General features: G+C 46.6%; 1 protein-coding gene across 9 annotated transcripts; it reads left to right on the top strand.

The window, feature by feature from the left end:
* Positions 1 to 36,975: 36,975 nt before the first annotated feature.
* On the top strand, positions 36,976 to 104,495 carry ACSF3 (acyl-CoA synthetase family member 3). 9 transcript variants are annotated; one of them, XM_028739997.2, is made up of 10 exons: positions 37,006 to 37,202; positions 40,627 to 41,355; positions 42,522 to 42,677; positions 53,517 to 53,671; positions 55,810 to 55,955; positions 67,334 to 67,446; positions 79,127 to 79,253; positions 99,158 to 99,292; positions 100,021 to 100,132; positions 104,128 to 104,495. In XM_028739997.2, the coding sequence occupies exons 2-10, from the start codon at positions 40,657 to 40,659 to the stop codon at positions 104,243 to 104,245; spliced, it is 1,761 nt and encodes a 586-aa protein (XP_028595830.2). In that variant the 5' UTR covers positions 37,006 to 37,202; positions 40,627 to 40,656; the 3' UTR covers positions 104,246 to 104,495. The 9 variants fall into 9 exon arrangements, 8 of the variants coding, with proteins under 8 accessions (XP_077787714.1, XP_077787715.1, XP_028595834.2 ...); XM_028739998.2 differs by having other exon boundaries at positions 37,193 to 37,304; XM_028739999.2 differs by lacking the exon at positions 37,006 to 37,202 and adding an exon at positions 37,295 to 37,430.
* Positions 104,496 to 106,177: the final 1,682 nt, after the last annotated feature.

Below are 106,177 nucleotides of genomic sequence, written 5' to 3'. Positions count from 1 at the left end.
AGCACACGGATTCCTCACTGTGGGCTTCTCTGTTCCACCTCCAGCATGCTATGCAACGGATTAAAACAAAACAAAACCCTATTGTGTTGGTTACTACATTTTAAAGCTGCTGTTCTCTTTTCCCTCCATAAGTTCCTGGCTGGGCTTGCATGAAATATTTTGAAATCCCAGATAACCCCTGAGCCTCGCTGCACGGGCTGTTTCCAGGCAGCACCCAGCGCGACAGCTCCAGATGGCGCCCGTGAAAGAGTTAAGTCCTCTGTGATCAACACCGAGAAGCAAGTGGTAAACAATTTTTTTCCTCCCTCTGCTAAATTAATATGCAAATTCCAAGGCCCATTCCCCCCCCCTCCTGCTTCCACTCTCCTCCTGCTTCAAAATTAGCGAGGTAGAAGACTTGGGCTAATTATGCACTCAAACGAGCAGGCTTCGTTAATGTGGCACTAAGAGGAGGCTGGAGCTGATTGTGAGGCGATGAAATTGAAATTCAAGCATGGTGCTCTCTGTGCATCTGGAATCGCTCTTGCATGTCCCAGTACATGGAACCAGACAGGGACTGCCAGGAAGCACACTTTGCGCACACCCACATCCGCACACAAGCACACACACACACACCCCTTTGGCCTGTGGCAGCCACAGAAATGCCCTTTGCACTTTTGTGTACAATAGCACACCAGCACACATAGCACCAACCTACCTCTTCAGGAACAAGGTATAAGGACATTTGATTCCATGACTATCTGTGTGTCTCTGAGGAATTTTCTTTTTTTTTATTCACTTACTGGTGAAGTATATTTTACATCATCTGTTGTTGTGTGAGGCTTGAGCACTGTAGTGCAAATCACAGAGTGAAGGCTTAACTCACCTCCTGTCTCACCCTTCAATGTACATTTGTGCAAACTACAGCTGGGTTGGCTAACTCACAACCCACTAGTCTTATCTGGCCCTCCAAGGGTTTTTGTGTGCCATCCAAGAACCCCCCCCCCAAAAAAAATAATTTTGGGGGAGAGATCTTTTTCTACTGTACTTACTAATGTACTCCATTATCGACACTTCTATGGAGAGAATCCCTTTTCAACATTCTGTTCTGGACTGAAACCCCTGATACACTTATGACAACACTCTTTAAATAACCGTCATTGTGAGCACTTTTCTTGTTTCAAGATGGGGGAAAAATGGCATCTTAGCTACACCTTTGTCCCAAGGCAAGGTTTCCCAAAATTGCCAGAAGAAACTTTAAGAACAGCCAAATTCACTGGTGTTGAAAAACCACCAGCAGATGCTTTTCTTGGGATGGTAGTGCCTCCGTTTCCATGAGCTCTGAGCACTCAAATTTTGCTCGAGTGACCATGACATTCAACCATAGCAAAACAAAGGGGGAAGGTAGGCGAGAAGGAGTCTCTCTCTCTCTCTCTCTCTCTCTCTCTCGGTAAGAGAGAGATTGTTGTTCCCACATTGTCTAATAATAGAATTCAGATATAACATGCTTTCTCTACTTCCAGCTGGTAAGATCCAAGATAATTCTAATCCTCCAAAGGTCGTCGAGAGGCCTTGGACTCTCCTTAGTAAAGTTTCACTTGCAGGGTCTGCCACCCAGTCACCCACTCCTCCTGCTGGAACAACCCATTCTGTTTCCTAATTTCAATTATTGTTAAAACATCCACATGGAAGTCCTGAATGGCATCTATAAGAAGTACGCCTAATGTATGCTTAAGAGCCCATGGCGTGTGGATATAGGGTATGCTCAGCTGAAGACATTTGCAACAATGCCTCTGATCCAACAAGGTTGCGGTTAATTAGCAACTGGATGACACACTCTCATAGCATTGTCAAGAACACTCTGTTGCTTCTGGTTCAAAGGATGCGTTTCTGATAACCCGTGTGCTAACATATACAGAAACCAAAACACAAAAACCATTGGATTACTGGCTCAATCTTGAGTGGTCATTGGCTTCCCAAATCCACATTTTTGCTCATGTTCTTAGAATAAGATACGGTGTTGTACAGCAAACATTTGAGCTGCTGTGAACTGCATGTTCACTACTGAGGTCATTTACGTTGGACCTGGAAGGTGATGGGTGTGGGTTGCATGTATTATAGAAAGCTAGCTCCCACAGCATTATACCAGGGCACTGATTATTAAAATGAAATTCCATAACTCCTGCCCACTTTGATGACTGGGCCAAGCTCTCTAGTGCTGTCCAGCCCTCTTGATGTCCTCATATTCCAAGCAACATAGATCTTCCTTGCTTTTGATCACCATGCATTGCTGCTTCTTTCCTCCCCACAAATTCCCCCCCCCCCCCCGGTTCTCAAAAGGGTTCCTTCATCCCTTTCTTCTTTAGAGGGTGCCAAGAACTAGTGAACTTTATTTTGCTTTTATGGACCAAACGTTGAGCCTGTTTGTAACAGTTCCTTCTCAGAGCTCTACTCTTTGCCTGATTTTCCCTTCTGTGTGCCTTTGGGAATGCAAGCAATACTTAGGAAACCCAAGCTTTGGAAGTAGTTCGGGATCATGCAAGCCACACAGCGATAGCTGAAGATGCTCGTTAGATATCTCATTTGTAAGAAATTGCCATCTTCATGGAAGAGGTAGAAGTGGACAAACAAGAGGTGGAGTGCCCTGCGGCTGGGGTTTTGGAAACATCTTGCGAATCCTTGAAATGAGGGCCAAATGAGCCTTTGGTCTGAAACACCAAAGCAGTTCTGAAGTTCCTCCTTAGGTAGCTTGGACACAACTCCAGTCATGAATGACAAGAAGTCTTCTGGGATCCAATGGAAGAGGAGTACCTGCAGGGGATATCAAAACAATGGCATTTAGATATGAGCAATATAGACTTAAGGTGGGTCCACGTATTGCATGGGCACGGTCCATCCCTTGATGACTGCAGCATCATCAAGTGATGACTTCTCATGGATGAATGGGCCTCAGATGAGGTTCCTATCATATCAGACACTCTGCTTTGGGGTGGAGAGAGAGTGCACATTTGGCTGCAAATCAAGGGCTGAGCAATCAAGTAAAGGGCACAAACCAGTCCTGTGATACCTTGACATAGAATCCTAGAGTTCAAAAGGACCCCAAATGCCACCTAGTCTAACCCACTCCCACTGCAAGAAGCCCCACACTACAACATCGCTGATAAATCTCTAATGAAAGAGAGTCTACTGCCTTCTGAGGCAGCCTGTTCTACTGTTGAAGAGCTCATACCATGAAGAAATTCTTCCTAATGTTTCATTCTAAATTCCCCCCTGCCCCACAATCCAAATGACAATTGCTGAGGATCTCGGGAGCCCACTTAATGATTTTTCCTGCCTCTTGTAGCAATTGCAGTGCACTGTGTTAGATACTGCAGAATTCAAATTGTCATACAATGAAAGTAATAAAAAAAGCCATAACAACAGAATTAAAAGTTCATATGAATATTTGATGCCTCTTGTCTTCAACCACATATCTGCAGACACACTGCAGACCACAGTTTGGGAACTCCAGGTCTAAATCCCTTTATTTGTAATTTGAACCCATTGGTTGAATTCCTGCCTTCTGGAGCAAGAGAAAACAAAGTTGCTGCACTATCTATAGAGTAGCCCTTCAGATATTTGAAGATGGCTCTCCTATATCATCACTCAATCACTTGCCCATCTTTTTTAACCTGTTGAGGCCTTCCCTTCTCCACCTTCCTTTGGTCTGCTTTAGACCTATATGCCCAGAGGGAGGGTAGAAGCCAGGAAGTCCAAGCCAGGGAGCACAGACCTTCAGCACCTGGGAATATTTTGTACCATTGGTTTGGGTTAAGATTTTAAATTTATAAACTGCCTTGGGTGCCAGGGCAGAAAAGGAATTGTGTGAATGCATAAATAAACAGGCAACGTTTTCCTCCTAGGACCTGCTCCCCGGGCCATGATCCAGGACAGAAGCATCCTCTTGTGTTTCCAGTACCCAGGACCCACAAAACTAAGGCTACATGTACACATTAGCGGCTTAAAACACAGCAAGGTCGTCATTCTCCCTTGCCCCCTTTTCCAAGTCAGATTTGCACACCGCTGTACACAACAGAGAGTGGGCGGGGAGGGGGGATGTCTTCACCTGATGTACACTACCTGTTTTACTTCCTACCCTTGCAAACCCTCCAAACTCTTATTCAGTGAAGCTGTCCTCTGCGCATGCTCAATGGCTGTTTTCAAATGTACACACCTCATCTTCACTGTTAAGTGCATGTGGCTTAAGCGTTCCTTCTGGGTTGAAGCTGGTTTGAGGGGAAATGTATCAAAGCAGCTGTATTCCTCAGGAACCTAGAGGATGGCTGTGCATCGTGTGTAATGTCATGCGTGCACAGATTCAAAAGCAGGTGGGGGGGGGCATTGAAGCCAGAGTCTATGGTTGATGTGTGCCCAGCCTAAGGCATCCCAGACTGGACTGCTGTACAAATGCGTATCTGGTGCCTGTGGAAAGACAACCCATGTGCCTTTGCTCTCTTTAAATAGTGTAATATCTTGTTCATTTCAGCGCGGCTTGCACAGGAGAACTTCCTGGAGGATCGTGCTCCCGCTCCCGCTCCCCTCCCTCCTCCCCTCCCTCCTTCAGCTGGTATTTCTCCCTCTGACTATGATGCATGGTAGAGCTAATTTGGCGTACTGCCATTAATTCCAGCACAGCTGCTGCGCCCTCCCTCCTTCCCTCCCTCAAGGCACCTTGCTAATACGCGGCTTCGGAGCCTCTCAGCAAATTAACATCATTTGTTCTCCAGAACATGTTTTTATTTCTACACGACATGCATAGCTGATTACCATCCGGCCGGCTTGGGGGAGCCTGGCCGTTGGGGTGCCTATTCCAGGGCTTGGCTATCGAATCCATCTTGCCCGCCCACCTTCTTTGTCCCTTCCTCAATCTGGACTGTGGAGAAAGGACAGGCGAGCAAACGTCGGCCTCCTCCATCACTACCATCACCATCCCTGTATGGCAGCCTTTGCGCTCAGGGCCTTTTGCAAATCAGAACTTCAGCCATTTTCTCTCCCTGTGTGATCCTGTCTGTTTGAAAATGGAAGGAGGGGAGTTGGTGGCTGCTGGTATAGAAGCTGCAGGGCTGTCAATGTTCAGAGGTTGCCGTTCCCCAAGAGTTACTCTCTGGTAACACACACACCCTTCACAGAAGAAAGAATTGCAAGGCTCTGGCCCTAAATGGGCTGCAGTCACACATAGACTAATTGCCATCTTGCCATTAGAGGGTATGCATATGAGTGGGGGGGAAGATGTGTATTCAATTTCAGATGCGCTATAAAATTTGCATCTCATCCGGAGAAAAAGCAGAAGAGAGAGAAAGAACACCCTTATTTAGATTAGGAAGGACTTTTGTCACACAGCACGTGGCTAAAGGATGGAATCTGCAGCCACACCATGCAGTGAGGACCATGAACTTGGATGGTTTTAAAATGGGATTTGACAAATTTGTGGAGGGTAAGGCTATCAATAGCTACTAGCTGCAGCAGCTATGCTCTACCTCCACTAGGATGGGACAGCTGTCCTAGGAGGAAAGGTTCCTGCATTTGGGGCGTTTTAGCTTAGAAAAATGGTAAGCAGTGACATGTTAGAAGTTTATTAAAATAAGCAATGCAAAGAGAAAGCAGATAAAGAAAGTCTCTCTCTCTCTCTTACACACACGCGCACACACACACACACACACACACACACTATAAATTGTAGATAATTCAGTAAAGCTTAATGTTGGAAGGTTCAGGACAGAAAACAAAGTTAAACTATCACCTCCCACAGGAGGCAGTGATGGCCACCAATTTGGATGGTGGACTGGAAAAATTCATGGAGGTGGAGAAGGCTATCAATGGCTACTAGCCATGTTGGCTATGCTCTGTCTCCACGTCAGAGACATCCTTCTTGTTAAGTCGTGGGTTGACATAGCAGCCGGCACAGCGATCTCTTCAAGTAGCTCTTTATTATGGTAAGCTGGAATAGAACTGACAGTGAACAGCTCAGCCGGCCTGTATTTATAGGCAGCCGGCTGTCACATTGTAACCACAACAGCCCAGAGTTCCCGCCTAAAATAACTGCCGCGGACCTGAGTGAAAACTATCTACAGACCTGAGTGAAAACTATATACAGTATCCCCCTGTTGGCCCAGGGTGAAACTACACTACATAACACCCCTCCCCACCGAGATAAGGCGTTAGTTACAATCGTAATGGTTTCCTTATATACAGCACTACGCGTAATGGTTCAATTAGGCACAAAAGCATATCGGTTACATTTCCCATACTTAGACCAACAGTGATACCTGTCCAACAACATAGTCCTTTAAATGAGTTGGGCGCTTGGAAACTCTGCCAGACCGCCGGGGACTGGTAGCCAAGTCCGGAGGGCCACACAGTTCTCGCTGAGGCTGTGGTGCGACCCTAGGTGGCGTTGGAACCAACTCCCCTGGATCCGCTGCTGTGAGTGGAGCCTCCGCAAGTGGAGTGGTCTGAGTCTGTTCTGAGACGGCTTGGTTCGGCTCCACGCTGGCAGTTTGCGAGGGAGGTGTAGGTGGAGCCTCGCCATCTGTACGTGTCTCTTCTGGAGCCGCAAGCGCAGTTGGGGGCACCTCGGTAGTGTCCAAGTCCCCAACCCTGCGCCTAAGTTGGTCTATGTGCCGTCGCCACAAGCGCCCGTCTTCGAGTGCCACCTGGTACGAGCGAGGTCCAGTGATTCCCACTACTGTGGCTGGCACCCAAGGGATGTCCCCCACATAGTTCCGGGCAAAGACCTGGTTTCCTGGGACAAATGACCGTGGTGCGTTGGCACAGCCTGGGGGTTCAGCCACGGCAAAGTCTGGGTGTAGCCGGTCGAGCGGTGACCTGAGGCGGCGGCCCATAAGCAGTTCCGCAGGACTCCTCCCTGTGGCCGCATGAGGGGTGATGTGTTGCGCGAACAAGTATTCGGCGACCCGCTCATGCCAGTCTCCCCGGTCCAGGCGCGCCAGTGCCTCTTTTGTCGAGCGCACCATTCTTTCCGCTTGCCCGTTGCTGGATGGATGAAAGGGTGCCGTTAGGGCATGGCGGATGCCCAGTCCCAAAAGATACCGCTCAAACGTGCCTGATGTGAACTGCGGTCCGTTGTCAGAGACAAGGACATCAGGACACCCATGCGTTGCAAACAGGCCTCGCAGCACCCGGATGACAGCTTCGGTAGTGGTGGAGGGCATCAGGGCGACCTCCAGCCATTTGGAATAGGCGTCCACCACTACCATAAAGGTCCGGCCGTGAAAGGGGCCAGCCAGATCGATGTGCACCCTCGACCAGGGTGTCTTTGGCGTCTCCCACGTGTATCCCTTAGCTGCCGGTGGTGCAGGCCTCGACTCCTGGCACGCTTGACAGGCGGACACCCAGGCAGTGATGGCATCGTCCATATTAGGCCACCAGACGTAACACCGAGCCAACGCCTTCATTTTGACAATTCCCGGGTGGCCAACGTGCAGAGCCTCCAGGACGCGCTGACGGAGTCCCTGGGGAATCACGACGCGGTCTCCCCACAGCAGACAGCCGCGATGAGCTGAGAGTTCATGTTGTCTGGTTGCGAAGGGCTGGAACTCCGATGCAAAGGGCCCTTGTGGCCACCCCCTCCACACCCAGTTGAGCACCCGGCTGATGGTGCGATCCTGGGCAGATGCGGAGGCCACAGTGGCAGCCGACACAGGCGCTGCCGGAAGATCCTCAATCAGAAGGAGCGATGAAGCTGGAGCCGGGTCTTCCACAAATGCTGGAAGAGGGCAACGGCTGAGGGCGTCGGCATGGCCCATCGATTTCCCCGGGCGGTGGATGAGCCGGTAGTGGTAGGCAGCCAGGAAAACAGTCCATCGCAGCATGCGTGGTGAGAGGACCGGTGGAGTTGGACGATCACCGGCGAGGAGGCCCAGGAGTGGCTTGTGGTCAGTGATGAGGTCAAAAGTCCTGCCATAGAGGTATTCATGAAACCTCTTCACTCCAGCCACAAGTGCCAATGCCTCCTTGTCGAGCTGGCTGTAATTCCGTTCCGTCGGAGATAGTGTCCTGGAAAAGTAGGCGAGCGGTGCTTCTCTTCCATCTGGAAAACGGTGACTAAGGACAGCCCCGATGCCAAAAGGTGAGGCGTCGCAGGCAAGGACCAGCGGCCTGGATTCACTGTACTGTACCAGCACACTGTCCGAAGAAAGGAGAGCCTTGACCGCGTTGAAGGCCGCCGTCTCCCGATGACCCCAGGCCCAAGGCGTCTTAGTGCTAAGGAGTCGGTGAAGAGGCTCAGCCACTGTGGCTTTGTGGGGCAGGAACATGTTATAAAAGTTCAGCAGCCCCAGGAACGCCTGCAACTCCGTTTTGTTCTTTGGAGTGGGGGCCTGCTGGATAGCGCGGATCTTGGATGTGGTTGGATGAAGACCGGAGGCATCGATAAGATAGCCCAGGAACTCTACCTGTGGAACGGCGATCTGGCACTTCTCCCTTTTTACCTTGAGCCCGGCCTCCTGGAACCTGGTCAGCACGGCACGGAGGCGCTCGAACAGCTGCTGGTGTGAGTCTGCAGACACCAAGACGTCATCAAAATATGGTACCACGCCCGGAAGCCCTTGCAGGAGACGCTCCATAAGGCCTTGGAAGATGCCAGGAGCCACACTCACCCCGAACTGCAACCGGCGGCAACGGAATGCCCCCCGGTGGGTGACGATCGTCTGGGCTTCAGCAGTGGCATCATCGACTGGCAGTTGTTGATAGGCTTGGGCAAGGTCCAGCTTAGCGAAGACCTTACCCTCACCCAGGGAATGCAGCAGGTGTTGGACAACAGGAACCGGATAAGCGTGCTGCTGAAGTGCCTTGTTGATCGTGCACTTGTAGTCAGCGCAGATTCTCACCGACCCATTTGGCTTGACAGGCGTGACGATGGGGGTTTCCCACTTTGCGTGGTCAACCGGCTCCAAAACTCCTTGGGCGATCAGTTTGTCCAGTTGTTCGTCCACCTTAGCCTTGAGAGCAAAGGGAACCCGGCGTGGCTTTAGCTTGATGGGGGCGACTTGTGGATCCAGGCTAAAGGAGATGGGCGTACCTGTATATTGGCCCAAGGTGCCGTCAAAAACCTCGGCAAAGTCTTTGACCAGACCCTCAGTCTCTGCGTTAGAGATGCAGTTGATGCCGGTGACTTCCAGGCCGAGGGCATCAAACCAGTCTAGCCCTAGGAGGCTTGGCCGCTGACCTTCGACCACCACCAACCGGAGCAGGCCCGAAAAATCCTTGAAGGCGATCCGGAACCGGCCAACGCCTACCACGGGAACGTCGTTTCCCTGGTAGTCTCTCAGGTGTACGCGGTGAGAGTCGAGTTGCCTTTTGGACACTCTGGGTACCAGTCTTTTGATGGTGCTCCATGACACGATGGACAGGGCAGACCCGGTGTCGATCTCCATGTCACATGGAGCTCCTTCAATGAGCACCGTGACGTTCAGCTTGCGTCTCGTAGGCGAGTCAGTTTGGCCAATCGTGGTTCCAGACGGGCAGCGGCAGTTGGTGAGAGCGAAACAACTTTCCTTGGCAGACTGGAGTGAAGACTTGGACTTGCGAGTCGATGAAGGGGGGGTGTCAGACGGAGCCGATCGGCAGACCTTAGCGATGTGGCCCCTTCTGGAACACCTCCTACAGATGGCGTCTCTGAATCGACACTTGGCACGGGAATGGTTGCCTCCGCAGCCAGCACATTCCGGTTGGCCCTTGGACTTCTGTTGGAACTTCCTGCGCTCCCGCTTTGTCTGGTGCACATCATCGTCTTCACTGGAGGATGCCTCCTCACTGCTGGCCTCTTCATGATGCACCGGAACGGGCTCCCTAGCAAGACGCAGGCTGCTGGACTTGCGGATCTCCTGAGCGGAGCGTTCAGCAGCTTCTGAGGCCACAGCCTCCTCAATGGCTTTCTGTAGCGTGAGGTCTGGCTTGGCTAGGAGACGCCGTTGCAGATGGATGTCCCGGACCCCGCAGACGATTCGATCCATCAGGGCATCGTCTAAGTCTCGGAACTCACAGTGCATTGCAGCCTGTCGCAGGGCGGTGGTGTAGTTGTTGATTGACTCCCCCTCTGCCTGGTTCCTGTGGTAGAACGCATGGCGGGCAGCAATCTTGGACGGCTTTGGTGCGTAGTGGTTGCGGAGCTTCTCTTGGATCGTGTCCCATGGTGATGCCTGGACTGCTTCAGGCGCAACCAACGCTCGGGCCGTCTCAAACACCTCAGGCCCACAGAGGCTGAGGAATAGGCCCCGCTTCCGATCCTGTGATACTGCTGTCAGTTCGTTGGCTTGGAGGTAGCAGTCGAACCGAGCGAGGTAGGAGTCCCATGATTCAGAGGCTGGCGCAAACGGCGGTAGAGGCACAAGTGAAGCCATGATTCCGATGCCGGCGTGAAGGGCGATGGATGGAACACAGTGCTCTAGCCAGAACAGTCAGCTCTGAACTGGTTCTGCCCAGTGATTTCGCTCAGTGATTTCGCTCTGTGATTCAGCTCAGTGATTCAGCTCAGTTCAGAGGCTGGCCGCATCTGGCTGTGCTCTGATGTCCATCTATCCCATCCTCGTCGCCAGTGTTAAGTCGTGGGTTGACATAGCAGCCGGCACAGCGATCTCTTCAAGTAGCTCTTTATTATGGTAAGCTGGAATAGAACTGACAGTGAACAGCTCAGCCGGCCTGTATTTATAGGCAGCCGGCTGTCACATTGTAACCACAACAGCCCAGAGTTCCCGCCTAAAATAACTGCCGCGGACCTGAGTGAAAACTATCTACAGACCTGAGTGAAAACTATATACAGTATCCCCCTGTTGGCCCAGGGTGAAACTACACTACATAACACTTCTGCCTACCAGTTGCTGGAAGCCGCAGGTGAGAAGACTGCTCTTTTGCTCAGCTCCTGCTCACCTGAGTCCCACAGGCACCTGGCTGATCGCTGTGAGAACAGCATACTAGACTGGATGGGCCTTTGGCCTGATCCAGCAGGCCCTTGTTATGTTCCCTTGCAGAGACAGTGAGCTACTTGCTGGGATTTACAAGTGTGGAGAACACTACTGTTGCATTCAGGTCACACTTGTGGGCTTCCCAGAGGCACCTGGTTGGCCACTGTGAGAACAGGGTGCTGGGCTAGATGGCCCTTTTGGTGCTGGGGGCACATGTGGAGTCTAGGAAACTGTTACAGACCCCACTTCACAGACAAAACTCTCACAGATACCCATTTCACAGAAGGAAACTGATGATACACAGATCTCTCTGCTTAAAAAAAGAGCCGGGCAACACACACACACACACACACACACACACACACTAAAACAAACAAAACATAGACAAAATGCAGGCCACCCCTCTCCCCACAATCAGGCAACCCTCCCACCAAAGAAAAAGCCACAACACCCCTTTGCTTCTACAATTAAAAACTGAGAGGGACATGGAGCCTAGGTGGGCACCAAGGGCACCATGATGGAGACCCCGGATTTAGCTCAGTCGTGGACCTTCCGTTCTCTTGGCTTAGCTTCGTGACCCTCTAGGCCAGCACTCTATATGAAGCAGGCACCAGCCAGTGGATTGCCTTGATCCTGGCTGGGCAGCTTGCCTTGGCATCCACGCTGGGGCTCTTCACAGGCCTGCTGCTATGCTAATTTCCCTTTCACACCGCCAGCAAGTTGCGGAGCCTCTCCCAGCAATATGGCATATGTTTTGATTAGCCAGCCACTCCTCAGAGCCAGCCAATTCCCTCAGGTCTGGCTCTGGTTTTTTTGTTTGTTTCAGGAGTGATGGTGGGAGGAATATTATTTTGAGGAGGTGGGTTCAAAACAGCCCCTGCTTATAAGATGGTTAGTGGGTTCCTGGAGGCTGACCTGGCATGCATCCTCATGGACTCAGTGCAGGAATCCAACCGGCAGCCCCCCCCGCCCCGCCTTGGATGGAGTGGCAGGCAGGAATTCAGCTGGTTCCTTGGGGCAAAGATCTACTTTTTAAAAGGAAAACTAGGAAACCTAGAGAAAGCAGGAAAGACTGAAAAGCAACGGGCTGGATTGGGCAATGAGACAAAAGGGGTTCGGGGTGTGGTGTAAGGAGGAAGGACTGCAGCTCCTGCCTTTGCATGCATAAAGTCTCACGCTCAGTTTGCACATCTCCAGTTAAAAGGGGTCAGGGAGCAGCAGGCAAAAGAGAAAGGACCTCTCTCTTTCTGAGAGCTGCCTGATGCAAGGTCACAGCAGGCAACACTGGGCTACCAGTGCAGTCCTGTCTGTGGCTTGGAGCACAGGAAATTTCCTTATACTGAGTGGTCCATCTTGCTTGACATTCATTTTTATTTCATTTATACCCCACCTTCTTCTCCAAGGAGCTCAAGGTGGCACCGACAGCAGCTGCTGCGCACTCCTTGGAGGCCAGATCTGGCACTCCTTGGCAGCCCCTGCCCCAAAGCAGTGGGCTTTTGGTGACTAGGAGGCCCTGCTGGTCTCCTCCCACCCCCTGCTCCCAATGTTGACCATTATTCCCTCCTGTTGTTCCTGATGTAGCTCTTCACTCTCCTCCTCTTCCCTGGCAAGAGGGTGGTTCACCTGAGGTGCCAAAATGTCTTGGGGCAGCCCTGCCTGTTGAAATTAATGGACCTAAATTAGCCATTTCAAGAGGCCTGACTGGAACTTAGGTGATACAGTCAACAGTGACTGGCAGTGGCTCTCCAAGGTTTCAGATGAGCGTCTCTCCTGCTTGGAGATGCCAAGGACTGGACCTTCTGTGTACAAAGCAGCTGCTATATGTACCACTGAGCTATGAACCTTGCCTGTGAACTATCGACCTCTTCTCAGAAGGCAGCCCAACTGAGTTCGGTGGGATTTATTAGTAAGTAGGTAAAGGAAGGACAGTCTCGATGGAGCAATAATCTCACCTGATATAAAAGTGGAGGAGAAAAAAGCTTGAGGAAGTGGTCCTTCCCTCCCCGCAATTGTAATCACAGGCATGTCTGGAGGCCCATCTTGGCCTGAGGAGGGCTCAAAAGAAGCAGTAATCGCTTTTTTCTAAACATATCACTTGTATATCCCATTATTTCGCAACTTTCATTTAAAATGATGTGTATTTGTGTAATAATATTATGCTTCATGAGGTCCACCTGAAAAGTGGCATATAAAGAACGTAAATAGATAAACAAGATAGCTTTCTCTTCCCCTCCTTGCTTCTTCTTAGCATGCCTTCAAGACAGAGGCTATGACCTGAAGCCTGCAAGAAATGCCACATGTCACAGAGGGTGATGGTGGTTAACTCTCCCCCCCCCCCCCGGCACCATTTTCTTGATCTATATCATCCCTTGAAGTGACTACTAGCATGGTGGATGGGAAATTGGTATTTTCACACACGCCTTGAGTGAGACTTGTAGTCACTTTGCTGGGGGGTGGGCAATTTGGATCAGGAAAATAGTGAAAAGGAGAAAGGATTTAAAGTGCACGTGCGCGCGCGCACGCACGCACGCGCACACACACACACACACACACACACACACACTGCTTCTGCACTGGAGCCCATCAAGGCAGCTTTTAAGTAAGCAATCCCATATTGGATCTTCTATGTCAACACAGAGCTTAGTCTGTAACGCAGTTACTATCAGCTCATGTTGGTCAAGGCTTTGAGTTGTCCAAGGGGAGAAAACAAGTTGAAAAACAGAAGTTGCCTGCTACTGTAATAAAATCAGGGATAGCTCCAGACAGCAGCAGATTCAGTAACTTCTGGGGCCCCCAAGTCTTTCTGGAAGAGACCCACTTCTACTGTGTTGCTGTCCTTGCCTTGTGTAGAGCACCCAAAGATGTCAGCAGAAGGTGAGATCTCTCAGTTTCCAGACAAAGGGGATCCACAAAGGGTCTCTTGCTCCCCACAATCGTAAGTGGGCATTATTATCTTGGAAGGTGTTTAGTAGGGCCAGTTCTGGGTTATTTGATTTTTCTGAACCTTTCCCAGCTCTGATCATAGAATTGTATGATCCCAAGGATCACCCAGTCCAATTCCCTGCAATGAAGGAATATGCAGCAGGCCTGTACAGGGATTGGACCTGCAACCTTGCTGTTACCAGCATCATGCTCTAACCAACTGAGCAACTAGAAGCCTCTCTACGCCTCCTTTTTTGAGTTGAGGTGACCACAATGGCACACAGTATTTCAAGCGAGGTCTAGCCACAGATTTGCAGAATAGCAATATGATATTGACAATTTTATTATCAGTCCCTTTCCTAACGATCCTTAACGTGGCATTTGCTGGGTCGACATCTTCATCAAGCAATCGACTACCAGGAGCCAGTACTGATGTCTCACTCGCTCTTCGTTTTGTGGCTAGGGATGAGTGAATAAGTCAATTTAGGTTTCTCCCAGTTTCTCATTTTTTCCAGACTTAATTTCAGTTCCCCAACATTTCCACATCAGTTTGCAGGGAGGGGGGAAATATCAAATTCTCATGAAAATTCATCCTACAATATGCATTTGTATGTGCAATTTTGCCTAATTTTTGGAAAGCATCCCCCCCTAATATAATGTATATTTGTAGGTCCAACCCCCCCCCCCCATATGCACTACTATTCACACTTTATCCTAGCATATGTATTTTTGTACACATTACTTAGCTGGAGAACTATACTGCAAAATTCAAGTAAATGCGAATTTCAAAGGTTGGCTACATTCCAATATGCACATTGTTTCACAATGTGCAAATTAGGTAAGTTCGCCTTTTGATGTGAACTGAATCTAATGTTTCCCCTGCTGTTCCTTTTCATGGGCCAGACACAACCTATAAGCACTTGGATTGATACATCTGCCCGTCAGCAAAGCACAAAACGTCTAACCAGGCCACCAAACCCAAAGTTAGCAGCCTATCTGCATGTGCCAAGTGCCACAGGGCAAGCTGGTATATGGTAGAACTGACTGACAAGCTGTTCACCCAGAGGTAATGGCTGCCTGACCTGGGATGGTGTGTGGCTGGCTGGTGCCAAGGTCAGAACGGGGGGAGGCAGTGGAAGGAAGGAGGCCCTCCATGCCAAAGCAGTCGGCAGCACCAGCCTGCATGGGCTTGTGGTCTGCTCCCAGGAGCTGGTGGCAGCAGCATTGGAAGAAGCATTTGGGACCTGCACCTTTATCGGAATGCAGCCTGCGCAGGGCCGGTCTCCATCGTTTGGGAAGATGCAGAAGGCTTTCATGTCAAAAGGCAGCGAGGCTCTATGAATATTTCATTAGCGAAGCAATGTGCTGCTCTGCAGAGAACATCTGGCCGGGGTCTCTGGAGACCTCCAGGCTTTATGCAGGAAGCAGGGACTGTGAAATATGGAAAGGGAAGGGAGAGAGAGAGAGAGAGGGTTAGAAAAGAAGAGGAAGGAGAAATGGGGCAGGGGGAGAGAACCCAGCCTGCATAGCTCTACACGCCTGTCCTGATGTCCTTGCTTCCCCACAGTAGGGACCACGCCATGGGGATTGGGACTGGGCTGGCTGCATGGTTGAATTCCCCCATTTGCATTTTCAATAGACACAGAGAGAGAGATAATGCTGGAAGGGTGATAGTTGCCACAATGCCACAGTCTTCTCGCCAGCCTGGTTTTCTGAATTTCACTGTATTTGTGATCATTGCACCATCCAAGTCTTTCGCTCCAGTGGACCTTCTGTGACATGGCAAAAGGTTCATACCTTGTCTCATTTGTGGCCCCTGAAAGTATTGTGTACGCCACTCCCAAGAAACCACTTTAGATGGCTTCTACCCAGTTGGACCAGCCAGGGAGGAGCTGCTTCAGAGCACAGGATGTGTTTTGAGTAGCACAGAAGGGATCTGGTGGGCCATTCTATGCACTGAGACAGGGCTGACCTCTACCAATAAAGCATCAGCTTTATACTCATATAACAGACATGATTTCCCTCAAAGAATCCAAGGAAATGTAGGTTTGCTGGGGGGTACAAATACTTTTTTGCTCCTACAAGCCTAACCCAATACCCCTCTCAAATATACAGTTCTCAATGTGCCCTGGGAAAAGACAACAACTTTTAGATTATGAAATCCATGTATAAGGGGAAGGTGCATATAAAATGAATATATAATGAAAATAGCATAAAAAACTGCATTATACTATGTGAAATGATTTGCAAAAAATAAATAAATGTGTATATTAGGAGAAATTCAAACTAAAATACTGGTGAATTTTTTTATGAGGGCTTCTTTTTTTATTGCAAACTGATAGAAAAACGTAGAAAAATAAGAAACTCAGAGGGCTGAACGTGACAAATTTGCCCATCCCTATCAGCTGCCTTGCTTTTCCTTGGAAACCTCCAAGGGTTGCAATTCTGTAACAACTCATAAGTTTGTAAAACAAATACCCAGTATGTGTAAGGGAGTCCATTAAAAACCAGCTCTCTCACTCCTTCTCTTTCCCCCTGTGTATGTATTCTCTTTCAGCCTGGTTATGTGCTCTAAGGTCAATACTGCTGAACTCAAGCTAATTTTCACACAAAGCCACCCATTCACCACCAGACACCTTGGTTAATCACTGCTGATAATTCAATTTGGGTGCATGGGTGGGAGCTGTTTATGACAACACACAACTGCAGCTGCCTCCTGATCTCAGAGATATCTCAAGATCCTCTATATTCTCCCAAACACACACACACACACACACACGCACACACACACACACACTTCATCAAGGTATAATACTGATAAGTATTAAATACCAGGAAATTGTGAGTGAGGAAAAGAGAGACCGTGTTGAAATGCAAAGCCATGGAGCATGGGAAAAGTGTGGCACCACGGTATTCAGAGGTAGCTCCTTCTCTCTAGAGCTGGCAAGCTGGAACTGGGTGCAAGGATTAGCTGTGAATTTATTCTGATTTTAGGTGGGTTTTTTGCTGCCTTTTTCAGAGATCCCCCACCCTCCCACCTCAGCTTTTTAAAGATGATGCAACCGATCCTGAGTTCTAGGAAATACTAGAGATCCAAATACATTACGAAATGACACCAGTTCTGCAACTCAATGGTTTTCAAGCAAAAGCCCATAAGGAAATTGCATGACCCGTTCTTAGGTCATTAGGCCAACCAAAAGCCCTATAAAACTCCTCATCAGCAGGCTTTTGGGATTCCAGAGATGGGAAATCCACAATTCTTATGTCTTCTTCTTCTTCTTCTTCTTCTTCTTCTTCTTCTTCTTCTTCTTCTTCTTCTTCTTCACAGTAGGCCTTTCTGCAACATAACCTGATACCTGCACAGACATCTAAAACAGCCTCATTGTACAGTAATGTGCATTTCCTCCTCTCACAGCCTGCCTTGAAGACTTTCAGCAGATGAGACCACCAGCCAAATCTCTCCCCACTCATTCCTCCTGCTCTGTCCTCCACCGAGCCTGATTCTGGATAATCTTTGGGTTGACCTACCAAATAAAGATATTGCCCTAACATGGTGCTTAGAACCAGTCAGAGAGAAACTGGTGGCCCTTATCCAGCACCAGTGCACTGGTTATTCTTTCGGCATCTCTCCAGCAAGGCATGTGATCATCATGTGGGATGGGGGGGGAAAGGCAGCTCCACAACTTTATAATAGTCTGGGTTCATTCCAGCGCTGGGTTACCCAATAGGCAAATTAATCATGTGTTTAGGACACCAGCAAAGCAGAGACATAAAAAAAATAATAATAATGAGGTTATTGTTATTTTTGAAATAATTTGACATTGGGGTTTTTTTTTAAAGCATTGAAGCAGTCATCATGGGAAAAACCAGAACTTTGTTGGACATCTTTACACTCCACTATACAGTCTTCCTTCATTTTTCTGTTTTTTTAAAAAAATATCTTCCTTATCTAATCCAGGAGGCATCCTGCTAACCTAGATGAAAATAACTCAAGGGAATCAGATCCTGTCATGTGTTGCAATAAATGTTTTGTTTGTTTTAAATTTTTGTTGTGCCATTCATTATTGTTTTTATCTTGTATTACTTATGATGGGCATCAAAACCTTTTTGGTGCCTGGGGCCTCTGAAGGTCTTAATCCAACCCTGTTTCCTCCCACTGCTCCCGGCCGAGCCTGAAGTGCCAGAGATAAGTCCTTCCCCAAAGTCAGACCCCAAAGTCAGTCTTCTGTGGGCCATTTCCACCTGGCCTGATCTGCAACATCACGACAGACTTGAGATGACTAACACAGAGCTAGGCCAAGCCAGGATAATCCATTAGGCAGGGATTTTATTATTATTATTATTTACAATTGCTGAACCTGCATTGAAGCAACCCTGTTTCAGTGCCCTCTCTCTCACAGTGAGAAAGTCTCAGGGAAAGCAGTTGTTTTTTTCCTAATAGGCCTATGCCTACCATAGCTGCCCCGATTTCAATTGCTTCGCTGTCCTACATTATTTGAGGGCATTTCCCTGATATGTGTGGGAAGAAAAGCTGGAATGTGTGTGTGTGTGTGTGTGTGAATTCTCAAGCAAAATTCAACCATCTCAAATTTGCCTGCAAAATTGACATTTCTGTTACCCTGAGCTGAAATGGCTTTCAGCATCCCCAGCTACAAATTCTGTAGCAATTAGGCATTTTAGGCAAAACAAATATTGAGTTTGGCCAACGAATGTTGTTTCTGTAATCCGCCAGGTTTCAGAGGTTGGGGTTGCCGGGGAAGTATCAATGTTGAATTTCCAAAGTGAAATTTCAACGTTTGGAATTTGCACTTGTACAGCATTGCATTTTGGCTCAAGGCAGGAAGCAAATTCTTACACCTTTGGCTGTGAGCGCTGTTGGGATTTCCATGGGATGCCACATTTGCATAATCTATTGTGGAAGGCCCAGAGTGGATACAGGAGGTCCCAGGTTCAATCCCTGGTGCCTCATGCTTGAAATCTTGAGCTGTTGCCAGTCGGAGTATACAATACTGAGCTAGATGGACCAAGGCAGATTCCTATGTTCCTCTGCTCAGCATGCAAGGCTTTCAGTCACTGGTGTGTCCCACCTTTGCCTTATCTTTATAGATGCCAGCCCCCAATTCCACCCCACACTGAGCAGGCCAGTCCAACTCCATACATTGCTGAAGGGTGGATTAGTCCACCTCCATTCACTGGGCTTGTTCCAAGAGCAAGACTAATGTACTGGATTTGGGGCTGCGCCACCAAAAGGTCTGTTCAGCCTTGCTGAGGCCCAAACTGGAGGGGGGAACCACAAAATCCAGCCCCCTTCCCAGACTGAGACAAAGCCTTCCACTGCCAGGGGAAATGGATGGGCACTGAAGACAAACCTAGGCGAGGTTAGACTTGTAGGCACAGGCAACACAAGCAAGAGAGGTAGAAAGCCCAGGCAATATCACAGGCTGCAAGATGTGGCTTCTTCCATGGGAGCAATGCCCAGCAGCCCAAGCTCTCTTCTGCTAGAGAGGCATAACCATGCACAAAGGCACACCGGTGTGTCACTGCACACTCGCGCACTGCTGGCAGGCAAACAGCCATGCACACAGATGGACACACAAACACAGGCACACAAACGGTCTTTTTTTTCCTTGGGATAAAAAAAGAAGAAGGAAGGCAAATACCTTTTTCTCGTTCCTCCTCCGGATTCACTGCCTGCTCGCTACCTGCCATGCCTTTCCAGATTCCCTGCTTCTTCCTTCCTTCCTTTCTTCCTTTCTCTCTCTCTTTTCCCTCTCTTTCGCCTGGGCTGCCGCGTCTCGGCAACCCATCCTCCATGGCACCTCTGCCAACTCAGCTGCCACCTGCTTCGCAGTGGGCTGCCAGCTTCTCAGCCTCGTATGTTCCTTTTGGCCCCATGCTGCCTTCTGGCATCCTGGCAGAGAACACCGCTCTGTCGATGGCATGGGTCCATTTTTTCTCTCCCCCTCCTTTTGCGATCCAGCCTCCCCGGCTTCTTCCTTTGGTTGCCACCGGAGCTGCCTGCAGTGCCAGCTTGAGCTCTTAGAGAAATTGGCAGGGAACAAACCCAGAGTACTGTGATCCTTTCAGCAGCTGATTGTGTAGCCACATATTTTTGGAGGAGGGGGAAGAAAGAAGGAGAAGGCGAGGAAGAAGAAGAAGAGGAGCCCACGAACATCCCTTCTGTTTGGAGCAAATGCCGAATCCAAGCTGGCTGGGGGGCACAGGGGGCTGCGGTGGGCTTGGCAGACGTATTCCAGGAAGAAGCACACCAGCTCCGCTTTCCCCTGCTCATGCCAAAAACGAAAGGCGGGGAGGGAGGAAAAAAAGGAATGTTGATCAATTTCGCATCCCAGATTTTCAACAAAAAGGCCGCCGTCCTTCTTGGCACGTTCCAGCAAATCCTACCCTCCTATCCTTCTCTTGGTATGGAGGTCACCAGAGACCTGTCGGGCTTCTGAGCAGAATATTTGCCCCCATTGCTTTCATCTCCATCCCTCTCTTGCTGCACAGAAAGAGGTGTGTATGTAGGGGGAAATTAGGCTCCAGTAACACAGCAGCCCAATCCCTGGCTACTTTCACAAACAAACATCGGTCCTCCTGATGCATTGCAACAGGAAATGCCGAAGACACACCCCTTACCCATCGTTCCTCTGTGCCTCAGGTTTGCAGAGACCTTGGCGCTGAGAAGAGTCTTTGCACTGAAGGTTTGGGGAGGCAGCTAGTTTTAGCCCAGGCCAGGGCATAGGGATGTCCCCCAGGGAGGCTGGACACATGAAGGGATCAGCTGATGTGCCTCTGGCAGCCAATCCCTGTGAATATTAAGAGACACACTCACACTTCCACAATGCCACTAGAAGCAAGTCTGAGTTTGTAGACAAGAGGTGGCAATACATTTCTTACCTCAGGGACAAGGTTGCCAACTGCACAAGAACCCCAAACAAGGCCTCCTGTATGTTTAGGACATTGCAGGGTGGTGGGCAGGCAACAGGTGTTATCAAGTCAGCAACAAGGGCCCATCCACCCCTCTGTTAACTCAGTTTGAGATTTCAGTCAACCATCTGAAGACTGGGTAGACCAGCAAACTAAGTTGGTCCCTCAAATTGGCAAAGGCTGCACTCTGCCATGAAGCTGCAGTGCCTGCAACACTGGAGCATATGAGAAGGGATCTTCCGATAAAGACTTGAACATGTACAAAAAGCTATTTGTATCTGCGTTCTTGGGGATGTGCATCATGGCAATGGCCCATTTTTTGCAGACAAGGATCGTGAATGAATAAATGAGCAGTAGACTGCTATTCAGTTAAGCCATACATCCTAAGCATCCTTCCCAACCTGGTGCCTTTCGGATGTTAGATAGATAGGAAGCTGCCTTGTGCCAAGTCAGACTATTGGTCCATCTAGCTCAGTTGTGTCTACGCTTACTAGCCGCAGCTTTCCAGGGTTTCAGGCAGTTAACATCCCCAGACCTACTTTGGAATGCTTGGGTCCTTTTGCAGGCAGGGCAGACACTGCTGCACTGAGCTACTCACCTGCCCCATGCAGCCAGGGGATGATGGAAGGGCAAGAGGTTAAAGAAGGCTGTCCTAAATGGAGCTGGGGGCAGGGGCCTGCTCCATACTTCCAAGTCCATTTTAATGTTAAATGAGTTGCAACTAGCTTTGAGGGTTTGGTTCGCTGCTTTCCCAACAGTCTTTCGCTTAATGGTTGTGTGCCTTTTATCGTATTATAATTGTAAACTTCATTTATATTTTTTCATGAAATTGCAGCATACAGATATTATGAAACTTTATGAAATCTGTAAATAAATAAGTATAAGCCAGGGTGGCAGGAGATCCAGCAGCAGCAATAGCCAGAACAATAAATAAATGCGTGCACACACGCCCCCGGAGTTGTTCTTCACTTGCTATGGCTTTGACACCTCTTGATGACAGTTCTGGACACCTTGGGTTGTTTGGCTGCTTAGCCCTCTGGATCTCAGACATATTCCCAGGGAGAAAAGTCTTCCTCTGGGCTTCTCTCCCTGACCAAGTCCTGCATCAAGAAGCTCCTTGATGGCTTGATGGCATCTTACATGTGGCTGCAGTTCGCAGCTGAAATCCAAGCATCACCAAAAGTATTTGCCTAATTTCTGTGAACAAGGAGCTAATCTCCATCAATCATCATTTGATACAATTATGGTAATGGGGCAATTTTGCACTTCTTCCTCCTTCTAAGTGATGTGGCAGCCACTTGGTGCAAGCACTTTACACTGAGGTGCTCTGGTCTCCCGGGACTTCATGCTGATAGCTACATCTCTCCAGTCTTCGGGAGGGGACTGGCATTTACAAGGACTGGTAGAAGATAGGGTTGTGTCTCATCATGGCCCAGGACTCAGATTCCCTGCTCTCAAAGGAGGGGCTTGATGACACAGACAATGGGGAAGATTGGGGGCAACAACCTTAGAAGTAACTCCCACTCCTAAAAACAACAACCTCTTAATGGGGAGGGAGAACTGGGTAAGTTCTGCCTTCACTTGCACAGCTTGAGGAGGTCAACCTGCCTCTTCCTTGGATTGTTAAGAGCATAAGAAGAGCCAGATTCCCATCTAGTCCAGCATTCTGTTTTCACAACAGGCAACAAGATGCCCCAATGGGAAACTTGAATTCAGCAGCACTGTCCTCACTCCTGATTCCTGGCAACTGTTATTCAGGAGCACACTGCCTTTGTCAGTGGAGGAAGAATGTATCCATCAGAGTTAGTAGCCACCGATACCTTTATCCTCAATGGATTTGCCTAATCTTCTTTGAAAGCCTTCCAAGTTGGTGGCCATCAGTACCTCTTGGGGAAGCTTTCTTTTGCCTTCCCTGAATCTTATGACATTCGGCTTCATTGGATGTCCCCAAGCGCTAGTGTTATGAGAGTGGGAAAAGAACTCCTGTCCACTTGCTCCATGCCATGTATACTTTTATACACATGTCACAGCTTACTTGCCTTTTCTGAAAACCAAGCAAACCCAAATGTTGTAACCTTTTCTCATAGGGAAGTTGCTCCAGTCCCTTGTTTATTCTTTTTCTGCCCTTTTCTGAACCTTTGCCAACACAGAAAGGGGCAACCAGAGTAATGATGAGGATCACCTTCCCCAGAACTCTCTCCATCTCCCTCGGAGGCAGGGCTTGAGGAATAGTGCATAGCACCTTTAATACCCCCACTGACCAAAATGGCTAGAGTTTGGGACACCAACCTGACAGCAGGACTACTCAATTGGGACCAGGCCTTTGCTGGAGCAGCATTCCAAGCCTGATGCTTATGAATGTCTTGTGTCCAGCCGGAGGCAAAGAGCTGACCGTGGTCCTGAAACTCCTAGGAACTAAGCTGAACGCTTGCCAGATTTTACCTCCTGGAGGTCCCAGACTAGAACAGGATACCACCATCACAGAGGGACACATGGAGTGCAGAGGGACACATGGGTTTTCCTTACTCCATTTTCTCCTAAGAACAACTCTGTGAGGCTTAGGAATAGGGGACTACCTCAGTGCCACCAAATCAGCTTCATGAGGATTTAAATTTGGTTCTGCATTGCTCCTAGTCCAGCACTCTAACCTCTGCACCATACTGGTTCTTAATATTAGGGGACCTTCCTCATCTGCATTCTCAAATGTATAAGAGAACGGAAACAGCTTTTACTTCTAATGCAAGCCCTGAGTTGGATTCACCGTCTCTGAAAAACCCATGAAATGGGTGGCTCCTCCATATAAACAAATCTTAGAAGATTAGCCATGTTCATCAGTTGTGCAAAAACAACCCAAAGTCCTGTGATGTGTGAAATCTAACAGATTTAATTGTGGTATAAGCTTTTGTGGGCTAGAGCTGATGCCAAAAATGCATAATTTGACTGGGAAATGTATTTGCAGAGGTCTAGCTATGCATTATGTTAGTAAAATGACTGGCTGGGAGTTAGTTTGTGATTTCCCTGCAATGTCTTAAAAAGAGAGAGCCCTCAGTGTAGGGGAAGGTAACAAACCTTCCAACCATAGGGAGGAGGCAGGTGTGTGTGTGTGTGTGTGTGTGTGTGTGTGTGTGTGTGTGTGCAGGAAACCAGGGTGGAATTCTAACTCAAGAAGAAGGCAACGCCCCACCCCCGATTACATGTGGTGCCCGACACATTGTGCCAAATTGTCCTGGCACTCACTGCCAGATAAAGAACTAGAATTCACAGTCCAGTTTCTGTCAAAGCCTTTAATGGATAAATCAGACCAGTGCATAGACAAGGCATAGATTACAAGGTGCAGCAGGTAAATAAGAGGTACAGATGTACGGCTAAGCATGAGCTAAGACTTTGATCCAACAAGCAAAACACCCCCTGCATCTTCCTTTTGAAGAGCAGGGCAGGCACAGCCTTAGCACAGCCAGAGTCCCGGGAGTGGGCAAGCAAATGGGTACTCCTGAGGGAGGGGTGTTTTCAAAGTCTGTGTTACCATCCTATCCTTAGAGATGGAGTTAGTGTTGGCACTGGGCTCAGCATCCATTTTACTCTCAGCTGCCTCTCAAAAGGGAGTGGCTTCGCAGCAGGAAGTATGTGGCATGGAGGTCACAAGGGCTGAGCACTCCTTTGCCAACCCTCTTGGTTGCTCCCCTGGACCCAACTTTTCTCCCACTTGGCTACTGGCCCCTTTCCCAGGCTTAGACACTTCTTGGGGCCCCAATTTTACCTCTCCCATCTTTCTAGGACCCTCCCTAGAGTCCAGTGGCGTCGCAAGCTGGGGGCAGGGGGGCAGTTCACCCCGGGTTCCATGTCTGGGGGGGTGACAAGAAGGAACCCTGTGGGGTGCTTGCCTTGCTGCCTCGGCCCGGGCGCAGTGGCGTGAGCAGCCATCGCACCACCGCAGCCTCATGTGGAGGGTCCTCCGTTCGCGGCTGCAGCTGCTAGCAGAGAATCCTGCCACCGTCCATATGGTGTTCGAGCAGCGGTGGCAGCAAACCACTTCGTACAATGCATGTGCGGTGTTGCACGCATGCGCTGTACATAGCGACACCACACACGTGCTGTACATAGCGGTTTGTCGCTGGCGCTGCTGGAGCGCTGTATGGACGGCAGTGGGATCCCTCTGCCACTGGCAGGAGCCGCTTACAGCAAGCCGGGGGGGCCCCTCCCAGTTTCCCTCCCTCCCCAGCTCGCCGTAAACAGCCCCCGCTTTGCTGCTTTACAGGGAGCCAGGGAAGGAGCGAGAGGGACGGACAGGAGCCATGGCTCCCAAGAGGATGATGTGCGCAGCTTTGCCAACGCCCTGGCAAAGCGGCATAGCTCCCCACTTCCCCCAATGGCTCGGGGTACTTGGGGGTCACAGGGGTGGGGGTGCAGAGGTGTAGGAAGGGGAGTGGACCACCCCAGGTGTAATTGCTGAGGGGGTGACATTTGGCGCCTGCCTGCGACTCTCAGCCTACCTATACCTATACAAGCTGTTGATGGGGGGGGGGGTGATAAAAAAAATTTCGCACTGGGTACCACCTGGGCTTGCTACGCCTCTGCCAGGGTCTCCCAGCTCCAAAATCCCCAAGCTCCTCCCACCCCTGGTCAAGATCCCACCACCCCCTCTATAACACAAATTGTGAGCCCTGGGCCATGATTCTGCTTTAAGCTCCGGGGCCAAACAGCAAGAGCTGAGCATACACAGAACAGGCATATCTTCCACCCCTATCCATCGCCATTGTGCCTCATCAGCCAAGCCGTTTAAGCTTGGGAGGGATTGCAAAGCGGGAGAGTCCTGATCTTCCTTGTAAAGCTGACAGGCATCCTGTGCATTCTTGCCCAGGCTTCAAAGCAGAAGCCGTTTCCCTTAGCAGGACTCACATTGTTATGGCTTCAGCTAATAATTAGAGATGAACTCAAACAATCCCAGGGAGCCAGGCTGCCTTCAGATTTAACTCATTCAAATTGAGCTATAAAATTTCCTCCTAGTTGTTGTCCACCCCCACCCCCCATGCTTTGCAACAAGCCAAGTTTCTGAAAGGGGCATTCCCTAAACAAACCAACCTGGGCTTTCTTGGCACCTGTGCCTCAGCACCGAGCTTTGCTTTTTCTGCACCAGCCCCTTGCTTATTTCACAGGCTCTTCCCGAGCCGATTCATCTTCCTCTTATACTAGCGACTTTTGCTCGTCTCCTCTCTAGTCTGCAACACTTTACAATTATCCTTGCTGAATTTCATTTTACAGCTATCAGTCTCTCAGCCCTGCAGTTTATTCATTTTGAATTTCTAGCTTTTTCCTCCCGGGTCGGGCTCTGTTTAATATCTTTGATAAAGCAGCAAACGGTACACTTATCAATTTCACAGATGATGCTATGCCAGGAGGGATTTCAAAGCCTGCATTTATTTGTTTACCTTTTGTATCCCATCCAAGCACAATTGCTTTCTGGAAGGGGAAGCGGCAGCATCAGGCCCTCAGACTGGAAACACTGGTCCTAATCCCCAGTGGATGGCAGCTGGCTGTTGTTTCCCAGGGCTCCGTGTGTGCCAGGGGTTGTGTCCCAAGCACCTTTCATGCAAAACCAGAGGGCCAACCCTATCGTTAGGCAATTGTCAAGACCCACAGCGATGCCCAACACCAAGGCTGTGCCTCTTGCCTGTCTGGATGGGGGATAGAGATGGGTGTGTGAGTGTGTGCAGAAACTAGCCTACTTTACAAAGGTAAAATGTGCATTTGTTGCTCTGCCTACCTTCGCCTTTTGCCCTACCTGCCTCTGGCATATGGCCCTGGAAGAAGGGTAAGTGGCTCTTGGGCCAAAAGAAGGTTTCCCATAGGGATTCATATCCACACAATGTTATCTAGCTTAGATCCTACCATGGAGAGAAACAGAGCAAGGCTCACTCCCCACACAGGCCAAAGGGTTAAATCCCACTTGCTTGAGCTCTGGAAGATATGAGGAAGGAAGGCTCTGCAATGGTAAATTAATGAATTGGGTTTCTCCTGACTCAGAGCATATGGCTGCCTGACCCTCCTGCCCAGCCACCCCCCAGCTGCAGCCTGACACTGACTTTTGCCCTTTTCCTCGGCCCTCCACCTACTCTGATTAAATCACTACTTTGCGCCCAGGGGAAAAGGGAGGATGGGGGAGGAGACAGCTCTTTGGACCCCAGATATCAACTGGGTGGGGGTCCCTTCTGTGGAACAGATTAGGACAGGATTAAAGATTAGAACCCCTGGCAGATGGAGGCAGGGAGGAGGGAGACAGGGAATATTTTACACTGCGGTGTTTATTGCAAACACCATAAGGAATTCAGCTGTCGGAGCTATTGGACATAGGAAAACGTCTTTGTGTTTGTGTTTGGGGCATGGGATGGGGGGGGGGAGAGAGAGAAGAAATGACCCTGCTTGCTATAGTGTTCTTCTGTTGCAGCGACAGAGTATTTAATGGTTAGAGTTGCGGACGATGTGGTGTAACATTACACCAGTGTGGTGTCATGGTTAAAGTGTCGGACTATGACCGGACAGACCAGGGTTCAAATCCCCAATCAGCCATGAGGCTCACTGGGTGACCTAGTCACTGTCTCTTAGACTAAAGGGGGAGGGGAGAATTATGTATTTTGAGCCCTTTGGAGGAAAAGGTGGAATATATATATGAATATAAATAAATAAATATCCACACTTCCCAAATAGATGAATGGCATTATTAGTAATAATATCACGCTTCCCTTCAAAGGAGCTCCTGGAGGCATACATGGTCCCTCTCTTCCCTGTTATCCTCACAGAAACCCCGTGTGGTAGGTCAGGTTGAGAGCTGGTGATTGGCAAGTTTCATGGCTGAGTGGGAATCTGAACCCAGGTCTGCCCTGTTCTAGTCCGAAACTCCAACCCAGCCTTCCCCAACCTGGAGCTCTCCAAATCCACTTCCCATCAGTCCCAGCTAGCATGGGCAATTGTCAAGGATGATGGGAATTGTAGTCCAGCAATATGTGGCAGGCAAGAAACTGGCCACCCCTGGCCTAGACTGGGTCTGGAGTGCAAGTTTTCAAGTGAGGAGTTGAGGCTCATTGGCTGCCAGCTGGTCATCATCTCCTTCCAGGGCTCCGGCATTAGAAACCCACCTTGGTTCTGCTTCCAGGGCAACTGGATCGGTCTGCTTCACATAATCTCAGTACGGTATCTCTGTCAAAGCTCAGTGGCAGAGCATCTGCTTTGCAGCCAGAAGGTCCCGGGTTCAATCCCCAGCAGCATCTCCAGATAGAGCTGGGGAAAAGACTCCCTGTCTGAAACCCTTGAAAGCCACTGCTGGTCAGTGCAGACACTTCTGAGTTAGATGGACCGATGGTCTGATTTGGGATATAGCAACTTCCTGTATCCCTGCAGAGCCCAAGACATTTTTCTACTGTAGGCAAAATGCCCTGGCGACATGCCTGCCTCTCCAGCAATACCCCACTGCGGATCCAGACTCACTCCCTTCCCCCCCATCACACCTGTGCTGCCACCAGCCTCACCACCACCACCACTGCACTTTGCCTGAGCCTCTACTGCCACCAAAACCCAGCAGCAGTGAGGGCACAGTGGGTGCAGTGGCAAGGGTGCAGTGGCAGTGGCGAGGATGTTGGTGCTGCAGCAGTGGCAAGGCAAAGTCCCTGCAGGGCTGGCAGCAGTGCAGCGGCAGGAGCAGTGGTCAGATCTGCCACCTGAAGCCAATGGCTTCACCTTTGTTCGTGGAAGGGCCGCCCCTGGCAGTTACAGGAGGCACGGAGGATCTTTGGCCTGCCAAATGTCAATGTACTGCAACTCCCACCATCCCTGCTCATTGGCCATACTTGCTGGGGCTGATGGGAGTTGTAGTTCAGCAGAATCTGGAGGGCTAAAGGTTCCCTGTTCCTAGTTTAGAGGAGAAAGGAGGAGCCTTGTGCCTCGGAGGTGGGAGAGGCACACTGTTCTGATGGCAGGAGGCATTCTGGGCTGACCCCCGGGTCTCAGAGCAGGACATCAGAGCAGACAGGCCAGTTTCTTGGCACAATAAGAACCAACATTCTCTGATTAATTGGATTAAACTGCCCTCCATCTGTCTCTTAGGAGCTGGCCTCTATGGTTGTTCAGGGTGGTGATAGACCCCAGGCTGTGTTATTAAAGGGACAGATTGTATCCCTTGGCCCATGGATAGTTGGTTGCCAGACAGAGAGACATTTGTGCAGCCTGGAAAATCCCATCCACCCCATCCATGCACCTGTTGCATGAGCTTGGTCCATCTGGAGTCCCCTGTATGTTCCTCCAGATGGGTCTGTTCCCCATCTTTTCCCCACTCCATGCAGCCGGAAGGAGTAAACTGCTGACAGGGCCTGGAGAAGGGGCCTTTCTGTCTATCACTGAAAGAAAAAGGGGTGCACTCAAGACTCCACAAGTGCTTTCTCTGAATTGCTCATTTCTGGATGTGCCTATGACTTGCCAAATCTATTAGAGATAGGGGAGAAATTCAGTTCAGGTCACACTTAAAAGGAAAAGCTCCCTAATGTGCACTTTCCAGAACAATACAGCAACTGAAACAAAACCATCCTCCAGAATTCACACCTCTCTGAATTTTGCAGTGCAGTTCTGCCCAGTTCCTTGGGGAATTATGGTGTTCTGGATAAATTCCAGAAAAGGAGGCCAGTGTACTAGGAAGGAAGAGTCTGGCTGGTGGCTGAAACTTTAAAACTAAGTAATGAAATGAAACGAAAGCAGGAGTTTCTTTCATTAGGCTACAGCCTAATGCATGGCAATGTGATGTGGAAAGCAGGTCACAGGTCCTGAAGAGGGAGACTCCTGCCTATGAAAGCTCATGTCACAAAAGAATTATTTGTTGCAAGAATATCCTCTATATTATTGCTTTGACGGTGCCTTGTTTTAGGAGCAAGCAATTACAGTATGTGGTATGGGTGGGGAAGGGCCATAGTTCAGTGATAAAGCACCTGCTTTGCATGCAGAAGGTCCCAGGTTCAATCTCTGGCAGCATCTCCAGGCAGGGCTGGGAGTGTTCCCAACCTGAAACCTAGGAGAGCTGCTGCCAGCCAGTGTAGATAAATATTGTGCTAGCTGCACAAATGGTCTGACTCAGTATGGGGGGTTTCCTATGTTCCTGTGCCCCTGATCAGCCTCACTGTTATTTTGTTCTTGGGGGGGGGGGGTTGTTTGTTTTTGTGCAAAAACCTAACCACTCATGCTCCCCCCTCCCCATTTTTTGCCTCACTGATATTTGTGGCCTCCTTCCCCACATGCCTCCAGTGGTGCTTTACGCTTATTCCGAGTCCTGATTTCTCACCGTTCCTTCCTCTCTTTCCCCTACATTAAGCAGCTCCTTGATTAATTATAGATTGAAGCAGAAGCTTTTATTGCACTGAAGTTTACTTGCGACAGTGTCCCTATTTATTTTTTAAAAGTCATTACAAACATGGCATAAAAGCTGCTGCTTTATATTGGAGGCTAAATATGCAGTGGGGTCAGAGGTGTCATATTAGTGTCGATTAGGGAGTCCCAAGAATGACCTTCGAAAGCTGGCGGAGGACCTGGGAGGTGGGCCTATCTACTGCCCAGCAGAGAGCTCTGCATTCAGGGGGGAGTGAGTTGGGAAAGCAAAGCTGTTTGCCTGGTTTCCCTGACCCATGCAAAGGAAAGCGGTGGTTTCCTATGTAGGGTCTCCTACTGCCCCTTTCCGCTTTCTGTTTTCCTTCTGCGTTGCCTTTTCTTGGTACGTCACATTCTCACTTTGCACCCTGCAAAGGTTGAGAGAATTCAGGGCTACAAAAACAGCTCATTCCCCCAGCACTGCCCGCTCCCTTTGGTCTCATGGGCAGTTTGTGCAGAAGTGAATTCCTGACTTTTGCAAGAATTTGGGATCCTTGTTGAGTCTGGAAGAAGAGCAGAGGCATGGCATGGCACAGCACGGCACTTGTTAATATTCCACCCCAAGCCATGCAGAAGGGGAGCTTGGCATTTTCAGCATTCCCCACTGACAATGGCAGCTTCTGATTGAAATGTTTTGTCTCCCACTTGACAAACGCATTATTGCCAGTTCACAGGCTCCTTCCTCTTCAAGGCCTGTGGGATAATGTTACCTTTGTATCGAAAGTGTGTGTGCATGGAAGAGGCCAGGGATGAGGTATACGGATGCGCAGTGTGCCTGTGACCCTGCAAGGTCATTGCAAAGGAACACAGAAAGCTCCCTTATAAGGAGCCAGTCCATTGGTCCATCTTGCTCAGCAATGTCTACACTGACTGGCAGCAGCTTTCCAGGGCTTCAGACCAGTGTGTATGTGCCCCCTTTCACAGCCTCACTTGGAGATGCTAGGGACTGAACCTGGGACCCATTTGACCCAGCATCCTGTTCTCAGTGGTCAACCCATTGCCTGTGGGAAGCCTGCAAACAGGTTTTGAGCACAAGAGCGCCCTCTCCTCCTGTGGTTTCCAGCAGCTGACATCCAGAAGCATTACTTCCTCCAATTACAGGGGGAGAACACAGCCATCATTGATAGGAGCCATTGAAAGTCCTCTCCTCTATCTAGCTCAGTCCTGTCTACCATGACTGACAGTGACTCTCTGGGGTTTCAGGCAGTGTTCTCTCCCATCCCTGCCTGGAGATGCTGGGATTGAGTCTGGGATCTTCTCCATGCAAAGCATCAAGGAACTTGATAAGACTCAATGAATTGCTTTACGTTTTCCTGGAACCCTAGTAGAGAGGGAGAGGGAGACCTCCCTCATTACCCACCATGGCAGAGGATGCCACTTTGTCCAAATTTAAGAAAAGGGGGCAGGTGAGACCCCCTCCCAAGTAATCACTATGCCTAAAAAGAAGAAGAGTAGGAGGGAGAAACCCCAAGATCACCTGAGCCCATTGTTCCAGAATGGAAGCAGGCAACATGGGAGTGTCATTGGAGTAAGAGTTGCTCCTGGCTTGCCCCATTCTAAAACTGAAGAGCAGATTTCAATCTATGCTGTTCTGCAGCTTACAAATTATGCTAATCCTTTTAAGGCTTCTCTGATCAGACCTCATTTGCGCAGGAGCAAAATGCTTGCTTTTGTTCTAAAGCTTGCTTTCGTAGGGTCCTATAGGTTGCATCTGTGCCGTACATATAAAGCACATTTAAAGTTCATGACTTATCCCCCAAGAATCCTGGGAGCTGTAGTTTACCCCTCACAGAGCCACAATTCACAGCACCCACATCAAAGTACAGTTCCCATGGTTCTTTGTGACCACATATGAAAAGCTAACCTGTCACCAGTACAAAAAAAAACCAGGAAGTTTTCAGACATGTGGATTGAAAACATTTGCATGACTGCTGGAGTAATCTGGGCCATCAGTTGCACCACCCCTCTCCTTCTTTGCCACAACTGGGTAACACAGAAAGCATTTTGTTTCATTATTTTTATTGTGTCTTTTTTTACTGTGATTTCCTTTCTTTGCTCTGCTTTATGCACTTCTGGTTTAGTGCAAAAGCTCCGAACCAAGAGCTACCCTACAAACCCACTTTGTAAATCGTATTTCCTTTCCCCCATATTTATTTGCAGAAGAGCTGGACTCTTTCAGTATCCTGCCTTGGCTTTCACCCAAAATATCATTGCAAAACTTTGCTTATACCTTTCTAATGGAAGTTGAGCAAAATATTTTGTTGCCACTGCTGGGAACAGACAGGGACAAGCAGGACAGTTCCATTGGCCAACTCTTTGGCTGGTTTTTAGGGGCTGTCTCAACCTCTCCACCAGACAGCCCCTAAAAACCAGCCAAAGAGTTGGCCAATGCAACTATCCTCACAACCCACAGAGCCCAGCCATGTGCTGGGAATTGTCACTGAACACCACTGCCCTCTGCTGGATGGCAGGGTTATCCTTTAATGTGCTTAGCCAGCCTCAGACATCCAGGTAGAATTGCCCATTTAATGCTGCCTCCTTGTTTGAAGGGGCTTCTCTTACTGCTGTCAAAAGCACTCTTTGCTTCCACAGCTTCCTTTTGTTTCTCTAGCTTAAACCAAGCACCCTCCTTGCCTGCTTAGGGGCAATGCACTTCTGGTTCCCACTGACACCTGACTCACTGAGGGGCTTTGAAAAGGGCCTGCTCAGCCAGAAACATGCTTGTCTTGCTTGAATGTGAGGAGGCTTAAAATCCTGCTTTATATTTGGTTAACTTTGTGTACCCATAAAGCACATCGCCCCCTCCCCTTCCTGGGAACAGTAGTGTTGAATTTTAAGAACATTATAACGCAAGAGTCTCGTATGCTGGCTTAGACCGAAGGCCCATCTAGTTCAGCATCCTGTTTGCATAGTGGACAACCAGAAACTCCAAAGGGAATCCCATAAGCAGAACCTTCCCACTTGCATACCCCTCCTCAACATTTCTCCGATGAAAATGGGGAATGCCTAAGGAAAAGTGGGACATTATTGAATCAAATCAGAAACTGGGACAGCTTCTATAAATCCTGGATGGTCCCTGGGAAATAGAGAAACCTGGAGGGTCTGAAGTCACTTGTGATTCCCAACAGCAGGTATTTAGGAGCATTAATGCATCCAGCGCTCTTGGCTAGATTTATTTAAAACCATTTATAAACCACTCAATAGTTTAAAAATCTCTAAGCGGTGTACTATATACACATTCTCTCTCTTTTAAAAACAACCATCATTAAAATGTCCTTGCAAACCGTTGAGGTACTTGTTTCTAAACAATTAAGTGGGGCATAGATTTTATGAAATAAATAATACAGCATAAAATCAATAAAAGGGCAACAAAAAAGCATTAAAAAATGTAATTGAGTGATTCAAACAAATAAAACAGGGTCTAATCTTACGGTTCCAGGAAAGGCTGGTGCAAACAGATGAGTCTTTACAAGATGTCTGAAGCAACTGATGGTTACTGCTTCACATATGGCAGAGGGAAAGGCAACGACAGGTTGCTGGAGAATGATGAAGCATTGTTGAATTATTTAACCGGAATCTGCCACCCCGGTATCGTCAGCCAAAAAGTGGGATTTAAAAACAAGCCAGCGAATAAACAGAACGAGCGGAAAAGGCACGCTCCGAAAGCATGTGCCACTATTTGGAAACAAATCCGTTTTGCAGCTGCCTGGTGCTACGGCCGCAGCCACAGGTAGCTGACAAAGTGTTACACTGCCTGATTTCCCTCAACCAGAGTGGCAGAGTGGAGGCAAAGAGGCAAGCCCCCTTTGCAGCTGCTTTTGGAGCTGGCAGATGCGCCCAACGTTCTGCCATGTGTCTGAAAGCAGAGCCAGAGTCTCGAAAGCACAGGGCTGTGCCAAGACCGCTCACGTCTGCCACACAACGCACATGCTCTGGTGCAGCAGGAATCCCCTCATAGCTTCTGCACAGTCCAAAAAGCTTTCTCCATGCCAGGCTGGCCAGCACACTTGCAGTGGTGCAGGGCCTCAGCTGTCTCTGCCCTGACTTGAGGACCTATCTCCAATCCCAGGTGTTGGGAAGCTGCCTCTGGCTCTGTGCGCAGAAGCAGTATACCTCCAAATGTCAGAAGCTGGGGGAAATAACCAAGGAAGTCTAGCATCTTCCCGCCCCACTTAAGGGATCATCTAGATGGCCACTCTTGGGAAGAGAATGCAGGACTAGAAGGTAAATATTTTCTGCCCTCTGGTGTCATTCTGAATTTGAAGAGTGGCTTGCAGATCTGAAAAAAAAAGGAAGAGAACGAAGTACCGTATCCATAAAATGCAATATAATTTTAAAGTCAAGCTAAGTCTACACATGTGTGGAATGATGAGAATGAGGTGTGATCTAAAAACAGCAGCAGATTAACCTAAGTGCAAAGGAGGAACCGCAACAGTACAAAAATATCCCAGGGTAAGGTCTGAATTCACAGAGCCCACTGCCTTGCTGACACTAAGCAGGCCTGAGTCTGCTGATGGGAAACCACTTGGGAACCATTTATATACCATCTTGCATCCCAGAAATGTAAGATACGAATGTAAGAATTTTTTAAAAAATGAAAGCAGAAAAAATAGAGAATTAAAAAGACCAGGGTAGATAAAAATGTCTTTATTTGGTACTGAAAAGGCAGTAGGCTTGGTGCCTGACATGCCTCTCAAGGAAGAGAAACCATAGGCTGGGTGTCACCACTGAAAAAGCCCTCATCCCCATTCATCACCCACCTCATCTCAAGTGGCAAGGGTTGAGATGTTCCTTTGAAGATGCTCTATAAATGATGTTTAAAAGGTAGAAAGCCCCAGTGGGAAAAAGGACTGTACCGCTTAAGGATGCAGGTGAATTGCTCTCTCATGTCTGTTTTTTTAAAAAACAAATAACCTCCCTGCAAATAGAGAGCTAGCACATCAGGGAGAAAGGTTCTAGGAAGGCCCTTTTGTGGCTGTGCTGTTGTATGTGTAATTTTTATGAATTCACAGCGAGTTTTTAAATATAAGGGAGCATTTAAATATGAGACCTCCCATCTTTAGTCTGGTGACACAGTCCATTTTCCCACCTCAGGATTCTAACACCTCGTACTTGAAGTGTGCGTAGACTAAGCTTGACGTAAAGGGCCCTAACAAGTGTACAGTGTTTCACAGATGTGTGAAGGGGCAACAAGGGTTTGGCAGTCCCAAAGGCTGATCAATTATACATCACACCTCCAGGAAGAAGAAAAAAATCATGACATTGACTTAAAGATCACAAGGCCTTTATACCAGAATACTCTAGGGGCCTGCTTAATTGGCGTTTTCGTTTCTGAGCCTTTAGGGTCTCTGTTCCAGTCAGGTTTGCAAGCTGCTCTGTGCATTTGTGATGGGCTTGACATAGGCCTTGTTTAAATGAAAGCTGAGATACAAAAAACAGGGATATTTAAGATGAAACTGTGCGCTGGAAGACTTCTGTAGGACATAATTCAGGGAAGCGTCTGGATGAAACCCTTTTCTGTCCTCTCTTTTTGACAAGTACTCTTAAACCATTGAGTGGTGGGAGACTAAAATAGTAATATTTAAATAAATGAATAAAACACACCTACCTCTAAATTTCTGAAGACCTAGGAGCAAGACTAAAAATATATATTGCTGCAGCACCTCATGCATTGCTGATGCACTAAAATTTTGTACCTATCAATATTTGAAAGAGAAAACTATGTATAAGAAAGCACAAAAGTGAAAATCTTCATTCAGCTTGAATGTATTTTTAAAATAAGTTCAGAATACAAATAGTTCCACAACTCTGAAAGACATCATTAGACATCATTAATTCATAGATTTTTTTATTATCCCGCTATTATCATCTCACTCCAGAAACATAAACAGGACCACAATCCAGAGTTTACATAAAATTCAAATTTTAATGAACATAAGCAAATTCTGTGTTTCAAGTGTCACGTCAGAGAGGCACTGGGGCTGATCTCCTTGGAACAAAGAAATGTCATTTTAAAATAGTGTACAAAGATGCATAAACTTGGCATATATGCAAATTTAGTAATAATTGCTATAATTTAAATAGAAATACAACATATATCCCTCCAATGGGCACAACTACAACCAGGTGATCTGCTGTGTGCCTGCTCATTCCCCTGCCAGGTGCTAACTGTGGATTCAAGGTGCCTGGCCATATATTTATATTTAAATGAGACTTGGACCAGAAAGTCCTTCAAACCCAGCGGCCCTTCAAATACAGTGGTACCTCAGGTTAAGTACTTAATTCGTTCCGGAGGTCCGTACTTAACCGGAAACTGTTCTTAACCTGAAGCACCACTTTAGCTAATGGGGCCTCCTGATGCTGCCGTGCCGCCGGAGCCCGATTTCTGTTCTTATCCTGAAGCAAAGTTCTTAACCTGAAGCACTATTTCTAAGTTAGCGGAGTGTGTAACCTGAAGCGTATGTAACCCAACTGTAGATGACTGTGCACAGGTCACATGGTCAGCACTTACGAGTCTATAGTATAGCTGTGCCAACCAAACTGTAAAAGATGGCAAGTAAATTCTAATATTAGGCACAGGTCCGATGACGTGGGGAGGGGGGCAGCAAAACAATATATGATGAGACAACGATGAGGGTGCTGAGTGATTATGCTTATTATGGTGCGTTCGTTTTCTCTGCAAACCAAACTCTGCATGTTGACAACCCCCGAATTGTGAGCCTGATCCTCTTGGCTCAACACATAAGACGTCATAGTCAATGTTGCCAAAAAACGTCATCACAGGACGCCAATGACATCAGATCGAACTCCTCCACCCTAACATCCAGTGACGACGTCAGGGCTCTGCAGCGACGTCAGGTACGCGGGAGCTGCCCTCCTTCCCCGACACCTTCGCCGTCTCACGCATGCCCCGGAACTCGCGTGGCCGCTCCTCGTTTGCACGGGGGACGTCGTTGGCGGACGGACCGGCAGGCCGAAGCACGAACGCCGTCCATGCTTCTTGATTTGCGGGTGAGAACAAAAGCGGGGGTGGAAGCGGAGGCTGACCCGGAGAAGGGAAGGGGCTTCCGTCTTCTTCTCTGCTGGGGAGTGGAAATAATGACCGGCGGCGGGGTGAGAGGAAGGTGTCACTTCTCTTTCCTTCCCCTCTCCGGTCCCTGAAAGTGAAGCGGGGACCTTTCATCTCCACCTCCACGCGCTCCCTCCCCAGCCCAGGCGATGCACCTCCTGTTTCTTCAGGTGCATTAGTTAGTTGACGCCCTGGGCTCCTTCGGGAATATAAATGGAATAAATAAATATTACCCCCTCTACACATAGGGCGTGGGGGCGGGGAGGTAGTAGGGTTTTCTTTTCCCTCACCCTCCATCTTCCAGCACCCTCACTGCTCTTGCCTGACCACATTTTGCAGCTCCCTCCCTCCACCATTTCTCTCTCCGTTCCAGGAAAAGCTTCATTTGCTTAACCCTTGCAGTTAACTTGCACAGGAACAGGGCTTATTTATTTTCTAAACCACATTTTCCTCCAAGGAGCTCAAGATGGCATGCACGCCCCCCCCCAAAATAATCCTCACAACAACCCTATGAAGCAGGCTAGGTTTAGAGACAGTGACTGGCTTGAGGTCACTCAAAATGAGCTTCATGGCTAAGCTGGGATTTGGACCCTGTTCTCCCAGGTCCTTTTCCAACCCTCTTTAAGTGCTACACTGCACTTGGTTGTGGTAGAGGGAAGTGGCAACCCACAGCCTATCCCTCTGTATAGGAACTATTTATTTGTCTCTATGGGGGATATCTATTCTGATGGCAGTGCTATCTTTTGTGCTGTGCTTTTGTTTCTATGAAAATGGTAGACCAACAGCAGGGGTACCCCCACTTTCTTGCCTGTTGACCCTCCTTGGGGATCACATTAGTTTTTTACAGCATCATGATCACTGTTTACAATGCAGGTCTTGCCAGTTGCTTATAAAGTAGGATGTACATTTAAAGCGCAGCATGGGTAAACTGGAAGAGGAAACTGAATTCCCTTCTCCTGAAGCTTTTGAGACTCCAGTACTGGCAAACTCCCGCAAGAAGTAGTGACAACCACTAACAGGAATGGCTTTAAAAGAAAGCAAGGCAAATATTGTCACAGGGATTGTCCAGATGTAATTAGTTTGGGAAATTGATGGAGAATAGGGCTATCAATGACTGCTAGCTGTGATAGCTATGTTCTATCTCCGGTGTCGAAAACAGTAATGCCTCAGAATACCAGTTGCTGGGAATCGCAAGTTGAGAGGGTCATGTTTCCCTCAAGTCCTGCTTGCCCCAGAAACAACTGGACATTGTGAGAGCAAGATGCTGAACTAGATGAGCCTTTGGGAGAGATAAAGTTGCGACCACACTTGGAATGCATTTCTGGTCTGAAAAGAAGTATCATAGAGCTGGAAAAGATGCAGAAAGGGGCAACCAATAGCTTGAACAACTTGTGTTTAAGAAAAGGTTACAAAATTTGGGTTTTTTTAAATAGTTTAGACTGAAGGTGAATATGGGGGCACATGACAGAGGTATGTACAATTATGCATGAAGTGGACACAGAGAAGGCTATGTCCCTTCTCATATTACTAGAACCCAAAGGGGTCAACCAGTGAAGCTGAATGTTGGGAGATTCGGGACAGACAAAAAGAAAGATTTTGTCGCACAGTCAAATTATGGAATTTGCTGCACATTCATGGAAGATAAGGCTGTTAATGGCTACTAACCATGATGACTATGTATTGTCCAGTATGAGAGGTGGTATGCCCCTGAGTACCAGTTGCTCAGGAATATGAAGGGAGAATGCAGTTGTACTCATCTTCTGCTTGTGGTCTTCCCATTAGGGCATTTTATTCACCGCTGTGAGAAGTAGATGGGTCTACATCTGATGTAGTAGGGCTGGGAAATTAGCATCATTTCACAACTCTGGTTGTGAGAACAGAAGGTTAATATGTATAAAAGGGTATCTAATATTTGCCAGATTTCCTGAATTTGTGCTGTTTGTGTATATACACAGAAAATCCTTTGATAATTCCATTCCAGTGTAGCAACTCGCACCACAGTATTTTCTGCTGAGGATATGTGTCCTATTATGGATTGGTTCCATGCATGTGGAAGATATATAAGATATACACATTCCCAATTAGCACCCTTGTTAACAGCTCTCTCACACACCTTCAGCAGCAAGAATTTGTCTTGGGGAGGGGGCTTTAAAGTTATAAAGAAGGTGATTTGGTTTTTGCTAACGAACCTCATTGTTAGGTACACACACACACACCTTTTTAAAGTTGTGCTGCTAGGCTAGGAAGGAATGTGTGAAATGGAAAGAGGGTAAGCTGCTGTCATCGGATGTGTTTTTCCTTCTCCACTGGTGCGTGACACATTTGGTTAAAAGCCCTTCCCACGCAAAATCAGCAGCTTCTTTCAGAGTGGTTTAAAAAGTGGAGAATGTTGAAGCCAAAAAGTTTATGGCTTTTAGCTTAGAGGAAATTAAGGCGGGTGGAGAGAATTAAGCTTGTTGTCAGCGGTTGTGCACATCAATGCGCACAACTTGGCCAAGCTGGGCTTCATATTAAAACCACACCTTGTTCATTAATGCATTGAATATTGGAAAGTTTTTTCCCTTTGAGCTTTTAAATTTAATTGTGAGGTGGCTATAAACAGTCCTATAAATTGCTTCAGTTCCTGTGAGCAGCCCCCCAACATACCATCTTACACTCTTCCCTTCCACTTGGTTCCTGCTTAAACTTTCAGCTTTATTACATCCTCTGGCTTAGTGTTCCTTATGTGAATGGCCTGGATGCATGAAAACACCTCACATTTTTGCTGTTTTGTGCCAACATTTTCCGCTGGGTTACATCACTACAACAGTACTGCTGAGCCATAATTACCTCCTACCCCAGGGTTTCCCATTCTTAATGTTCAAGATGAAACACATCTCTAGATCCGGCAAGGTCACTTCTCTTGTTGGACCGATATCTGTTAAACTGAAAACACAGTATACTTCATGGCCCATCTTGTATCCTGAAGGGCCAAGTCAGCTTTGAGACCAGAGCACTGGGGTGCATGATATTTTCCTGGCAGCACTTCTGTGATGAGAAATTATTATTCAGTCCTGCAGAATGCTGCATGTTTTTTCTTTACAATAAATTTGCCATTAGCGGTCTTTGATCTGAAAGGAAACATGTCTTGCAGGGTGATACCATTGCCCTTCTTGTGTGTCTTAAAAATATAAGAAGAGCCTGCTGGATCAGGCCAGTGGCCCATCTATTCCAGCACCCTGCTTTCACAGTGTCCAACTGGATATCCAATGGAAGCCCACAGACAGGACTGAAGCGCAGCAGCTTTCTCCCTTCCTATGGTCTTTGAGCTGATCTTTTGGTCATGCTCTGCATATTGACTGAGGTTTTTTTTGTTTCCTTTTCCAGCACCACAGCTAGCCAGGAGGCACCAGAGAAATGTTAGGCTCCTTGTTAATTTCAAATAGGAGCTATCTGGCCAAATGTCTAGTTCGTGTCTTATGCCTTCGAGGCTGGGACTCCTCTGGCCTAAGGGCTGCTCACTGCATCTTTAAAGGCCTGCATACTAGCAGGACACCTTGTCGTGGACAGGTTGCTCCTGTCTTCACCAGAGCACTGGCCTTTGGAGATAAAATTGCCATTGTTGACCAACATGGAGAACACTCCTACAAAGACCTGTACGCCCGAAGCCTCCATCTATCCCAGATGATCTGCAAGACTCTCGGGAACTCAGGCGGAGACTTGAAGGGTGAACGGATTTCATTTTTGTGCCCCAATGATGCTTCCTATGTAACTGCACAGTGGGCTTCATGGATGAGTGGAGGCACAGCTGTTCCTCTTTACAGAAAACACCCTGTGTCGGAATTGGAGTATTTCATCAAGGACTCTCAAAGTGCTCTCCTTGTTGTAGAGGAAGAGTATGTGGAGAAGATCACCCCTAGTGCTGGGAAACTTGGGGTTCCTGTGCTTTCGCTTCCCAAATCTGGGAGATGTGGTTCAAAAGTGGATGCATCCCTTTTTGAAGCCAGTTGCCCCATTTCAGAGTGGAAGGGCAGGGGTGCCATGATCATTTACACAAGTGGCACAACTGGGAGACCCAAAGGTGTCCTCAGCACCCACCAGAATGTCCAAGCTGTGGTGAGTTTATTCTTCACCTACTCAATAGCAGCTCACTTAGGAACCTGTTTTGTTGTGGATGGGCTCAACTGGGGAACATTAGTAGTAGTAGGAAAAGAGAGGGGTGCCTCTGAGTCTTTGTGGGGTGGTGTTTGTTTGTTTGTTTGTTTGTTTTGTACAATTTATATACTGTTTGATTGTAAAAAAACCCAAAAAACCTCTGTTAATCACAGCCATCATCCCTGTCTTTAGGATCAGGAGCAGAGCTCTAGGACAGGTTTAAACACCATCACTCTAATTTTTAAGACACTTCCCAGTACTCTGCTGTATTTCTTCCCCTGCAGAGCAGAGGTGACAGTTCCAGCTTGGAGCAGTTTCTTCTCTTACCCATTTGCATTGCTACAAGATGACTACAAAGGCATCTTGAAAAGTCTGTTTACTCTTTAGCTGTGTATCCCCAAGGCAGAAAAAATCCATTAGCTCCCTGAGCACAAAAAAAAAAGTTAGAAGTTTGGAGTCTTGCTGACTGCTATGGCAGCACAAGGTCTCTGCCTGCAGTGGATAAAATTGTACCTTTAGGGAGGCAGAAACACACAGACCTTGTGGCTTGAGCAAATCAAAGAGCTTGGAGCTCTTTGCTTCATACATGCTCCACAGTCTGTGGGTTTCTGTTGTTTACAGATCATGGTTAAGAAACATGTTTCTTTTCTTTCTCAGCAGTAATAATAATAATAATAACAAAAACAATAGCAACTAAATTCTAACAGGGTTTTTTTTAAAAAGCACCAATCACATGCCTGCTTTTTCTGTGGCTCATGGTAAAATGGGCTGTTGGCCCTCCTGACAAGGACCTGAACAAAGACCTGCTGTAGAACAGGGCTCAAAGCAGACACACCGGCTGCAGTCTAAATCCTGCCAATTTTTAGTCTAAAGCTCTGTTCAGAGGGGATGGCAAAGAGGTAGCAGGTTGATGCAGAAGGAGATGCCGTAGATGCCCTCTAAACATGTCGGGCTGGATAAACTGTATTTCTAACACACCTTAAAGGTTTCCTCTTCTGTTCTTTTTATGTCTCCCACTGACATTAGTTTAAGCTCTGGGGCCTCACTTTTGAAACAAATGGCGTGCATACTTGTTTGCAGCCTCTACTCCTAATGCTGCTTGTTTGTTTGTTTAAATATCCTTGCAGATAACTGGGCTGATTAACAAATGGGAGTGGACAAAGGATGACATTATTCTCCATGTTCTGCCTTTGCATCATGTCCACGGGGTGGTCAACAAGCTGCTATGTCCCCTCTGGGTTGGCGCAACATGCATCATGCTTCCTGAGTTCAACGCAAAGGCGGTAAGTTTGCCAGGGTTGCTGGGCGGGGGGTCTGCCACCTGTCTGCTAACCTTTCAGATGAAGTGCGGCAAGAGACTGTATATTAGAGTGAGGTTGGGGTGGGTGGGGGTAGGCTTGCTGTAAATAGGCTCTCACAGCAGGTAACAATCTCTTCCAGATGAGCAAAATGGGAAGCCTTTGTAAATTAAAATAAACAAGAATGGGATCTTTTCTTTCAGACTGGAAGTGTGCAATGAATGATAAATATAAGAATTTTGTGGGAGGCTAAAGAAAGTCTTAGTGGTCCAGTATCTTTTGTGTCATGACCTCAAAGGTGCACAGATTGTGGTTCATTGGCCCAAATGTGTTTTGAGTCCATTGTCTCTCTTCATTGGAGTAACTACAGTAATTTGACTTTTCCAACAAATGACCAAAAACATCTTCCCATCACATACCCATCACCTGAGCACCTTTTGAGGTTTCCTTTCTGCATCCCTTCATTTGCTGCCCTCCCATCTTTCCTTTACTGGTAGTTTTTGTGGTCTTCCTTCAGAATGATGTTGTTATTTCATGCTCTGATCGGTTTGGGCCATGTGTCATGTGGTGAGTCCTAATGACTTCAGAGTTCTTGCTGCCCTAGGTAAGATTGGCTGGTTGTCTCTGGTACTTTGTGCTTTCTGGCTCTGAGGTGTTCTGCAAATGTTGATTCATTCATCCATGCTAAGACTAAGCAGTAGATCTTTTCCTTTGCTCCTAATAGCTTAGCCTTGCCTCACATATACTAGCCCAATTATTACATTTGACTGGAACGGCACAGCTAAGGGTGGCCCATGATATATGCCTGGCTTCTTTAAGATACAGAGGATATGTAGTGCATCTGTGCCTCCGTTGTGGATCTTCTTGCCTGCTACTATCAAGCAAGCACCAGCAGTGCTTAGTTTTCAACACCTGTCCAAGACCATTCTGTTTACACAACCCATTTCTGATGTGCAACTCTGGCATCAGTTATTGTGTATCACTGTCCAGATGTTGATAAAGCTTTTTTTTTTTTAATGGTGCTTTACGGATGTGTTACATTCACTGCCAACGTGCTTTTTTCCACTGTGTGGTATATAAGCCAATAAATAAATAAGCAAATAGGGGAGAGGTTTAGCAAAATGGAGACGCCCTTGGAATTTCAAAAGAATAAAGGGCTGCAAAGTCAAACTGCCCTTGCCAGCTCAGGAGCAAGGAAGTTCAGCTAGCATCACTTCTGTGCCTGTGTTTTGCTTCCCTCTGGCTGGAAGTGCAGATATTGCAGCAATTCCACAAAGGGTAGTTGTTCTTTTAACGGTATGGTATAGTTTATTTATCTACTGCTTTGGGGCCCAAAGGCTCCCCAGAGCTATGAACAGCATTAATAAACATTATGAAAGAAATATACACTAGAAATGTATATTTCTCACAGAGAGAGACAAACAAGTCTGGCTGATCTTCTGCTGGCATGGCCTTCCCCATGCTTTTGATAATTTTCGAGGGAAGAAGTGAGTCCCACCATGTGCTCTTTCTAGCCAGTTCAGTGCCTTGTGGTGATGTGTGTGGGGGGGGGGCATTAACAGGAAGGACACCCTGTACTGGTTGGCCTCTTTCGCACCCAGAGACGGTTGTCCCTTTGTCACCCATTGCTGTGATGATGGAAACTCTGTGCCAGATGTTGAGATCATGGCTCTGCAAGAGGAGACAGCTTTGATGCGCGCTCTCTATCCCTGGAGACAGCGCCACAGTGGAGCAGATGAAAAGCACGGCAGCAGCCCCTTCATCAGCGCTTGTGATGTGAGATGGTACTGAAGGAGATGAAGAGGCCCGAGCATTTGGCGACGGCATTTACACCAAGGAGCCAAACCCGCTTGGATTATTTAGGAGAGGAAAGGGGTTGTTTTCTTAAAATGATCTGTCTGTCAGGTAGGAATCCAGGTGCTTCTAGGAACAGTGAAAATTTCATTCCTGTTTTCTGAATTCCCAGCCAGAGCTACTGTTGTTCGGAAGAAGGGCATATGAACACCATTCTTAAAGTTATTAGCCAGCCCTCCTCAACCTGATGCCTTCTAAATGTTCTGCTTTGGGTGCCGGGAGGTTGATAAATTTGACAGGCTTCAAAGGAGAGTTGCAAGGGTGGTAAAATGTATGGGACCAAATCCTTTTTAAGGATTGATTGGAGAACTTGGCAATATTAGGCTGATAACCAGACTGACGATCTGTGGGAGGTTCAGCTGGCGACCAGACTAGGAAATAAATTAATAGCCAGGCCAAGCCAGACCCAGGAAATACTATCCTAGCCCAGGCAAAGTCCTACACTGAACTGGAAGCTTGTATAGCCCTTACTGTTGAGGAAAGCCAATGGCCAGCCTGGGTGGCAGACAACCCCCTGGACCAAGCCAATGAGATTTCTAGCCTATAGCCCTGGTGGTTCATCACATGATGTAGCTGTGTACAGAGCTGTGGGTTCCCCCTACTAATCATAGGAGCATCAGCTCCTCTGGATGAGCCCCACTGAAATGTAATCTGCCTCCTTCTAACATGCAAAACAGTTTTAGCAAATGCTGCCTGCCTGCAGTATATTGCACAGACACTTGTTCTAGAACAGGTATGTGTGGGCAGGGGTCCAAGGAGAACATCGGGTGCCATTCAACCATAGGCCTGCGCAGAATAGACCCATTGAAGTTAATGGACATGACTAACTTAGGTTCATTCCCTTGCACACTTGAGTTTTTCTGCATCTCCTTCCCAACATCTGCATGTTGCAGCCTGTGTTCTGGTGGGTGGGGAGAGGGAGTCCAAACTGATGTGTGCTGACCGGAGAGCTCAGTGGAGTCTGACAAGCAAGGGCAAGAGAGGGCACCAACTCGAGATGGTTAAGCGATGCCCTCACTTGCCCTGCCTTGGCCCAAGAATGGCTGGCCAGGGACCAGCTGCCTGGCCTGTTCTCTTCCACAAGCTCTCTAGTGCAGTAAAGGCCTTGGGAGGACTTTATGTGCCTTTTTATTTTTGTTTACTTTCCCCCCTGTTTCTCTATCCTTTTTGTGAGCGCCTCCCGAGGGAGCAGGAAAGTGGTTTGATTGACATGACAAAGGAGGTGCAGGAGGGTAAATCGGGCTTTCTTGTGGAGTTTAACACAAGCCGACTTTGAGTTCCAGTCTATTTTCACCAGCTGTTTACAAAGTGCCCTTTTGCTACCGAAATCGGCTCTCGGGAAAGCAGCACAGTTTCAGCGGCGGATTTCGCAGAAGGAGCCTGAGCTTTTCCTTCCGCCTTTTGTATTTCTGTTTCTTTGCACCTCGAGAGAGCAGTCAATTACAGGGTGATATAAAGAAACCCGAATGGCAGCTCAAACACTCAACACGCCGATCAAAACAAAGCCGGGAACCTTTCCTCCAAAGCTACTGCTGCCTCCAGAATCAGCTTTTAGTAATACTGGCAAGGGTTCAGGAGAAACCGCAGCAGTGTGCCCAACCTTTCTAATCACTAACACTTCATTATGCACAATAAATACTTTATTATTACAGTGTTTATTAGATTACTTAATTCACGACGTGCCTTTACAGTTACACGTACATGTGGCAGCCTGGTTCGGTTGGTCTTTGTGACAATAGGCTCCTCGCAGGGTCAGCGCAGTGGTGCCCTTAGGTCACAAGTCATTGTAGCATCTTTCCCTGTGGCCAGTCTGTGCATCCAAGGGAAACAGCGAGAACACCCCAAGAGACGCTTGTAGTGGCTGCTTTCCTCCTCTTCTTTCAGAGAATTTGGCATTAGTGTTTGGTGGGATCCCAGTGGAACTATGCCCTTGTGAGCAGAATATCAGAAATGCTCAAAATCTCCTCCGGCTGGGGTGCTGCACATCTCTTCTAAGCAAAAGTTTATTTGAAGTCAAATAGAAGCAGCAACAGCGACAAACTGCAAGGCCAGAAGGGACCCTGGAAAGCAGGATATCTTGTATATGGGAAACCTTCACAATATGATCATTCAGGCTCCTCTTAAAAGCTTCCAAGGAAGTACATCGGAACATAAGAAGAGGCTGCTGGAGCCTTTCAAATTCAGCATCCTCTTCTCGCAGTGGCCAGCCAGATGCCTATGGGAAGCCAGCAAGCAGGACCTGAGCACAACAGCGATCTCTGCACCTGGTATCCAGAGGTTTACTTCCTCCAACAGAATAAATCTGATGCTAATGCATTATTATTGTGTCAATAATATGTTTGCAGAATACACCTGTGGTAAAACACCAGACTGGAGGGGTCCTCCTCCTGGGATTGGACCCTCCGGGTGTGAACACTGCCGGCTGGTTGGTTGGGGCTTGCCTCTTCCTTTCTGCACTTGTTCTAACAGCTTCCTTTGGGTGCTCCAGTTCCTGTTCCTGAATCTCACCTCCCGAGTCCCTTATTCCTGGCCTTGCAGGAACCTTGGTACAATGGTGGGATATAAAATCATAGAATCATAGAGTTGGAAGAGACCACAAGGGCCATCGAGTCCAACCCCCTGCCAAGCAGGAAACACCATCAGAGCACTCCTGACATATGGTTGTCAAGCCTCTGCTTAAAGACCTCCAAAGAAGGAGACTCCACCACACTCCTTGGCAGCAAATTTCACTGTTGAACAGCTCTTACTGCCAGGAAGTTCTTCCTAATGTTTAGGTGGAATCTTCTTTCTTGTAGTTTGGATCCATTGCTCCGTGTCCGCTTCTCTGGAGCAGCCTGTGGGAAAGGCGGCAATCCCTACCATCCTTCATGTGCTCTCCCCACCCCCAGGGACTGCCCTACAGTCACTACAGGGAACCAGGTGTGCAAATTACTTAGCTCCTGCCTGTCCTCTATGGCTGAGGAAGGACCAGTTTGGGTTTCGAATGCACCAGCTGTATGGACTGGATAATGGGTAAATGGAATCCCAGGGCATATTTCATGGCATATGACTGGGGCAAAAATCCTGGCTCTGGGAAACAAGTCTCTTTTATGAAGGAGGGGGTTTCCCAATCCTGTATTTCCTGGAGAAAGTTGGTGGTGGTTTCATCCCTTCACTTTCTTTAAATCTCATTCTCTACCCTCCACCCCCCTACCCCATCTGAAAGGGGACACTGGCAAGAGCATAGAAGGGGCACATCAGCATTGAACAGTTTATACTGGATCCTTTTTCACAATCCTCAGCTTGGGGAACGGGTGAAAGAAAAAGTTATATCTTTTTTTCCTTCTTGCCAGATCTGCCATTTGTCCTCAGCATCTGTTGCAGAGTAATGCCTTTTGAAGTGTGAGAGGGCGGGGGAGGGAGAGGCAGGAGGGAGGGAGATGATGAGAAGAAGAAGAAGAAGAAAGGAAACTGGAGCCTGTCATATTTTGTTAGATTCCTGGGTCCTGGGGAAAGTGTTTGCTCCTTTCAGCATGCCCGCAGCGTAGCGAGGGTTTAAAAGCTGTAGCCTGGGATGCTCAGGGAACAGCAGAGCCTGCAGATGAATAAGTGATTAAAACAGAATCATGCAGAGCACACAAACAGTTGGAGGGTATCACAAACAGCAAGAGCTCAGGCCGCTTTTGGAAGAAGGAGGTTTTTGCTCCCCCCTCTGTGCTGAAAACCTCTTGCCTTAGCCGAGGAGTCAGGGGAGACTCAGTGGGCAGGGGTGGTGAAATAATTGCTAGGTTGCACCAGATCCTTGGTCCACCTATCTCAGCATTCTGCCTTCACAACAGCAGCCAGGTAGATTCCTGCAGGAAGCTCCCAAGCCAGCCGTGGTAGGGTGGTATCCCTGCCCTGTCATTTGTACCTGGTATACAGTAGCAGCATGTTGGGATTTGATCAGCCAGGTGGGGGGAGTCTGAACAGAAGTTGGCAGCAACTGAACAGGCAGATTCAGTCTTGTCACCTAGAATTTAGCAATGCCTTTGTGAATGGGAGCAGAGCCACCCACCCCAATGGAGCAATCTCATATTCCCACAAGGCAAGAGAGTATCGCGAGTGAGCATGCCATGCCTCATCTTTAAAAGCTTGGTGGAAGGGATGGGGAAACTTGTTGGGATATCTGTGTTGCCCCCGTCCGTTTCGGAACTCCTTTTCCTGCTCCTGAAATCCTGAATCGTGACTCCTGGAACCTGTATCTGCTGCTGAGCTTGTACCATTACTTTCCTGAATAAAGATCTCTTACTTAAGACGCGGGTGGCGCTGTGGTCTAAACCACTGAGCCTAGGGCTTGCCGATTGGAAGGTCGGCAGTTCGAATCGCTGCGACGGGGTGAGCTCCTGTTGTTCGGTTCCAGCTCCTGCCCACCTAGCAGTTCGAAAGTGCGTCAAGTGCAAGTAGATAAATAGGTACCGCTCCAGCGGGAAGGTAAACGGTGTTTCTGTGCGCTGTTTTGGTTCACCAGAAGCGGCTTAGTCATGCTGGCCACATGACTCGGAAGCTGTCTGTGGACAAATGCCGGCTCCCTCAGCCTATAGAGCGAGATGAGCTTGCAACCCCAGAGTCGTCCACGACTGGACCTAATGGTCAGGGGTAGCTTTACTTACAAGTAAGAGCCTCTGTCTGTGTGTGTTAGGCGGGAGCCAGGGCACCTGCCTCTGAGCCCAGCAGCTGTGTGTTTGGCTGTTATGACAAGAGAGAGATGGGGAACATCTGGCCCTCCAGACAACACTGGACTACAACTCCCATCAGCCCCAGCCAGCATAGCCAATGGTCAGTGATTATGGGAGTTACAGAAGAAAAACATCCACAGGTCCCCCATATCTGAATTAAAGTAAACTTTGCTCTCCATGTATTCACCAAAACCAAAGGTTGGGAACCTGCGACCCTCCAGATGTTGGACTCCAACTACAATGCTCTCTGTCCATTTGCTGTGTTGTCTTGGGTGGGTATATGAAAGTCCAACAATGCCTAGAGGGCAACAGGTTTCCCCACCCCTTATCTGAACCCTTTTAAAACCATTTGGGGTTAACTGCTCTTCTAACACCATGTTGCAGTGAGTTCCATAAGTTAACTATACATTGGGGTTAGAAGGGCCAAATGCCGAATCCAACTTCAAGGCTGGATTCTTGAGGCATCTCTCCCCACCAAAATCCATTAGCAGAGAATGGCAATAAAGTGTTTGTGTAGCAGTGGGATAAAGACAGCATTAGGTGACTCAAGGGTAGGGATGGGCAAATATGTCACTTTTAGTTACTTGTTTCTCAATTTTAAGTTCAGTTATTCACATTTCTACATTGGTCATGAAAATTCAGTTTTGGGCAAGTTTTTCCCCTCCGTCTGAACACGTTAGGTGCAATTTTTCCCAATATACACATTTTTGCAAAGCAGTTTTCCGTACTGAATCTGTGTGTGTTATTTTCACCAATATGTGCATTTATACACAAACTTTACTCTGGCGTGTCCACTTTTATACGCGTTACTTGGGTGGAGAGCTCCATTGCAGAATTTGGAAAAGTGCAAATTTCAAAGGATAAAATGTGAATTTTTAGACGCGAACTGAATCAGATTTCTCCCCCCATCCTTGCTCAAGGGAACCAAGTTCAAAAAGCAAGTCTCTGCAAAAGTTTTTATTCCACAAAGCAGAACACCACCAAGTAGCACTATTCAGTTGGACATATTTTGTCGCGAAGATGCTCAGCTATCTGCATCAGACTGAAAGCTTTAGAGAAGCTGGGGGTGGGTTGGGGTGTGGAGAGAAGCCTGGCAGCATTTTATTTCTTTCTTTGCAGCCGATGTAACCAGCACCCTGTCAGTCAAGACGGAAACACAAAGCTGCCTTGGAGATCAAAAGAAAAGTAAAGGGATGATTTAACATGCATTAGAAGATTGTTACTTGTGAAAAGGCCCCTTTTCCCTTTTCTTGGTAACAACATGAATTGATACGCCAATTTGCATTTGGTTCACCAAAGAGGCCCTTGTGGATTGCATATAGAGACAGTTATCTGTTTAGGGCAGGGAGGTTGGGGTTCCATCTTCGGTTTTTGTTTTTATTTAATTGGAAATCTGATTTGAGAATTAGAAACACTCCAAAGGGAAAACTGGGCAGGGGGGCTGTTTAGATGAGAGAGCATGAGAGAAGAGATTGAATGGAAACCATGATATATTTCTCAGGAATTTCTGTATTAACTTGTGCTATTGTGCACCTTTGTGTGTTTGTACCAGGGATCAAATATTTTTAAAAAAATATTTATATTTTATTAAGGTGATTTCAGTTAAAAGAAATAAAGTGATACAGAAAAAAAGAAGGGAAAGTTAGAAGGAAGAAAAGCAGCAAAAACGATATGTATAAAAGTGAAAATATGCACACACAAAAAGCAATATACGATATTCCCATACATTCGTGTATAAATTGGTATAGTTTTATTGTCCTAGTGCTTATGTAAATGTTAATAGCCTACTACATTTAGTATAAACTCATTCCAAATGTTATAGTATTTATCTATACAGAGTCTTCACCTGTAATCAGTCCGTTCATAAATTGCCAGTGATGTCATATCATCAATCGATCGATTGAAGGGTATCATATCTTTATTTTTCCAATTCCTCAATTTCAATCTCTTGGCCACCATTAGGGCACGGGAAATCCGTTTCCGTTTTCCTGTTTCCATACTGCAGGTATATAGTTCAATAAAATATTATCTGATGAAAGGTTTAACTTTTTCTGCACAGTCATAGTTACACAGTCCAGCACTTTCTCACAAAACCTGTTAAGTAAAGAACACTGTACAAGTATGTGTTTCAGAGAGGCATTGTCTAAGACACATCTCCAACACTGAGCTTTCTTAGCTAACCCTTTTTTATACAACCGTAAAGGAGTCCAATAAACTCTGAATATTATTTTCTGTTGTATTAGTCTTAATTTTAAATCTAATGACACCTTAGGTATTGAAGCTAATACATTTTTCCACTGTCTGGGTAATAATGAAAGTTCCAATTCTTTATTCCAATCATCTCTTGCAGTCTGCATATTGAACTTGTGTATTGTTAATAGATATCTATAGAAAGTAATTTGCTGGCTTTTTATTTTTGAATTGAGTTCAATTGCTCCAATATCTCAGGTATCTTGGAAGCTGAAAGGGCTGACAGCCCAAACACACTTGTAGATGTTGTAATTGAAGATATTGTCATTGGGCTGCATCTGATAGATGATATTTTTGTCTTAAAATAGCAGAAGCATAAAATTCCTCTTCCCCATCTATCAGTTGGTTCAATGTCGATACACCTGCTTCCATCCAATTTTTTCATATCACCATCTTTTTTGCAATTCTTAGTATGGGGTTTCCCCACAAAGTAAGTTTAGCATGTGAAAATGGATCAAATTTGTTTTTATTAATCAATATATTCCATTTTTCTAAGTGATTTAATTGTTTCCAGAGTCACCTGGGATTTCATATATTTTGATCATCGTATTGTTCAACCAACCAAAGGTGCTATGTACATATATTTTAGGGTTACCCACATCGGGAAATTAGGGCCAGCAGTGGGATTCCAATATAGCTTCCTGCAGCCAATCAGAAGCCGCGCTTTGGTTTTTGACCTTTTGGAATTCAAATGGACTTCTGGAACGGGTTCGACTTCCAGAACCCCTGTGGTTCTCAGAAGGGGTGGCGAGCCTCATGGACCTGCAGCTAGTTTCTTCATGGCCACTTCCTCCCAGGCATCGTAAGGAAGGTCTCCCTCCACAGATGCCTCTGAATGCCAGTTGCTGGGAGCCACAAGTGGGAGGAGAGCTGTAGCGCTCAGGTCCTGCTTTCAGACTTACTGTAAGCATATGGTTGGCCACTGTGAGAACAGGGTGATGGGCTAGATGGGCCATTGACCTGACCCAGAAGGCTCTTCTTTTGTTCAGAGCACCCTCTAGATGTGGGAGTCATCTTTCTTGGCTCAAAGAGCTGATGGACAGAGCTGGCGTCAGAAGAAGGGAATTTGGTTTAGGAAAGAGAGTGGCTTGGTCACCTTCAGTCATATCATGCCTTCCTTCCCTGTTGTATGCACCTCTTTGTGTCTGAGCGTGCTGAGCTGGCGGGGAGGGAAGCACCATGGTGTCATGAATTGTTAGAGAATACATTTGTCAGCAATGGGGCAGGAGCCGGGAAGAAGGGGAGGAGGAGGAAGGTTACCATAACAGAACAGGCAAGGGCCGTCTTGTTATTTATTTATGGGGTTTCTCCCTCTTGCTTGGCAGCACTGAGGGAGACGAGCAACAGCATTGGGGGCACACTAGCCAAGGTTAAATATTCATTTCACGACTTGGTCTCCCGATGCTCTCGAGGCTGGCTGCTCAGTCAAGCCCAAAGACCCCAGAGTCAGCTTAGCCAGATGTGGGAGTCTGACCCACTTTGCGCCTGTTGTGGGGCACTGCGGGTGAGCAAGATGTTTCTTTCCCCGTTTTTGGATGTGAAGTGGCTATTTGTCATTCTCTGAGTTTGATCCCAAAAGAGCTTAGGTATGGCTGATCAGGTTGTCCTCTCAGTGCAACTCACTCTGCTTCCGCCTGGTCCTTTTGAGTCCTCTTCTCAGCTACAGGGGGGTGGAAAAAGCTTTCCTAACAGGCTGATACCCTATGGTGCCAGTGCTTTGCATGTGCCCTGGCTTCCGGTGCATTTCCAGACCCAATCCAAAATGCCAATTTTATTTTTTTTTTTAAATATTTTATTAGATTTTCTTCCAACCATTAAAAAGTGAAAATCACCATAACAGAAACAATAACAAACAAACACACAAAACTATATGCCAGTTTTAACCTTGAAAGCTCCAAATGACCTGGGGCAGGATTCCCACACATTCAACCGGGATAAAGGAGACATAGAGACCCTTGCAGGAAGCATTGTTTAGCTTTGTTGGGTTGCCTTTACAAGTGGCTTTTCTGTGTCCTTGTTCCAGGTCTGGGAGGCATTTCTGAAACCCCAAGCTCCCCGGGTGAATGTCTTCATGGCAGTGCCCACCATTTATGCCAAGCTGATGGAGCATTATGACAAGCATTTCCGACAGCCTCACGTCCAAGATTTCATTCGTGCTGTCTGCCGGGAAAATATCAGGTAGGTGGTCCTACCTGAGCCAAAGCCACAGCCATGTTTCCTCTCCCTCTTCCCCTGACTTGAATTTAGTTGCATAATGGTAACTTTTTATCCCTTCCTAGGTACCCACCCTATCCCAGAAATGGGCTAATTTATTCTGTATTGAGAGGCTGGTACTGGTTTGTTGCAGTTGAAAGGAAGGCTCTCTGCATGTGCTTAAGGTCACCTCCAGCCCCTCTGAATGCACAGAGGACAATCCACATCAACACATGCTCAAATCCCAGATCTGACGCTGATGGGTTCTGCCTTGAATTAAGCATGTAGGCCGTTCCTTCAGTTTAGCAAAGGCACACTACCTTTGCTGGAGGGTGGGTGATGTCCACATCATGGGCAAGGGATCAGTTCCAACAGCAGGCAGATCACCTTGATTTCAAGTTGGAAAAGAGGGTGAAATCATGGGAGGAGATGTGCCGATTAGCAGACTCCTTTCTTCATCTCATTTTTTCCAATCTTAAATTCAGTTCTCCACATCTTTTTCAGTTTGTGTTTTTTAAAAAAAAATGCATCATCATGAACATTCATCAGTGTTTTAGTAAGAATTTCTCATAATGTACACATTTCTATGCAATGCACATTTTTGCAGTGCTGTTTTCCCAAAATAATGCTATTTTCACTAATATATGGGGGTTTTTATCGACACTTTACCCCAGTATATACACTTTTGTACACGTTACATGGCTGGAGAACTGCATTGCAAAATGCGGAAAAATGCAGATGTTTCAGTTCTCGCGTACTGTTTAGGAAAGGGTGTATTAGGTAGATTTGCCTTTAAATGTGAACTACTTAAAATTCTTCCATGGCCCCTGCCAGGCCCTTTCTGAGAGCTGTGGGAAAGGGTAGTCCAGGGACCCAGGGAGCTGCTGTGCCAATTGCAGAATCTGATTTCCTAGATTCCAATGGGCACTTCTTTTGGCCCCCACTCTGAAGCTCCCCAAGGAGGTTTGCAGTTGTGCAGTGAATTAAACTGCCCACCACAGATGATTTCCTTCTTTCGGAAGGAGGCTTTCAGAAGGCTGAACCAGGCACCTGGCAGGGGATACTTCAGGGACAAGATATTCTGCTTATGGGGAGGATGTTGAGCTACATGGTCGCCTTCCAATCTGGTGGCGCTGAGCCTATGATTCCGTACAGCTTGCCCTCCGAGAGACAAGAGCCAGGGATCCAGCTTATTCTCCAGGCTAACCTACTATCTTGTTAAAAACCATCTGTCATGTCTCTGCTCTCGGTTTGGGTTCCAAGATGTAGATGCAAAGCCCTTTTTCTGTTCTGGCAGGTGCCCAACCCTCATCGTTCTGTCACCACTTTGCAGCAGCAAATGCCGCCCTGTTCTCTTCTCTGCTTGTGGGGCGATTGCCAGAGAACGTCTTGCTCCGGGGCAAGACTGACCCTAGAGAGTAGCCTGTCCAGTACGTTTTGCTTTCCTGGTGGCTGTCTCATGTAGGTGTTTTTTCTCAGTTACATTTTGTCCAGAGGCTGTTCCTGTGCTCACGGGGGACCAGCACTTCTTGCAACCTGTATTGCATTTGCAGGAAACCAGGTCCATTACTTAGTTACGCAGAAGTTTTGGGGGAAGGGCCCAAAGAGGCAAACATGGATATTCTAAACTGTAGGCCGAGATTCACATTTAAAACGTTAATATCACAGAATGCAAGCCAACTGATTTCCCATCCTGATCACTGCAGATCAATTCTTCAATTAACCAGCAGCCCACCACAGATCACTCCAGATCAGTTTCTCTTCCATTCATTTACCCCAACTTAATTTCCCAACAGATCCTGCTCCAAATCAATTCAATTCCTTTTCAATTACCCCCATTCATTATCTCTACCAAAGTCATCTTAAATTGTTTTTTTCTCACCACCCCCAGTTAATATCCTACTCAGTTACCCACCCAGACATGTCCATCCTGTCTGAATCCATCCTAAGGTGTAAGGGAGTGGCAGCATGATGCTGAGTTCCCCTTTTCTAGGTAGTGCTGCTGAAAGCAGAATCCGGCAGGCTCCTGCACTTGGTTCTAAATAGATATTGAATGGCTGTGGCAATAATCCTGCTCTGCAGTTGTCAAGCATCTTAACTCTCGCTGGCATCCCTCCTTGCAGACTGATGGTGTCAGGGTCTGCAGCCCTCCCAGTCCCTATCCTGGAGAGGTGGAAGAGCATCACTGGGCACACGCTGTTGGAGAGATATGGGATGACGGAGGTTGGGATGGCGCTTTCAAATCCACTCCATGGCCCTCGTATCCCAGGTAAGAATCTAGCGAGGGCTGCAAGCTGTCCTACGATGATTAAAGTGCTTTAGGTGCTGTATGTTTGGAGAAAAAGGGGGAGGTGCTTTCAGATCAGGACTGTACTAAGGGTCTGTTTTGGCAGGTAAACCCTCGTCCCTTTAAATCCACAAATAAGGCTGCTACTGCTGTTTAAGTGTGTATATCAGGACTGGGAAAGCCTGTGGCTCACCTGATGTTGTTGGACTCCAGCTCACATAATCCCTGACATATGAGCTGTGCTGTCTGGAGCCAACAGGAGTTGGAGTTCAACAACATTAGAGGACCATAGGTTTCCCATCCTTGCAGTAGATGAACAGGCAAGAGACTGAGACTAAGCGACTTCTCCAAGGCCACACTGTGATTCTGAGGCAGAGGTATGACCTCCCAGGTGCTCATTCAGCTCTCTCCCCATTGCATCAGAGTCTATCTGTCTATCTATCTCTCATCTATCCATCTATCTATCTATCTGTCTATCATCTATTTTATTTACTTCTGGAGGCCCAGTTTAGATGGTGTGGAGGCCACAAACTTATAGGATAGCCCAGCCTCTCTCCCACAACCCGGTGTCCCGCCAGCTGTCTTGGAGTAAAACTCCATCAATGCCTGCCATCACAGCTGATCTGGCTGGTTCTGATGGGAGCTGTCGAAAGCACTAGTGGGCCACAAGGTTGGGGAAGGCTGGCCTGGCCTGTTGTATTGCTTATTCCCAGCTGGAGCAGAACTCTGTTGCCCCTTTAGACATAAGAACGTAAGAAGAGCCCTGCTGATCTGGCTAATGACCCACAAGTGGGACCTAAGCTCAACAGCACTCCCCATCCCAGCAAGGTTTCAGCAAGTGGTATTCAGAAGCATACTGCCTCCACCATGGAGGCAGAGTGTAGCCGTCATGGCTAGTAGCCATTGGCAGCTTTCATGAATTTGTCAGATGGCTTTAAAAGAGAATTCAACAAATTTAGTAGCCATCACTGCCTCATTTGAGAGTGCATTCCGTAGTTTAAATATGTGCTGAGCTCTTTGGTTTTCCCAGAAAATTCAGCTTCATTGGATGTCCACAAGTTCTAGTTCTATGAGAGAAGGACAAAAACCTTTCTCTATCTGCTTTCTCCATGCCATGTATAATTTTTATATGCTTCTATAAGTTTTCCTCCTGCTCTTCTGTGAACTGAAAAACCTCAAATGCTGCAGCCCAGGCCAGCAAAACTCTCATCCTCAAACACATCTTCAGCTGATGTGTGCGGATATTGCTCCCCGGAGACTCTTTCAGCCACCGTGTCGTAGCAGACCCAAAAAACAGGGTTTCTTTAGAACTGCCCAGCGGAGGTGGCGAAAAGCGGCATCCTGGGCTCTGTGATTGCAGCTTTTCAGGCTTAAGGTGTTAAGCAGCAGTGGCACGATCAAAGTGCTCCAGCGCCATGACGCTCTTCCAGCGCTGTGTTTGGTAGTAGGATGCATGCCAAGAATCTCCCTAGAGACAAAGATGAAAAAGGAGCGAGATGCTGAGGTTGACACAACACAGACAAAAGAGAATAATTAGAACAACCAAAAGCTTCAGGACTGGACAGCTGGCACTGCGGGGTATGGAGTCGTCAGGCAGCATGAGAAAACGTATTGCCAAGTCAGTTCCCAGGGAGCCTCACCATGGGGGCAAACCTGCACAAGGCCGGACTTCTGAACTCCATACTAAAAGAACAACTCCAGTGAGTCTCTGTTTGGAAGGAGCGTGAGCAGATAGAGGAGGTGCTCAAGGAAACCTGTGGCCTGTGCCCTTGAATAACCTCTCTCAGGAACCTGGCTGGCAACTGGGTGCCCAGATGTGTACAGGGTGCCTCATTCATTCCAAAGGCAGGTATACAGCTCTGCACATGCAAAGGAATGTTCCCCACAGATCTGCTTTCTCTGTTGGAATGACAGGGGAAGCTGTTGTGTGCAGGCAGATCTGCCTGTGTCTTCTGCTGCCAGGACTCATACCCCTGCCCAGTTTTTCACATGTAACATATGTGTGCAATATATTTTTCATCCCGAGTTTATTTTAGAGTGCTGGCAAAATTAGGGGGGGGTTCCCCTCTCCTCCTGCCGCCTTTGCAATTTGCAGAGGCATTTACGCCCCAGCCTCCCTCTCCACTGCCTCCCAGTTGTCTCCTTTCCACCCTCCATCCCTAGCTCCAGGGACCATGTCGTGTCATCTGTAGAGCCCTGACACTTCTGTTCTCAAGGTGCTGAGATCTAAAAGTATAGGAGAGGTTCTGTCCAAAAGAAGAGGAGATGAAAGATTTGGAGATAAGCACTTTGCTCGTACATGGTTAAAACCCTGCTTAAAATGCTTCTGTTTTCTGCAGTGTGCACACACTCTTTCTCTCTCTCCTCCTCTCTCTCTCTCTTATCCCCCTGGTGTTGTTACTGTGAAGGGAGATGAATAATTCATGGCCAGCGAATGCCTCACTGGGCCTAATCACCACTTTAATTGGAGGTTTAGATCAGAGGCGGCTAATAGCTCCTACAGCGGGGACTCCATAGATTGTTGACAGGGAGAGTGCTGAGAGCCTTATCGTTGGCCTGTTTCAATTCTCCGAGGACACCACCACACATAACAGCATCCAGGTCCCCTGATACCAAAGGACACAGACCGCAGGGCCAATTAAATTTATCAGGGAAGAACTGACAACTAACTTAAACAGGGGTGGGGGGAGAACTGGTGGAGGGCTAATAGGGTTGCTCCCTTCTCTGACGGCTGCCTGTCTTGGGTTGCCGGGGCTGATGCTTAGCTTGGCAGGCAGCTTGCCAAAAGTCCAGGAGCTCACAAACTAAAAGGGGACAAGCGCAGAGACCTCTCCCCTGGTTTATATGGTGAGATTCCGGGCAAGAATCAGAAGAGGCCAAGGCTGCTTAAAAAAACAACAACAACCAAAACATCTCTCCATCTGCATAGGATTGAATCTTCCTTTCTCTTCTTCCACTCCCACCCCCTGGCCATCTTTGCCTGGCATCACCGGGGAGCCGAATTGGACCCTCTGTTAACCATACAGACTTAATTTTTATATGTCACTCGGCCCCGAGGAGCGCGAGTCATTGTCTTTGCACGAAGACTTTAATTGCACTGTCGTGCTGGTATCGCTATAATTAACGTTGTCAGCGTTTCCCAGCCTTTTATAGACCTCTGCTTTCAAAGGTTTGTCATTTTGGGTTGGGAGGGGAGGAAAAAAATAGACCCTTTCTGGAAAGAGTGCGATAAGTCAGCTCTCAGCGGGTAGCTTTTTCCTTTTAAAATATATATATACATTGAGTTTATTTTGGCAATATAGGGACTGAATTAAAGTATGGGAGACTTGCGGTTGGTTTTCCTCTGCACGGGAGGGGGGATTGTTGCATAGTCTGAGTACAGAGACCTCCCTATCTTTGCAATAATTAAATTGCTGTCATGTCTTCAGAGCGCATGCAGTGGTTGTGAATCAGGCACACATGTACAGCTCACTCAGGAAGATGCACTATCCATTGTTTCCATCTTTTGTAAATTGGTGTTGGAGGAATCTCTGTCAAAACACTGCAGTGCCTTCAGGTCCTGGGTGCGGGTGGCTGGAGTTCTTTAATTTCTGATTGATGTAGCAGCTTCAAAGCCAATTGTCAATAGGTTAGTCAAAGGGCAAGTTTGAAATGGTTGTTCTCTTCAGAGGCAGCCACAGAAAAAGCTGCTGTTGGGCCAGCACTCTCCACTCCAGTCTTCTGGATGCAACTGGTGACACCCCAATAGGGATGTTGGAGCTCACATTCTTTTTTTTTTTATAAAATTTTTTATTGCGTTTCTTTTCATAATTTTGAACATTCCAATACAATATAAATCAAATACAAGAAACAGTTTTTTGATTTTTCTTAACAAAGGAAGAAAGAAAAAAAGAAAGAAAAAACCATTGTACTTCCTCACACCTTCCAAATCTGCATTCTTTGTAATATCAATGTCAGCAATTTGTTACCTTATTTCAAACCTTGTTACAACTTTCAATTATTATGTATCCATATTCAATGTATTATATCTCAAATTTGATATCTTTATAATAAACATAATATGTTTAGTTCACCTTGTCCTCTTTTCTCTTTTATCACCTATTTTGCCATTTACTTTATCATATTTGCTAAAGCATAACATTTCCAATAACATGCACTGTCTTAGGATTCATACAACTTATAATATTTTTGCAAATAGTCTTTAAATTTTTTCCAATCCGCCTCAACCGATTCCTCCTCCAAATCTCGGATTCTGCCGGTCATTTCAGCTAACTCCATGTAGTCCATCAACTGCGTCTGCCATTCCTCCAACGTGGGTAAATCTTGTGTCTTCCAGTTCTTTGCGATGAGTATTCTTGCTGCTGTGCTGGCATACATAAACAACGTTCTGTCTTTCTTTGACACTTTCTGGTCTACCATGCCCAGCAGGAAGGCCTCTGGATTCTTAGGGAAGGTATACCTAAATACCTTTTTCAATTCATTATAGATCATTTCCCAGAAGGCCTTCACTTTTGGGCAGGTCCACCAGAGATGAAAAAATGTCCCTTCTGCCTCCTTACATTTCCAACATTTATTGTCAGACAGGTGATATATCTTAGCTAACTTGACTGGGGTCATGTACCACCGGTATATCATTTTCATAATGTTTTCTTTCAGGGCAGTACATGCCGTGAATTTTATTCCGGTGTTCCATAACCTTTCCCAGTCTTCAAACATAATGTTATGTCCCACATCCTGTGCCCATTTTATCATGGCAGATTTAACTGTCTCATCCTGTGTATTCCACTTAAGCAGCAAGTTGTACATTCTCGATAATATCTTAGTTTTTGGTTCTAGTAGTTCTGTCTCCAAATTTGATTTTTCCACTTGGAAACCAACTTTTTTATCCATTTTAAAAACCTCTTGAATTTGAGCATAATGTAGCCAGTCTCGCACCTTATTTTTTAATTTGTCCTGGCTCTGCAGTTTCCAATTGTCTCCAATTTTTTCAATTATTTCCCAATATTTCGGCCAGTAGGCCTCCATATTGGGCCTTTTTCGGGCCTTGGCCTCCATCGGTGATAGCCACCTCGGGGTTTTACTCTCTAATAAGTCTTTATATTTCATCCAGACTGCAAAAATTGCTTTTCTAACAACATGGTTTTTAAACAATTTGTGAACTTTTACCTTGTCATACCACAAATATGCATGCCAACCAAAAGCATTATCAAAACCTTCCAGATCTAGGACATCAGTGTTTTCTAGCAAGAACCAATCCTTCAACCAGCAGAAGGCTGCAGCTTCATAGTATAACCTCAAGTCCGGCAGGGCAAAACCTCCTCTTTCTTTCGAGTCAGTTAGTATTTTAAACTTTATTCGAGGCTTTTTGCCCTGCCAGACAAACTTAGATATGTCCTTCTGCCACTTTCCAAAACATTCCACTCTGTCCACAATCTGAAGGGTTTGAAACAAAAATAACATTTTCGGCAATACATTCATCTTTATAGCTGCAATTCTACCTAACAAGGAAAGTTTCAGTCTTGACCAAATTTCTAAATCCTTTTTGATTTCCAGCCAACATTTTTCATAGTTATCTTTAAATAAATTCAAGTTTTTGGAAGACAAATAAATCCCTAGGTATTTCACTTTTTTAACCACAGTTAATTCTGTTTCTCTCTGGAACCCCTCTGTTTCTGTAGATGTCAAATTCTTGGTCAGAACCTTAGTCTTTTGTTTGTTCAACTTAAATCCCGCCACCCGACCAAACTCTGCTATAAGTTCTAGAACTCTTTTTGTACTGGGTTCTGGCTCCTGTAATGTTAAAACTAAGTCATCTGCAAAGGCTTTCAATTTATATTGTTTCACTCCGACCTCTATCCCTTGTACCAACCGGTCCTCCCTAATCATGTTCAGTAGCACCTCCAGGACTGATATAAATAAAAGAGGGGATAGAGGACACCCTTGTCGTGTCCCTTTTTCAATTTTGAATTCCTCCGTCACCACATTGTTCACTATTAATTTAGCCTTCTGTTCTGAATAAATTGCTTCTATTCCATTTTCAAACCCCCGTCCCACTCCCATCCCTTCTAAGTTTTTTTTCATAAACATCCAAGATATATTGTCAAATGCTTTCTCCGCATCAATAAAAATTAACACCGCCCTTGTGTTCCTGTTGGTTTGTAAAAGTTCTAAGATGTCAATGATGTTTCTGGTGTTTTCATATAAATGTCTACCAGGGAGAAAGCCTGCTTGGTCCTTGTGAATTATTTCATTTAAGACCTTTTTAAGTCTACTTGCCAAAATGTCTGCAAATATTTTGTAATCCACATTCAGGAGTGAGATGGGACGGTAGTTCTTCAGCTGGGTCTTTTCAGTTTCAGTCTTAGGTATCAATGTGATGAAAGCTTCTTTCCACGTTTCTGGTGCCCTCTTCCCATCCATGATCTGGTTGCATACCTCCATCAAAGGTTGTATCAAGTAGTCCTTCAAAGTCTTATAATATTTGGAGGTGAGCCCATCCGGGCCTGGAGATTTGCCTGGTTGCATGCTCTGAATGGCACCTTCAATTTCCTGTGAGGTTATTTTAGAGTTCAAGATTACTCTTTTATCTTGAGTAATTTTTGATAGTCCATTTGTCTTTAAGAATTGGTCTATCTCAAATTGTTTCTGAGGCCCCTGTGCATACAGTTCTTTAAAATATCTATGGAAACACTTCCTAATTTCTTCTGGTTTCTGGACCATTTTTCCTTCAATCTCTAGATTTGTAACTGTATTTAACTTTTGTCTTTTTTTCAGCTGCCAAGCTAGCAGCTTTCCACATTTATTTGCTGATTCAAATGATCTTTGTTTCATCTGTTTAATTTTCCATTCGATTTCTTGATTTATCAATTTAGAATATTGTGCTTGATGGAATTTGATTTCTCTCAGCACTTCTTTTGACTTTGGGTTGGTTCTCAATTTTTTCTCTCCCTGATGAATCTTCTCTATTATTTTATCTTTCTTTCCATTCCAGAGCTTTTTCTTGATTGAATTTTGTTGTATAAGAAACCCTCTCATGACCGCTTTACTAGCGTCCCAAATCGTTCTTTTTTCTACTGTAGTGTTCAAATTTATCTCAAAATAGTCCTTTAAAGTTTTTTGGGCCTTTTTCACAATCTCTTGATCTCTTAAAAGAGTGTCATTCATCCTCCATCTGAAGGAACCAGTTTGAGTAAGTCTGAATTCTAATTTCAAGGCGTTGTGGTCGGAGCATGTTTTGGGGCAGATTTCCACCTTTCTGGTCTTGGGTGCCAGCCCTCTAGACGTCCAAATTTGGTCGATCCGTGTCCAGGACAGGTGGGCCTCAGAGAAGAAAGTTCCTTCTTTACCTAGGGGGTTCTTTGTCCTCCATATATCAATCAAATCCAAGTTTTCAGTCAGTTCAAAAAAAGTTTTCGGCAGTCTGCCATCAGATGTTAAGTTTTGATTTTGAGACTTATCCATATGTGTAGACACCACTCCATTCATGTCACCCATCATTATGATGTTGTTATAGTCCATATAGTCCAGCATAATCTCATGCAGCTTCTTGAAAAATTCTGATTTCCCATCGTTTGGCGCATATATTCCTAAAATCAAAATTTTTTCTCCTTGTGTCTGAATTTCAATCGCCAAAATTCTTCCTTGTTCATCTTTAAATACAAATTTTGGTACCAGGCTCTCCTTGGCATATATCACCACGCCTCTTTTCTTAACCTTGTCTGATGAGATAAATTCTTGGCCTAGTCTTTTGTTGACTAGAACCTTCCTGTGGAGCCTGGTCACATGAGTTTCTTGTAGGCAAATAATGTCCAATTGTTCTTTCTTCAGTATGTGAAATATTTTCCTTCTTTTTTCCGGGGAATTTCCACCATTTATATTCCAACTAAGTAGCTGCAGAGACATCCTGTACTATTTTGTTGCACCTAGAGTGGTGTTTCTTCTTTATCCTCTGGTTCCGAGGGTGCAGGGCCTGGTCCGCCTCCAGGCGGTAGCTCAGATTGTGGTAGAGGCCAATGCGCTGCTGCTTCCGTGCTCGTGCAGGAACTTTTGTGAGTCCTCTGGTGTTCTTATTTTTACCTTCTTCTGCTTGTAAGTAAAAGATATTCCTTGCGGGAACTCCCACCTATAACGAATTGTGTTGAGTCTCAACAATCTTGCCAATTCTGAATAGGTGGTTCTCAAGTCCAATAACTGTTTTGGTATATCTCTGTAAATTTGCACCCTTTTATCCTGTATCTCCAATGAATTTGCAAAGTGTAGGCCTAATATTTTGTCTCTCTCTTCCCTTGATCTCAAAATTATCAAACAATCTCTGGATCTGTCCTTCCTTACCAGTCTTCCCAGTCGAAAAGCTGAAACAATTTTAAAATCGCTTTCTTCCTTTATATTCCAGAATTTTGAGAATTCTGTTGTCAAAAATCCAATCAAATCTTCTTGCTCAATTTCTGGAATTGCTCTTAATCTGAGATTATTCTCACGATTTTTCAATTCCACCATAGAAAGATAGGCTTGTTGTTCACCAATTTGTTTATGCAAAGGCCTGACTTCTCCTTTGACTTCCTCAACCTCTTTTTTAGCTGCCGTTGCAATTTGAATAGCTTCCCCAGCTAGGTTACGGTTTTCTGCTGTAGCTCCTTGCAATTTTTCAATTGCTTGTGTGTGCTGGGAAACCTGATCAGTCAATTTCTGGATTGAAGATGTAGCTTGATCAATTTTTAGTGATTGGTTGTCAGCCTTTTGATTTAAGGCTGCCAATTGCTCCAGGATCTGTTTCAGTACTCCCTCAGATCCTCCTGCTGCCATATCTTCCTCTGCAAGGTTTTTAGGCTTTTCGACTTCTGCCTTTGTTGCACCCAGCACAGCTGGGACCGAAGATCTACGTCCCTGAGTCAGAGTTGTTTGTACGAGCTGTGCCTGTTTTTTTTCTTTTTCCTTCTCTTTGGCTTCCTTAGCTTTAGCTGCTCTTGTTTTTCCTGAACCACTCATCAGTCAATGTTCAAGGTCAAATTTTTATTGTCCCATGGGAAAGACAGGTCCAATTTAAAAACAATCCAGTAAGAGAGAGTAAACATAAAAAGCTGTTCCCAGGCCTTTATATTCCCAAAGTCCTCTAGGGGGAGTGCCACCAAAAGTTCAGAAAGAAGAAGGCAACTTTTCCGCCATTAAAGTCCCTGTTATGTTGAAAACACGCAATAATCCCAGAAAAGATAATAGAAAAAAAAATCCTGCAGAGTGCTTTTGACTTTTAACAAAGTTTCAGAAAGGTGCCTGCCAATTTGTATCCACTCCAACTTGTTTAGGCTCAAAAGTATCACTTTCATAAAAGTTTGTAACAGTTCCGCAGTTAAAACAGTTTCCCCTCCGGCAGCCCAGCAATTTAGAAGTTGATTTTCAATAGCCCTTAACCGAGGGAGATCTCTCCAAATTTCTTTTAAAAGATTACTCACAAGTAGATCTGTCTTTTCTCTTCCACAGTCACTTCTAAAAGTGCATGAAAGGCTCTCTTTAACGCTTCCCTTTTCAACTGCTTTCCGCTTGACAGATCCTTTGCTTTGATCTTGTAAGCAGTACCGGAAGGCGGACTTCCTTTTTATCGTCTCCCGGTTTCAGCCAATTTAAAAGCAATTTAGTCCCCAGACTTAATGTCCTTACTCACGGGTTTGTTGTCTCAGTCAGATCTTTTAAGGAAGAAAGGTCGGCGCTCATCTGTGACAGCCGCGCGGCTTCGCTTCCGCAGAAAGAGCGATGAACTCACAGCACCGCTACCCCTCCTTCACTCCGGAGCCCCTTACGGGGTCCCTTCCGCGATTTCGGGGTCGCTCTAGGTGCCCGCCGAGTCCCACGGCCACGGGCTCACTCTACCCGTGGTTTGTCTTAGTGGGTCGTCGCTGTGCCGTAGCGAAACGACCCTTTCCTGCGGAGCCCCTCTTCAGAGATCGAAGAGGACCGCCATCACCGTTTCGCGCCGCCTCCGGAAGTGTGGAGCTCACATTCTACCAGTTAGTTTCCGGGCTCAATACAGAGTGCTGGTTTGGGCCTTTAAAGTAGGGCTGCCATATGTCTGGACCTTCCCTGACATTACCGGGATTTCAAAGGTGGAATGGACTTTTGGATGGGGGGGATTTCTGAAAGGCGGCACTTTGTCCTGGATCTTAGGCAAGTTAATAGAAAAATCACTCAAAAATTTGGGTTTTTCAAAAAATATGGCAGCCCTATTTAAAGCCCTATGCAGCTCAGAATACAGTACCTCAAGGACTGCCTCTCCACATATGAACACCCTTCATTAGAGGGCCCCCCTTCGTGTGCCCCCCTCAAGGGAGGTACGAAGGATGGCCACCGGAACAGACCTTTTCAGTAGTATGTCCCCTCTCCTCCCCCTGTAGAATGCTTTCCCTAAGAAGACACACCTGACACCATCCCTGCCAGTCTTTTGACACCAAGCTAAAACCTTTTGGTATACTCAGGCCTTTGTCTGCTATGCTGGTGGTCATTTTTTAGTGAGGTGGGTAGGACTTGTCCTTATTATTATGTTACTGGATGGGAATTTGATTTTTTTTGGTGTGTTGTTGATCATTTTAAATTTTTCAGATTTTTAAATTACTTTTGTGTTTTGCATTTTATCTTCTCAAGTTGCTTTGAGACTTTTTCTTTTGTATAAGGCAACTGATAAATGTTGGCATAATAATTCTGCTGGGCCCCTGCTAGTATGCAGTACCCTTGGCCCTTAGCTGCCTCTGCCTCTTGCTTGGTGCTCTCCCCTGTCACGTCAGGGCTTTTGTGTCCCCATTGCATCCTCCCTCATGGTGTTGATGCAAGCTGGCGTACTACTCTCCTCCGGCATCAGGGCTATCCTGCCTCTTCTCTGCATTGCATGACTTCCGGGTGAAATGAGAAGTGTGCGGCCTGTCTCCTGCTGCTGTGCCTCTTGACTTTCCCAGCTCCAGCAGGGTTTCTCTGCACAGTTTGGGGCCCTCTTCAGCTTGCCTGCCCCTTTGTAACTGGACCTGTGCCCTGGACCCAGGGCTGTGCTGCTGTACTACTTCCCAAATTCTGTGCCAAGAGAGCTACGCTGTGCCATCTGATTCAAATTAAAAAACCAAACTGGGCAAAAGCTGTTCAATATTTCTTTAATAGTAAACACTTAGGATGTTTTGTGTGTGTGTGAGTGAGCTTTTATGGAAAGCCACAGTTGAGAGAACTCTGAAAATGGATTTCCACTGGAACAAGGAAATGTTTTGCAAATGCCCTGATCTAAATAGCTCACATTTTGACCCATTGCTGTTAGCGGTTGGTGCTGGGCTTGGTGTCTGTCCAATTGCTCCACCCACCAGCTTTCAACTTCCTCTTTCTTTTCCCTCTAGGGTCGGTGGGGCTTCCACTGCCCGGAGTGCAAGTGCGCATAGCCTCAGAAAGCTCGCAAAAGGAAGGCCCTGCCTACACCATCCATGCTGAAGGCGATGAGAATGGCACAAAGGTATTAACAAACTTGTGCAGAGGACAGGAAGGGCAAAGAGGTTAGGAAAGGGTTATTTTCTCCTGTCCACTTTGGTCCCCTTGCCAGGAGGAGTGCCATATCACTGGTGCTACTTTGGGGGCAGTTGGTGCTTTCCTCTTTTTGTTAGGTGGAGAGGCAAACTCAACTTATGTTTCTGAGTAGGCCTAGGCCCCCTGAACGCATGTTGTGAATACTGGAAAGGGGCCATAGCTGAAAGCCAGAGCACCTGCTTTGCATGCAGAAAGCCTCCATTTCAGTTCCTGGTATCTCCAGTTAAAAAGTGGGTCAAGCAGGAGGTGATGGGAAAGGTTTATCCGCCTGAAACCCTAGAGAGCCACAGCCAGTCGGAGCTGACAGTACTCTGCTAGAAGGCGGCTTCCTCTGTTCCTACTATAATACTGATTCAAATGGTGGTTTGAATCCACCTCCAAAATGTGGTTTCTTGGTTCAACCCAACCTGGACAAATGCCAGCACATTCAGAAGACCAGCTGAGCACTCTAGAATCTACCAGGAAAGTTAACTCAGAGGAGCTTGGCCATGAAAGAAATGGTTGCATAAATTACTTATTTAGACTTTGGCCTGGCATCCTCATCTATCATCTATCCATCTATCATCTATCTATCTATCTATCATCTATCTATCTAATACAAATATAAACATTTTTCTAGTAAAGAAAGCCATACATGGCAGAACAAATTTCTACAAATTTAGCCAATGATTTTAATCTTTTATCTCTTTTGCAAGAAGGCAGCCTGGTCAATCATGCATTTCTCCAGGTCCACTTGTGCTGGAGGTTGTGCTGTGGGTGATTTCCAGACAGAAGCAGTGCTCATTCTAGCTGACATTAACAGGCTGCCCATTCCTCGCTTCGCTGCTGCTCCCCTCCTTAAACCCATTGATTTAATTTTTTTGCATTTTCTTTGTAAAGACTGGAACCAAAATAAGTTATGCAAAGTGATGAAAATGTTTCTCTTTGAAAAAGTTGGGGTTCCTGGTTGTGGAATTCGTACTCTCTCCACTTTCACTCTGCCCCTGTCAGCCACATCCACAAGAGGGCATTATCACTAACGCAGCAACTTTATAATAGCAAGAGAAATCTTATTGCTATGCTACTGCTTGCCCAAAGCACAAGAAAATAACAGGTTTCGGGTTTGGTGCGTTACAGAAAAGTAGGCACCTGGCAGATATATCTGCAAAGCAAATTTCAAAATTGGATCAGAAGAAGCTGCCTTAGACCTGGTCAGACTCTGAAGGGTCCATCTAGTTCAGCACCATCAACTCTGACCAGCAGTGGCATTTCAGAGTTTCAAACAGGGAGTCTTTCCCAACCCTACCTGGAGATGCCAGGGATTGAACCTGGGACCTCCTGCATGAAAAGCAGGTGCTCTGCCACTTCCCATGGCTCTTCCTCATAATTGGGACACCTGCAGAGAAACGGTCCAGTCCCTAGTTGCTGCCTGAGGAGTGAAGGAACACCTGGAGCAGCATCCCAGATGATGATTTGAAATAGTGGATGGGCTCATGTGGTAGAAGGTGGTCCTTCAAAAATGTTATGAATGACCAGTTGTTGCTTAGAATACTTCCTTCCTCCACCTGAGGTTTTTTCTTTAGAACTCCAATGTTTGGACGTGGTCTAACTTACTTGAGCATTTGCTTCTGTAATTCCTGCCTCCAGTTTATGAGAGCCATAATTAAACCTGCCTCTCGAAAGAGAGATAGAGATAGAAAGTTTAACCCACAGGATTAAATTCCATGGACAAGATTCTTACAGTCATGTTAGAAAGTCGCACTTGGAAGTCCGAGAGCCGTGCGATAGTGTGCCAAAAGAGCTGATGTCATTTGCAAAGCTAGTTTCTGGCGCAGCCCAAAGATCAATAAGCTACTTAGCGGGAAGTTTGCTGGCGCTGCCTCTCTCTCCTTTCTCCCACTTTGCTTCATTAGAGAAACCTCACTCTGAACCTCGGCACCATCCACAGTTTCCAATTTGGCTTCAGTGGTTCCTTGGCTTCAGTGACTATTAACCTCCATCCCATACTTTTGCCCTTGATATACGCTTGAAGGAGGGCAAGGATCAGCATCAAGCCCCACTGCACTGTTGCTAATAGTTCCTTTTAAAAGTATATTTTATGCGATATTATATATGATTGCGATTTAGTGCCTTTATAATACAAGTAAGAAAACTATAATGCACAAATTTCCAGAGCGGTAGCTGCATTAGTGTCTTGTAGCAAAAACACTCAGAGCTTTGTGGCACCTTTAAGATGACTATCTTTAACTCTTGAGAATGGTTCCCTGCCTCACTGAAGGTGTTAATATAATCATTTCAGCAATTATCACTGCTGTTGTAAAAGGTTACAAGTGTGCCTGTTTAACAGATATTTAAGCTTTAATTATCACTGGCTGTAATTTTTGCATCTCATTGCCATTCAGCTCCGGCCCTACCGTTTTCTCCTTTGTATACCTGCCAACTAAGATGTCATTTCATGTCTCTGAAAAAGTGGTCTTGAGTCCACAAAACCTTATGCGGTAATAAATTTGTCAGCTTTTAAGGTGCCCAAGACTCTCTTGATTATAATACAGAAGCAGTGGGTGATAACTATTAGCCTGGAACCTGTTTTTTCCTCACACACATATATTTATATAAAGCATGGTCATTTAAAATGGTTTTATTCTATATATTAATGATGCCTGAACTGGTGGTGACTAGCCAGGGAAAGAGCTCTTGGAGTCATGGGAGATATGAAAATGTTGGCTCTGTGTACTGCAATTAAAAGTAGAAAAGGGCAACCAAAATGCTCAAGGGGATGGAGCAGCTCCCCTATGAGGAACATTTGGGACTTCTTAGTTTAGAGAAAAGGTGAGTAGGAGGAAATTACGCATGGCATGGAGAAAGTGGACAGAGAAAACTTTTTCACCCTCTCTCAGTAAAATCCATAGACACCCAGCGAAGCAAAATGTTGGAAGATTCAGGACAGACAAAAGAAAGTACTTCATGCAAGATATAGTCGAACTCTGGAACTCACTCCTGCAGGAGGCAGTGATTGCCGCCAACTTGGATGGCTTTAAAAGAGGATTTGACACACTTTCATGGAAGATAAGCCCATGATAGGGCTGTGCTCCGCCTCCTATCACAGAGGCAGTACAGTCAAACCCCGCCCCCCATTTATACACGTTCAGTATGTGTGTGACTACACCGAACCCAGAAGTGATCTGAAAAGTCACATAAAGGGATGGAATAGAGCTGGGGCAGAACGGTGTGTTTGCAGGCCTCTTCAGTGGTGTTTCAAATATAAGTGATTTCACTGGCACGTGCGGTGCCTCGGAACGTAGTAGTAGTAGTAATAATAATAATAATAATAATAATAATAATAATAATAATATTTATCCCTTCCCATCTGGCTGGGTTGCCCCAGCCACTCTGGGCGGCTTCCAACACATATAAACACGTAATAAAACATAAGCCAGAACATTTGTGGTATGAAAAAGTGCAGGATTTCAGCAGGTAATCACTAGTCATCCCCCAATTGGAAATGAAGTGGCATGACTGCTATGGAACTTTTGCAAACGGCATGACATATAACTGCCCTGGCCCCAGTACGATCGTGAGTGCAAATCATCGTGAACGCAAAATCACAATAAAAAGGACATATGGAGGGGCTCTCTAATTTTATCAGCATTGAGGGGCAGGAAAGGGTTAATCCCCCCTTTCTTCTTTGTTGCTCAGCTCTGGATATTTCATCTTGCTTTGTTCACTGGGATGCATATTTCATAGGCTGTAGCTTCCCAGCTGGCAGGAGCTTGCAAACTCTTGGAGCATAGCGGGTATTGTCTGTCTGTTTGTTTGTTTATTTTTAAAGCCGCCCCCCCCAACTCCGCCACCACTCTCCCCCTCCCCTTAAAAAGGGGGAAAGAAAAGAAGCGCTTGCTTAGATCCAAGAGCCGAACTCTGAGCCTTGGCAGTGGGGCGCTGTCAGCAGATAAAACGGGCTCTGCAGCTGCATAGAAATGCCACGTCTCCTAACTGGGAGATTTTTGAGAGTGAGCAGTTTTGTTGCTACAGGGGCTTCAGGAAGAGAGGAAGCAACATGTGACTAGATGAGTGGCGGAGCACACTCTTCCTGACTTTAATTCACGCCATCTCCCATTTTTAAAAAGAAGAAGAAGAAAGGGCCATGGAGCAGGTGACACCAAAGGCCTCTCTCTACCTGAGCCCCCAGAGAGCTGCTATCAGTCAGAACAGACTGCACTGGCTTTGATCAGGGCTCGGGAACCTGTGGCCATCCAGATGTTGCAGGAGCATAACTCTCATCATCCCTCACCACTAGCTGTGGAAGTTGGAGTCCATGTGGGGCGCAGGGCCACACGTTATTCCCCGCCCCAACTGAGATGCACAAATAGTCTGACCTTACTTCCCACGTAGTTGGAGATGCTAGGATTGAACCAGTGGGGTGTAGTGGTTAGAGTATTGGACTGTTTTTAGGATAGAACGGGGAAGGGGGGAAACAGTGCATGCCCTCTTGAGCTTCTGGTGGAAAAGTTGGGATATACAGTGGTACCTCGGGTTACATACGCTTCAGGTTACATATACTTCAGGTTACAGACTCCGCTAACCCAGAAATAGTGCTTCAGGTTAAGAACTTTGCTTCAGGATGAGAACAGAAATCGTGCTCCAGCGGCGCAGCAGCAGCAGGAGGCCCCATTAGCTAAAGTGGTGCTTCAGGTTAAGAACAGTTTCAAGTTACGAACGGACCTCCGGAACGAATTAAGTACTTAACCTGAGGTACCACTGTAATTGTAATATTAAATAAATAAAATCTGGGGCCTTTTGCATGCAAGGCAGGTGCTCCAGCTATGGTCCCTCTGGGAAACTATGCCCTTCCAAGGAGCCCAGGTCTGCCACACCTCATATTGGACTCCATTATTTTTTTTCAAGGCCAGTGCAAATGGATGCACCAAGATGCATCTTGAAGAGCTGCGCTGGAGCTGGATTAAATATTTAGCAAATTGTGAGTGCAGGGAATGTTTCCTTTCCAGTGGTGAGCTGGTTAGAAAGATTAGCAAAGTGGACTCCCCCCCCCCCCCAATGAAAGGCTGCTGCATTCTGCATTACTCAGCAGATGGCATTTCCCTGCAGGGGTGGATGGAGGAGAGAGTAGCAGCAGGCTGGTCCAGAGCCAAAACTTGGCGTTGTGCCCTCTGGGAGAGCCCATTTTCTGTGGGACTGGTGGTTTTGTGGATGCTAAGAAGGAGGCACCACAAATGATGCAGAAGGGTATTGTCTTTTTGATTGGCATAGGCCATTAGTTTTTCCAGTGTGTTTTTAGTGTATGATTTCATTCTGCTAACCTGCTCTGCTGTTTTTTGGGGGTGTTGCTGTATTTGGGATTTGTTTTTGTATGTTCATTTATGGCAGGGATTTTGAATCATAAGAAGTAGAAAGTGCATTTGCGGTCGCCTAATCCAACCCCCTGCTCAGTGCAGGATCTGTTACACAGGGTGCAACTATATAACTATATAACTCCTGACAGGTAGCTTGTCCATCCTCTGCTTTAAGTTTTTCCTGTAAAGGAGAACTTAACACCTCCTGAGGCAGGCAGTTCCACGGTCAAACAGCTCTTATCATTAGGGCTTTTTAAAAAAAACCCAAAACCGTAATGTTTAGCTCTGCTTCCTCTACAATTTTCCACTCAGCTGCTCTTGTTCTCTGGAGCAACAGGGCACAGGCCTGCTTCATCGTCTGCCCTTCAGATATTTGAAGACGGCTGTTTGTATTCTCTTCTCTTCTCTTCTTCCTAGGACCATTTGCTGTGTTGGGTTGCCTGTTTTTACCTTTTATAAGCCACTTGGTGATTGTGTGTGTGTTTTAAGCAGAAAAGTAGAGTATAAATAAATAAAGGATAGACTGGCATAAGAATAGGCAGGCTTTTGAATTCCCAGTATGACAGTTCCTCTTCTGATCTCTCTCATCTCCGAGGCATGCCTGTGAATTAAAATTAATCACCTCTTTAAAACAGAATAGACAATGATTTAAACCATGCATGGGAATTTCTGGGTCATTCCAACTGCCTCCAATTCCCCACTTGTGAGCACTGAATGTCTTGAGGAATGCAAATTGGTTCAGTTCTATGAGCAAAAAATTGGGTTTTGGACTCTCTGCTTTTAGGTGTGTGTGTGTGTGTGTGTGTGTGTGTGTGTACACACACACACACACACACACACACACACACACACAAAAACATACATACATACATACATACATACATACATACATACAAAAACTAGATCACTTGGCTATTGCATTACAGATTCTTTACCCATGGAAATAAAATCATTATTGATGATTTACAGATTGAGCCAAGTATTTAGGATCTCTCTCCCGTATGCTTGCTCTCCTTTCTCCTCCTCTTCTCATTTCGTTTTCTCCCTTCATTTTTTAAAAATGTGAAACCTCCCAAAATGAAAAGCGAATTGATTGCATTATTCTAACCCTCCTTTATGAAAAGTTACCGTTGCAAAGCCAGATGTGAAATGTGGCTGTTGCAGATTACAGTCTGGGCTCTGGGTGACTTTTTTCTTCCCTCTTCTTCTCATCCTCGGTGTTGTCTCCCCAAGGAGCTGAAATCTGCCTTCTCTCCAGCAGGAGGGAAATGGTGCTGCCTTGCAATTGCCTCCTGTAGCCTCTGCTGCAGGACACGCAGCTCGTAGCAGAGATAATGCCGCTTGTGCGGAAAGGGGGCTTATGGGGGAATTTTTAATTACAAATGGGTATGAGGGACCAGGTTGCCTAGGAGATGGGTAATGTGCTGCTGAGCGTTTTACTACTAGCAAATCTGCCAGAATAGATGATTAAAAGTTTATTGCTTTATCTGATGCCTGGATTGGTGGCCTTGTGAAAAATAAGCCCCTTTGCAGGGGCTTACCCCTTGCAGAGCCACGGCAGCAGGCAGGATGCCGCTGGCCAAGTGGCGCTTGTGCCCCAGGGCACAGGTGAGGTGTGTTTATTGCAGAAGGCAAAAAGAGGCTCACTGCCTCTGCCTTCCTCTGCTACTACTTTTCCCTGTGGGGAGCTGGCAAGCGAGGGTCCCGTTTCTGCCAGCTTGTGTAGTATGACTGGTCTCCCCATCATTCTGTTGAGTCTAGGAGGCTGTGTGGCGCGGCAAAGGCAGGTTAAAGGCAAAGTGTCCTGAATTAACAGGGAAGCTATCCAGCAAGAAGTCATGTTGGAATGCAGGTGGCTGGGCACAAGAAGGTGTCACACCAGCAACAGCCAGGCAGCAATTTCTTGGCAATTTCTTCACCTGCCCAGTCACACCCATCCTGTTGTGGAATAACAGCAGTATCGCGATCCAGATTACGCATTGATTGGTGGTTGCTTCGTTCTTCTGCATGAGCCTGATGCCGACAGATGAGGTGGGCATGAACAGGTCCTGACGCAAGCAAATGGTTCTCCTTTTGTACAAAAGGTTGAACTGAATGACTTCTGTGGACAGCATCCTCTGGACGACAACTCTTGTTCAAGGCACGCACAAGAATATAAGAAGAGTCATGCTGGGTCAGGACTGAATGCCCATATAGTCCAGTGTCTTGCTTCCCACAGGGACCAACTCGATTGCTCTGGGGAGTCTCCCAGCAGGGCATGAAGGCACTGTGGCAACTGGTATTAAGGGGAACTTGGGAGTTCCACACAGCCATCCCTCCCCCTCACAGCAGACTCAGGTGGTGAGTGCCAACAAAATGGGGCCAACTAGAATCCAAAATGGGGCCAACTAGAAGCAGGTGCCAACTTGCTTGGGAGAACTCTTGAAGTTTGCAGAAGTACAAAAATTATTTTAAAAAAAACAAACCATTTTTAGGCTCCCCCCCCCCCCAAAAAAAAAAACAGTCCAAGAAGGACTGAGCAGCCAAGGAATGTTGAGTGTTTATTTACAAAGAAAGACATCCTAGAAGAGGCCGTGGCTGGCTGGCACCTAGAAGGAGAGCACTGCTGTTAGTCATGAGAGGTGAGGACCTGCAACCCAAATATTGCAGCGTATCTTCCTCCCATTAATAAGACTTGCTGCCCATGAATTTGTCTAAACCATCTGACCTTGTGGAAGCCATAACACTTTGTGCCTGCGAATTCCATAAATAGATCACACACAGTTTTGAGAATGTGGACATTTGCAGTGGTGGTGGTGCTTTGTGGTTTGCCATTGGTGAGCCCTTGGCTAATGTGGATTTAACCTCTCTCCTCTGGTCAATTCCACCCCCCATCCTTGGCATCAATAGCATATACCAAATGTTATGCTCCCAACTCCCTGTGCCCGTTCCACAGCATGGCAGATGCTGTATGGCCAGTGTCACGTGGCCGTGTCAAATCAGGAGGGGGGCGCCGACTAAGAGCTCCCTACTGTTTTTTTCGCTCTGATTAGAAATTGTTTATTCAGATTTCTGATTTTTGTTAAGCAAATGGATTAATAAAATGACTCATTTATGCAGACGGCACAAGCAGAAATGATTTTCTCCTGCTTAACTCCCCACCTCCCACCCCGCCAAGAAGAAACTTCCTAGTATTCCTTAAGTACTTTGATTCAGGTAATCATTTAATTGCAAATATAAACCAGCAGTGCAAACCCTTTGCATTTTTAACCAGTGCCAGGCGGTGATGATGGTGGGAGTGGGAATATGCCATTCTGGAAGTGCTTCTTTAAAATTTAAATTTTATTGCTTTTTCTGCGTGCCGCCGCCGGTGATCTTGGAGAGCACAGCTGGTGCATTTACAACCACGTCCCACTAGGAAGATTAGCATTTAAAAAAAACACTTTTTGCTGCCTTTGCTTGCTCTTTGCAGGGAATGCTGGTGCCCATGCATGGTGCCTAAGCTTGACTCTCCTCTAGAGCAAGGGCACAATCCGATAGGGAGCATCTCCTGTGTAAGCAAATGGCATAAGTTCCCATGGTGCCATGAATTTCCAAGGGACTCTTGTGGATTTCAAAGGGACTTGCACAGGAGATGTGCCCAACATGTTACATCCAAGGACAGTAAGTGATCTTGGCTATCTAAATTTCATGATATGCACCTCAGCACAGGGCTTTTTACCTGGCAACTGGCAGCATCTCCCAACCAGAGGAGTTCCCAGAGGCCATGGTCTGCTGAACATACAAATTTCCTTGGTGGTGGATCTGACAGTCTCCTCTAGCATTCTCTCTAGTAACGGTCAGCGTGAAGCAGGACACAAGGGGCTTCCCTTTGGTTTGTCTCCATCTTTTGTTGCCCAGAGGAGGTATGCTTCAGTCTTTAATGAGAACTGCCTGACATAATGTTAGAAGAGCCCTTCTGGATGAGGCTGAAGGTCTCAGGTAGTCGAGCATCCTCTTTCACACAGTGGACAAACAGGTGCCTCCAGGAGGCTCACAAGCAGGACACAAGAGCAATAGCCCTCTCCTGCTGTCAGCCCACACTGTTGGATGTACATCAGAGTGCCATATAGGTATCACAGCTAATAGTTATTTGATTTGATTACATTTATATCTCACCTTTTCCTCTAAGGAGCTTGACTACTTGCTTCTGATATCTGGAATCCCAAGGTGTACTTCCTCGGTGCACGGAATTTCCATTTAATTATTGCAGCTGATGGATACAGCAGTGTCAGCACGCAAATGCAGAGCATCTAGTGGCCGGTGAATGGGTGTGTTAGCCAAGGCCTCAGGCAAAGGGCCATAGCTCAGTGGTAGAGCATCTGCTTGAGAACCCGGATTGAATTCCTGGAGAGCCTCTGCCAGTCAATGTGGACTAGCACTCAGTAAGCTAGATAGACCAATGAAATGACTTGGCATAAGTTCACCTGTTCCTTGAGTAGCATGAATAATAGAATCGTAGAGTTGGAAGGGACCTGAAGAGTCATATGGTCCAACCCACCTGCAATGCAGGATCTCCACTAAAGCAGCCCCAACAGATGCCCTTCCAACCTCTGCCTATAAACATCCAATGAAGGAGAGTCTACCACTTTCCAATGGAGTCTGTTCCGCTGTAACTTACAAGAATATTGGGCTTATGCAAGTGTTACATTTAGACATAGACATCCTGTAAAACAAGTGAAGACCATAACATTGCTGGGCCAGAGCAAAGGTTGTCTAGCCAAGTCCTTTGCCTCCAGCAGCACTGATGTCCATCTCCAGTTCCTCTGCTGCAGTTTTTTCAGGGCAGCAGGCTTTAGGGCTATCCTGGAACTCACCCGTAAACAACTGAGCCTTGCCTGGGGAAAGTATCAGAGAAAAGCTCCCACCTCCCTACTAGCCACCTTGGCTGCCTGCTAATAGAGAGGTAAAATTGAAGCATTGAAAATATGCATTTTATAATCACCCGGATTTATTCCTTCAGAGAGTTTATTACAACCTTTTTATTTTCATGCGTGGCAAATGTAATCTTATCTGGCGCGCCGGCTGGCCTAGCTCAGCTTGCTGAATCCGTTTTGCGGCGGAAAGCTATCAAACGCCAGTCTTCCAGGGCACACCGTGTCTGCATGTTAAAGTTGCTTGAACGCATTAAAGCAGCTGAAACGTGCATTAAAATATGGCACTTGGAGAATAGGATATCTATGCAATTAGCCATCTGATGCTTTCAACAGCTGCTTGTAAGTTAGATCCGGTGTATCAACAAAAGGGTACCTTGGAGATTTTGAAGAAGAAAGGAAAGCAAGCTTACTGGCTGCAGAAGAAGCCCTCCATTGGGAACTTCAAGGGGTTGTTGTTGTTGTTTTGAAGGGATGTCAAGTTTGTGGATGTGCCATAGATGCACAAGCATCTTGAACCTCCATTTTAACACACACACACCGGTCTTTCTGCCTCTCCCCCACCCCACCCCCTGCCACCGCCTGTAGTGTTCAGGCATTGCAAGCTGATAGTGCCAAACTGGTCCACATGTTCCCAGGCACTGGGGAGCACAGCTACGAACCCTGCGAGTTCAAGAAGCAAAATCCTATTAAGATAACGTCACGGGTTTTCTGTTTTACTGTTTGCAAGCCAGCTGTAGTATCGCAAAACGGCACAACAGGGAGGTGCCTGCTGCCAAGGAGCCGTGCTGTAGATAAGATGGGGGGGGGGAGCATTGAACCTCTGCTAGAATCCAAGTTCAGGTGATAAGGAATTTGGAACCCATCCAGCTTTTTGATTCAGACAAGCAGGGGTGCACAAACTCCGCTGAAACTCCCTTTTGCCCACCTGGCTGGGGAATTGTGCTGCTGCTACCACTATCCCCACACCATAGTCCCAGGGTGTAGGACATGCTGCATTTAAATAAAGGGTCAGCTTGTTCTGCTCACTGCAGTGCAAGATGACACATTATGTAGGTCAGCAACACTTGGGTCGTTATATTTCCTGAAACTCCAGGAGAGTTGGGGGAGGCAGGATCTGAAGCCTGGTCATCTTCTGCAGACATCAGCCCTGTCATGAAGAGTCAGTCTGGGACTTGGCTATCCACATCTGGATGCTGACCTGCCATCTTTGCTCTAGGACCGGTATTGTGAAGCAGGATAGGTCTGAGAAGGCTGCAGTTGCTCCGTCATGCAGGTGCCTTGGGAGGGTCAGGACCCCCTTGCTTCATTGCTAGAGTGCAGCTGTTTTGGGTTGATGGGTTAACTTGTGCTAGCAGTGGAGTACATGGCATCTCTGTTTCCCCAGGTGACCCCAGGTTTGGACGACAAAGAAGGGGAGCTCTTTGTGAAGGGGCCTACGGTATTTCTGGAATACTGGAACAGACCTAAGGAGACCAGGGATGCCTTCACTCCTGACGGCTGGTTTAAAACAGGTACCTTGATTGGGGAGGTGCTGGAGCGCCTCACTTTGCATGCAGAAGATTCAATCCCTGGCAGCACCTCCAGGTAAAAAGGTCAGGTAGTCAGTGGTAGGACAGTCCCTTCTGTAATAGACCTTGGAGAGCCACTGCCAGCCAGAGAGATGAGATGGACAGAGTAACTGACCTGACATAAGACTACTAACTACATTTTTTATAGGACCCCCAAGTGAGAGAGTCTTAGTGCGGTGTGCCCCGTGGCAAAACTCCTCTATATTGGTTCATGGCACAAGACAATGGGAAAGATCTTCAGCCCTGGTTTGTTTGGCTGGGAACCAGGAGCTGATGCAGCACTTGCGCCTGGCTGCTGCTCGGGCAAAGTTACTGGACTAGTGTTAGTAATATTGATATATTAATACAGGAATAAACATTGTGGTGTCCTCCATCTCCAGCAGCCCCAGCCAGCATCACTAATGGTCAGGGATGATGGGAGTTGTAATTCAGCAACATCTGCAGGGCACTGTGTTAGCTAAGCATAAATTAATATATCATTTATATCTCTTGTATGCAAATAACTCTGGACTTGCCTAACTCAATTTGCCCTTGTAACAAGTCAAGAGTAGCATAGTTCCCATTCGATGTCCACTTACCTTTCTTGTTCCACGTTGAGCAGGGATTTGAACCCAAGCCCTGCTGGGACCTCCTTGTGTTCTGTCTGCAGCAGCAATATGGTTAAGTGGTGTTTTGCTCATAGGGGTCAGTCAAGGATTCTCTGCTGATCATATGAACCCCTGGCTGAGTTGAGTCTCAGGAACTAAATATCCCCATCCCTGATGGGGACGCCATACAGTTGTGCCCTAAAAATGGAATGGTTCCTTCTGCTAGCTCCATCCCTCAGCTGAGCCTTGGAATGTAGGGGGACCCGTTAAGAGTTACATTTTGGCCTCTTAAGTCTCTTGACCCAAAGCCGTCTTGTTTTTGACTCTTTCCTATTCCTGTTACTAGCGACAGTGTAAGTGTGTACACATGGGGCATTTCTTCTCTCTTCGTTCAGCCCTGGTTGTCATTAATCTTGTAGGCTGCAGAAAGCTTGGGTGTCTGGTTAATTTCATTCCTATCACTCAGTCTATTCCCACCCCTGCCCAGGTCTTTGTTTGCACACAGGGGGCACTTCCTTTCTGTATCGCTGCTTGTTTAATGTAATTTGGGCTGAGGAGGAATGTGAGAGGAAGACAACTATCATGCAGCATGGCACCAAATAAAATGAGCTGCAAACCAACAATGTCCCCAGTTCAAATCTCATCACTGTGATAGTTTGCTGAGTGTTCTAGATCAAGTGGCTGTCAGCATCTCATCTGCAGTATCAGAAGAATATGCTGGCCTACCATGCAGGCCTGTTGTATGAATTACAGCAGGATAACATATGTGAAGCACTTTGGACAGTAAAATGCTATATAATAATAACATTAATAACCAACTTAAGTGCTTCAACCTGACTTTCTGGTCCTTCTCTGTGGCTTTACTGTGTGTGTTCTATTCATTTTGTGGTTGGGTGGTTGTTTTTGTGACTTAAATGAGAGCTGCAGTTTGGCAAGTTTTGCTCATGCCGCAGTCCTCCTGTGAGCAGCGAGATTTTGCGGCTTGATGTTAGTGGGCAATGCAGCATTGTGGGGCAATCCGTTAAAAAAAAAAAAAAAGAACGAAAGGATTTTTAAAAAGTTGACCCTCCTGATGAATATTTCAGATGCAAACGAATGGCATGCATTAATTATTGTAAAGAGATGTCTTTAGGAGAAAATGATTTTGAAATTCAGTTTAATTTCATTGTAATGCATTGCAAACAGGAAGGGAGTATGTGTGTTTAATTGGCTCTCGGGGGTATGGCCTGGAAGATGCCATGCCTTTGTCACAGACCATTAGCGATACAGACTGCATAATGAGAAACTACAATCAGCTCACAGCTGCTGGCTCCTACGGGGAGAGAATGATATTAAATGGAAATCAGTATAAATTAAACTTAACCCTTTCGCTGGGCAAATTTTAACTTCCAAGCAAGAAATGCTGGCAGCGGGGTGGTGGTGGGAGAAAATGACAGCTCTTCTGAATTAGAGGCAAGTTGGAGAAGCCTCAGAAGCCACCCTCCATCCTACCACTGTTAATCTCATTTGACACAGAGTGATGGCATTTTGATTGTTTCCCTCTGGTTGCACCCCACCTCCCCCTCCCCCCAATTTTCCTCCTGTCCCCTTTTGGATCCTTTGGGGGAAAAAATATGGTAGGCAACATATTTCCAGAGCTGACACCTCTTGGTCCGCAGTGAGATGCAGGTTTGCAGGTGAGACTGCCTTGTTAGCTATTCAGAAAACTATGTATTTTGTATGGAGGCATAGGAAGGAATATAGGGAAGCTGTCTTTCAACTGAGCCAGGCCATTGGTCCATTAAGCTCAGTATTGTTTACACAGGCTGGCAGCCAATCTCCTGGATTTCAGGCAGGAGCTTTCCTCAGCCCTACCTGGAGATGCCAGGGATTTACCCTGAGGCCTTTTCCATGTAAAGCATGCATCACAGTCCTTCGGTACACGAATGCTTCACTGAGAAAAGACCAGCTCTTCAAACTGAAAGCCGTCCTGAGCTCCCCACTTGTATTCTGGGGTTTTAGTAGATACTGTACTTGTGTCTTGAAACTTGATCCCCATAGCAATGAAGTCTACAAACTTTTTTTTAAAGAAATTGAGCAAATACTGAGATACTCAGAAGGTTGAATTCTGCTGTTGTGCTGTGGGTGCACAGAACATACCCAGCCATACACAAAAGACTGAGGAGCAGCTTGCTCTTCCTCTTCTATCATTATGAATCCCAGAGAGGTACCTACTCCAAAGCATTTTGTAGCAGCAGCAAAATGAGTTCTAGAGGAAGCATTTGAATGAGTTAAACAGAGTTAATTACTGCCATAGTGTTCCAAAGAATGCAAATGAAGCAGATTATAAATGCAACAGGGGCATTTACTGACACAGCTCTCTCATGGCTTGGGGAAAATACCTTAAAATCCTACTTGCCAGCATTAGAGTCTTAACTGCTCGTGCAACCAGGCACTAAGGATTTTTCCAGTCCCAGTCACATAAAGAGAAAAGATAGAGAAAGGCAGCAGTGAACAAGGGAAGGAACTATACTCTTACCCACCCCCGAGCACAATTAAAAGGCAACCTGAGCCCCCAGACCCAGTTCCCACCTTAGGTCTGAATATGGCCACTTATGTCCCCCCTTCCCATCCTGGGCATGGGGCCCAATGTGGCAAGGCTGCTGATGAGGCATTCTTCAAGGGCATGTGGAAGCTGGCCCTCAGTTGGGGTGGGAGCACAACTGGAGCAAAGTAAACCTGGCGACGGTGCGCTGCTCTGCCTCTAATAACTTCTGAGCCATAATTGAGCATTTTGCTTATTGCTAATGACAATCCTAGAAACCAGCAGGTCAGCAAATGAAGAATAATCGCTAGCAGAGAAAGCACATGCAGATTCTAACACGCTGCACTTGGTGATGGATTGAGCCACATTAAGATGGAGCTCCAAAGTTCTAGGCAGATAGGGTAGCTAAAGTCTGTCAGGGTCAGAAAGAGAGCTAGAGGTGGGAACAAATGCCCCATGGATATAATGGAGGGCTGTTAATGATGTGTATCTGTGTATGCTTATTTATGAAAGGAAATAATGTAGCTGGCCTTGGCTCACCTTGCAACTGTTCAGGCTCTTACTTATATAAAGAAGCATCTTCTGCGTCTTGACATGCCAGTAAACAACCCCACATATGATGGGCTAAAAACTTATGGTTGCCTAGCTGTGTGTGAACAACACTCTGCCTGTCATTGGCTGAGCTTCTGTGGTGTCATGAAATGTTCACTAACACTCTGACTTATCCATGGAATGATAACAAACTGTGTGTTCCTGTGAGGGATGTGAAAGGTCACTTTGGTTCAGATAGACCTTTATACGTGAGCCCCATAAAATGCAATAAATGCATTCCACATCATGAAGACCACTGTTCTCCACAAGAAGAAGTGACCCAGGTGAATTCAATGTAAGTAGTCACAAAATCACTCAAGCAGTTACAGGCAGGCAGCATTCTGAAGCTCACGAAGAGTACGGTACTTCCTAAATTGCAAAGTGCTACGAAATGGTGGGGCGAAAAGCAGCACTCCTTGCGCATTAGCATCATGTCCACAGTTTCATAAATCCAGCTGTTGCTTTTGTGTTCTCCCAGTACCTTGAAATACGGACATAGTCCGCCAGGAGCTTTTCCTGCTGTAACTCTGTGGAAGTGAATATAAGAGCGCAGAGTGGCTACAGTTTGGTTGAAAGATGGGCTTTCATCTTGAGTGTCTATGTGCATCCCCCTCCCGCTGTGCAAAGGATTTCTCCCAAAGGAAAAGCACGCTGTGCAGCATGAGTGGCAGGGAGAGGCAAGATCATAGAGCTATGTTCTCCCCGAGGATAGGCTCGCTCCATTCACATTTGCCCACACGTCTAGGAAAGTAGAACCTGGGAGTATTTGGTGAGATTTATTTTCAATTACAGGTTGAGGCAGAGACATGAAATAGTGCCGACTTTGAAAGTGGTGCATAAATCCTGCAAGCAAATCCATGTATATCAGCTCCATATAATAAGACTTTATTGATTGCTATATTGTATCTGTCAGAATAAAACTCCCTTAATGCCTGCATCAGGGCCAGGAAGATAGAGGCCTTGGCTGGTAACGGAATCTGATTCAAGAATCAATGCAGTTTGATTAATATGTCGTTAAGAAAGTAAGAGTTATTTAACTTGTTTGATGCGGGCTTTAAACCGATGACTCATTTCTATTACGCTCCCCTGCTTTTGAGCTGTGCAGAAAACATAAATGCAATCAATGTTGCTCTTTTGCATGTAACCAAATCCTGTATTTTAGTATTCAGAGCTTATATTACAGTTCCTTTTACGGAAGTCCCTGTCTCTACCTCTCAAATGCATTTCTTATAGGTCCAAAATAAATATTCGCATACCCTAAGCTTCCAGGGCTGGCCCAAGACATCTTGCAGCCTGAGGCAAAGGATAAGATGGTGCATGCACACACAGGGGAGTTGACTGGACTAGTGGTTGAATCTTGCCTGAACACAGGTGATGGGACAACATTGTCCATGATACCTGAGGGTAGCAAGCTAGTTTAAGGGGCCCAAGACAGGTTGTATAACACACAGTGATCTGTCTTCCAGTCAGGGGGATACAGTCCCACTGCCCAGCTTCTGCGGCCTGCAGCAGTTACCTCTCTGCCTAATAGTGGGGCTGCCTGGCAAGTTTCTGCAAATGCATTGTGCACCACACAGAACAGTCTGCTTGATTTCACCATTCTGAGAATCTTAATTGTTGTTTCTAAGTAGCGAAGGCACCCAGAGGATGTGAGAATTTCTTCCCTGCTATTTCTGCAGAGTTTTCTGCTTTTCTACCCAACGGTCTCAGACATTTTGCAAGGCACCTTGAATATCATTGCTTTTAGGGACCGCAGCTGTAAATCAGACACATTTTGGAGTGTGGATTGCAGTGTGGATGATTCCATTGTTTAGGTAGGATGCAGGTTCTGTCTGTTGCTTTTCACATTTCTCCTAATTTGGATGCTGCCTGCTGCTGGTGGACTGTGATCACAATTGAGAGAATACCAAAAGGGGGGCAGCGGAGGGTTTTCAAATCATGAACATGGCACTAATGTGCAATGATAGTTATTTTTAAATCTAACATTTCTTAACACTTTGCAGTTCAGGAACTACTAAAGCAAACAGCTGTCACTGTATTCCTCATGAGCCTCAGAATATATTTTCACAGTAGATAATTCCCCCTTCACCTAAGGAAAGTAAATCTGGTAGAGTCCACATAATTATCTGCACCTGTGGAACTACTTGGCAGTATCCACTTCAGTCATTGATGGATTTCCTTCTGGCAGGTCAAGTTTAAAAATGTTTGGACCCTTGAAGGCAACTGACCAGGACTTCTGGCGGTCCAAGGGCAGAATGCCAGTGCTCTGCTAAACTCCTGGCCCTCCCCCAATGGCTCATAGAAGAAGGATAAATTATGCAAGATTTGCAGATGTGCCTGATTTGCAGAATCCATTCAGGTGTAGAATAGATGTCATATTGGCACAGAATTTCAATCTGTTCTGTGGTTAGCCCTGAAGGTTCTGTTCATTCCCCTGTGAGTCCTTTTGCCCTTCAACCCTAAGAGGATAGAAGACCAAAAAAACAAAACAAAAACACCCCTTCGCTTGAGCTTGGCTGGTCAATGCCAGCTAGCACAGAGAAGGTTAAGCAGATGGCACGCCGCAATACTACACTGAGTTGGCAGTGGCTTTTTCTGGCTCCTTCCAATCCCCAGAGAGAAGCAGGTGTTCCCCACTCCGGGGTGGGCATTTGTTTCCATTCATGGGCGTTCACACCTGAGATAGAAATCACTTGCGCCTGTTTGGCACAAGCTATAAATAGGAACATGTCTAATTAAAATCCTAGCATGCAATATTTTCCCCATGTTTGTTTACATTGTCTCTCCCAGTCATAAATTCGATTAATACTATTTTTTTGTTTTAAATTATTGCTTAATTATGAGCTCCTGCAAATGTTGCATATGACTTATCAGCAGGGTAAGCCCGCTGCATGAAATACACACGCCCAAGGCTGGGAAGAGGGAGAGCTTTCTAGTAGCCAGAGGTTGAGATCCAGAGAGTGGCCTGGTGGGATGATGTGATTAACTCAGATGGACTGGGAAGATCTGCTTAGCCTTGACCTCTAGGATTATGTCTCTTTTGACATATCCTTGCCTATGGATGGTCCCCTAACTTAATTAGCTCCAGCAGCAAGGAACTGTACTCTAGCTTTGCCCAGGGATGGGAACATCTGGCTTAGGGGTCACGTGCAGACCTCAACTTAATTTCCTGTTGGTTGTGGGGGAGGGACAGGAACGGGGGGGGGGCTTGCCCACCACTGGCTCTGCCCCTGTCCATCACTGGCACACAGTCCCCAATAGATTTCTTGCAAGGGAATATGATAGAAGCAAATGAGGAATACCATTACTGGGCCAATAACACTACCAGGGCTTTCTCAGTTCCACAGGAAGGACATCACTGCCTTGGAAGCCATTTCTAAATGCCCAAATATATATACATATATACATAAATACATAATATACATATATACACAAATACATAAGAGGCCACCAGTCTGGGTTCCATCCTTGGCATTTCTGAGTAGGGCTGGGAATGTCTCCTGCCTGAGACCCTGGAGAGCTGCTGCCAGTCAGTGTATACAGTATGCACTGAGATGGATCAATGGTCTCACTGAATATAAGGCAGCTCCCTGCATTCCTAAATAGGACATTAAAGATGGACATTCCCTGGGCAAACCTGTATTTGGCCTTATAGCTGCTGTTTCAAAAGAAACCCTGAGACCATTGAAATGAGCAGCTGCAAAATTGGAATTCATTGAATAATATTATCCAGTCTCTCAGGATAGTATGGGTAGTTACTGCACAAAGAAAATGTAATTGTCCCTCATTTACTGTTCAAGCTTTGATGCACTAGCAAGCACAAATTTATGTTTAGATTGTGCATTATATTTACATTTTCAAAAGCCAGCTATCAGAATATATGGTCTTCTCTCTCCAACTTAGGTTTTAACCAGCTATGCCATAACCTCAGCTGTTCTTTTTCAAGCAATTGCCACAGCAGCATGGGGGTTCTGACCCAAGCAGGAGTTCAGGGTCAGGCAGGGCAAAGCAGTTCAAAGTTCTGGTTTCAACAAGGCAGGGTCAAAGAAGACAAGTTTACTTTTCCCAGGTTCTAGTAATAGAAGCCAGGTACATAATAAGGGACACGGGTGGCGCTGTGGGTTAAACCACAGAGCCTAGGACTTGCCAATCAGAAGGTCAGCAGTTCAAATCCCCGTGACGGGGTGAGCTCCCGTTGCTCGGTCCCTGCTCCTGCCAAACTAGCAGTTCGAAAACACCTCAAAGTGCAAGTAGATAAATAGGTACCGCTCCAGCGGGAAGGTAAACGGCGTTTCCATGTGCTGCTCTGGTTCGCCAGAAGCGGCTTAGGCATGCTGGCCACATGACCCGGAAGCTGTACGCCGGCTCCCTCAGCCAAGAAAGCAAGATGAGCGCCGCAACCCCAGAGTCAGTCACGACGAGACCTAATGGTCAGGGGTCCCTTTACCTTTATGTTCACATATATTTGGTGTGGGGGACCTTTGGCATTTGAGAACTACAACTCCCATTACCCCTTGCCATTGGCCATTCTTGCTGGAACTAATGGGAGTTGTACTTTTGAAGGGCCAAAGGTACTCCACATTAGAAGGAAATCAGCAAGATGCCGATAGCACTTTGGACAGCTCCACTGAGAGCTTAGGACTAGGTAGCTGACATATAGAAGCAAGACTCAAATTTTGCTTCAGTAACAGGCAACCCCAAAAGAAACATTAAACACAGCTCCATCTCCAGCTGTGCCTTTGGTGAGAGGAGTCTCTTCAGTTAAAGGGACCTAGCCTGCTTTAATGCCTGTTGACTCCAGCCACACAGAGGTGACCATGATTCCACTGAGGCCACTGGCCTGGAGTCAGAGAAAGGCAATGCAATCTCCTCAAGCCAGAAAGGCACTGGTGCAATGGGCTGCTTTTGTGCCAGCATTTCTAGGGTAGTAGAAGGTGATAGTTCAGGGGCTGGCTCTGAAGGTGTTTCACTCTTCCATGCAGAAACTTCCTCTGAATCCATAGTATTCTGGAGTCATGACACAGCCGTACACGTTGAGTTCCATTCATACATCTGATAAAGGTTTTCTTTCTTTTTTCATTTTCTGTTATTTCATGTAGCACACTCACATCTTCAAGACTTGGCAGGTTGGTTGGCAAGGGCCCACTGTGGCTCAGAGGTAGAGGTGGGAATGTCCCCAGTCTGAGACTCTTGGAAAGCACGCTAAAGAATATTGAGCCGACTCTGTAGCAGGCAACATCCTATGATCCTCCTCTTCCTTGCATGTAAGGAAAAACAGCATCCCAAAATGGAGGTGGGGGTGGAATCTGATAAGAAATAATATCACAGTATCCAGGGCTTTGTTTTCTCAGTTTTTAAAGCTTTCATCCCCTCTCCCCCTCCTCCCCACACTGCCTTCTGTCACCCTAGTGTCTGGAAGCAGTGGCTTTGTTTGCAACCTCCCCAGTTCAAGGCCAAATGCCTTGTAAGCAGTTAGCCTTTTATTTAGCTCGGTGTTTTGCCCAGCCAGCTGATAAGGACATGTGAAAGAAGAAGAAGAAGAAGAAGCCTCTGACTTCTAAGGGCTTCCAATTCCTTCCCACTCTGTAATCCTGGGCAGATAACATCATTGGGAGTGATAGCCCCAGGCTCTTTGCTTTCAACAGAAGCCTCCCTGTGGGCTTCACTCAAGACAATTGAGAACATATTTACTCAGAACTAATGGCATTGTGATGGAAGCAGAAATGGGGGGGAGGAGGGAGGGTGGCTGCAGCGCTTTGCTTACAGTGGTTGGTGAAGGAAGCTTCTCTATTTTTAAATAAAAGGGCTACTTGGACACCTTTTGCAGGGAATCCTCTGCACCACTGCCACTATGCCCACCCGCTGCTACCTTGGTGAACTATTTAACAACCTTGCTCATTCACGAGAGACAACAGGAAGGTCACTGCATGGGCATAGCGGGGAGAGAGTTATTGCTTGCTTTAGCTAGACGTGTAATTGATCCCGGAGCTGTTCTGCAAAGGGCAGGAGCGGAGCAAAGGGGTTTTAACTCCAGCATCTTGGTTATTGCAATTACTTTTTGCCAAGCTTCAGCCTCTCAAGCTGCTGAGTGGCATGGCAGACTCTCTTTTTTTCCTTTTCACCATCTGCAGGGTTGCCTATAAATACTTAAATGCTAATGTTAGAGAAAGTAGAAAAAGGGAAGGAAGGAAGGAAGGAAGTTTCCTATTTATGGTGACCTGTTTTTTTCTCTAGAAACTCTCCACAGCACCTTGACGGAAGTTGACAGGGAGGAGCATTTTTATTTCATAATACAAGAACTAAGGGTCAATGAAATCAGATGGCTGGAGCTTCAGGACTGCTCAAAATAATCTGCATCCCAGAGTACATTGCATAATGAACTTATGGAACTCAATGCCACAAAATGTAGTCTTGTCCACTGGCTTAGGTGGCTCTGAAGGGAATTAGACAAATTAATAGAGGATGGATCTCTTGGTGGCTGTTAGTCACCATAAGGGGGACATGCAACAGAATGTTGCAGTGCAAAGTACTCATTTTCAACATGCTAGCCAGCCAACCATGTCTTCTTTCAGAATAGTCCATTCCATACCACCTCTTTGCTTGTTTTCAGTCTTCCTTTCCTTCAGTTCTAAAAGTCAGCCAGCATTCCATGGCCCCTGTGTATGTTCAGGCCTGGGCTGTTTTGGGTCTCCTACCCACCTCTCCTTAGAGACCCCCCACTGCCCAAAAAATGTACTTCTGTAAATCTTTTTGTGCTTGTATGGTGCTATCATGACTGCATAAGGCTCTGCTTTCAGAGAATGAGTTCACCATGTGGAACCATGTTTAGAGGCAGTATGCTGCTGGGGAGCAACAGCTAGTCTGAAGAGAGGGCTATGTGCCTCTATGGATGGATATGGCTTAGTGGGGGTGGAGAGATGGATTGTAAAATATTTTGCCCTACAGCTAAGAAACAAATCACCATGTGGCATTCCTAGGAGGGTTGGGTAGTTGGCAGTTCAGTCAGCTCTCGCTTAAGAATAAAAATAATAATTTAACTATTTATACCCCACCCATCTGGCTGGGTTTCCTCAACTGCTCTTGGCGGTTCCCAGCAGAATAGTAAAAAAACTGTAAGCATTAAAAACTTCCCTAAACAGGGCTGCCTTCAGATGTCTTCTAAAAGTCAGATAGTTGCTTATATGTAGGGAGGGTGTTCCACAGGGAGGGTGCCACTACCGAGAAGGCCCTCTGCCTGGTTCCCTGTAACTTCACTTCTCACAGTGAGGGAACTCACAGAAGACCCTTAGAGGAGGACCTCAGTGTCTGGGCTGAACAATGGGGGTGCATTAAACACCCAGTGCAGGTACAGCCCTTTGGAGGCCCATCCTTTTAGGATACCAGATTTGCACCTGATCTAATTTTAAGGCCTGCAGTCTACACACAACCAGAGATTTCTGCACATTCCAGTGACTGATCTGTCCTTTCTGTCTGCAGGGAGAGGTGACAACAGGGCCAGTACATTCTGCACAACAAGGAATCAAGGCTCTGGCACATTATAAAAAACCACCTGTGCTTCAAGGCAGGCACTTCCTGCTTTGCCCACTTCCTCAATTACCAGCTTGACTTTTGTGTTCCCAAACCCTATTGCACAGGAAGCTTGCCATGCAGGTCCCTCAACAGCACTATTAGTGGTTAGTAGCCAAATGGAGATGTAGGAGTGAGTGGCTTGGCATTCATCAATGGAAGGCTACCTTTGCCGAGGCTCCTGCCTCCTAGGTACCTGAAGCAGGTGTGTGAGAGAGAGCTCCTCTGCAGCCTCTCCCAGAACTGTTGGGTTGCCTCCATCCTGGCTCTTGTTGAGGAAGAGCTTATTAGCAGAGTTCTCTGCAAAAAAAAAAAAGCCCTTGAGTGCGTTTCCTTTTCTGTCTTTCTGTTGTTCTTTTTTAAAGGTGTAAATGCCAGGGGAGGCTCTACCAGCGCCTCGCATTCTTTCATCTCGGCAGGGCTTTGCCCTTTCTCGCAGCATGACTCCAACAGCAGGCTCTGTGCTGCTGTGCACAGAATACAAACAAACTCACGGAGTTCGGAGCATGACAAGAATTCCATTGCAGGCAGGCAGGATGCTGCGTGCTCCAGGGCCCTCCATTGCGAGAGCTTCTGAGATCCGCTTCCCTGGTTAACTCCTTCTCTCCTGGCCACGGAGTGCTGACATCCAGGAAGGGCAGCAGAGCACAGCTTCTCCTCATGGAGAGTGCGAGAAATGGAAGGAAAAACAGGGCACTCATAAATATATGCGGTTGGCATAGAAGAGCCTTTGGGTTTAAAATACAGTCACAGCTTTATTGATTAGATAGAGTTCATAAATGAAAAACTGGGACAGCACATATGTCAGAGGTGTCTCTTTTTTCTGTCCAAAAACATCTGAAAGGTTGCAGGTTCCCCATCTTTGGCCTCAAGATTTTTATTATGTTAAGCAGTATAAACTTTTTAAAAATAAATACATAATAAACCTACAGGCCTTACTGTTCCACCTGCCAATTGTGATTGGTATTCAATATCTCATAGCCTATAGAAAGGTGACATGCACCCCCCACACCGCAAGGAAAGGGAAAAAAATATGCCCACTCCTAGCTGATAATCCTACCTGGTTCCTCTAGCCTAAAACCTGGGGGAACCTGTTGTTACTGTGATTGGCTGTGTCTTCTGTGCAGCCTGCTGGCCACAAATGAGTCTCAGCAGGGTGAAACCTAGATACTACAAGAGGATGGACGACTACAATGGAGAATCAAGTTCTTTATAAGTATTGATAGATAATAAGCAGATGGCAAGGTTTTGAGGAAGGTTTGGACTGTCTTTTTGTGCTGTCTCCTTTCCCCACAGAAGCCTTTGATGCTTTATTAGTCATTGCAGCAGTAGGAATCCAGAAGACACCAAGAGTCTATAGGAAGAGATGCAGAGGGAATCTCTAGCAGCCACCTCAAGCCAAACTTTCCTTACAGTGTGTTATGTTTCAGGCAGCAGTGCCTGCTGCTCAGGTGGGATGCAGCTAGGTGACAAATCCACCCACAGTCTGGTGATCAGAGTCTGGTCAGGCCAGGGTCAAAGTCCAGCAAGGCTGATTAGCAGACAGGAGTCAGATTCTGACATATGTGTTCAGACAAACTGGAAAGTCAGGTTTAAGACAGGGTTTCCCACCACACCCCCAACAATGGACCACTTGAAAATTGCTGAGGATCTGTGTGGATTTTCATGCCTGTTGTAGTCATTGTATTGCATGGTGCTAGATGCTGTGTGGGTTTTATACAGACTACCCTCATGGACACCTCGGCAGAACACAGATATGCAGAACAGTGAGACGGTCAGCACCATGGAGAGTTCCAAGTGGAGTTTGGGCTAGAAGCTAGTCAAGCTATATTTGAATGTTGCTCCAGCAACTAGTCTCCTCTGACTGAGCCTTGAGTAGGGTTTTGGCTTCTTTCAGGGTGTTGGCTCTATTGCCACAATGAATGAGGCTTTCACCTTTAAAGGGACCTTGTTTGCTCTGGGAGTCTTTGACTGTGGCGTGGTGGTGAATTTGGAGCAGGAATCTGAGGACAGAATGCAGGCCAAAGTGGGGCTGGCCTCATGGTCCTTCCTGGTGACGAGAGTTCAGAGGAGAATAGGGGTATCAGGAATTATTTGGAAAGTCAAATCCTCTCCTGAGAGTTTTTCTTTTTCTCCTCAAGGAGGAAGGAATCAGAGCCCCAGTGGCTGTTTTCTCAGAGTGGTGTTCCTGAAAATGAGCTGCATTCCTTGGGGCATGTAGGAATCTTTCTGCCTCCATACAGTAATCTCAGAGTTAATTTTATTAAAGAAGGACTAGGATATTGGTTGCTAAGAAGAAGAAGTTCAAATTCTTAAGAAACTGGATTCTGCATCTCTCGTTTTTCCTGCATTCCCAGTTCAGTTACAGTGGTGCCTCGCAAGACGAAATTAATCCGTTCCGCGAGTCTCTTCGTCTTGTGGTTTTTTCGTCTTGCGAAGCACGGCTATTAGCGGCTTAGCGGCTATTAACGGCTTAGCGGCTTTTAGCAGCTTAGCGGCTTTAAGAAAAAGGAAACAAACTTGCAAGAACTCGCAAGACGTTTCGTCTTGCGAAGCAAGCCCATAGGGAAATTCGTCTTGCGAAGCACCTCAAAAAACAGAAAACTCTTTCGTCTAGCGAGTTTTTCGTCTTGCGAGGCATTCATCTTGCGGGGCACCACTGTACACCCCTCTCCCTGAAGACTAGCTTGCCTAGCTAAGCCTTTCCTGAATGTTTTTTTTTTATCTCCTTCCCTGCCAACTCACTTCTCTCTTCCCTGCCATGTCCAGCAATATAGGTTGCAAGCCCTCCAAGCAGATACCATACTGGTTCTTTGTCTTCTACAGCAAACATTTGGCCCTGCATAAATGAAATATAAACTGTGTCATCCACCCAGAGCCGGGAATTATGATGGGGATCCATAGTTAGACATATTAGGGGTAGAGGTGAACTGTGAACCCGAGTGGGAGTAAGTTATTTAATCTTAAAGGAAATGTACATTAAGCAATTAGAAGGAAGATTTGAACCACCAGGGGAGTGAAAATCTGCCCCAGAGATAGTCAGGGGACAGCAAAGAAGTCTGATTAGTATTAAAATGGATCTTGGTGAATTTATGAGTGGTGTATAATTTCTTAGTCTGAGGCATTGTGTCACCTGCAGAGGTCTGGAGCTTTGCAAATTGATGAGTGATATAATTTCTTATTCTGAGGCATAGTCGTCACCTGCAGAGATCTGTCAGTTTTTCTCTTCCCTCTTCCTCTTCACTTATTTTGGATTTTAACTCGGGACATGGATGCACACGAACAGGAGCTGCAACACCACATGGTCCCCTGCTTTTGACACAGTGAACATTGGTTTCATTTTTGGCTTGCTGGGTTTTATTTCGAGTTACAGTTCAACTGGGGTACTGGAGGAGGGCAAAAGAGGACATAGGCAAAAACGTCTCATGGATACTCAAGAGGGTTGTGGATCAGAAGCAGCTGGTGGAAGACTTATTCACAAAGCACATAGGTAAAATATGGGACACGCTCCCGTGAGATATAGTGTTGCATCTCACATCCTGCTTGCAGGCTTCTCGTGTCCATCTGGGTGGCCACTTGGAGAACAGAGTAATGGAGTCTTTGGCTGACCCAGTAGGGCCCTACATATTTACTTATGGCTCTTCCCATTGTCCACCGATAAATAAGATGTTCCTTTCTGAACCCTAAGGAGATTAAATGCAAGGAAGAACCTCCCTGCTATAGGAACAATTTCATTTCAAATTATTGTTACAGAATTTGCCAAGCTTTTATTTGATGGAAAAGTTGACCAGACATCTGTTGTACTGGGAGAGGGAAAGTCCACTGGATTCTCCCTCCCTCCCCAATTCTTTTCCATATTGTCTCTTAGCACGAGGCGACAGCCTCTTGACAGGTCAGGGGGGTGTCCGGTGTGCCCCACAATTTAATTAACATGACACTAGAGAAAACCAGGCTGATGCAATCATTCACGAGTGCCTGGGAGACTCGGCCCCTGATGGATGCTGCACTTTCTCCTGCAGCTGCGTGGCCCACGTACCATTGAGGGGAGCTTCATCTTGTCCAGGCTGCTTGCGTGCTCTCGGTGCCCTCCCTTTCCCCCAGTGTGCTATAAATACATTCCCTCAGTCCATCCCAGCACACTGTATCAATCTTGTTTAATAGACTGGAAAGCTTAATGCGCGGTGGCGGGTCGCGGGGAGCATCGGGGTGATGGATTGTGCCTTCCCGGAGTCGAGCACCGTTGATGTATAATGAAATATTTATGATTTATTCCGGCTAATAAACTGGAATGAAGTGTGTGATATATGTGAGCAGATGGGGAACTATTGATGCAGCTTTCATTTGGGGAGTGTGGGGAGGTTTATGTCCGTAACACACACGTACACACATCACAGACCCTTGCATGCCATAAACTCTGCACCTCGCATGGCTGTTGTGGGGACAACCGATTCCCATCCCGTCATTAATCTCTTACTCCTTCCCTCTAATTGTTTGTCATTCTGCATCCCCTCCCGCACCTGTTCTCCACAAGCCTCCTTTTGTACAGAATGCCTTTTATCCAAGGGCTTTGCTGCTTTCTCTGTGTTATATGTGAGCCCTGAGACTCTGCCCCTGCACTGGAATTTTCAGAGTGTGGCACTAACACCTCCTGGGGCAGTTTTCAGCCGTGGCTGTTGTCAAGTCCAGCAGGAGGCTGGCATAAACCCCTGCGAAGGATTCCTTTTGGAGCACTGTCTTGCTGTCCATGTTTTGCTCTTCACTGGAGGCTGATCCATTTTGATGAATGGTCACTGCCCCTTTGACCTCAGCCTGCCCCACCTGCCTGCCTTCTTTCTTTCTTCCAACCAGTCCAGGGGATGGCAGTGCCCATCAACTTCCTCCTCCTCAGTCTCAGTATTGCCCTTTTTTAGAATTCCACAAGGAAGAGGAGGAGGAGGAGAAAACTAGAATTAATCATTGCAGCCTCTTTGGTTCCTCTGACTGTTGGTTTCCCTGTCTTCTGCCCTACCAGTCCCAGTGGGCACTAGCCACCATTGCCCACCTCCACCCGCCAACAGAACCAGAACGTTTCTCCAGTTCAAAGCATCTTGCACACCGCTGGATGCCCTTCACTTGGTGCCATGAAAGACTTGAGGAGTCTGTTCTCCACCCATCACATCCTCCACGAGCTGCCCCTCCAGCTGTTCCCCTCTCAGACTAATTAGTTGCATTTGCAGGATAATTTCAATATCTCTCTGATGAAAGCCACCAGAGGAGCACAGAGATCTGCTTCTGCTTCTGACTGCTTCAGAGGAGACCTTCCCCAAAGGGGGTGGGGGTGGGAAGGGAGATGTCTCTGTGCTGAAACACCCAGCCCTATCCTGTCAACATGCTAGTTCAGAGAGCAAGGGAGCTCTCCAAGTAGCAGGCCTCTGCAAAGGAATCCAGCAGGGAAGATGCCTCATTCTGTCTGTACCTGCTCAAAGTGAATGATCTCTGTGCTACTGAAAGAGTCTGGCAGCTGGGAATTCCCTGGGAGAGTCTGTCAAGCAAAGGAAGACGTTCTCAGAAGTCGAAGAGGGACCTGGAATTCTCGCTTCCAGGGAAGCTCCTACCGCCCAACACTTTGGAGCCTAGAGTGGAAGGTGCAAAGAAGCAGAGAGGGGAGCCCTTTTCAAAGCAGTCGCTGTTTCTAAAGGAAGGAAGTTGCAGCAGCAGATCACATCTGCTTTCAATGATATCACAGGCCTGCACTGGAATCTTTGTGACTTCTCCTGTTGCACAGCTTGTTGCAGCTTGGTACATCTAGGAATATATTTGACAGAATATAGCAGGTGTATGTGGAGTGCACCTAGTCAAGGAACTAGGTAAAAAAAGAGGGGATTCCTTAGGCACTATTGAGCCTTTTACTATGAGCATGTAGAAGCCATCAACCCTTTCCCTCTCTTGTTTTGATTTTAAAGAAAAACAACCCACAAATTTTCAGGTGTAAAAAGTTCAAAGAGGCATGTCACCAGTGTAATGGCAAGAGGCCAGTGAAATGTAGCAGCAGCATGGGGGGAGAATGAAGAGGTGCAGGGGTACATCTGCACAGCTATGCTCAGTCCAGTAATAAGGTCAAAGCAATTAACTGAACGCTGCAGTTCAATAGGAGGATTGAACTAAATATCCCCCAGTACCTTCACTACACAACCTCGCTGTTGAAGCTTCTGTTCTGGGAGGCCTTTATAAGAATAGAGATTGCTACAAGTGCTTAGATGCTATTTCTGTTGTAATTGTCTAAGGCCTCGCATAGAAAGATGTTGGAAAGTACTCTAGCCCACCTCCCCAGCCCTTCCTTGGAAGAAGATTTCGCTTGCCATCTCTACACCTCTCCTTCACAAAGCTACACTACTTGACACCTCTGCATCTTCATATGCAAATTCCATCTCAGGCACTCTTAATAAAACCTGCAAGAATTTTAAAACAGCCACTCTGGAAACACTGCTGCATCCACAGCTTCCTTCCCCTTAAGATAATGAGGGGGAGATGAGCACAATCCAATCCCTTTTTGTCCTGCACATCAATTACCGTACATGGCATGTCCTTTCCCCCACCCAGGGAGAAGGAGGCCAGCAGTGAGCGCTCTGAGTGAGCTGCCACAGGAGCACCAGCAGAGAGAAATGCAGCTATGTGCTCTGGGAGCTTTTCCTGATAGCCAGTTTAGTTCCAGAGGAAGCAGTGGAAGGCAGGGAAGGAATTCTGCCTGAGACTCTGGAATGCCCCTGCCAGTCAAATAATACTGAGTGAAATGAACCAGTGATACAACTCAGTATAAGGCAATTTAGAGTTTTAGACCACATCCACACCATACATTTGAAGCATTATGATACAGTGGTACCTCGGCTTACATACGCTTCAGGTTACAGACACCACTAACCCAGAAATAGTACCTCGGGTTAAGAACTTTGCTTCAGGATGAGAACAGAAATCGTGCTCCGGCGGCAGCGGGAGGCCCCATTAGCTAAAGTGGTGCTTCAGGTTAAAAACAGTTTCAGGTTAAGAACGGACCTCTGGAACGAATTAAGTACTTAACCCGAGATACCACTGTACTACCTTAAACAGCTATGGCTTCCCCCAAAGAATTCTGGGAGCTGTTGAGGGTGCAGAGAATTGTAAGGAAACCCCTGTTCCCCTTCAAGAGCTACAGTTCCCAGAGTTCCCTATGAAGAGAGATTGATTGTTAAACCACTCTGGGAATTGTAGCTGGGGAAGGGGTGGCAGGGGCCCCTAACAGCACCCGTAACAAAGCACACCTCCTGGAATTCTTGGGGGGGATCCCATGACAGTTTGAAATGGTGACATTTCATGGTGATGCTTGAACTGATGCAGATTTGGCCCTAGTGAGTTCATCCCATTTCTCTCTGCTACCTCATACCTCGAATGCCAACAAGCTGTAGCCAGTTGTGGGCTGAGGCAAGAGGACCATTATGACCAGTCCACAGAGGGCAGCCCCTCCATATCTATGTTGGGCTGATGTTTCAGAGAACAGCCTTGTGTTCAGCTGACATTTCAGAATGGCAGTGGAGGGGCTTGTGCTTCTCTTGCCTAGGAGGCTGCAGCTTCCCAGAGCCCTGGAGGATGTGAGGGAGGGTAAGTGAGAGAGAGGGCAGAAGGATCTGGGAGACAAGCCACAAAAGGAAACCTGGTCATGGCCAGGGTGGACTCCCTCATGGCGGAAAGGACAATGGTAAGCCTTTGGTCAGGCTCATCTAATCTAATCTAACCAATCTGTTTTAGATGAGACCCCTAAAATCCATCTAGTCCAGCATCCTGTTTGCCACAGCAGCCAACCAGATTCTTCCAAGAAGCCCAACAGGCAAGCCATGAAAGTGCCCAGTGGCATATTGTCTGTGAACATGGAGCTCCCATGTGTCACACTGGTTCTGAAGCTGCTGCACTGGCATTGAGCTACCAACCCAGTTCAAGGTGCTAGTTCTAGTGTGTAAAGTCCTGTGGCTTGAGACCCAAGTACCTAGAGAGCACATTTCCCCAATGCGACCATCTCAGGCCCTAGAGTTGGCAAGTGATGTCTTCCTTGGTGATGGTGCCTGCTGGTATGGATCAGCAGCTGCTATAAAAAAAAAGTTTCCAAATTAGAACAGCCAGGTGTCCACAAACTGCTAGGTATGGCTCATAATGTGTCATAAAATAAGAGAATGAAAACAAATGGAACCAATAAGTTAGCAATGTTTACCATAGCCAAATATCTTTCACTCGAGGTCTCCCTCATTGGTCAGAACAAATAACTATAGTACAGCAAATAGTAAGTCAAATATTGTATGTGCATTGTCATGGACGTGCATTGTTTTTAATTGGTATTAAAATGCTTTTCATATATTAGAGGCACAACATCAATTCGTTCTTATTTTTGTCCCTCCTTTTTTCATCCTATTAGCTGCCCTCACTAGCCATTGCCTCTTGTCTTTGCCTTCTCTGCCATCACTGCCACACCTCTTCCTCTTTCCTTATTAGTGGCTTCTAGATGTCGATCTCCAGTCTGCTGTTCCGCCCCTAGAAATGTCGCCTACCTTGTCTTACCAGCTCCTTTCTTTTTCCAGGTGACACCGCTGTGTATAAGGAGGGCACCTACTGGATCAGAGGACGGACCTCAGTTGACATCATCAAAAGCGGCGGCTACAAAATCAGTGCCCTGGAAGTCGAGCGCCACCTGCTGGCCCACCCCAGCATTGCTGGTAAAGCCTAGCCCCGCCCTGCAGCTATTTATTGATTTGCTAACATAGTTCAGTTCATGTACTTAGTGCTTTACAAAGCGCAGCAAGGTCTGACAGGTCCCCCAATGGCATTCCACATCCCAGCTAAACCCACCCACCCTCCTTCACTTGCACACACACACTCAATCTCTCTCTCTCTCCCACCATCTCAAACGAAACTGCCCTGTATACTGAGAAAGACAGTTTGGAGGATTGTAAACAGTATCTGGCAGTGGCTCTCTGTGGTTTTAGGTGGTCCTTCCCAGCCCTACCTGAAGACATCAGGACCTGAACCTGAGACATATTCTCCCATAAATGGCACTCAGGGCAGCTAACGAGCTGTAGTTAAGGCAAAATATAAAACAATTGCAGAGCGTTTAAAGAAAGAGAGAGAAAATATTACAGCTATTGCAAATAAGTAATTTTAATATGTTTTAAAGTAGGATTGTAAATCTTCCTTGATTTTTTACTATCAAGTGGTATATAAATTTTATGAAATAAATAATAGCATAATGAATAAATTAAGTAAGTCATCTCAAGTTAAAACAGTTTTAGCAGCCTGCCCACCAAACTGAAACAGGCACCAAGTTTAACACAGAGACCAAATAATAAGCTTGGACAAAGTAAAGGCAGAGCCAGTTGAATTTCTTGTAGGAGCGAGTACCTCCCACCTTCCCTGTGTGACTCTTTCACATTTTTTCCCTCTCCAGATGTGGCTGTGATTGGTGCCCCAGACATGACGTGGGGTCAGAAGATCAGCGCTGTGGTCAGGCTGCATGAGGGCCAGGCACTGTCTCTCACGGACCTGAAGGAATGGGCAAGGTAACATGGCAGCACCAACTGGGTATGGGGTGTCATGGGAAGGTATAGGGCAGGCCATTGTCTATTCCAGTTGAATACTTACTTGGGAGAAAGGCGGGGTATAAATATATTAAATAAGTAAAATGAATAAATGCAGGATGAACAGTAGCCAAACCAGTGGGTACAAACTAAGGTTATTTACAAGCTGGTTTCCAAACTTCCCAACATTTATGATATTTTTCCTACGGTAAGAATGAAAATATATTCAGCAGGTAAATGAAAAAGTAAATATCCTGGTGGAATGCCATTCATTTCTCTACTTTACTCCAATATGAATTTCCTACTTCAGCCTTCTCCAACCTGGTGACCGCTGGATATCTTGTACTATAATTCCCATCAGCTCCAGCCAGCAAGACCATGACTCTGCTGGCTGAAGCTAATAGGAGTTGTAGTCCAGAACATCAGACTTTCATTTGGTTGTAGAAGTCTGTGTTTCGATTATCTAGCCAAGAGGGGACAGTTGTCCTCTGTTGCAGTTTAATGCCATCACTGACCAGAGGGTGGCACTGCAGTGTTTAGTAGAGGGGGTCAGGTGACACCAGGAGCCAATAGGGGTCCACTTGGTTCTATAAAGCTGCTGGTTGCATCCTAGCTATTTAGTCTGTATATGTTATTCAAGTATAGGCTGGGCTGCTGTTGGACTATCTATTGCTACTTCCCTCTAGGCCAATGGGTCTGAAACAACACAGTTAATTCCTTCTGACTCATGAGGCTACAAACATGGCTCTAGATTTTTTGGTGCAATGGTATTCCTATGTGCTTTCTTGCCCTCCCCTGCTACCAAGCTGGGCCTAAATTAGAGAGCTAGTCTCCAAGGTGTGCTGAAATGATAGAAGCAGAATACACATACACACACACACAATTTTTCATCAGTTCAACTAATACAAATTGAATAAGGGTTCCCTTGTCCCAGGTGGCTGCTCCACCCCCCACTCCCAAAAACATATTGGATGCTTTTTTAGAGGGTATGTGAAACTGGTGCTATTCACAAACCACAGGCATTCTTGTTTCATCCAGGGCTGCACAGCTGCCCAATTAAACAGTCCCCAGGATTTGCAAAAATCACAGTGGGAGGTTTGCAATTTAGCAAATGTGAGGAATACTCTTGCTAGCCTCTGTTGCTCTGAATAAACAGCAAAGAAAACTCACAAAGAAATCCAGAGGTGTGGAGGCCTTGAGCCCTGGCCTCTCACTCCCCTGCCTGCATGCCAGCTTCCTCGCATAACACTTGAGAGGCTAGCTGGGCACTTGCACAGCACCCATACATTTTTTTTTACATAACAAAATAGGAAGACCCCTAAAGGGTCATACTAAAAGACCATCTAGTTTAGCCTTCTGCTTCCCTAGGGAAGGACCGTAGCATGTGCTTTGTATGCAGAAGGACGTCTTCTCTATGAAACGCTAGAGACCCACCGACAGTCAGTGTAGACAGTGCTGAGCCAGACGAACAATGTAAGTGAGGTTCCTACATTCCCATAGTTACGCTGCAACCAACCTGGGGTGCTCACTACACCATGCCCACATTAGCGTTCTCCTAGGAACTGGTATATGTGGCATCTGAAAGTGTGGCCCTGGAAACTGGTGGAGCTGATTATGAGCCCAGCAGTGTTGGTTATTGGTCATTTCCTGCTTCTTGTGCTATGGAGGTGGGTTCCCCATCACCACCAAACACGTACAGCCCCACTTCCTCCTCCCAGGTGTGTTGCATAAAGGCTGTAAGAGGGCGCGAAAGCCGAAAACCAGCCGCGTCAATCGCAGAGGGCCCAGCATAGCTGTTATCAAGCCTTTAACTTCCTTCACTTCCATCACTTCTCGAGCTGTTAGGGTGGTGGCAGCAGGGGAACAAGTGCTATCCCCTTGCACATCTCCCCTCTTTGCCCTTGTGCCTCAGTTTCCTGCCTGTCTCCTCACAGCCAAGATTGCAGGGCAGGCTGCGAGAGGAGAAATCCAGCCTGAATGCGATGCGTCTCTCTGGAGCAACAGCGTTTGAGCACCTCGGGAAGGGTCCTTGGCCCGCTCTCTCCGCATGCCGCCTCCCGGGTCTCACACCCCTGCCGGCTTCTTTCACTGCCGCTCGTCCTGTCTCTCCTCTTTATCTTCCACGCCACTTGCCTCCCTTCATCCCCCCGCCCCCCGCCACATTCTCTGGCAGGAGACACATGTCCCTCTTCAGAGTGATTCATTTCGTGGCTTTCGCCTCCAATCTGCTCCCGGTGACAAGCGGGTCCTGAGTTTGAGGCCTCCTCCGCATGGCAGAAAGGCATCGATAGTTTGAAAGCAGCGGAGGCACTGAGGGAGGAGAAGAGCCCTGACATGCTGGGCGGGCTTGGCATGTCACTCCAGACTCTGTGCCCACGAGGTACCCGTCAGAGCAGGGCATGCCCTGCAGCCAGCGGTCTAGTGAGGGAAAGCATCCCACATGCTTTGCACACTTTGCAGTGGGCAAGGTGACTTTCTTTCGTGCTCAGACAGTTCCCTGGTGGGGCTTTAATAAGATGCTGAACTTGCTTGGCATCCTCCCCATCATGCATGCCTGTGATCAAGAGGAATGGGGGGGGGGTTGCACATGGGAGGGGGGCTCGTGTGGAGGGCCGGGAGTTTGCAAGGCTCCTTAGCGCTTATGTTGACAATTTGTCATTTGCTCTTCCTGCCATATCTAATTGCAAGGATTGATGAGAACCCATTAAAAGTGATCCATTCTGCTTCTTGGAGGTGCTTTGTCTGGGCACTTTCTCTCTCTCTCTCTCTCTCTCTCTCTCTCTCTCTCTCACACACACACACACACACACACACACACACACACTGTGGTATGTTGTTACTCAGCCTTAAGTATCCATGTGCATGGGTGGGTGACCCAGAGTAATATGTGGGTACAGAACGCCCTCCAAGCAGCTGCTCCTCCTGTGCCACCCTTGATCTAAACCCCCTGGTTGAAGGACAGCGTTCCATCAGAATAGGCACAACCGATTGCATAGGAGCCTAACATGGGCTGTGCTGGATGAGGCCAAATCAGCTTCTAGTCCAGCATTCTGCTTCCTACAGTGGTCAGCTAAATGTCCTCCCCTGGAAGCTCACAAGCATGAGAGAAACAGCAGCCCTTGATCTTCCACAACAGTGGTACGCTGCCTCTGAACATGGAAATTCTTATTTGCCATGATGGCTGAGAGCTGCTGAAAGACTTCCTCCTCCTCCTCCTTGACCTTCTCTAATCCCCTTTTAAAGCTATAAAAGGTCTTGCAGCACCTTGAAGGTTCACATGTTTATTACAGGAGACTCTTTCCTTTGCCCATCTATGCCAGTGGCCATTAGGACAGAAGTGGAATTTGCACTGTGCAAAGAAGTGCATTCTTTTCATCTGCCCCACTTCTTGTTTTGATTCCAGATTGAACACTTCTGTCCTTGCTTGTTCTGGTCAGGGGGCCATAGGCCTTATGACACAGTGAACTGTATGCTAGTATATACGGAATATTTGTAGGGAGGGAAAGTGGAAACATGAGCACTTCACCTGACCCAAGTTGAACAGGGCAGTGTCTCACTGCTCTAATGACTGGAAGCCTTCACTGGTTTATTTCCAGGCTCAAATGTTTGCATAGTTTATATCTGTTGACTCTTCTACCGAGGGGTGCACAGTCCTTTCCTTGAGAGTATTTTGGAGAAGGGATGTAGCTCACTGGGAAAGGTACTGCTTTGCATGCAGGAGGTCCCATGCTCAATCCTCAGCATCTCCAGGTAGCACTGGGAGAGATTCACCACTGAAACACTGGGTAACCATTGCCAGTAAATAACACTGAGCTAGATGGATCAAGGGTCTGACTTGTTGTTAGGCAGCTTCCAGTGTCCCTGTCCAGCTCTGTATCACAAGGGAAGCCATGATTCAGCGCTAGGGCAGGAGTAGAGAGGAGATGGACATTTGCAGAAGCAGTCTCTTAACCAGAACATGTGCTTGTGTGTCCCAGAGAGTTCATGGCACCTTACACCATCCCCTCTGAACTGCTGGTGGTGGAGGAGATCCCGCGAAACCAAATGGGCAAAGTGGACAAGAAGCAGCTTCTCAAGCATTTCTACTCCGCCTAGCGATGGGTGCCTGGCGGGAGTCACGCAGGACGGGGAGGCTTCGTGACAACACCCTGGCATGGAAATGTGGGGCAGCGTGGTGAGGTTTTTCCAAAAGTGTGACTGAGTGCTCTGTTTTCCAACTCCCCGGTGCCACCCTTGCATTTTGACAAGTCCTTATCTCATGATGAGTAAGGTTGGACAGGATCTGCGATTTATTTTCTTAACTTGTGAATCAACGTCTCATAAAATCTGGCTTTCTTCTTGCTCAGTCTGTTTTTTGTTTTTTGTTTTTGGCTGGCAATATGTTCTTCCTGCAGCGAGTTCAGGGTTTGGCAGTGATGCAGTTTCAAGCTCCATGTCAATCAGGGTTGCTGGCTTTACCTTCCAGGGCCTGGGGGAACTCAAGGCACACACCCCTACCCACGGAAGGCTCCTAGTTTCATCAGTTGAACAATTACATGTACAAGCAAACTGATTGTCTGTTCTGCAAACATGGACTTGCTTAGACTCTTAAAAAAAACAACCAGTGGCTCCTGTCATCATCCACCCCCATCTTTAGGTGTTCTTTGTATACTTTTGGGTTCCTAAAGAGGGAATGACAATGAAAATTGTTGCTGTCCCCTCCCTCCCTCCTACATGTGTGCACACACACATCCTGAAGTCCAGAAGAGGGTATGTTCCATCAACCCCTTCCCTCCTTCTCAGCAATCACACCTGTGGGGCTGAGCATCCACCCAAGCCCCCAATGTATAATGCAGGCAATATTTGTGCTATAACAGCCACCAGAAAGTGTTGGCTTGTATGGCACATTTGGAAAAGATTAACAATGCAACCCTGTCCATATTTACTCAGAAGTAAATATATTAGGGGTGGACACATCTGACAATAATTTCAGTTTCTCTCAGTTTTTCGTTTTCTCCGTCTTAAGTTCACTTTGCCCTATTTCTGCATCATTTTGAGGTTTTTATTTTAAAAGTCTGCATGAACATGTGTACATGCTCATGCACATTTCTAATATACACATTTTTGCCAAATATGCACACTTTTTTAAAAACAGTTTTTCCTAATATGCATTTTTGTGCATTGTTTTCACTGCTATAAACAATTTTTTCTTGCACATTTCCCACTAAATATATGCTTTTTATGTTTGCGTTTATTTACGTATTTCCTTTTTTGATGGTGAACTGCATTGCAGAATTCAGAGAAGTGGGAATTTAGAACTGTAGCTGCAATTCAGTTTGTGTATTGGTTTGAGAACTGCAAACGAGGTACCAGATCAATTCCCACCCCCACCCCCACCCCGCAATTTCTACACCTTAGCAAATATGTGCAGGATTGCAGCCTACTTCAGACTGTGAAGCTTACCTGGTTTAGGAAGCTGGAATGTTATGAGAGCCCATTGTACTGATGCTCATATGCTTTTCGTAACTGAATGTTACAAAGTGACAAAGCTGCCAGCTGCAACCTTTCGTGTTACAAATTCCGTTGTCTTTGGGGTGTTGCAACATTCACCATGGGGGGGGGGCAGAATCCCCATATGAAATTGGCAGTTTCTACTTAATTCTGAACTCTTTTCTATCCACTTTTGTTTACTGTTCTGTTTTAAAGCAACATCTCAATTTGCACTAATTCTTATAATTAGACACTTTGGACGGCAACAACACTTTGCCAATCAAAGGGCAAAGTGCAAAAGTGCATTCTCTGAGGGCTCATCCACACTTCCTCTTTTCTCACTGATTCCTCAGGGGAAAACAGCTCTTTAGCACTCAGCAAACAGAAATTTGGGTTCCCCCCGGATTGCCATTTGTCCCAATCTATTACTAAAGAGCGATTTTCCCTTGGAAAGGAGTGGAACAAGGGGGAGACCTATCAGACCCGTTCTTTCTAGGCACATGCGGAATTGTGGCCAGCACCTAAGTGGCTCTGCCTATCATGTGCTTCCACAAGAGA

Source organism: Podarcis muralis, chromosome 7 (assembly GCF_964188315.1).
Source record: "Podarcis muralis chromosome 7, rPodMur119.hap1.1, whole genome shotgun sequence".
Lineage (NCBI taxonomy): Eukaryota > Metazoa > Chordata > Lepidosauria > Squamata > Lacertidae > Podarcis > Podarcis muralis.
The sequence above is the reverse complement of the archived record's forward strand: the minus strand, read 5'-3'. Positions and strand labels throughout refer to the sequence as shown.

What these genes read in the sequence shown, in the direction of transcription:
- ACSF3 (XM_028739997.2), top strand. Translation starts at nt 40,657, where the DNA reads ATGTTAGGCTCCTTGTTAATTTCAAATAGGAGCTATCTGGCCAAATGT. An exon ending in CCATGGCCCTCGTATCCCAG is followed by an intron (nt 55,956 to 67,333) that starts GTAAGAATCTAG and finishes TTTTCCCTCTAG; the next exon opens with GGTCGGTGGGGCTTCCACTG. An exon ending in TGACGGCTGGTTTAAAACAG is followed by an intron (nt 79,254 to 99,157) that starts GTACCTTGATTG and finishes TTCTTTTTCCAG; the next exon opens with GTGACACCGCTGTGTATAAG.